The sequence below is a fragment of the Caenorhabditis remanei genome, chromosome IV, assembly GCF_010183535.1.
Source record: "Caenorhabditis remanei strain PX506 chromosome IV, whole genome shotgun sequence".
Taxonomy (NCBI): domain Eukaryota; kingdom Metazoa; phylum Nematoda; class Chromadorea; order Rhabditida; family Rhabditidae; genus Caenorhabditis; species Caenorhabditis remanei.
Genome location: NC_071331.1, coordinates 11,632,418 through 11,772,284, shown reverse-complemented (window position 1 = coordinate 11,772,284; position 139,867 = coordinate 11,632,418). Strand labels below are relative to the sequence as shown.

At 36.8% G+C, this 139,867-nt stretch overlaps 25 protein-coding genes across 25 annotated transcripts; 16 read left to right on the top strand and 9 right to left on the bottom strand.

The window, feature by feature from the left end:
* Nucleotides 1-21,398: 21,398 nt before the first annotated feature.
* GCK72_013377 (uncharacterized protein) lies at nucleotides 21,399-23,695 on the top strand (the record flags this gene model as incomplete). Its single annotated transcript, XM_003096207.2, has 6 exons — nucleotides 21,399-21,607; nucleotides 21,737-22,142; nucleotides 22,324-22,571; nucleotides 22,618-22,698; nucleotides 22,748-22,940; nucleotides 23,477-23,695. The coding sequence occupies 6 exons, from the start codon at nucleotides 21,399-21,401 to the stop codon at nucleotides 23,693-23,695; spliced, it is 1,356 nt and encodes a 451-aa protein (XP_003096255.2).
* Nucleotides 23,696-24,924: 1,229 nt separating this feature from the next.
* Nucleotides 24,925-26,335, top strand: GCK72_013376 (uncharacterized protein; the record flags this gene model as incomplete). The annotated part of the gene is made up of 7 exons (XM_053729818.1): nucleotides 24,925-24,941; nucleotides 24,986-25,169; nucleotides 25,216-25,346; nucleotides 25,393-25,852; nucleotides 25,902-26,021; nucleotides 26,068-26,142; nucleotides 26,192-26,335. 7 exons carry the CDS (start codon nucleotides 24,925-24,927, stop codon nucleotides 26,333-26,335), a joined length of 1,131 nt encoding a protein of 376 aa, XP_053584590.1.
* Nucleotides 26,336-28,181: 1,846 nt separating this feature from the next.
* Nucleotides 28,182-28,660, top strand: GCK72_013375 (uncharacterized protein; the record flags this gene model as incomplete). The annotated part of the gene is made up of 2 exons (XM_003096211.2): nucleotides 28,182-28,294; nucleotides 28,339-28,660. 2 exons carry the CDS (start codon nucleotides 28,182-28,184, stop codon nucleotides 28,658-28,660), a joined length of 435 nt encoding a protein of 144 aa, XP_003096259.2.
* Nucleotides 28,661-29,169: 509 nt separating this feature from the next.
* Nucleotides 29,170-32,629, top strand: GCK72_013374 (uncharacterized protein; the record flags this gene model as incomplete). The annotated part of the gene is made up of 9 exons (XM_003096212.2): nucleotides 29,170-29,260; nucleotides 29,306-29,397; nucleotides 29,444-29,538; nucleotides 29,993-30,275; nucleotides 30,559-30,869; nucleotides 30,915-31,029; nucleotides 31,095-31,388; nucleotides 31,438-31,530; nucleotides 32,024-32,629. The coding sequence occupies 9 exons, from the start codon at nucleotides 29,170-29,172 to the stop codon at nucleotides 32,627-32,629; spliced, it is 1,980 nt and encodes a 659-aa protein (XP_003096260.2).
* On the bottom strand, nucleotides 32,083-35,775 carry GCK72_013373 (uncharacterized protein; the record flags this gene model as incomplete). Its single annotated transcript, XM_003096230.2, has 8 exons — nucleotides 32,083-32,374; nucleotides 32,859-33,052; nucleotides 33,237-33,380; nucleotides 34,169-34,327; nucleotides 34,374-34,526; nucleotides 34,860-35,141; nucleotides 35,396-35,541; nucleotides 35,610-35,775. The coding sequence occupies 8 exons, from the start codon at nucleotides 35,773-35,775 to the stop codon at nucleotides 32,083-32,085; spliced, it is 1,536 nt and encodes a 511-aa protein (XP_003096278.2).
* Nucleotides 35,776-41,752: 5,977 nt separating this feature from the next.
* Nucleotides 41,753-44,483, top strand: GCK72_013372 (uncharacterized protein; the record flags this gene model as incomplete). The annotated part of the gene is made up of 7 exons (XM_053729817.1): nucleotides 41,753-41,797; nucleotides 41,850-42,254; nucleotides 42,304-42,501; nucleotides 42,612-42,771; nucleotides 42,862-43,326; nucleotides 43,487-43,654; nucleotides 44,371-44,483. The coding sequence occupies 7 exons, from the start codon at nucleotides 41,753-41,755 to the stop codon at nucleotides 44,481-44,483; spliced, it is 1,554 nt and encodes a 517-aa protein (XP_053584589.1).
* Nucleotides 44,484-44,708: 225 nt separating this feature from the next.
* Nucleotides 44,709-45,578, bottom strand: GCK72_013371 (uncharacterized protein; the record flags this gene model as incomplete). The annotated part of the gene is made up of 1 exon (XM_003096223.2): nucleotides 44,709-45,578. One exon carries the CDS (start codon nucleotides 45,576-45,578, stop codon nucleotides 44,709-44,711), a length of 870 nt encoding a protein of 289 aa, XP_003096271.1.
* GCK72_013370 (uncharacterized protein) lies at nucleotides 45,438-49,103 on the top strand (the record flags this gene model as incomplete). Its single annotated transcript, XM_053729816.1, has 10 exons — nucleotides 45,438-45,522; nucleotides 46,105-46,451; nucleotides 46,561-47,040; nucleotides 47,095-47,489; nucleotides 47,536-47,783; nucleotides 47,829-48,134; nucleotides 48,182-48,447; nucleotides 48,501-48,678; nucleotides 48,734-48,876; nucleotides 48,933-49,103. 10 exons carry the CDS (start codon nucleotides 45,438-45,440, stop codon nucleotides 49,101-49,103), a joined length of 2,619 nt encoding a protein of 872 aa, XP_053584588.1.
* Nucleotides 49,104-49,993: 890 nt separating this feature from the next.
* On the top strand, nucleotides 49,994-51,146 carry GCK72_013369 (uncharacterized protein; the record flags this gene model as incomplete). Its single annotated transcript, XM_003096257.2, has 5 exons — nucleotides 49,994-50,067; nucleotides 50,112-50,472; nucleotides 50,517-50,684; nucleotides 50,735-50,886; nucleotides 50,942-51,146. The coding sequence occupies 5 exons, from the start codon at nucleotides 49,994-49,996 to the stop codon at nucleotides 51,144-51,146; spliced, it is 960 nt and encodes a 319-aa protein (XP_003096305.1).
* A 2,198-nt stretch (nucleotides 51,147-53,344) lies between these two features.
* GCK72_013368 (uncharacterized protein) lies at nucleotides 53,345-56,084 on the top strand (the record flags this gene model as incomplete). The annotated part of the gene is made up of 6 exons (XM_003096213.2): nucleotides 53,345-53,425; nucleotides 54,475-54,585; nucleotides 54,679-54,891; nucleotides 55,134-55,464; nucleotides 55,555-55,964; nucleotides 56,022-56,084. The coding sequence occupies 6 exons, from the start codon at nucleotides 53,345-53,347 to the stop codon at nucleotides 56,082-56,084; spliced, it is 1,209 nt and encodes a 402-aa protein (XP_003096261.2).
* A 1,826-nt stretch (nucleotides 56,085-57,910) lies between these two features.
* On the top strand, nucleotides 57,911-60,498 carry GCK72_013367 (uncharacterized protein; the record flags this gene model as incomplete). Its single annotated transcript, XM_003089015.2, has 5 exons — nucleotides 57,911-58,047; nucleotides 58,098-58,709; nucleotides 58,765-59,879; nucleotides 59,926-60,128; nucleotides 60,175-60,498. The coding sequence occupies 5 exons, from the start codon at nucleotides 57,911-57,913 to the stop codon at nucleotides 60,496-60,498; spliced, it is 2,391 nt and encodes a 796-aa protein (XP_003089063.2).
* A 5,919-nt stretch (nucleotides 60,499-66,417) lies between these two features.
* On the top strand, nucleotides 66,418-77,069 carry GCK72_013366 (uncharacterized protein; the record flags this gene model as incomplete). Its single annotated transcript, XM_053729815.1, has 19 exons — nucleotides 66,418-66,424; nucleotides 66,506-66,591; nucleotides 67,168-67,256; nucleotides 68,992-69,286; nucleotides 69,426-69,620; nucleotides 69,939-70,198; nucleotides 70,313-70,556; nucleotides 70,684-71,049; nucleotides 71,165-71,260; nucleotides 71,526-71,794; nucleotides 74,041-74,419; nucleotides 74,529-75,008; nucleotides 75,063-75,513; nucleotides 75,588-75,749; nucleotides 75,795-76,100; nucleotides 76,148-76,413; nucleotides 76,467-76,644; nucleotides 76,700-76,842; nucleotides 76,899-77,069. The coding sequence occupies 19 exons, from the start codon at nucleotides 66,418-66,420 to the stop codon at nucleotides 77,067-77,069; spliced, it is 4,443 nt and encodes a 1,480-aa protein (XP_053584587.1).
* Nucleotides 77,070-77,756: 687 nt separating this feature from the next.
* GCK72_013365 (uncharacterized protein) lies at nucleotides 77,757-78,960 on the top strand (the record flags this gene model as incomplete). Its single annotated transcript, XM_053729814.1, has 4 exons — nucleotides 77,757-77,850; nucleotides 77,951-78,211; nucleotides 78,794-78,840; nucleotides 78,898-78,960. 4 exons carry the CDS (start codon nucleotides 77,757-77,759, stop codon nucleotides 78,958-78,960), a joined length of 465 nt encoding a protein of 154 aa, XP_053584586.1.
* A 1,811-nt stretch (nucleotides 78,961-80,771) lies between these two features.
* GCK72_013364 (uncharacterized protein) lies at nucleotides 80,772-83,359 on the top strand (the record flags this gene model as incomplete). The annotated part of the gene is made up of 5 exons (XM_053729813.1): nucleotides 80,772-80,908; nucleotides 80,959-81,570; nucleotides 81,626-82,740; nucleotides 82,787-82,989; nucleotides 83,036-83,359. The coding sequence occupies 5 exons, from the start codon at nucleotides 80,772-80,774 to the stop codon at nucleotides 83,357-83,359; spliced, it is 2,391 nt and encodes a 796-aa protein (XP_053584585.1).
* An 8,469-nt stretch (nucleotides 83,360-91,828) lies between these two features.
* GCK72_013363 (uncharacterized protein) lies at nucleotides 91,829-97,267 on the top strand (the record flags this gene model as incomplete). The annotated part of the gene is made up of 11 exons (XM_053729812.1): nucleotides 91,829-91,901; nucleotides 92,071-92,156; nucleotides 92,745-92,833; nucleotides 94,492-94,750; nucleotides 94,801-94,980; nucleotides 95,120-95,314; nucleotides 95,455-95,714; nucleotides 95,829-96,072; nucleotides 96,200-96,565; nucleotides 96,679-96,774; nucleotides 96,986-97,267. 11 exons carry the CDS (start codon nucleotides 91,829-91,831, stop codon nucleotides 97,265-97,267), a joined length of 2,130 nt encoding a protein of 709 aa, XP_053584584.1.
* An 851-nt stretch (nucleotides 97,268-98,118) lies between these two features.
* Nucleotides 98,119-98,917, bottom strand: GCK72_013362 (uncharacterized protein; the record flags this gene model as incomplete). Its single annotated transcript, XM_003092089.2, has 3 exons — nucleotides 98,119-98,225; nucleotides 98,318-98,516; nucleotides 98,771-98,917. 3 exons carry the CDS (start codon nucleotides 98,915-98,917, stop codon nucleotides 98,119-98,121), a joined length of 453 nt encoding a protein of 150 aa, XP_003092137.2.
* Nucleotides 98,918-100,048: 1,131 nt separating this feature from the next.
* GCK72_013361 (uncharacterized protein) lies at nucleotides 100,049-103,413 on the bottom strand (the record flags this gene model as incomplete). Its single annotated transcript, XM_003092093.2, has 5 exons — nucleotides 100,049-100,118; nucleotides 101,195-101,418; nucleotides 101,959-102,711; nucleotides 102,904-102,965; nucleotides 103,290-103,413. The coding sequence occupies 5 exons, from the start codon at nucleotides 103,411-103,413 to the stop codon at nucleotides 100,049-100,051; spliced, it is 1,233 nt and encodes a 410-aa protein (XP_003092141.2).
* Nucleotides 103,414-112,070: 8,657 nt separating this feature from the next.
* GCK72_013360 (uncharacterized protein) lies at nucleotides 112,071-114,214 on the top strand (the record flags this gene model as incomplete). Its single annotated transcript, XM_003092094.2, has 5 exons — nucleotides 112,071-112,191; nucleotides 112,698-112,822; nucleotides 112,991-113,141; nucleotides 113,533-113,765; nucleotides 114,059-114,214. 5 exons carry the CDS (start codon nucleotides 112,071-112,073, stop codon nucleotides 114,212-114,214), a joined length of 786 nt encoding a protein of 261 aa, XP_003092142.2.
* A 5,902-nt stretch (nucleotides 114,215-120,116) lies between these two features.
* Nucleotides 120,117-124,900, top strand: GCK72_013359 (uncharacterized protein; the record flags this gene model as incomplete). The annotated part of the gene is made up of 11 exons (XM_003090338.2): nucleotides 120,117-120,204; nucleotides 120,792-120,917; nucleotides 120,970-121,119; nucleotides 121,167-121,266; nucleotides 122,736-122,867; nucleotides 122,915-123,041; nucleotides 123,549-123,661; nucleotides 123,856-123,992; nucleotides 124,375-124,499; nucleotides 124,604-124,777; nucleotides 124,826-124,900. The coding sequence occupies 11 exons, from the start codon at nucleotides 120,117-120,119 to the stop codon at nucleotides 124,898-124,900; spliced, it is 1,347 nt and encodes a 448-aa protein (XP_003090386.2).
* A 184-nt stretch (nucleotides 124,901-125,084) lies between these two features.
* GCK72_013358 (uncharacterized protein) lies at nucleotides 125,085-126,601 on the bottom strand (the record flags this gene model as incomplete). Its single annotated transcript, XM_003092083.2, has 7 exons — nucleotides 125,085-125,341; nucleotides 125,541-125,618; nucleotides 125,714-125,934; nucleotides 125,982-126,098; nucleotides 126,144-126,237; nucleotides 126,287-126,387; nucleotides 126,441-126,601. The coding sequence occupies 7 exons, from the start codon at nucleotides 126,599-126,601 to the stop codon at nucleotides 125,085-125,087; spliced, it is 1,029 nt and encodes a 342-aa protein (XP_003092131.2).
* A 500-nt stretch (nucleotides 126,602-127,101) lies between these two features.
* Nucleotides 127,102-129,179, bottom strand: GCK72_013357 (uncharacterized protein; the record flags this gene model as incomplete). The annotated part of the gene is made up of 8 exons (XM_053729811.1): nucleotides 127,102-127,225; nucleotides 127,277-127,482; nucleotides 127,525-127,612; nucleotides 127,694-127,775; nucleotides 127,859-127,949; nucleotides 128,041-128,176; nucleotides 128,222-128,382; nucleotides 129,102-129,179. The coding sequence occupies 8 exons, from the start codon at nucleotides 129,177-129,179 to the stop codon at nucleotides 127,102-127,104; spliced, it is 966 nt and encodes a 321-aa protein (XP_053584583.1).
* Nucleotides 129,180-131,098: 1,919 nt separating this feature from the next.
* Nucleotides 131,099-131,734, bottom strand: GCK72_013356 (uncharacterized protein; the record flags this gene model as incomplete). Its single annotated transcript, XM_003090335.2, has 1 exon — nucleotides 131,099-131,734. One exon carries the CDS (start codon nucleotides 131,732-131,734, stop codon nucleotides 131,099-131,101), a length of 636 nt encoding a protein of 211 aa, XP_003090383.2.
* GCK72_013355 (uncharacterized protein) lies at nucleotides 131,117-131,753 on the top strand (the record flags this gene model as incomplete). The annotated part of the gene is made up of 2 exons (XM_053729810.1): nucleotides 131,117-131,163; nucleotides 131,438-131,753. 2 exons carry the CDS (start codon nucleotides 131,117-131,119, stop codon nucleotides 131,751-131,753), a joined length of 363 nt encoding a protein of 120 aa, XP_053584582.1.
* Nucleotides 131,754-133,529: 1,776 nt separating this feature from the next.
* Nucleotides 133,530-135,915, bottom strand: GCK72_013354 (uncharacterized protein; the record flags this gene model as incomplete). The annotated part of the gene is made up of 6 exons (XM_053729809.1): nucleotides 133,530-133,643; nucleotides 133,692-133,982; nucleotides 134,079-134,280; nucleotides 134,328-134,484; nucleotides 135,482-135,560; nucleotides 135,823-135,915. The coding sequence occupies 6 exons, from the start codon at nucleotides 135,913-135,915 to the stop codon at nucleotides 133,530-133,532; spliced, it is 936 nt and encodes a 311-aa protein (XP_053584581.1).
* A 2,883-nt stretch (nucleotides 135,916-138,798) lies between these two features.
* On the bottom strand, nucleotides 138,799-139,809 carry GCK72_013353 (uncharacterized protein; the record flags this gene model as incomplete). The annotated part of the gene is made up of 3 exons (XM_003092086.2): nucleotides 138,799-138,894; nucleotides 138,947-139,156; nucleotides 139,624-139,809. 3 exons carry the CDS (start codon nucleotides 139,807-139,809, stop codon nucleotides 138,799-138,801), a joined length of 492 nt encoding a protein of 163 aa, XP_003092134.2.
* Nucleotides 139,810-139,867: the final 58 nt, after the last annotated feature.

Sequence of the window (139,867 nt, the reverse complement as noted above, 5' to 3'; positions counted from 1 at the left end):
ATTGGTTCTTCTAGCAGATCCACTGAACTATTTCGATAGAAATTTGATCAGTAATTCGAGATTATTTTCAATTCAATTTACAGTTTCAGAGAGTTGATATTGCATAGATTTTTCTTTTATTTCCGTTTCTTTGGATTTGTGTCAGAGTAACTTAAAAAGCTGCATATAAATTATTTATGCTGTTATTTGAACCGTATAATTTTCAATTGTGATTTAAAGTTCTTATAATCCAGTTTAGATTCAAGTGCACGTGGCAGTCAGAAAGATAAGCTACGTTGTTCAGATTTAAATTATTCGGTTTCAATTAGAGTTTGTATATAATGGTTTTATTTTTTCACCAATCAATATATAGAGCTTTTTCGTAATTTAATTCAATCAATTCTATTTGTCATACCAATAGCTTGTTTCCATTTTGGACAATCTTAACAAATCAACTAATCTTCCGAGCTCGAGATTTATATTTAGAGATTCTAGAACAGTATTGTTATAGTTTTCCTCGGAACCGGCGCATCTTGTTATATTCTGAAATAAACGTTCTATTCTACAGAAATTATATTTTCTGAACTTCTCAGTAATTTCAACAAGGAACCATTTTCATCCAATCAACTAATTCACCACCCATCTCTTTTCTAATTTTCTGTTTTACAGAATACTTAAATGTTTCTTTGTTAAATATGAGTTAATTTATGTCTTTCATTTATTTTTCTGCCCTTCATATTCCCTTTCCTCGGGCCAAACCGACGGAAACTGCCCTTCATCGTTTTCTTTTTCCCTCCCTCTCTTCCAATTTCTTGTCATTTTCTTTGGTGTGAAGATGATGGATTACAGTACAAACCATCTCTCTTTTCATTATTCTCAACCATCACGAGGTTTCTTTTTGTTTTTATTATTTTTGTAGATTTGGAAAATTGTTTAAGAATTGTCCAAAACCCTCTTTTTGAATAGTTCACATAGATTTTTCAAAAATCATTTGCACCGTTTTATGATCTTTCAGACAGAAACAAATACCAGTAAACTCTCGAAGACTTCGTTCCGAAACGTTTTTTTCCAGTAGATCAGTTTTTGGATGAAACATAATTTGTCTCTATTTTTTGTTATATTCAAGTCACTGTTCCGGGAATATGAAATGGAATATCAACAGCTAAAATTCTGATAGATGAATATATATAGTATCATATGAATCAAAAATTTTCATTTCAAAATGAGGATTATTCCTTCTCTGAAACTGTAAATTTTCGTTAACATCTTCAACTGAATTTAAAAAAGATAAATTTAAAGTTTTAAACATTGACTTCCTGGTAAAATTAGCATTTAATCCAAGACGATCCTCATAAAGAAATGTTTGGAAACAGAACTTTGAAAAAAAAGAAATGTTCACTTTCATGAATAAACAGTCTATTCAAATTTACTCGTTCGGCAAGTGCTTCTTTAAATGAAGACCAATAGTCTTTCACTGGAAATATCACTATTCAAAAAATGTAAATCACCCTTTTGAAAAATGAGTTTTTGTATTGTATTTTCTCATATTCCTAGTTCCAAATGACTAAATTCTCCTCTTTTCCCCTTCTCATTCATATCCATTTTCTTTCCCAAAATGGCAATAAGTAACTCAATTTGGCTGACTCTCTTCCCTTCCTTACTCTCACATCGTTTTCCACTTTTCTTTCTCATTTCATAACTAATCAGTTTTATGTGAGTAGTTTCCGATATTTTATTGCATCTTTTATGAGGATAACAAGTGGATAAACAAACAAAACTTTCGGGTTCAAGGTTGAGACTTATGTATAATGAATAAGTTATCAAAATTGTTTGATTTCGAGATAGACATTTTTGAAACAGAAGTTGTTTCAGAGTAGACCTTGAATTCAGTTTGGAAGTAATTCGAATCAAGAAAATTTCAGCTACTTAGTGATTCTCAAAAAGACCAATTCCGGTAGATCAAAAGAACAACTGTCATTGTTTCATTGTTTTACAGTTTCACAATAATGAAATAGGTCGATCTGTCGGTACACAGTACTCTGTAGAGTCCTCTCGCAATTCCAGAATTGTATTCGAACGAGTTACGAATTCCCCGAATCAAGATAGTCATGAGCAGTTTAGATATTTCTGAGCGATTCTTTGTGAAATTTTCTAATCCTGAAAAAGTGTCTCCTCCCTCATTATTATTTTTCCCTCCCTGCCTACTGCACAAGTTTTCATTTGTTTCCTGTCAAAAATGTGTCATCTTTCTCTCCATTTCTCTCCCTTCAAATGGTCAGTTTTCCATGTATATACACACTCAAACATCCCGATGTACACTCACATAATTGGACCTACTAGCAGCATTTTCCGCCTTCTCATCTCCTTGACCTCGAAAAACTTCTAATTTTTTCTTTCGATTCAGAACAAAAATGTGAAGAATCTCCCCCCCCCCCCCGATTTGGAACATTTCTTTGCTCTCCTTGTTTACATTTCTCTTGCTTACAGTTCCCCGGTGTTCCTCCTTTTTCCCATCTGTTTTTTGCTCGTCTCGAGCATTTATCTTTCGGTCTTTCTTCCCTTTGCCGTCCCTTCCCGATTCATTTTTCCACTCATATCATGTTTCTTCTTTCCTTTTCTCTTTTCCGGTGTGCCGTCTGAATGTCAAATCATTTATTGGCATTATTTCAAAAAGAAAAGAGATGAAGATGATCAAGAATCATTTGGAGAGGAGTACTGTAGGAATGCACTTTTTTTTTAAATTCACTGTTTCATCAACGTCTTTTTTGCATTAACTCAGAATATGGGTAGTTTCATCGATGTAGAATCAGTTTTTTTTTTCCAAAAATATCGAAATAGAAAGATTCTAATCGATTTAAGATATTTGTGTTTCAGTTTTCAGACGGTTTTTTTCAGTTTCTCGATGTGTTGAAATGAATTCTGTTACTTTTAACGGCGCTATAATGAACACTTATGCAAATTGAATTTGAGTACTCCTTTTCTAGCGGTCTGCGCCGGGCTATTACGTTTCCATAAGTTTTAAGTCAAGCAAAAAAAATTTTGAAATAAAACTGTTACCCAGCAGTGTTAACATATTTTGAGGTTTACTTTCAAGTTATTCAATACGCAAAATGTTCTCTTATTTCTGATTAACCTATATTCAGTCGAGAAGAAATATTCGAAAACTTTGAAAAAATGAAAATATCCAAAACAGAGTTAAGCGGAATGCGGTTTTTGAAATGGCGGAAGGCGGAAGGAGGAAAGCGGAACGAACATTTTTTGGGCGGAAAGCGGAAGGCGGAAGGCGGAATTTTAAAAATATCGGCGGAAAGCGGAATACAATGTCGCTTTCAAAAACACGATTTTGGCCTTATTTTGTAGTAAAAAACACTAAAATGGTTAAATTTGTGTTAAATTTTGTTTTTTCGGTAAACACTGATAGCTTTGCTGACAAAAACCTCAAAAATATCAGTAAATTGGAATAAGTGATAAAAATTTTCAAGCTGAGGAAAAAATCTTTAAACAGCGGAAGGCGGAAGGCAGAAAGCGGAAATAGGAAAATTTTTGGCGGAAAGCGGAAGGCGGAAAGAGAAAAGTGGCGGAAAGCGGAAGGCGGAAGGCGAAAGGCGGAATTCCGCTCAACTCTGATCCAAAATTACTGTTTCATGTACAAAGGATCTATATGGAAGTAAAACCGTTTACTGTTACGGTTAACATACTTAACGCACCCATTCTTTCCAATATTTCTAATGGAACAAGTACAGAGATGAAAGCAAAAATTGTTCACAATGCTAAAATTCTTGTATTCATAACATTTCAGTTTCACAATAGCAAGAAGAACAGAAGAATTTTTCTGCTTGTGATTGCGATCTTGTTTTGAAGACTAATTCTAAACTTTTTAACTGATTTAATCAGTCTTCGAAATGTTTCCGTTTTTAGGATATACTAATGGAGTTCAATAGAGATGAAGGTTTCAAGAAAGCAAAATATGGACAACTCCTCTTTTCTCAAAAATAAGATTTCGCTGTTTCTTGTAAAAGACAACACAATGTGATCCTATTATACATGTTTCAACTAGTTTCGTTTCTTTCTAAAGATCATCAGTTTTGTATTCCGTCTTCTTAGATCAAGATATCTTGATAAACTTTTCAAAAAACCAGAACCTCCTCATTGTCCCTACCGACTCCCTCTCGTTTGGACTCAATTTCAATATCACTGTCCGATTTATGATTGTTTGTTTGTTGTCATCTCCTTCTCCCTTTCTCTCCCTTCTGTTTCCTCTTTTCTTCTCCATTTTCTTGCTCTCCAGTTGCTCTTTTCTCTTCCGATTTGTCCGTTTTTTGTGTTGCTTTTCTTCATTCTCCTTCTCCATTTTTTTGCCTTCTATTGACTCTTGATTCTCTTCGTCTCTTCAATATCTTTTATCTATCCCCTTCTAGTTATAATTGGTTTTTTTCAGAAGCTGTTGAAGCTCCACAATATGACTCTCCCTGCTTTGACATTCCCCAAAAAGTTTCATTTCACTTCGGAAAACGATATTGGTTTTTGGGCCAAAAAAGTTCTCCTATTTTTTGTGTGTCCATTTTCAATTCTATTTGCTCGACGATTTGCACACCGTTTTCTCTCACTTTCACTCTATTTCTGCTTATACCTCAAACAGAAAAAAGAGATCATCAGTTGGTTGACGCACCGAATTATATACACAACAAATTACTGTTCCATTAACTTGTTTTTTTGGGAAGTTAATGTTAAGGTAATCCACTTGATATTATCAATCCAACTTCTTCTCAAAAAAGCTTGTAACGCCCCTTTGCGGCGGCCAATCCTACTCCAGTTTCAGCGCTATTTTTAATTTTTAACACCCTCCAAAAAATAAGGAAATTATTCATTTTATTCAAATATAAATAAAGGGAATATTCAGAGATTATCTGGGTTAAAGTTCAAAAAGTTCACTGTTACGGTAACTTGTGATAATCAGCACCTAGAGAAACTTTTGCTTTCCCAAGGTCTCTATTTAGTTTGCGACACACTCATTTTTCACATTTTCGTGATTCTTTCTGCCCGAATAAGGAAGTCAGCACAGAAGTAAACTCATTCGTCCGTATTAATTTCAGAGTTCTTTTTGATTCCTTCTCCCGCATGATCCATGAGCACCGGAAGTTTTAGAGAAACTCCGAACAGTAATAGAGGCGTTTTTGGAAATGATCGAGATCCGTGAAGTATTAGATTTTTTTTTGAAGTTTGTCGGTTTCTCGAGATTTATTTTTGAGGTTAATTTTTACTAACCGTGGTCATGAGATGTACAAAAATACATTGACATGGATAAAGTTTCAGCAAATCCTAGAGTTCACAAAGTCAGTTGAATTATTTCCGGTAACAGTTAATACATTTTTGTTGTTTTCATTTTTTGTTGTCAGTAATTGTCTTGAATCACCAATTACATAGTGGTATAGATCCAAAAATATGACCACTGAGAAGCTAAGTTTGAAAAAAAGAACTCTTCCTAAAGTTTCGATACCTGTATGATATTTTCTCCATGCCCATAATCTAGTTGACCAGGTTTTTAATCTCTTCAGAAAAATATACAGTTTCACGAGCAACACTAAGTCCTATAACTCATCTTGATTCATTTTGATCACTGGTGATTCAATCAAAAATCTTCCATATTTCCCATTTCCCTTTCGGCCCATTTTATTCTCATTTTGCATCTGTACACTAAAAGTTTTCAACAATTTTTATGATCCCTCCCTCCCTATCTACCCCCATCTGTCCACATTCGATTCTTCTATTTTTTGTGTCCATCAGTCATGAAATGTCTTCTGGAACAGCTGTTTTTCTTTTTTTGATTTCTTGATGTGTTTCGGTTTCTGTTCTTTTCTCTTTCTATCATTTTTCATGGAACACATTTCGAAATTCTTTTTTTTGTGACGTGGCGAGATGGTAAGGGATTTCAAGTGTTTGTTCTGGTTTGTTCAAGTTCTCTCTTTCTATGAGTCACCTTTTCATCTTTTCATGTTTTGTGATGAGTGCTGGAGTGTCGGCAGCGCTTTTTAATTTTTTAATTTTCTGAAAGTCTTTTTTTGTCCAGAAGACACTAGCAAAGAACCAAGGAATATGATTTTAGCTTGACGATGAATCAGAATTTTTTTTATATACGAAAGAATAGCGAGCAAGATTTGGAGCACACAGAGACGAAGTAAAACTTCTCATGACTTCAAGTACTTGATTAGACTGAAGAAAAACGAAAGGTATTAAGATGTCGGAAGTGTTTCGGAATAAGAAACACGTTTGATTTATCATTCAGTGAGCACTTGTAGTTATATTCCGAGATAACTACAACACAGAATTCATCTGAGGTAGAAAATGGGTAGAACATTTTTGTGAAATAAAAAAGAAACTATCAGTTTTGGATGGTTTGCGAGACTGTTGACAGATTTTTGAAACTGAAAGTTATAATGAGGAACAGTTTTCTGAAAATTCACAGTCTTTTGGTTCTATTTATTTTCACCTTTTACAATAACTCTGTAAACTGATTGAGATTGGGGTGAGCTTCATTCTCGAATTCTGATTTTAATTTCGTGTAAATGTTGAGTTTCTAGCTTCCGTTTAGTAGAAATGCTGCTAATTTTAGTCTTTTCTGAGTTTCTCTTCCGATTTCTGGAAATCAAGATAACCGTCTACCGTTTGAGATGAAACCTCTTTTATTCGAAAATTGGTACGTAGCTTCGCACGAGAGTCGTTTACAATCAAGTTATTTAAATTCTTCCATGCCATTGAATTTCAAAGCAGTACAGTTTCGAAGCTTTTATATTTAGTGATAACTCTTATGATCTCATTATCCATTTCAATTTCTTTCTTGTTCCCAATCCGAAAATACTCTTGTCATCACCTCCCTCATCTTCTCACTTGTTTGAAAACTCCCTCATCTCATTCTTCTTTTTCATTTTCTTCTTCCTCTTTATCCCCCTCTCTCCGCATGTCACACAAATGAAAAATGACCGAAACACGTGCTCCTCCTACCCATTTTTTTCTCAAAGAGTCCCTCCTGTGGCCACCACGAAAGTGCACGGAAAAAGATAAAAGAAAAGAGAGAAGACGATAATTTATCGACTAGACAGAAGACACCAACATGCAAAAAAACGTCCGTTGAGTACACAATTTCAGAGAAAAAGATGTCGAGAGATAGGCGGAGAGAGTCACATGCATTTACGACTAATTGTCCCTTTTTTCCTTGGATTCAGATGGAATACCACGTGGTTGAATGGTCCAGAGAGTACATTGTTTTGTGGTCATCTGTTCCGTAACAAAGACTGTCCTCTCTCTTCGAATCCTTAGCTTAAAACTCCATTACTTTTAAATTAAGTCACATGATTCTTTTTGAGTCATTCTATGTTTTTTCTCGTGAATAGACGCCACGTGACTGGGGAAATGTTCCGATAGAATGGCGTGGTTGGATGCTGAAAGTGCATTCGTATGTTTCATTTCGTCATTGAGCTCATGCAGCACTTTCTGTTTCAAAGTCTTGATTTTCGCGTGTTGAGTCTTGTTCTGTAATGTTTCTAGGTTATAGAGAAGACCTATTCTCTGTTTTCGATCAAATCATTTCGATTCAAATGTTCATGAAAATATCAAGACAAAAAATATTTCTTTCATTCGTACTTTCCACATTTTGGAAGTTACTGTTTCAGTTTTTATCAAATTTCAACAACATTTTCTGAGAGCAGTGGGCGAGCGTGCCAATCTAGTTTTGTTTCTTTTCATTCAATTTTAAGTCTTTGTTCACGATATCCTTCACTCTGTCCCTCCCTAAGGTATACCCGAGTTCAAACGGAATCAACACTTTTCTCGAAGAAAACAAAAAATAGAGAAAAACAAAACAATTTTACTGGAAAATCGGAGGCACTTATGCCCTTTTCCCCGTTTCGATTCACAATTTCTTCGATTTTGATTTCTGATTTCCGTTTACGTCAGAAATGAGATTGAAAGTGCGAAAGAGTAAATGGGGGAGAATAGTGGGCGGGGCCTAGCAGTTGGCAGATTTGTTCGTTTTTTGAAAGTGGAAGAGTAGGTCCAGAATCATTTTCTCACGGTTTCACACAGTTTTCAAATCAGTTAGTCTTTGCAAAGTGAATTTCGAGATCACTTGAAATTGTTCAACTGAAGTTAGACTCACAGCATCGGTTCACTGAAACTGTAAACTACTAATTTTCATTACTTTTTCCAATTTTTAATTCTCGTTCACTTCATTCACCAGAGTAGCCAATATGTGATATGATGATACCTTGATACTGACTTCTGAAAGTATATTGCTTTTATTGTTTCAGAAACCCCTGAAATGTATATCAGTTCACCCGAAAATTCTTTACGAAAATTCACTAAGTTAATTTTGTTACCACGTTCCTCGTCATTAAATAGCTCTCTAGAACTGGGAATTTTCTTTTTGCTTATGGACCTGAAATGCTTGTTTCCCTGTTTGAAAAACAGAACCTACCGTTTCAAATTGTTGATGAACTCACATGTACCCAGGTGATTTCAGTGGGAAACATTCTCAGATTGAAACGGTTAACAGGCAAGAAAGTGCATTCTCTCTAGAAAAATCCGTTAGCTTCATATGTACTTCAGCGAATTCTATTGAATTCTACCTTCCATTATTACAGCTTCTCAAAACTGTAAATTCCTCTCATTCTTTTCCCCCACTTAACCCCAACCAGATATCCCCCATCATCTTCACATTTCCAGCCTCATAACCCTAATCACCTCTACTTTCATAACTGTTTCGTGTGTACACTCGTCACTTTTTCCCTCCTTGACTCATTCTTCTCTCCTTTTCTGATTTCTTTTTGATATGACCGCTTTTCCCTCACTTATTTCCAAAAAACCGGCTGTCCTCTTCACACTCTTCTCTCCACCCCTGATAACAGCTGTTCTTTTTCTCTCTTCCCGATTCCTTAAACGATTCTTTTTTGGAGAAACTGTCGGAGTCATATCAGTTTTTCGTTCCGCTTTTCCTTGATTTTTGATCGACAATTTGTTTCACACCTTTCTTTTTTAGTGTTTGTTAGTTTTTAAGAAGTTTTTACCTGAATAACTAGATAACAGATTCTGAAATCGTGAGTTATGTCGTTTTATACGACTCTCACAATTTTTGCAGTTTCATTAAAACGATAATCTGATTTCACATTTATAACATTGCTTTCAATAGATCAGATTCTATTTTGTTTACAGTAGGTCCCAGTAATCCTTGCTTTGAAAACAACCATAATTTCCATAAAGTAGTACTGTAGGTACGGTAACCCACAAACTCAAATCACTAGTTTTGTGAATTTTTATCAAAAAAAAATGTTCCCGTTTGTTCATGTTTCTTGGTATTTTGCAGTTTTGTATCACAGTTAAGCAATTCCCTTGGAAGTTATACTAACAATAAAATTTTAACGTCATGTTGGTGAAATCAGAAACAGTTCCGCACTTTCTACAGTTTCAACGAGCTGTAAAAATCTATTGGAAACTTGAAAAAATACTGTGTTCGAAATATACCTTAAATTTGCTTATAGTATCGTTTATCGTTTGAACGAGACTTGTCGCGGGCCGGGCCGGGCCGGGCCAAAATTAGGAAAAATCTCGGCCCGGCCCGCTCTTCCCGTTTCGAAACATTTTTTGAAAACATTTTGAGTTTTTGAATTTTTTTTTGGAAATTTTTTGAAAAAATTAAAGCTTCCGAATAAAAATTCAAAATTGAATAAAAATGTGAATGTGTACAGTAATTTAGGCATTTTTACTCTATTTTTTCGAAAAATTAAATAAAAAATTGGTAAAAAATGAGTACCCATTTTTGAATCCGGGCCGACCGGGCCGGCCCGATTTTTGACAAGTCAGGTTTGAACCATATTCTCATACATAGTTTTCACAAACTAATGAGATTACTGTAGATACAGTAACCCAAAAATTGACAGAATTTGACTCTGGATTCTTCGACTTCACTTTTTTGTCCGTTTCATCATATTTTTATATGTTTTACAGTTTTCCATCCGCAGTCCTTGCCATCCAAAACCTTCTAATCTTTTTCCTTCTGGTTCTTCATTTAGAGTTTAATTTTTTCAGAGTCAGTTTTTACTACAGTAATTGAATTCTTTATTGTTTGATTCAACAGAGAGCAATCTCCTTTTTTTGGTGACATTTGTATAACAAAAGAGAAAAAAAGAGTGATTTGTAAATAGCCGTGTCGATTCACTTGGGTACTTCTCTCTTCTCTCAACTAGTTTTTTCTGTTCGGTTACAAATGTCCTTTTTCCAACCACCTCACCTGATTAATCGCCTCAATCTACAGCCATTCGGAAGGAGAGACCGTTTTTCGAGAGTCACGTGGTCTGAAACTCACGTGTCTTGAACAGTCTGCGTCTCCTGATCTCTCATCTACACGTGAGATTATTTGAGAAAGAAAAGAAGGGAAATGTCCTTTCTTGGCATCATTCCAACTGGTTCCTAGAGGGGGGGGAGGAGACCGCAAAGTTTGTCTAAAATTGAAATGATGAGGTGATGATGGAGATGAAGGAGGAGGAAGAGGGGGGACAAGGTTGTTTGTATTTCGAACTTGAATAGTGTCATAACTTGGTGTACTAGAGAGGTTCAAGGACGTTTGACGACGGTGTCTAGCTGTTAGATTTTTTGAATTTGATAAGCTGCCAAGTGTTCTCTTTGATACTTCAATGTATTTTACTTTGCTAGACGAGATATTACTAATTCCAAATCTTGTCTTGATTGTATGCATTTCTGGAAACAGTAATGAATTTCTAATCAAGCTTACCATACTTCTCTCTAGAAACGCTCTCGTATACCCTTTTGGAAGTTTCGAGTTCCTCGTAAAAGTGAATTCCCTGAGCAACAACTGTCAATGATACGAAGCTGATTGAAAACGTGGCAATTTGAAAATTATGACCATTTCTCCGTATATCTTCGGTTCCAATGCATTTTTTGTTACGGTGGAGCGCAATTTCATCAACTCTGTAATCCCCTGCTTCACTTTTTCAACGTTTGACAGTGTCTAGCTGCTGGATTTGTTTAAATTTGATAAGCTACCAAGTGCTCTTCTTGATACTCCATCGTATTTAGACGTGCTATTACTACTTCCAAATCTTGTCTTGGTTTTATGCATTTCTGGAATCAGTAATGAATTTCGAACCAACTTACCATACTTCTCTCTAGAAATACTCTCGTATTCCTCATAATTTGAAGTTTCATGTTCCTTGTAAAAAAAATTCGCTGAGTATCAACTGTCATCGATACGGATCTTATTAAAAAGATGTCAATTTGAAAATTATGACCTTTTTCTTGCATCTCTTCATTTCTACATCATTTTTATTTTGGTGGAGCGAAATTTCATCAACTCTGTAATTCCCTGTTTCAGTTTCGTTATTTGTTTCTGAATCTTTCCTCAATTCTTATTCTCTTCCTTCTTTGACCTCCTCTTATTCCACTATCCCTAATAATTTCTTTCTAATTTTCAGACCTCCAGCAGACCACTCATCCAAATATGAATCATCCATCGTCACCATCTCCGTGACGCCGCTTCTCCTCTTTTTTGTCATTTTGCATGCAAAGAGAGCCCGTGTTTCTTCAATTCCGGCTCTGTCTCTGGAACAAAAGACAACAAGTCTGTGTCTGCGTCTCTTCCTCTCACACACTATTCCTCTCATTCTCTTTTCGCTTCAACTCATTTTTTTCCTTTCAGTGGGTCCTCATTTTGCGCGAGAAAAAAGGAGAAGAAGAGGCGCCGAGGCGCCATCCGGAAAAAAAACGATGAGTGACATTGACCAGTTTTTGGGGACGGACGGAGAGAAGTGGTTTTCAGACATGAGTCTGATGTCTTCTTTGTAGTTTCAGTTTTCTTTGGGAACCTTCGACTTTGGCGTAATTTCTTGTATCTGTTTCAATGAACTCATATTTATCGGTAAAACTTTTCTAAATAGTTCGTCTTTGGAACCAATTCAGAATTGATTTGAGAGAAGATTATTGATGAGTTCAATTTATTGGTTCTAAGTTTTTTGAAATGCTGAAACTGTATATTTGTGTCATTTTTTTTCGCTCAATTAATCTTCAGAAAAAAATTATCTGATTAATTTAACCGACTGTAACCAACGTAAACACAGATTACTGTAACAGAAAGTTTTCGGCAGGCTAGTTTTAACAAATTCGTTTTACTGAAATCTCTTGGAAGTATCATTTTTGCTCTCGGCCCTTTCCTTTTTGCTATTTTTTTGAAAATCCCGGTAGAACAAGGTTGTTTTAGCGTGCCAGTAGCAATAACTATTCCACTTACTTTTCTGAAAATTTACAATTCTTTTCTGGAATTTTCTGTTTCAATCATTATGTTTGAGTTTGATGAAATTCAAATCCCATTCTGGTAGCCAAACATCCATAATCTTAAACAAGACCTCAACTGACTACAGTAACCTATTTCTTTTTAATTCTCTGTTCCCGGAAGCTCCCAGGTGTATATTCAATTCCTTTGCCCAATCCATCATCCTCCCTTCTTCTTTTTCTCATTTTCCGATCTTCTGCTCATTTTTCGATTCGCTCCTTCACTCTCACACACAAAAAAGGAAGAAAAAAAAACGTGCCACGCATTTTTGAAAAGGTGCCCCTCAATGTGTGTGCTCTGTGCATGTCGAGTGAGTGGTAATAAGTGATGACGGGGAAAAAAAGTAGGGGGGAAGACTAGGAGAAAATGGATTTTTTATTGAGATGGGAGTAGTAGGAATTGAGGATTTTCGTAGGGGGTGGAGGAGTTTGTTCTTTGAAAATGCAGAGAAGATTATCATACTTTTTTGTGCACAATGTACATATTATTATAGAATTTCAGAAAATTAGTTAAGTAAAATACGAATCGATTACGCTCGAATGAACATCAAACTGTAATCTCGGTTTCCAAAAATCACATTTATGTAACAGAGAAGATTGATTAACATATATTTTCAATCCTTGTCAATCAGATCTTTACAGCAGAACGCGTTTCGTATTTTCGCTCTATCGAAATTCTTAAAAAATTCTCACGCTCTTCCTTAAAGTTCCAGTGGAGCATAGTTGCAACAGTTCCTTCTTTCTAACAGGAATTTCCTATTTTAACGGTTTCTTCTAGTTCCCAATGCTATAAACCCCTTCAACTCCATTCGATAAGTTTTAACTCCATCCAAAATTCCCCACTCTGTCCTCGTTTCCACGTCATCAAACTATTCTGGAACACTTGTGAAATTTGATTCCAACACACGGAAACATGATATTTTGGGAACCCCTTCTTGTTTTTTTGCTACTCTGAAAGAGAGACAGAGAGACGCAGACAGTCGAGAGCAAACTTTTCAAACATTTATTTCTGACAGACAAATCACAATTCGACCCCCCGTTGTTTCTCTAGTCGGAAGGCGAATGACGGAAAGAGGAAAACGAGAGAATAAGATTGAGTGGACAGGTGTCAAAAGGGGGGAGAGAAGGTAACCGAGTAGTCAGGGTTATGACCCTGATGATTGGTTTGATACTTTTCAAAAAATGAGAATGGATTTTGAGATTTTGGGAGTTTAGAAGAAGTCCCCGGCTTTATTATTTTTGAAACTTTTCCGTTTCATCAGAAGCATTATTGAATTCCGTTATTTAGGCTTTACTATAGAGTGTGCCCCTTCACATTTCATTATTTTATAAATTATGAATGTTCGATTCGTTCGATGTTCTGTATGCTCAATTCTTATTTAGTTCTTGAGAATTTAGTATCTTCTAATAACCAGATTTCTGAAAATCAAGAGATTGTTACAGTATGTTACCGCAGAGGTACGGCTTTCAGATTTGAGCTTTACCGTATTTTTTTTTGAAAAATTTTCCTCTTCTCCACAAGCACACCTGTAACATTCACACCAGTGTTGCGCGGAATTCCGACTTCCGACTTCCGGACTTTTTCACTTCCGGTTTCCGACTTACGTGTAAAATTTTCGGAAAATTTCGGCTGAATCTTTGAGGTTTTCGATGAAATTTTGTAAGAAAACGTCAATATTCGTTTTCAGTGATGACTAGAAAAAATTTTCCAACTTCCGCTTTCAGAACCCATATTGGAAATGGTTTTCGACTTCCACAACACTCTGATTCACACCTTTCAATATTTTCTCTCTAGCAGTACATTTGGTTATCAACTTGAAAATACGGTTTCAAAGTTATTGTTAGGCTACTTCTGTTCCTTTTCAATATTTTCTTCCATTTATTCAATTGAACTTACATAACTCCATAAATTATCTGTCCACCAGTTTCCGGTTTCTCCCACAGAACACACCAAATGTCCCTTCTCTTTTTCTATTCTTGTCACCTCCTCTGTGTTTCATGCTCACTTATTTCCACCTTATCAATCATCTTTTCTCCACAATGAGTTCTTTTTTTCTGTCTTCGTCTCTCTTCTTTTTGTTTTTTTGTTTTTATTTTATTTATTGTTTGAGACGAGACAGTTTTCAGTTGCATTCACAAATTATTTTCAACCTAGAAGACAATAGAAACTGACAGAAAAAGGCATCGGAAAAACAAAAAGAGCATGATGTGCCACGTCTTCCATCTTTAACTTTCTCTTATCAGTTTCAGTAGAAATTTGACAATTTTTGACGTTTTTCTGATTCATCGAATTAGGAATGGTGTTACGAACGGTCATGTGACTTGGTTGATTTCCTGGAAAATCATATGGAGGCACACCTTTTATTGAAATGTCCATTTTGAATAAGGAAACTCTTTTGTTTTTTTCGATTAGCGCTGTAACTGCGCTTCACAGAAACTTTTCTTGGACATGAACTAGAAATGAGATTTTCGGTGGAGCGTAGTAGTCAAACCAACGTCCAAAGATTTTTTATTTATTTTTCAGTTGTATTTACAATTATCATCTCTACTGTTTCTAATAGTTTTCCGAAAGAAACAGGGTTTTTCGCAAGTGATATGAAAAAGAAAGAAGTGGAAAATAATCCGTTAATATCATATGATATTTGTGTTGGTGGATATCATCTAATTGAAACAGAAAATTTAATTAGTTTTTTTTACTTCTTCTAAAATTTCACCATTCACAATTTCTGACATTCAAATTTTAAGCCCAATACGGTATGTTCCTCTCAATCTTATCTCTTCACACCCCTGCATTTTTCATTCAGTTTTATTCAATTCCAGTAGAGCGCGATTGCAAAATATGTGTGTTACAAGTGAATGAATGTTTCAAACTCTCCATATTACTATCCAAATTCACATTTCCATAATAAGACAAATGACGGGTTTTATTCTTATTCAAATAACTTTCCTCTTTCTCTCTCTTTCAACCCATCCGAAACCTCAGAAACAAACCAATAATTCCTCCATCCCCATCATTTCCCGATTCCCTTCTAAACCCTAAAAGTGCGATGAGCCAGCTGCAAGAGTTGCATCTGCCATTTGAACATTTCTCGGTTTCAATTTGACAAATAGTTTCTCTTTGTTCACCGACGGGCGGTCCCCAGGTGTCCTGAATGTGTTGCTATTCGAATCGAAGTACTTGACACCTGCCAATTATGGGCGGTCTATTCTCTGGAGCCCTCTGCATCTCTTCCCTCTTTCCGATTCACATTCCATTTCATTATTTGATTTGAATTCCCACCATTGAATGGTTTGAATTCTGCATTGATCAATTTGATCATTGAGCAGACATTTTGTGTGCGGAAGCGGGGGAAAACTATCACTGATAAAGACTGTTTTGTATCTAATTTTCCATGTTCCGCTGTCTTGCTTCATGAACTAATTGACCAGTTTGTCATCTCTAGGCTTGAGTTATAAATGAAACAGTTTCAGTCATTCTCTCGAGATTACAAAGTTTGAGTCATAGATCCAACGCAGACCTAACAAACACACAACTTTGAGCCTGATCTGAAACAGCAGATTTTTTTAAAAAACTTTCGAACGATCTTTTCTTTTGTAGTTTGTGAAGTGGGAGTCGAAGAATCTGTAGCCGCAGATATTCTCTGTTTCAACAAGTTTTTGAAACCGTATGCAACCTTGTGCCCCATTCAGTTGACCTTTTCAATAGCATTTTATCCCTTCGCTTCTTCACCTAAAGCCTGATGTTCTCTCGAGCTTTCTAGAATTACGGTAGGGCGAGTTTGCTAATCTGATATTACATTTTACAAAAATGTTTCCACTTTCTGAAAAACCTTAATTGTAAGTTAACCACGTTACTCCGATTCCTCTAGCTCTACTTGCTGAAAATTCCTAAAAAAATGAGTATAGTCACCGCATCTCTCCGTTTTCCATAAGCTTAACAGAGTTACAGTAGGCCCGTTTGCTCAAAATCTGCCGAGCTTATTAACAAGAAAGAAAAAAATCCTTGGCTTTATCTGATTCTCTGTTTCTCAATAATATCAATGTGGACATGTTATTTCGGTTGTTGATACATCTTTGACTTCGTCTGAATTTTCAGCTATTTCTGCTTCAGAAACATCTGAAATTCTGCCCGCTCGATCCTCCTCTCTTGACCATATCCACTTCTACTTCCCCCAGTTCCCACTTCAAAACATCAGACCCATTTCGTAAATTAGATTCTGTTCCTGTCCCTTCTTCCGCCCAGTTCCAACCCAATCCCCCTCTCTTTACTATTATATTGCTTACCATGTCTGTCTAGTAGTTTTTATTCTGTTTTCATGTTTTTCTCTCGTTTTTCTGTTTATTACTCATGCTAATATTCTGTCCATTTCCCCTCTCTCTCACTACAATTTCTCTCTCTTTACTTATCAACACAATCGTAATTTGCCACGTCATAAAAGAAACTTGTTGCAGGAAGCGACAATCGAAAGGAGGCAATTCGAACAAGACGATCACATTTCCTTCTTCTTTTTTTTACTTCATCGTCGGACACTAATCGAATTATGACCACCGTGACCACGACCATCATGTCGCCTTTTCATTCTCCAACTTTCTCATTTTATCGTATGATTTATATCGTGTTGGTTTTGAGAAGCTTCGATAACCACTTTTTTAGAGAAGTTGGTGTGAAACGAAGATCAAAAACACGGTGAAGTAACTATATGAATTTTACGAAAGTTCAAAAAACGGTTGTTTTTTTTCTGAATTTTTTTCTGAAAAGTGAAATTTGGTGAATTCAGTATTAGGAACTAAACCTCATTCGCATTTTCATGTAAGTTTTGAAACGGTATCGAACCGAGAAAAAGAAAAATAAGTTTTAAAACCTGTATCTCCCAACTTCCATTTTTCACCAAAATCTCCAAAATCTGGTAGTGAGTTTCCTTCTCTGAAACTTTCTAAAACTTTGAAATCTTTGAAATTATTTTCGGTTTCATTTAAATATTACTCATTCTGACTTCTAGATATCATCGATGAGAATTAAATCTTCCAAAATCACGAAACTGTTGTGTTCTGGAATTGTGAAAAATATAAAATTTGATTCAATTACAGTATCTCGTCTAGATTGTAAAAACTGAAGTCCATTTTATGTTACGACAAACTGTTTTCCGTTGGGAATTAGATTTTTTTTAAGTTTCATGAGGTGGATGAATACGTGTGATATTTCTAAATTCAGTTTTTCTACATTTTTTTTAAAAGTTCCATTTTTAATTACATATTAATGAGCTCTTCCTCATTAATGTTTTACTTGAAACATTCGATGTTTTTTTAATTTTCTGTTTTTTTTAAGTGACTGATCTTTTCATGTTAGCAAAACATGAGTTTTTTGAGTCTAACCCCCAGAGCTCAAGACCTTTGTTCACTAGGGTTCCAGGTCAGATGTGAAGCATTCAGCCACTTTTGAGAGCAGAAACAATGTCTGAATATTCGAAATAATCTTAAAACCAAATTATCACTCACTCAATGAATACAAATATCTGTCAAACATTTGAAATCTATCCGAATCGGTGATATTTTCGAATATTGCTCCCCTCATCTCATGAACTTATATCTAAAAATGCACCCTCTCAAAAATTAAATCTCGATGTTTGACCATATATCCTCTCTCTCACATCAAAAAACTACTGATTTCGCAATATCCATCTCTTTTCCTTTTCCTCTTGTCGCCCCCACCTTATCCCTCACTTTTCCATGTTTCCCAAATAACTACTCCCGTCTAAAACATTGGTCATCATCATCATCGTCGTAATTTGTAAAAAGGGAGAAACCTCGGTCAATTTTCAGTCAATTTGCTGCCTCTCTCTTCTTGTCTCTTTGACGTCAAAAACCAGTTTTTCTGTTTCTTTTCTCTCTGGTAAAAGTGTTCAAAGAGTGGTGCATGAACATGCAAATAAATGAAAAATGAGAGAGAGAGAGAGATGAAGAGGATTAGAGAAGATCTCTCACCATCACGCCTACATATTCTCAGGGACATATCACGAGAACGAATAATACATGATTCATTTTGATACAAAATTTCAGTTTCAGACTGACATCAATGAGTCCTGGACAGGTTTTTTCTCGCTCTTTATTGGGTCAGTTGATCTATTTTTAGTAACAAATATTTACTTAATCTACTGTTCTTTTCCCTGATCGTTGAGATGTTTTTCTCAGGTTTTCAGAGTTTTTAGTTGTGTATTCTCTGGAAAAGACAGAAAACAATTCATTCATGTAAGAGTTCTCTTACTCACTCTGCAATTGAAATTTCTAGAAATGTAGATTGCTCACAGACAGATTGTGGGATAGGGATTATAGTTTGAATTTGGTTTTCTGATAGGAATTTCAGAACTATGAGTCACTGCTTTCTCTCGATTAGTCGACACAAAATTTTCTGTTTCACATTTTCCTTATTTTCTGGATAACCTTTTATATTTAGTTTAAAGCAGATATCGATTGGTAAACATTTTTAATATTGCCTTTAGCTGTGTGATTTAGATGGTTATAATTAGAGGAAAAGCTTATTCAGCGGATTATTTTAAGTAGCAAGTTTTCTGAAAGAACCATTTCACAATTTGAGTAAAACAGGAAAGTTAGTGAATCGTATCGATACACCACTTGTACTTCCAGAAAAATCTTTTAAATATTTTTAACTATTTCATGTCGCTTTCCTGTTCTGAAAGCAAAACCTTTCCCGGCATTTTGGTATTCATGAATCACAGTTTCAGTGCACCTCAAATATCAGAATCTAGGTGACAGTTTGATCCCATAATACTATGAAGACTTACTTTTCTGGAATCTTTTCTGAAGAAACCAACTTTTCCTTTTATTTCTCCTATCATTTCAATTCCACACCAAGTAAATTGTTTCAGTTTCAGTACAGTAATAACCATTTTGAGCAAGCTATTTCCTATTGATACAGAGACATTTTAAAATACCGTAATCTCCAGATTTCCAACTCCTTTAATTATTCAGTGTCCATCAATATAATATATATCATCAAATTAAACCCATCCCCTTCCTCTTTCTTTCTCCTTTTTCATTCTTCCTGACATTTTCGAATATTTGCTTGCAGATGCTTATTTCCCACCATTCCTTTTCCTTTCCCTTCCTCTATATTCATCGTTCAGAAAAAGGGTAAACATCGTAAATTGTTGGGAAGACGAGCGAATTTTGAATCGTTCCTTCCTTCTTCTATTATATTTCTTTCCCAAAAATAATAATATATAGCTAGATGTTCCCCCAAAAGGATAATTTAAGAATTCGGAATTTATTTAAGATTTTTGATGTTTTCTTCTTCTTTTTCTGAAACGGAAACCGTCGAAATGGGGGATTGAGAAAGAAGAAAAAGAGGAAGGAAGAAGCAGTCAAACATCAAAAAGCCTCAGTTTTGTCTTTTTGGTTCGACTTGACTGAAAATAGACAATTTCAGATTTTCTTTTTAAATTTTTGTATTTACGAATCATAAGCCAACAGTCCTTTCCTGAATTATGGAATTTGAAAAGAATAAGAAACGGAAATTTTTTTTGAAAAAAACCCTTGTTTCTTGAGAGACAAAATCCACTGATAGTTTCTTTCGCTTTATTCCAAAAAAATTTTCGGTAGGGCGCAGTTACGAAAATCATGTAGCACAAGTATGAATCAGATCTGAGGTTCAAGAAAATATTGAAAAAAAATAACTGTTTCAATTCCACGTGATCAATAATCAGGAACCTAGTCTATCAGTAGGCGGCTTAACCCCGGTGCTTGAAAATTTCCGAAATTTCAAAAATATTGAGCTCTTTGGAACGTTCTTAAGAAAGATCAGTAAAAATCATGTTCTTGAAACAAATTCAGTATCCTAAATCTGCCTATCCTCCCCCAGTCAACTCCTTTTGCAATTTCTCCTTTTTCTCTCGAGTATTTTCTATTTTTAGCTCCATTCTATTCTTGTCATACATCCACTTTTCATCTCCTCCTCTTTCATCTAATCAGCTATTCCATTTTTCTTCGAGACAATTCATTTCTTCTTTTTCTTCTTCTTCTCACCTACTTTTTTCCCTCTCCACACCCTTTTCTGCTCCTTCCGCTCCACTGATTTTCACTTCTTTTTGTCCATCTCTTCTTGAAAGTCTTGACCTTGATTAAATGAATTAGATGGGTGGATTTAAAAGAGAAAAGAGTTTTCTTGTTTATATCGGATCAAAAGAGAGAAAAAAAGAGTGAGTGGGAGTCTGCTGCTGCTTCAGTTGCCTAGTGACCAATATCTCAAACATCTCTAATCTTCCAACACTATTTTCCCAATGACTCTACTTCTCTTTTTTGCAGCACATCACATATTTTTCTCCGGATGTAATCATCTGGTTTCCGTTCCAGAATGTTTCGTTTTTCAAAAGATTCTTTTCTGTTTCACTGAAACGGTTTTGTCTATTTGGGGATATCCAAAAACAATACTTTTGATTTGAAGAAATTCTCCGTTTTGCTTCACCCTAACTAGTAAGTTATCTAATCGAGCTTCATCTTTCACTTAATCTCTAAAAAAGGAGCATTGCAAAATTTTCATTTTCATTAATTTCCTGTTTCAATACGGTATTTTGGTAAAGCTCACAAGATTTTCAAATTGTTTTTTTCTTGAAATCTCATCATATTTCTCGGTTTCACAAGTGTTAGTTAAATACTTAACTCATCTGGAACTCTGATCGTCACCGTTTACTTCGTCTATGAATTCGCTCTCAAGGATTCCAGCCATTTTTTCTCAATTCCATCTATTTCTTATAATTTTTTTACAGTTTCATGTATCAATTATGATATAACAGATGTCTGACTTTTCTTGATTAGTTGTAGTTCAGCGAACCAGCGTTTCAGCTCATTTTAGCTCACAAGATCGTCAACGAACTTTGGGTTGTCTTATTTTTCTGTCGAACTTTAATTGCCACTCTCACATCATCATTGCGGTTTCATTTTTCCATTTCCAATCCAAACGAATCTCTGGACATTATGTTCATCGTACTTTTGGCTTCCAACTTCATTCTTCCAAGACCAAATTTCCAGTCGTACAACCTTATTCCAGATATTTCGTTGTTTCCCTCCCTCCCATGTCGGTAATATTCCACGAGAACCCGGGAACAAGTCTCGGGTCAGTGGTAACCGACACGAACACATCCCTGGATCGGTCGATTGAGACGAGTCCCGAATGGATTGACGATCTGTTTCCAAATGTTTCATTCATCGACTCTCCGACACATCAAGTAATTCGAGGATTCTGTAGAGATGTATTCGTGTATAGGTTACCCGGCGGATTTCGGTTAGTTTACTTATCTTTTTTAGAAGTTAGCCACGAACAACAATCACTTAACACAAATGATGAATGGTTTTCTGATTTTCATGAAGCAAAAACAAAATAAGAATCTACTAATTCCAAAACTTCTTTCAGAATTCGATACTGGGACGCTGCGATCTTCCTTCCCAACCTGTTATTCCTTCTATTTCTAATTGTAAAATGTGGCAGTGTCATCCGAAAACTTCGAACCGGAAACTCGCCAGTCCTACGTGCATTCACATTACTCGTCTACGTGTCGACTCTTGTTAACTTGATTCGATGTGCCTACAGTATGACATTGTCAATGACAGATGGACTCGAACAGACTGTAGATCAAACATTATGGACTGTCATCAAGTTTTTCTATTTGACTGCAGAGTTCTGTGCATTGACTTTTGGATTGTTGTTCGGGCATCTGGACAATGGAAAGTCGATTTTGGTGGCATTGTTGGGCACGTTGTTGGTGTCGATTCCTCATACAGCAGTGCAAGTTATTGTCGAGATGAAGATTATTGATAATGTAAGTTGGGGATAAACTGAAGTTTCAATGTTTGAGAATGTTTCTGTTTTTCTTTTTTGACACAAAATATCTTGATTAGAGTAATCTAGAAAAATCAACTTCAAACTGAATAAAATCTAAGTGCACTCATTTTAATGACACAACCGAAACCGTAACCCACTCCTCAACTCCCTTTTTTCAGTCCTGGCTCCCACTAACCTATTTCGACGTCCAATCCGACGGTGGTTTCATATTCTGGGTGTTATCATCTGCTATCCTCGCCCTCATCTACTTTTTCATAATGTGTCTTCCGTTGGTTTGCTGTCAAAAGTACACAAAACTGCCGAGCAAAGGATCATTCTTCATTTATTGCATGATGATGGTGACACTGAATGTTCTTCAATCGATGGGTGCTGCATTGATTCTTTTCAAGTCTTCGGATGGATTATGGTGAGTGAAAATGAGAAGAAGTGAATATAAGTTGGAAGGTTTTCAGTTTCGTTGGATTGTCCACCTACGTCTACTTTGTTCTCTACCCACCAATCATCTACTTTACATTCCTCAGGAAAAAGTTGAAGTGAGTCTAAACTCTGAACTTCTTCCAGAATTAGATTCATTTATTTCAGAACTCCTCCAAACAACACATCTGGACTGTTCATGTATCGGAAACACAAAGACGAGCAAGGATCCGGTGACCTTCCAGATTCTTATTACCCAAGATTCTCTGGATTGACGTCACCGAGTTATGATGACCTGTTTGATTACGATAGAGATGCCAGATTCACACATTATGACATTTCGACGAACGAATATGTACAGGTGAGGAGTTTTGAGAGATTTTTGTTTCAAAGAGGATGTGTAGGCAGACAAGTTGTGGTTGGAATTGCTCCCAATCTGTCTGAAAGTTTTAGTTTTTTTGAAATTTCTTTGGTTCTGTATTTATTAAATAAAAACACTATTTCAAGGTACTTCCCCTCACTGTAAACTCTCCAACGATGAATATTTTCTGTTCCATGCTATTCAATAGTACTCAGAATATTCTCTTTTTTCAATACACATACGGTTTCGCTAGGAAAAAATTATAAGAGTTTGAGAGGTCGATATTTCATAAAATTCCACTTCAAATTCAGGGATATTGTATTTTCGCGGCTTGGTTTTCACATCTACGCTCCACCAGAATACTTGAAAAGATTTCTCATATGTAGTTAAAAACAATCCAAATGTTCCCGTTTCATCACCCCAATTAAAATTTTGATACATGTTACAAAGGGCTACTAGTTTATCATAAACCAAATTTAGTTACTAAAAAATACTTTCAAACTTGATAATCTTTCAAATAGTTTTCTAATTTCCAGAACCCCCACTACAATACCTACTCCACTCCCCTCATCATGTCGACTGTTGAGACTGCTGAATCTACAGTAACCACTCGAACAGGATCAGATGATTATGCACATCATCGAGACTCAATGCTCTCTGAACCATCCACTGGAACTACAACTCGACATTTGAAAGGTCTCGGACCACAAGGATCTCTTATTTTCGAAGAAGATCCATCATGTCTTCGATTGTAGAATTCTTCTGCTTAATATATTCACATTCTATTATTTTATATGATTTGTCTTTTTCTCATGAAACTCATTTTCTACATTCAAATCTTCTCCCCCCAATTCTTCCCGTCTCCCGGTCATCTCCATCTCTCACTTTTGGGTCTCATTACGAATGTACAGTACCCTCTCTTCGCTTCGCTTCTAAGGTCGCTATCATTGTTTCTTTTTACTACCAAAAAGCTTATCACTCGGATCATATTGACTCCCGTTTCCCCCAATTCTGCCTGTTGTTTTTTGACCGGTTACCCACTTGTATTTGTACATAGAATAGACATTGAGTCCTCCCAACTCCCAAGATCATTTCGATTACTTGTATCACTTCCAGATCACAGCTTTTTTCTTGTTTTCATTCGAATCAGACGACTTTTCGAACTGATCGAAAAGTCTTGAATTCATGTTTTATTATGTACGGTTTCACGAATTTTTCGAATAAAATTTTGTTGCACAGATAACTAGTCCATCTGTTTTGAGATATAAACTTATAAATAACGAAAAGAAAAAGGAACAGGTGATAGATGTCATTGAATTGATACAGTTTACCAAAACTTTTATTATTTTTTCGGAAAATTCGAATTACGAAAGTTCAATCTTCGATGTCAAAAAGATTGCAGAACTTCGTTATCTACTCGTTTGTCCGAAAATCCATATCAAATGTGATTTCTCCGTTTGCATTGATCTAAAAAGAACTAGAATGTGAAGAAACAACTTAAGAACCCCGAAAAAATAATAAGTAAGGAAACACCTTAGCAATCTATCCAAAAATTTATCCCAAACTCTATGATTTTCTTGAAACGGTATTCTTGATCTCCTCTCCCTTTCATCACATACATTCACCGATATTGAGTGAAAAAGTATAAATTTATAAAACATTCCAATATCCGTTCCTCTTGAAAGAGAGAAAGTTTTAATTATAAAAAACGGTTTCAGATTATTTTTATGAGATAATTAAATCCATTCAGATGCTCATTGAAGCAACGTGACAAAACTCAAAAAATTCGAAAATCCTCAATAATTCACGTAACCCCATAACCTCCCAACCTTTTCACACCAAAACACTGATACGAATCAAGCAAAAATAAAAAAGAAAGCTTCATTTGAAGCGGCGGAAGATTAAACATTCTAGTATTCAATTCGTTGATCGATCTGGAGTTGACGCCTTTTGATATAAATACCAATTGCGGACTGCATTTAATATGTGTATAACAAAAAAGTGAGTGCTCCGAAATGGTAAGACTGAATAATTTAAAGATTCAGAGCGAAGAAAGAGCCAGTATCGGTTGCTGCGACTCCAACTGCAAGTCCAGGTGTTACTCCGACGGCTGATCCATCTGGAAAGAACAAGAAACCGGGGGATAAGTCTAAAGCTGCCAAAGCAGCCGCGTTCCCGGACACTCCGGCGGCTCCGGTCCCCAAACCACCGGCGAAAGCGATGATTGTGGTAAGAGGAATATTGGAATCTGGAAATTTCAGATGAGTTTTTCCAGGTCAAGCCATGGGTTCAACGTACTCTGGATACTGGTGTTGCGAATCTTGTCGAAGAATTCCGTGGGTTGGCGAAATGGACTCCGGAGGGAATGACGACGGAAGCATTCAATGCGAACAAGGATAAGAATAGGTTCGACATCCGGGCATCCGATATAGTGACCGACAGAAATTTTCAGATACCAAGACGTTCCGTGCCAAGACAAGGGAAGAATAGTCTTGAAGTTTCCCGGTCTCGCAAGTGACTACATTCATGCCAACTACCTTGAAACCGCCCATAATCCGAAGAAGTTCATTTGTGCCCAGGGACCATTGGAGGGTACTCAACACTCATTCTGGGCTATGGTCGTTCAGGAGAAAGTGGAGTGTATCATTATGCTGTGCAATTGTATTGAGATGGGAAAATTCAAATGTCATCAGTATTGGCCGTTGGAGAAAGATCAGAAGATCTCGTTCGGAGAGGCTCCCAATCAGATTTTCGTCACGAAACTCGACGAGAAGAAGATGTCAGCGGAAGAGCAATGCATCAATGTGACAACTCTGAAAATCGACACGAGTGATGGATCTAGAAAGATTCAGCACTTGCAATGGGAGAACTGGCCGGATCGTGGAGTTCCACAGACTAATCTCACTGCAATTGTAAGTTATTGTTGCTTGTTTGAATAATTTTTCATATAACTATTTTCAGAACCTTCTCTCCGCCACCCGTGGAAACCAGAATCCGATTCTTGTTCACTGCTCTGCTGGAATCGGTCGTACTGGTACTATTGTGGCCATTGCTTATGTTCAAGACAAGATGATGGCTGGGGTAATCATCTGAACATTCACTCTGGAATCATAATATACTATTTTAGGAAGATTGTATGGCGATGAACGAATTGCTCAAGGAGTTGAGATCTCAGCGTCCGTGGTCGATTCAGAATGAATTCGTCAGTCTTTATGTCACTTCATCACTATAAACAACTTGTTAATTTTCAGCAATACCTCTATCTCCATCGTGTTCTCCTATCCTATTTCCTCGAGCGCCACAAGAGTTCGTACGGTGAATTGTTGTCGGCTGAAAACGCGGCAAAATACAAGAAATGGATTGAGGATTACGCAAAGATCACATCTGGAAAGTAGTGGATGAATGGAACTATTAATGTCTCGGTTTGAATGAAAAACTGTGTTTGGAAAATGTTTTTTTTTGAAAGGGGTATCCTGACTAGGAATCTGGGATCTAAATCAAAGCAGACATATATATATATATATATATATATATCAGGCTGGTGCATAAGTTTCTTTCTTTTTTGGATCATTTTTGTCATGAAATTTCTAGAAGGCTAATAACTCACATAATGAGAAATATAGTTATTTAGTACCTATAACTTATTGTGATTATACCTGGGACATGACGTCTGCCATCTGCTTAATCTCAGCCGTAGACAAGTCAAAATACTCGAGGAACCCTTTTTTGGTACCATTCTTCGTCTCCATTTTTTTCTCAGAAAATGTTGACGAGAATGGGTGATCTATTCAAAATTAAAACAAGCCAGAAAAATTATGTTTAAAAAGTTAATAATAGCATTTGAACTAAGCAACTGTAGTTTAGTGCCGGTCGCTGAAGAACGGCGAGGATCAGCAATTCACGGATGTGTGAGTTTTTTCGATTTTTTTTAACGCTAGATAAGGAAATTGGTAGAAATGTTTATTATTGAGTAGAGTAGGCATTGACGTTTCTGAATTTATTTTGTTTCAGATGATTAAGCGATTTGCTTTTTTTCACAGGAAGCGCGAAGTCAACATCATCAAAATCACGTGATTTTTAAGTTTGATGAAGCCTGCTACTCGTGCTTCTGAATCAATCCACTAGATCTTTTGCACATTTTCAGAGCAATGCATCTACTGTTGATTACTTGTAAGGGGATAGTTCTGACTTGCTTGAAAGCGTTGAGAAGAGACCTAGACTTCACCCAGGTCCACTACACAAAATTTCTTAAAAGCACAAAAATCATGGCAAACACGCGACCCACGTTTTATCACTTAATTGAATGGTTTTCTCATCATTTTTTTCTGGAATCACTTACTCATGTTGCCTTCTAACTTTTACACACAGTTTGGCTTAAATGCTCTCTCAAATGTTTCTGTAATATGCTTGAACGTAGCTGAACAATGATTTCTAGTTGCTCTCAATCGTCTGATCATAATTTTTTTGCCTTTAACGTTCTGACCAAAAACTAAAATGTGACAACAAGATAAAGTATTTTTTCAAAACTTTCATTTAGTTTCCCATTAAGATCGTCAATATTTGATACCAATGTCAACTACAACCAAAAAACTTTCCAAATAGGCGTTTGGTTGACCACAGAAAAAACCATCGTTTTAACGAGCGGAATGTGTAGGCACCAACTTAAAACTGTATTTGTTAGCCAAGGTCATTAGAATGCAAAAAAGTTTGGGTCGATAAACAATCACAGTATCTAAAAACCGTGAGTCAAAGTTCAACCTCAAAAAAAGAAAGAAACTTATGCACCAGCCTAATATATATATATATATATATATATATATATATATATATTTCTGTTAAATGATCATGATGATCGTTGAATAGTGGATCATCAAAAGTTATGATTTTCGTGAAAAGGAAATATATGGAATCAGCGAGTTTTAAGTGTTCTAATAAAGTTTTTTTTGAAACACCAAGTCAGCTTGCGCGTAAGCTTCTCTAAAAACTCTTAAATTTCTGTTTTTTTTCTATTCTGCCCTCATCCTGACACCCCCAATCTAACCTTCGAAACATGTGCCATTTTTTCTGTTTCACTGATTTCAGATAAGATCGCTCTATCTGATAAAAACAATTATTTCGCCTGACTGTTCATTCTTTATTTCCAAACATTTTCCTCATTGATCGTTTCGTTGTCTTGCTGAAAAGTGAGGTTTCTTCCATAGAACAATTCCAAGAATTTTCAGTTTTTGCAGGGTCAAAAGAATGGACAAACAGAAGCCGTCAAAGAAAAGTGCAACGATGAGTTCGCGTAATAAGACTCAAAAGAAAACAAAGCAAAGACCGAGCTCCTCGAATTCTTCGAACAATAACCCAAGGTAGGCTTGCAGTCCAGTTTCCCCTGAAGTCTTAAAATTTTCAGCTCGAAGAAGAAGTCTTCCACCAACAATCGGAAGAATGCTCCGAAGAGTGCTCCACCGACCACGTGTCCGATGTCTTCTCCGAAAGATAATAATGAGAAGAAGGACCCTACTGATAGAGAGAAGAAAAAAGAAGAGAAGAAGGATAAGGTGACACCGGCGAAGAAGAAGCCAGAGCTCCCAGAGAAGAAGTTGGACAGAACACAAGAAGATGATAATAAAGAGACGGAAAGTGGATTGAGTTTGGTGGTTAAAGAGGGCAATGTTCCAGTGAAAATGGACGATGGATATGAAGATTTTGGGCCGGGTGCCAATACTCAGTGAACTATGTTTTGATTAGAAAATTAAATGAACTTTTTTGTTTGAATATTTTTTTTCAGTTTCAGGTATTTTATTGAATTTATACAGGTTTGGAAAACACATTAGACAAACAGTAGGGTAATGCATCAGATGAGTTATTTTGTTTTTCTGGGACTCAGATCTTCACTAGTTTTTCACGATTTTTCTGGAAAAGTCCATTATTTAAAACCGTCCTACATTTCTCAAAACAACAGAAAGTTTGTAAAGTAGAGCATAAATTATAGCATCAGCAGTGTGTACTGCCCGTGAAATGTCTCTCATTCTCCCCCGAAACCGGGTACTCCGGTTCCAGTGAACTGAACTCTGACTGTCCCTGTTTCTGAAATTTCCCTCCTCCACCGATTTTTTTTGTTTTTCATTCGATCATTTTAGCTACTCGGGACCCTTCGTAATGGCTGGTTAGTTTTAATATGATGCTTCTCACTATCAATTTTTCATTGATTTCAGGAGCATGGCGTCTGGATATCATAATAATGGTTCTATACCAAATCACTTTGGTTTTCTCAGCTCAATTACTTTTCGTCATTTTTCTTGACTACATGCCGCCAACCTACTGTACAGAAGGTATCATTACCGCCACAGTTATATACAACAGTTAACGATTTTCAGACAACTTTTGTTATAAAATGAAAAGTAAATGTTTGACGGATTATGATCACAACGCTCATAATTTGTGTCCAGTGAACATGACAGGGAACAGAGTACGTTCAAGTTTTACAATGGCATCTTTAACATGATATCTTTCAGAGAGATTGCATAATGGACCACAAGAAACTGTATTTTTATAGTGCACAATACCAATATCAGCAGGATTGTACAATGCCGTCAGGAATGCAAGTCGTGTAGGTTTTTGTAGATGTAAGGAAATTAACTCTGCCTGGATATTGCATAGCTGATATATGAATAAGCTGAAACTGAAAAAAAGTGCTGTTTCATATGTTCATTATTAATTGAAAGTTGATCAATTCTAGATTGGGAATCCCATAAAATTTCCAGATATACAGTTTTTGAGTGGCATAATATCACAACGAAGCTTCTAGCTTTTTGTGTCGATGTCAAAAAATTAAATTCTCAGAATCCGTAATGACTTTGACAAAAGCATAATCCTCGAATTCTGGAATTCTGGAACCGAAATGTGGAACTACTTTTTGTATGATTAGCCGACCCTTTTCTTCTGAAAACTGTGAAAACATGAGTTATAGTCAACATTCTTGAAAAGTAGATGTCTTCTAAACTCCCAAATTTTCCCGTTGCATTTTGCCCTTATATTTTTTATCTTAAATTGATCGTTTTCAGTTTCAACATATCCGCTGTCACTTTCATTGGAGTCCTTTTGGGAAACATCATTCTCGGTATTCTAGCTGATAAATACGGTCGACGAACCGTTTATTTCCTTTCTCTTCTCTTTGGAATCCCGTGTCTCGTCCTGTCTGCTCTTATCAAGAATGTCACTTCATTCTATATTTTCCGTCTTCTGACTGGAATCGCCATATCTGGAACATTGACAGTTGGGTATACGTATGCGATTGAGATGATTTCTGCGAATAGAAGATTGAGGATCTTTGCTTTTGCCAATTGGGTGAGTTTTTTGTTTTTGGGTTCTTTGGCTACATTGTCAATATTATTTCTTTTTTCGGAAGAAGAGGTTATGCACATTTTGAAACAGAGATTGATTGAATATCCGTTACGGAACCAAAACTTAAATTTTTCAGCTTCAATCGCACGGTTTTTCGAAAATTAAAGAGACATTATGTTCAATGTTTCCGTGTAACTTCCAAACTTTTTCTCTACCTATAGGTACCTACCTGAAACTAATCGAAATAAAAGTTGCAATTTTTCTATGAATACTCTCAAACTTTCAGCCAAATGCCCGAATGATCCAAGTCGGTCTCGCCTATTTCACTCAGGAATGGGCGAGAACCACCTATACAACTGCTTCAATTGCCTGTCTGGCCCTTCCCGTTCTCTGGTATCTTCCAGAAAGTCCAATTTGGTTGGAACAAAATCACAAATACGAAGAAGCGTCGAGAGCCAGAAAACGAATCGAAAAGATTAGTGGAGTGACAGAAGATCATCATAACTCGTATGAAGTTGTCGCTTTTGAGAAGGTCACTCCGAAGAGAGTTATCATGGATCCAAAGTTGAGAACTAGCTTTTTGATGATATTGTTTATGTGAGTTTAGCTTTTGAATACTCTTGGAAGTTAGTGGTGTTTCAGGTATTTTTATGTAGGATTGGCAGTTTACATCACAGATTTGAACGGAGCAGATATGACAAAGAACTTGTATTTGGGACAGTTTCTTGCTGGTTTGGTGCTTTCTATTGCACAATTTGTAAGATTTTCCAGCCATTGTAGAAATTGAACAGCGTCCAAAGTATTATTTCAAAACGTTTCCAGATAATCGGAATGACAGAACCGTACCTGACTGGTATGGGTCGACGTGTCCTCTTCCTCCTCTCTCAACTCATTGCTATCATCTGTTATATTCTCATTGTAATCTGTCTCTATCTTGACTGGAAAGGCTCATTCCTCTACCTCACCGCCTACACTCTAGCCTATGCATCTCAATCGATTTGTCTGGAAGCTGCCTACCTGTCATTAGTAGAGTTAATGCCAACAGATGTGAGAGCAACTGTTGGATCAATGGCTAACATTTGTATGAAGATTGCAACGATTCTGGCAACGCAGACGGTAGGTTTTAGAATCCTAAAATAAATATTAAACTAGGGAGTGGTTTCAGCAAAGCCTGAAATACAACTACGAGCCATTCTTGTTCTTCATCAATTTGGTGGTTTGTACAATTGGAATGATTCTGGTCTTCTTCTGTTTAGAGGTTTGTTTGAAAAATCTGCCTCGTTACCATTAGATCAAAAAATAATTTCCAAGTTTTATGAAACCAGTGAAACTGTAGTTTCTTTAAAATTCTCGACAAAATTTTTAATATTTTCTTAGACGTTTGACTTTAACTATGAAATGGTATTTGTGTGATTTACAATTCCTAGAACAAATCTAACATAAGTTTATAGAAAGCTGAATTCTTGTAGATTCTGAATATGTTTCCGAATTTAGTCAAAAATAATTCGAGATTAAAGGCTTCCTGTCTGCAAATCTTCAACCTCTTGAAATAATGCTTAGGGTCTTCAGATTCCGAATTGTGTAATAAGTAGGAGCCGTTCATGAAATTGTGGTGTTCAGAGAACCCATTACAAGCTAAAAAAAAATTCAAGATCAAATGTGATTTTTGAAACAGAAATTTTTCTGTTCCAACTGGATTCTACAAACTCTAATCCCTCTTTCTGACGATTTCAATTCATTATAATTTACAGGAATCCCGAGAAGCTGATATGAAAATGGTTGGTCAAACCGCAGTTGGAAAGATCTTTTGCTATGATGAAGAAGTGACTCCACCAGGAATCAATGCACATGATCCAAGTCCTCCGAGAGATGCGAACACTCCAGAAGATCCAAAGATGGACAAGCAACTTCCATTGGCTATTGCGGAGCCAGTGACTGCAAAACCACTTGTTTCAAAAGAGCAATTAAGGATTATTGAGAAAAATAATGAGAGGAATCGACCGATTGTTGAGAAACCGAAGAAAGTTCTGGAAGAACTTGCAAAGATTCCAGATCCGGTGAAGAAACAATTGGAGAATGAGAAGGCGTCGACTGATGAGAGTCTGAAGACAATTGAAATAACAAAGAAGTCAGAGGAGTCGAAAGAAAATACTCTTGAGACGAAAACAGGGGAAACTAAAATTGTTTTGCCGAAATCTGTGAAGAAACCAGTGGAAGAGCCGAAGGATCCAATGCCTGAATCTACGGATGACTGGCAACCAAATTCAAAAAACACAAAATCTGGTCAGAAGCCACTGGGCAAACGTCCATCGTTGAAAAATTTCAGTCGATATGATAACGAGTCAGAAGAGGAGTAGAGAGTGTTGAGAAATTACTTGAGTTTTAATTTTTTGTGTTTCATGAAGTTATAAAAAGTTTTGGTTAAACACGAATTCTTGTTACTCTTCTTTCATTGATAGCTGAGTAGTTGACACAGATTTATTGTTGATATCACAGTTCGAATCGATCACAGTTGAGGGGTTTTTTTGTTTTTAAAGTTCTATACATTGGTTTTCTAACAGTAAAACTATTCAATAATTCAATTACTCCGTTTTGTGTTTCTTAATGAGATTCTCGTCGACCGGCGACATAATCATAAGGCCGATTGCAAGAAGTGAACCGACAACTCCGAGTATCGTCAGCGATTGGAATCCGTAATTTTGAAGTAGAGAACCGGCGAAAAGGGGAGAAAATGTGCGGACGAGGGAGTTGAGAGATGTGGCAGTTCCGAGGACGATACCCTAAAAAAACATAGGCGGATAGTACTATGGGTCTCTTAGATGGAAGTTTAATGTCAGAACTGGAAAAGAAATGCAAGAAGTAATTGGTAGTTTCGGAATAGTTCTGTTATACCATACTCATATAACTAACACGTTTATGTTCCCACCGATTATCAGACGTTTATCTAAGCTCTCCTCCACTTACCTGCTCAGATTCGTCTACCAAAGCTGTCAATAAACTATCAGAACACGTTGCAACCACACTCATTCCGAGAGAAACGAATGGCATAATGACAAGAAGCATCCAGAAGTTGAAGAAGACAAATGTGAAGAGAGTGTATCCGACGACCTGGAAATGAAAGATCTCAATGAAATTCATTTCATTTTCGTTTGGTTGGATATCTGATTGAAAACGTAAATTCAAGAGAGAAACTCTGTTCTTAGATTTTCTTTTTCTTTTTTTTCTATTTTTTTTTGCACACTGAATGAAACAGAGAAAAATGAACCTTTGGAAGTAAGAAACATTTTTTCTCTGTTTCATTACTGTCAAATTATCCATCAACACAAGGATGGATGATGCGGTCTCAGAATGTTTCTGCATTTTTCTGATTTTATCAGGAACGAACCAATAATTATAACTCAATTTTTCTCAAACCAGAACTTTGTGAACACGTTTATTTCTATCGATTGAATAGAATGGATACAAAGCTTTGCATCATATTTCTTCGATCATATCAGAACTTTTTGTACAAAAGTACTAGAGGGAAAAAGGAGGGGTTGGATGTGTAATGATATTATGAAACTTAAAAATATATGTTTCGAGTATGTTATATTTTTCAGACAGTGGCACGAGGAACTGGTTTAGGAAATTTCAGAATAGGTTCAAACAGATCTCGTTTTTGCCGTACGCATTCTAGATAAAGCGTATCATAATTTGAGACGCGGCATGTGGAGATGTTTCAAACATTTTTTGGTTTTCTGTTGTAAAATGTTAAGAGTAAGCTTCTTACTAACACAAATATTTAACATACACTGTAGAAACAGTACTTTCACTGTTTCAACTTGGAAATATAGGATTTTTAAATACCAAAAATTTGCTTTTTTGTTTCCGTGTTATTTCACTAAAACCCAACTCACAAAACTCAGAGATCCAATGATGAGAAGTGTCTGCTCATCGAACTTTTTCCTCAACCAAATGACTCCAAATCCATTCGAAAACATGATAAACACACCCATCATCATTTGCATTATCTGATTTTCAGTGTTTGTTGCATTGAATTTCTCGATTATGTACAACTGAAATCAATCATTATTCAAGAATTCAAAAGAGGAAAAGACCTACATTAAGCACTGCAATAATCATCAAAAACGGCACAACTCCTCCATTTTTCTTGGCCATTACGTTGAGGACTCCTGGTTTCTGGAGTATTCTGACGACGTTGGTGATGTTGATTTGTGGAGGAGGACCATTTGAATCATCTTGAGAGATTTCGTGCTGGAATAAAAAGAAATGAGAATCCAGTAATAACAATTGGAAAAGAAAGTTATATTGGGGAACTGCGAAACCGAAATGTTTTCGTTAATTGAATTCTTTCTTCAGTTAGATGAGATCTCGAAAATAACTTTTAACGCCTTTTTTCATATTGAACAAAAATTTTTTGGCATTATTTCAAAAATATATGAAACGGAAAAATGGACATACTCAAAAATTATTTCTATTTTTATACTGTTTCTAGAAACAAATTACTTCAAATTTATTATTCCCGTTCGGTGATCTTCTTTTTTCCTTTTGAATCAGTTCTTAAAACCATAACTTCATTCCACTCACCTCATAAGACTTCCTTTCAATACATGTCTCCAATACAATTGAAGGAAGAGCACACAATGCAGCTGACACCAGAAGAGGTGCCAGATCTCCACCGATCTTTGTGGCAGCAATCGAAAAAATGGGTACAAAAATGAAACCAATTCCAAAAGTGAGACCCATTCGTCCGAATGCACTTGTTCTCTCTTTTCCAGGTGTTGTTAGAGCAGATAGAAGGGTCTGATGGGCTTGTTGGCCATGCATGAATACTACAGGAATACGGGATAGAAGGAGGGAATAGTAGTCCTGAAAGTTTAATAATTGCCAGAAATTTGAGATTGGAAACACTTTCATGGAGGAATTTAGATTTTTCTGATATTACTCTAACAGTAGCTTTAAATTTTATACCTTCAAATTCTAGCCGTATAATGGATTTTTACAGTTTCAACAAGACCATTTGGATTCAAACCATTTAAAAAAGTATTGCATTTACGGATTACGAATTATCCTCTATTGTCTTCTCTTTTTTTCCATTTTTTTAGTTCAGAAACTCCACTTACAAAAGAAAAATAAAGCGATAATCCTGAGAGAAGCGTTGAAAAATAGCATAAATGAAGTGCATATCTTATACCAAATTTCTGAATCACATATCCAAAAAGTGGTCCGCCAATCATTTGAAATACTCCGAATATTGTTTGAATGTAACCTGAAATTTCCCGATTTTTTTCCATCTTTTTTTTCTTTCTTTTTCCTTCCCCAGAACCAAAAACTAACCAAAGTCTGCATCAGAAAGTTGCAATTGTTTTACCAGATACGGTGTCGCAGAGAATTGAAGGAAAAATGTAATATTATAGAAAATAGTGAGTAAATAGGTAAATGCAATTGGACGGGACACCTCAAACGAGCCGATTTTGATCGTATTCGGGCTCGTTGCCGTCATTTTTCTGTGCTGAAAGTCTTTTCTTTTTTAATTTTTTAGTTTTCAAATACAAAAATTGAAACTTGTGCGGAGAACAACAACTGATTGATAAACGACGACAGTGCGGGGAGAGGAAATTGAAATGAACTGTGTCTTTAACTGATTATAAGCGTCGTTTTATGTTATTATAAATTCACGACACTGCGCCGCATGGCTTTTGGCGCCTCTAATTTGGTCAAAATGGTCTCGAAGCGAAAAACATTATTTGCATTTATTTTTAGACCTGCAAAGCTCGAAAATAGGGTATTTGATCTTTTTCAACTACGAGACCATTCCGCGAAATTTCTAATAAATGGGATGCGCCTTTAAAGCCATGCGGCGTAGTGTTGTGAATTTATAATACGAATGTGGTTTGTACCCTGTGTCGCTCAAACACAAAAGTGATCAGTTTCGGAAAAAGGGAATAAGTACCCCTTTTTCTAGAGGGTTTTGTGGAGTGTTATCGGAATGGGTAATTGTGAAATACTGAACAGAAAAAATTTATGATGTTGCCTCAATGAAATTTTATTGCGAAAATTTCATTTTTCAAATTGAATTCAGTTTTAATTGAGCTCAAAAGTCGTTAAAAATTTCCCACAGTCTCCCACACGCGAAATGCGCAAGCGGTTTCACGAGAAAAGCGACGATCTGCGTCCTCAAATCTCTAACGCATGCAGAGCGAGCGCGTTTGCACTAAAATTAATCTGAAATGAAACATTTTGGAAAAATGTCTCGTACAACGAGTAGACAACGAATTTCGAAACGGTAAAAAAATAATAAGATAGAAGATGATCTGAACTATAATTATTATAAAAATCTCAAACGAACAATATTCAGAACACGACTTATGGACAACTGAAAGAGGCGTTCAAAGAAAAGTGTGTTTGAAGGACATGTCTAATCTGGAATGAAAATTTTTTTCTTTAGATAGATTCTTTGATATCTGAAATACTTCAAAAAGTGAGAAATTTACTAGAAACAAAACAATTAGTTATCCATGTAATGGGTAATATCGGTATTTAGCACCTTTTGGACGGTTTTAGTCTGGAAACAAAAAAAATCGAAAAAATGAAACGGAGCGATTGTAGAGGGTCCCGAGAGAAATATTTACCATTTTAGTTTGATTTATTCTGTTCAGTCCTCAGTGATTCATGGTCATATCAAATTTCAGTTGAAAAAGTTGAAAAAACGTCATTTTTTCGGACTTTTTTCTATTTTTCAGCCGAATAAGAAAGTTTCTCAAAAAAATAAAACGGAGGAAAAGTTTGAAATTTCAATAGGAATCTATTACTTTTTACAGCTTGTGATTTTGTTCACTACAGATCGATTCAGGATGCTTTTAAGTGTCCCAACTTTTACCACTGATATTACTGTATTTGGAGAAAGTGATGCCAGAGAGCCAACTCTTTTTTGTTCTAAAACCCACAACTTTGACAAAAACGTAGATCAGGCATAAAACTTCACTTTTTTAGTTGACAACATTTTTGGACGAGACCTCCCTGAAAAGTTATACTCCTCCTCCTATTTCAGTGCAATGCTGTGAGCTTGTCTATTGTGATAGACTGTAACTCGCTAGTATGCGTTTGTACAAAAAAGTTGTCAACTGTGAAAATAAAGCCCTATACTTGATCTACGGCCCTAGTAAAAATTAACATCTAGCGACACGTATTTTATTCGTTATAGACTCCTAAAAACTTCCGAGTTTGACAGTGCATCACGGCTTCCCTGATTGTCAGAATGAGCCAATTTTTTAAGGGAATGTAGATTAGACGTAGTGCTTCACTTTTGCAGTTGACAACTTTCTTGTATTTCTCTTCTCTGAAAAGTTATACTCCTCCATCGAATCTACCTAACTCTCCACGAGATTGTGACTAAGTCGACTGTTTTAGATGGTAACTCGCTAGTAAGCGTCTGTAGATAAAAGTCACCAACTAAAAAAGTGAAGCTATACACCTGATCTACATATCCCTCAAAAAATGGCTCTTTCTGACAATTAGTGCCGTCGTGATGCTCTGTCAAACTTGGTAGTTTTTATGAGTTCATAACGAGTAAAATAATTGTCCCAAGATGTTAATTTTTACTAGGGCCGTAGATCAGACATAGGGCTTCATTTTCACAGTTGACAACTTTTTTGTACAAATGCTTGCTTGCGAGTTACAGTCTCTCAAAGATCTTCTACAGAACAGTTGAATTTGGCTTGTCGACGAGAGAGTGGAGAGTGCTAGAGAAAAACACAGTTTGCTTGCGCATTTCGCGTGTGGGAGACTGTGATTTCCCACAGTCTCCCACACGCGAAATGCGCAAGCGGTTTCACGAGAAAAGCGACGATCTGCGTCCTCAAATCTCTAACGCATGCAGAGCGAGCGCGTTTGCACTAAAATTAATCTGAAATGAAACATTTTGGAAAAATGTCTCGTACAACGAGTAGACAACGAATTTCGAAACGGTAAAAAAATAATAAGATAGAAGATGATCTGAACTATAATTATTATAAAAATCTCAAACGAACAATATTCAGAACACGACTTATGGACAACTGAAAGAGGCGTTCAAAGAAAAGTGTGTTTGAAGGACATGTCTAATCTGGAATGAAAATTTTTTTCTTTAGATAGATTCTTTGATATCTGAAATACTTCAAAAAGTGAGAAATTTACTAGAAACAAAACAATTAGTTATCCATGTAATGGGTAATATCGGTATTTAGCACCTTTTGGACGGTTTTAGTCTGGAAACAAAAAAAATCGAAAAAATGAAACGGAGCGATTGTAGAGGGTCCCGAGAGAAATATTTACCATTTTAGTTTGATTTATTCTGTTCAGTCCTCAGTGATTCATGGTCATATCAAATTTCAGTTGAAAAAGTTGAAAAAACGTCATTTTTTCGGACTTTTTTCTATTTTTCAGCCGAATAAGAAAGTTTCTCAAAAAAATAAAACGGAGGAAAAGTTTGAAATTTCAATAGGAATCTATTACTTTTTACAGCTTGTGATTTTGTTCACTACAGATCGATTCAGGATGCTTTTAAGTGTCCCAACTTTTACCACTGATATTACTGTATTTGGAGAAAGTGATGCCAGAGAGCCAACTCTTTTTTGTTCTAAAACCCACAACTTTGACAAAAACGTAGATCAGGCATAAAACTTCACTTTTTTAGTTGACAACATTTTTGGACGAGACCTCCCTGAAAAGTTATACTCCTCCTCCTATTTCAGTGCAATGCTGTGAGCTTGTCTATTGTGATAGACTGTAACTCGCTAGTATGCGTTTGTACAAAAAAGTTGTCAACTGTGAAAATAAAGCCCTATACTTGATCTACGGCCCTAGTAAAAATTAACATCTAGCGACACGTATTTTATTCGTTATAGACTCCTAAAAACTTCCGAGTTTGACAGTGCATCACGGCTTCCCTGATTGTCAGAATGAGCCAATTTTTTAAGGGAATGTAGATTAGACGTAGTGCTTCACTTTTGCAGTTGACAACTTTCTTGTATTTCTCTTCTCTGAAAAGTTATACTCCTCCATCGAATCTACCTAACTCTCCACGAGATTGTGACTAAGTCGACTGTTTTAGATGGTAACTCGCTAGTAAGCGTCTGTAGATAAAAGTCACCAACTAAAAAAGTGAAGCTATACACCTGATCTACATATCCCTCAAAAAATGGCTCTTTCTGACAATTAGTGCCGTCGTGATGCTCTGTCAAACTTGGTAGTTTTTATGAGTTCATAACGAGTAAAATAATTGTCCCAAGATGTTAATTTTTACTAGGGCCGTAGATCAGACATAGGGCTTCATTTTCACAGTTGACAACTTTTTTGTACAAATGCTTGCTTGCGAGTTACAGTCTCTCAAAGATCTTCTACAGAACAGTTGAATTTGGCTTGTCGACGAGAGAGTGGAGAGTGCTAGAGAAAAACACAGTTTGCTTGCGCATTTCGCGTGTGGGAGACTGTGATTTCCATTTATTCCAAATGGAAGAGGATTTGGATGAGTTAATTAGTCCGCGCCGGCCGTGTACTCCTCTCGGACGCTCATCCCTTCGATACATTTTTATTCTTTTTCTCTTTATTTTGCATGCACTCTCGGTGAAAAACGGCGTGACCTGCTTTGTTTACACAATTTTAGAATCGTTTTTTATTGGAATATCATAGATTTGTAACAAAATCTTAAATAAATACTCAAAAATTCACTCCAAACAAGGGAAACGCTTTTGGACTATTGGTTCTGGGTTTTTTGTGGTTTCTTCCATTTTCTTGATGCCAAAAATGTATAGAAGTGCATCATCATCATCAGAAGAAGGAAGAAAAGACGTCACTCTCACTCTTGTGGCAGGAAGCGAACAAGCTGCTCAATCACGCTGAAAAGCACTACGTCTACCCCCACCCAGTTCTTTTTTGTGCCCCAATTTTTCTCCTCCGTTTCGTCGTCCCATTTTCATCGCATCTTCTCCCGGAAAATGCTTCCAAAACATGTCACAAATTCCAATCTCAATTCATTTTGGCACCACCCCACGAAAACCCTTTTTCTTGCTTCCTTCTTTCTTTTTTTCGTCCCGGATAATCCCTTTTGTTGTGTTGGTTTCTCATTTCTTCGAGCACTTCGCGAAGAGGAAGAAACAAAAAAAGATTTGCATTTCTCCTGCTTTCATTCACACCAAAATAGCAGAGTTTAATGAAAAAGTATGAGAAAAATGTTACAAAGAGAAAAGAAATGAAGAAAGTGAGACTTCTTTATGAGAAGTACATCATTGACCGAATTCCCAATGAGGCGACGGCCCTCGTCATGTTTTCTTATTAATAAAACTTGTATTATTACTCACAAATCGATTTTTCTATAAAAGGAAGTGACTCAATTATTGTTTTACTTCTAACCAACAATTATTATGCTATTTATAAAGAGAGACATGCGTTTTTTCGGTTGCGGGCCTATAAAAATTTAGCCATTCAAAGTTTATGGCTCAACTCTTTTCGCGAAGAGCCGCCATTCAAATGCATATTTCTTGACAAAAACCAAAAACTCTAATGCATGATCTCGAAAAATCAATGTTTCCTGAACAATTTCAAAAGTTTTTATAAACGAAAACAGCGGTTGTTTTTTATGAGTTTTTTGCATACTTTCTCTATACGACCAATCATCATATGCTCTCTGTGTTCTCTTTCAAGGTTGTCCGATTGATAGATTGTCTATCACCAAATGACAAATCGACACAGAACGGAGTGGAAGCTGATGAAGCTTTTTTGCAGCTGCAGTTCACTCGTTTTGACTCAAAAATGCTCAGTTTTCTTTAGTAAAACCGAAATTTTAGTGCTTCTGACACCTCGAAAGCATTCCTTTTGTGTGAAACGTGGATTTATTAGTTTTGATTCGGGAACTAACCGAAAATTTGCAGAAAGACACGTAGACTTACCCGGATAAATCAGCTTCTTTACTCGAATGATGTCAATTCTAATCTTGTGACGCAGTTAACCTCTACGTTCTCTCGTAAAACCACGTGGTCACAATCTTTGAAAAGCATGAGAAACTTTGCTCCTGATGGGAGGTCAGGGTCACCTGAGATGATAGAAGTAACACGATTGTTTCTCTCTTTCGTTTCTCTAACACCTCTTTATCTTTTCCTCTCTCGCTCCTCGTCTCGTTTACTAGTGCAGATCACTCGTAGACATGTTGTTTCTCTTAATTTTCCATTCTCTCGTCTTAGAAACATGGCTCTCTTCCCGGTTGTCAAGTAGACGATGTCATAACTTTTTGTGTCTCGAAGAAACAATAAAACGGGCAGAAAATCGTATTTTGTTGTTTTTCCTTTTACGTTTTCCCGTGATCCCTTTGAGTGAATAAAAAATATCCAAACTACGAAAAACATACATTTCAGGGGCTCAACAAACTGCAAAAATATTCGGAAACACGTGGAGGACAGAGAGAGCTCACCGCGTCTCTTTTCTGAAGCGGTTCTCCGTTCCTCTCGATGTTGATAGCATTTCTAGTCGGGTTTCTATGCGGTTGCGCACTTGTAAGTCTTTCATTTTCAGCTGCTGTTGCTCTCCAACTATCCGATTTTTCAGCTTCTGGGAATTCTATACATCTTCATCGTTGATCCATGGGCACCTCCTACAAATCAACAGCAACCGCCCATCGAACAGTTCCGTCCTGTCCAGATCCCAGAAGAACTACGTGGATTTTTGAAGTCAGGAGAGGACGGACAAGGGATTTCCAGATGGGAATCATGTAATTCTATCAGTCTTCTCCTTCATATGCTATTCCAAGAACACAAAGATACGAGAGCGTTGAGAAGATGGGTGCACAAACGACTTCAAATGGAGTTGAATGACATCACAACTCGCTCGGCGGCTGGGCGACTAATTCAAGAAATTCGTATTCGAGAATTGTCACTTGGCACGAAATTCATGACTATCAATTCGATTCGAGTGGAGAATGTCGAGATGGCGGAGGACAAGAATACTTTTGAGGTGAGACTTAAACAGACACATTTACCGGAATTATCTTTTTTTATTCTAGAAAATCGTGTTCATTCTCGACATCGACTACTCGGGTGGCTTCGAAACCTCTATCGATGTGTCGACAATTATCACAAAGAAAGCGAGTTTATCGGTGAAAATCACGAAATTGACTGGAATGGTTCGAGTGATTCTTTCGAGACAGCCATATCATCACTGGACATTTTCATTCGTTACTCAGCCGGTTTTTGAGACTGATGTGAGTTTTTTTTTCAAAAAACGATAGTTTCAGGGTTACATTTATGAAAAACTCTATTACAAAAGTTTTTTTTCACAAAAGTTTACATTCATCATTTCATTTTTTTTCAGATCAACTCACAAATTCAAGGCCACCAACTGAAGCGACTCATCCCAATAATTAAAGAAGCGATTCGTCGATCATTGCAGAGGAAACATGTGTGGCCGAATTACAAGATCCGATACCGGCCGTTCTTCCCGAATCCAATATTCCAAGCGTCTCCACCAATAAGTTAGTTTTTTAACAGACATTTTTGCTCATTTCGAAAGTTTATTAACACTTTTTGTAACATTTTCCTTTAAAAATGTTTGCTTTTTCCAGACAGTTTCACTCATATCAAAATGGAAGGCGGCATGGAAGTGACGGTTCTTCAATGCTCTCGTCTCAAAAACGCACTTCTCGAAGACAAAACGAAGAACTATGAGATCTATTGCACAGTTTCCATCGAATCCCGCCCAATTGTCCAAAATGAAGAACAAGGACACGTCGTCAATGTACTCCTCACATTCTCTCGTTATGATGTCGCCAGTCCGATTGGGTTGGTTTTTGATAAAAGTGTGCAGACGACGGGAGTCAATGCAAATCGAGCTGTCAAAGTTTGTACTGTAGAGGATAACAGTTTGGCGGATAAAGCGGCATTTAAACCTGGAGATGTGCTAGTTGCTATCAATAATGTACCGATTCGATCCGAGAGGCAAGCGACGAGATTCTTGCAATCGACTACTGGAGATTTGACGGTTTTAGTGGAGAGAAGTCTTGACGATATTGATGATGAAGAATCGAAAGGTTAGAGTTATCGGATATCAGATTTCCAGCAGAAAACGAGTTGTTTGGTTTTGAAAACTAATTCCTAAAAAACATTTTTCTCTCTAACTTGGTTTGATTTTCATATTTTTTATTTCATTTTCTCTATTTCTCCTCTCACCTCACTCACATTCATATCCAGAAGCCGAAATCATTGTGAGCACTGTACGAGATCTCGATGGAGCAGTTCTCGGAGGAGATGCCGATACGACGAGTCTCATGAGTACAGCATCGGTGACGACGAGCGAGAATCAGAGGGATTCGATGAGTGAGAAGACAGAAGTAACGTTGAGAGCAACGAAGAGTGATGGTAGGTGATATTGAATTGTTTTTTTTTTACTCGAAGAAAGGGAATGCGAGTGTGTTCTGATTGTATATGCATGGTGGCAACACTTTACGATGCTTCGCTTTTTTGTATCGATAGATTTGGAGAACTTTTAGGTAGTAAAGTTTAAGTTTCAGACTAGAATAATCTAATTACCAGATCCCATATTTAGACTAACCACATAGTCATAGATAGCTTTCAAATTGAGTTACCGTAGTCCTTTGTGCTCCAGTAGTATTCGTAGTCAACTCTAGTGAAATCTTCTTCTCAATCTCTTCTTCAACTTTTCAAAAATATCCATTTTCTATTTATTGCCAAGACTCGTGAACTACGTGCCAACTGTTCTTTTCTCTCTCCTTTTCTCATCGTCATGAGAAAAATCCGAGTCAAATTGTGGAGTGATCTATTTTCTCCTCTTCATGTTTTCCATGAGATTCTCTCTTTTTCTTTTTCTCTTCACTGCACGAGATCACTATCATTTTGTGTTCTTCAGAATGAAAAAAGAAGAGCGAGAAAGAAGATGCAAGAAAAAAAGGGTGACTCGGGTGTGTTGTAATAATCCATTTGGTCTAACATTTTATGAGCATGAACTCTATTGTCACATCTGGAGAATACATGAAGAGAATAGGAGGGATTGAAGCTGAAAATAGCAACTGAAACTAGAGAAACTGCAATTTTAATTGTAAGACAAAAATTTTCAGCCAGCGCCCTTGCCGCCAGACGACGTCATAGTGTATCCAATTTCGAGTCATCTGTAGTGGATACCAACACCGAATCGGTGGCTTCATCGATTTTTGGATTAGGTATGTTTTAGACGCTGAAGGCGCGCCAGTCTAGAATCAGTGACCATTGATCACTGAAACTGCAAGAATCTTACTGTAACTTTGATATCGAACCGGTTTCTCCCCAGTAACAAGACAGAATGCATATTTTTTCGAACAAAAATCACTTTATTGGGATAAAGAAATTCTCAATTCGATTTTTATCATGACTAATAAAAATGAAAATGGCAAGAAGTTGGAAATGTAGGCAGTAGTGTTTAACGGCGGGATCCGTCCTCGAAGAAGACTCCTCCATCCAAAGCACAGTACTTTGGACACACTCCCTTCTCTCCTGGATGTCCGTCGCGTCCTGGTTGTCCTGGACGTCCTGGTTGACCGTCTCTTCCTGGTTGTCCTGGCTCTCCGTTGGCTCCCTTCTCTCCTGGTCCTCCTTGAGCTCCGTCCTTTCCTGGTTGTCCGGCGGCTCCACGTGGTCCTGGTTGTCCTGGACGTCCTGGCTCTCCTGGTGCACCTGGTTGTGGCTCTCCGTTGCGTCCGTTCTCTCCTGGTGGTCCAGCTGGTCCTGGCTTTCCTCCTGGTCCTGGTGGTCCGGCTGGTCCCTTGTTTCCTGGTTGTCCGTTTTCTCCTCCTGGTCCTGGTGGTCCTGGTGGTCCGAGTGGTCCCTTGTTTCCGGCTGGTCCTGGTGGTCCAGCTGGTCCAGGTGGTCCCTCTGGACATGGTTTGCATGGTGGTGGAGTGATTGGCTCACATGGCTCCTTTGGTGGACGTCCTGGGTTTCCGTTGAGTCCTGGTGCTCCTGGCTTTCCTGGGCGTCCGACGCGTCCTGGAGTTCCTGGTGGTCCTTGTGCTCCTGGAAGACAGCATCCCTCGCATTGTCCGTTTCCGGCTTGACGAGCGGTACGGTTGTGAGCCATCATGAGATCTGGGATTTGGTTAACATCTCCCCAAAGCTTCTTAGCCTCAGCACGGCACTCAACGATATCGTGATGCATGGTCTTACGAGCATGATGGATGTAGTTGTAGACCATTGGAAGAGTGATGCATACCGAAAGAACGGCAACAGTGGAGAAGGTGAGAGCGGCGTAACCGACGAATCGGTAGGCCTTGATCTTGGAATCGATCTCCATGGCGAAATGGAATGATTACTGGTTACCTGGCCATCCCTTTTATACGAATTCAGATAGAAATTGTGGAATTCCTCTCACTTTCTAACACCTCTCTGATACTCGTTCTATTTTACAACACACAAACCATTGAGGAAGTCGAGTAACCGTCCAGAAAAACGAAAGGGATAGGTATCTTCTCAACCAATTTTCTCTAGAATCTCTCGTGTTGCCATGCGCAATTCTCATATTATTACACTGCAACTAGGCAACGTCTTCGTCAAAAAAATAGGAGGGGTTATTGTGATTGGTTGGGTCAGAACAGAGAAAATGATGGAAAAGTTTGATAAGAAAAAGAAAAAAGCAATTTTTTTCGTTGACAGTAACAACCCGATATCGTTCGATGCGCGCATTTTGAACGATTTTTGAAAATTCTTTTGAGAAAAAAAGAAGATTGATGGGAAGCGGAAAGGTTCATACCGATCACAAAATCAAACTGAGATCTCGAAATATTATAGGAAAGAGATACATCTCATCCATCTAATTCCAGATGCCCACAAATTCGAACAACCACCAATTGTGTCTGTTCAACGTGCTGAAAGTGCTCGTGTCCCCCAACTTCTCATCAGTCAACCCAGCTTCGATCTACGACGAACCCAATCTGAAAGTCATCTCGATGCGAAAGTTATTGATGCAGTTCTCTCGAGTTCCGCTGATTTTGGAATGGAGAATTGTGTGGAGGACGAGATAAAGATGTTGCTAGTTGGAGACTTGAATAGAAGTGCATCAGCTGGACACAATTTGGATCCACAACTTCTTGGAGTCGTTCGAAAAGAAGACAAGGATAAGACGTTGACTCAAGCGGATGCAGCTAAGGGATTGGCTCTGATTGCAACGGTAAGTTCTGAAACATCGAATCAAAAATCACCTGACAGACAAAAACAAAAATAACCATTACTCTCCCTCCTAATTGGTTTAGCAGTTTTTCCCAATTAATGTATTTCAGCAAACCGGTTCTGTCGCCTCGTTAGCCTCAATGGTATCAAATCGAACGGACACGGGAACGGAAGATTGTGGAGACGACGAGGAAGCACATCTTGATAGAAAGAGGTCGGCGAGTACACGGAAAGCAAAGATCCAGGCGACTTTCGCTGCTGGAAAGAAGAAAGTTCTCGATTTGATGCCCCAGAAACGGAAACTAACTGACGCCTCTGCAGTGGATTTCAACGGGGAAAGTATTGAGATTGGTGCGGATGCTGGGTCACTTTATGATACGGATAGAGAGCATTCGATTGGAAGATCACCAATGGCAGCTGTAGGAAAGAGGAAAGAAAGTCCATCGGAGGATAAGAAAGAGAAGAAAAGACTGAAGAAGAAGTTGTCAGAGTCACCGAAAGGAAGAAGATCAAATGGATCCGGACAAAAAGATCAGTCGCCGATGACAACTATCAAAGCGAGAACAACGAAAAGTGTGCAGTTTCAGAAGGTAGGTCATCTAGGAATCTAGGTGAATCAGAATTTAATCCCTCACTAGTTTCAGGACGTAATGTGGGGACAATCACTTCACTTTGAACTCGACACACCTGCAGAGACAACAACTCGCAGTACGATTCGATATTTGAATGTGACTGTTCATGCGAGAGAAGTGAAAACTGCTGGAACACCGAACACTTCTGCGTCCATCCTTCCCAATGTGACACCTTCTACTCCTGATAGTGTTGCTTCTTCGTCAACGAATACTGAGAATTCCGCCCCGATGTCACCTATGAAATCACCTGAATCCAAACCGATTCTCCTTGGAAGTGTCTCTCTATTCGTGCCACAACTCATTGATGATTGTCGATTGACTCTTTCCAATTGTCATCGAGAAGTTTTTCAATTGAAACAACCGAATACCTCTGCAACGCCACCACCTCCAACTGCAACTGATGATCCGTATGTTTCTCGATTCAAATCAAGAAACATGTATTTCCATTTTCAGATTGATCAGTGAGTTCTCCCGTCACGCCGGGTTCGATCCACGTCTTTGTTTTGGTGACATTACACTCGGATTCAGATACTTTCCAGATGGGTTCCCATCTGATAAAGCTATCAATTCTGGAGATGACAGTGAAGACGAACTTCATCGAATTCAACATGCAAACGAGGCAGCATCACCAGCCAGACCGTTTTCTCCGCCAGCTCTGGCTCCTGCAAATCATGACTGGAAGCTATGGGTTGGACGGAATGGTGAGTGAATTTCTTGAATGAACAGCTCACATCCGTTCTTTTCAGCGACCACTTGCGCAATGTGCCGAGGAAAAATCTGGCTGCGAAACGCGTCGACATGCTCCCGATGTCTTGTCATTTGTCATAATAAGTGTGTCGTCAAGGCTAATAACGGCGGAATCGCTTGCTCTCCTCAACAACTTTCTCCTCCAACCAATCTTCCACTTCCTGATGATTCTCAATTCGAAGAGATTTCTGCTTCGGAATTAGACGGCGTTGTTACGGCATCTACTCCAGATCATCCACATGAAGAGAAACACGCATTGCTCGTGCAGTCACCATCAACATCTTCTTCCAATGTTACAGGACCTTGTAAGTGATCGATTTAGTTTTTCATTTCAATGCCGCCTCATCTTCAGTGGATACTCCCGAAACAACGAAACGAGCCAGATTCCGGAAAGTGACTGAAAAGTTCTCGAATTGGAGGAAAGGAGGGAAGAAAACAGAGGGAACACCAGGAAGAAGGGACACTGTGGACACTGAGTCATCATCTACTGACTGCAATTCAACGTTGAATCAAGACATTGTTGACAGAGATAGCCCGATGGCCAGTATCCAGAATGTTCTTGCTGATGTTCTCCCAGAATTGGATGGATCTCCATTTATAAGTGGTCTTTACTTCCAGGTAATGACTTCAAGATTAGAATATCTTTTCTAGCAAAAACTGGAAAGTTTCAGCCCGGAAACGCCTACAACGAGCAAACTATCCGAAATGCAAAACGTCTCGGACGAGAGATTTTTAGTGAACTTCCGTCAGAAGAACGAGTTGAAAAAATCAATGCGCAAATTGATAGAATTCAAACAGCGATACGAGAGACGAAAGACGATCGACTGAGTGTTATGCAGAATGGTGGAGGTTAGTGATCTGAATAGAATCATTCAGATGCTATCCAAATGTTGAGAAGTTTCAGAAGCATCTTCGAAATTCCAAGGGCTCGATGAACGTCTTCAGGCTCTTGCTGTCCTCATGCTCCATTATTGTTCAGCTCTCCAAGATTGTCAATCGGGAAGATCCACTCCAAATCCACCAACAGAAGAGGACGCTCAGAAAGAGGTAATTTCAGAAAATTCAGTCGAAAGGCAGTTCTAAACCCTTTCAAAAGTCTCCAGATGAACGAAGAAACACCATTCGTCACCGCAGACCATGAAGAAGACGAGGATAGTGTCATGGATGAGGATACTGTAGTCGGTGATGCTCCATTTCAATCTGAACCATCGTCTTCCACTCCACTTGAACGTCCAACTCAACTTGATCCGAATTCTGATGCCGTTTCCGTCTAAATGTTTATGTTTTAAAAAATTTTAAAATTTTTTTTCTTTGTGCCAATTATTCTTTCCACCATATCAATTTCCTTTCCCTTTTTTCCCTTCACTTTCTCTATTTCACTTTTCCATAATCATCCCACATTTCCTATCATTTTCTTTCCTTTTTTCCATTTTCCCTCTGTGATAAATTCAATCTCGATTTCAACCTCCCGTTTCCATCCCGAGCAAAAATGTACGAAACTGTTATAAGTATTCTCTCTCAATTTCTGTGATTCCAGATTATATTGTTTCCACGAAAAATGCATAATTCCTTATTTATTGAATCGCAAAATCTTTCTCTCATTTTATTTATTACTCTTTGTACTTGTATACCCCCCGAAAAATACACATTCTTAAGCACCTTCTCAACACTGTACGTTTCATAAATCCAATTTATTTCATTTGGTTTCGTTCTTGTTGTTATCTGAGTTACTAATCATAACGTATCATTCGTTTTGTCTTACTAAAAAATACTTGAAAAGGAGTGGAGGAAACTCAAATTGGTATCCAAAACATCTGCTCCATTTCCTCCGTTTCTTTGCGTCTCGGTGGGTCTAGTCTAGACGTTTTTCGTCTTCATTCATTGATTTTGCATAATTTCTTCAAGTGGGAGAGTTTCAATCTGTTTTTCAAATGTTTCGGATGATTAGTAATATTCAGAACAGTAAAATAATAGCGATTTTCGCTTAAAAAGATACAATTTTAAGAGAAAAATTTTAAATTCATTTTTATCAGTTGTCGTGAAATTTGTTGCAAAATACGCGAACACCGCTACGTCTAAATGCACACACTTGATCTTGCTAATTTCCTGAATTTTCATTCGGAATCAATTATATTTAAAAAAAATTAGTTTTCAGAGCCGAAAAATGGCTGCTGCTGTGATCTCAACGACGTTATTTGGTTGTGTTGGATGCCAAGCGGGAATCGAATATTTGCAAACGTTCGTTTTCCGAATTTTCCAAAAATTCAAGCAAAAACTTTCAGATATGTAAAAAACAGTCTAAACCTCATCACATTCTCTTCATTCATCTTCACAGCCACTTATGGATTAATATTTCACTCGAAATTCTTCACAGTGCCAAATCAAATTCCAATTCGATCGTATGCAAAAATAGTGGCGATATTCTTCACAGTCAACATGGCCAACAATTTAGCACTGAAATTTGCAATATATTTTCCACTTTTCATCATTTTCAAATCGGGTACACTGCTGACAAACATGACGATGGGATGGATTATACGAAGTTATCGATATAATTTGAAACAGATTATAGCAGTTGTCGTCGTCACTGCTGGAATTGTCATTTTCACTTTGGCTAGTTATGAACCGGGAGCTGATATTAATGTGAGCTTTATTTCTTTTGTAAGATTTCGAATTTCCAAGTTTAGATTCGTTCTGGAATCGACTCAAACTCATGGCTCATTCCCGTTCCTCCATTCGTCGTTGGAATAGCTCTTCTCTCATTTTCACTGATTCTCAGTGCATATTTGGGATTATATCAGGAGACATTCTATCAGAAACATGGAAAACATAATGAGGAGATGATGTTCTATGTGGTACGATGAGACGAAAATTCAGGAGAAAAATCTAAAATTTAAATTTTTAGCATTTTCTCTCAATCCCTGCCTTCGCTCTCGTCGGAGATGAGATGACACCAGCATTCCACGCCGCTAACGAGACTCCATCGTTCGTTTTGGCTGGAATCGATACGATAATTCCATCGGCATGGATTTATATTTTTGCGATTTGTCTCTTTCAGTGAGTACACACAGACAGACTTCCCCAACTTCCACTACAACTTCTCTTTTTTCAGATTCGGATGCACAAAGGGTGTCTACATGCTCTCCGCCGTGACGACATCTCTCAACGTGACGATGGTCCTGACTCTTCGCAAATTCTTCTCACTTCTAATCTCATTCTTCGTATTTGAAAACGCATTCAACATGTTTCATATCATCGGCGCCGCTTTTGTTTTCATCGGAACTTTTCTGTTTTCTGTGTCATTTTCTCGATTTTAAGGCTTTAAGACGTATCATTTTGCATATTGATTGTATAGAAAGTTGTGATAGTAGTGCTAGATTATAATGAACATATTTTTAAAATTAGACACCAGCTGGACAGCTGTGTCGACGGCGACCACTATTACTACAATATGCCCACACAAGGTGAAAGGGAGAGGAGGAAGAGGACACCACATACAAATACAAACCGATTGTTGATGTGGATCTTTTTCAATTCGAAATGTGAACCGAGAGAGAGAGTGTAGCAAGCGGATGAGACGCAGAGATGGAGAAACGCCAGTTGGCAGTGTGGAGAAAAGCAAGGGGCTTCAGGATGCAAATTTATTGATTTTTGGGGAAGGAGGGGGAGCTCCACGAGCTCCTCGGGAGTACTTCCTCTAGTAGGACGTGTTCTTCTTATCGATGACAATCTTATCAGTGCATTACCACACCCCTTTTTGAATCATTTCCACGTAACATATTGGGTGTCTCTCTTTCTCTAATTCTCTGATTCTCTTTGCTCTTTATAATTTGTTCGACTTCTCAAAATTAAAGAAACGTGGAGTTCCCCTTTTTGGAGTTTTGTGGTTGTAAAACGTGGGAATTTGGCTGCTTCTATTGAAAAATTGTCTCTATTTGTTTCACAAAAAGTGCCCTTATCCAGAACAATGGCCAACGAAAATGTGAAGAAGAATGGTGAGAAACTTGAGGTTAGTCTGGAAATTAGAAGAGGGAATGGTATAGTTTTGGAGAGTGTGTTCTGTTGCTTCGAGTTCGGTTTTTCTGTTTTAAGATTTTTTGTTTATTGGATTTAAAATTTTCAAATATGTAAATCTAGAGTAGAAATTCGGAGACTTTTTTTCAGACTATTAGGACTATTTTCAATTTTAAAATACTTCAGAAAAGGTAGATTATGAAACTTGAAAAAAGAGTTTCGGTTTCTTGGATGGTTTTTGCATACCGGCTGTTCTCATAGTTAATCAGAATTCCGGATTGTTTGAAATCTTCTTGCTTCCACTGTACCAAGAGCAGTACTATATTTTGCAGCATCATTATAATGATGTTTTGAAACAAGACAATTTTTCAGTTTCAGTGACATCATTAGATGAGTTTAAGAGATTAGAGAGTGTTTAGAGAGAGAGATTGGAAACAGAAAATAACAGTTTTGGTTTCATCTAAAAACGACTGTATATGGAATATTCCAGTAGTTCTAGGGACTCAGCAAATGAAAAGAAGTACGATCTAGGCAAAACAGAAGTGTTCAAATTTTCAAAACTTCGACAAATGCAAGTACGCTCCATTGAACATCTGCTTTTACTTAAAACAAAATATCTTGATGTTCGTGGTCTTTCTATTCTTCTGAGGATTGAGGATGGAAGTTGGATCTCTGTGATCCTGAGAACTTACATTTTTATGGTTTTAATTGGAATTTACGTAACAAATTCAAAAATAAAATCCTCACTAGAGCTCGCTTCCGTATGTTCCCAATTTGTCGGAGAAATCACTGATGTGAGAAAAACTGCTTGGAATTATTAGATATTTCAGAAACTGTAATATAATATTTCTTTTACATCGAAATTATAAAAACCAGTCTTCAAATTATGCTGTAAATCCCAAAAATATCTGTACTGTTTCATAAAATTCATAAATTAGTTGTGTTATCTGTGAACTTGATATTTCTTCATCTCATAAATTATCATCAATGAATCACACTTTCCAAAACTCTTCTCATTCGAACAAACTCCCCCTCATTCCTCCCGTTGCTTTCTGTTTCTATGGTAATACGTCCTTTCCCATATGTTTCCCTGGGATACCCAGACACGCTTCAAAGCGATTTCCCTATGTTTCCCATTTCAAACTACCAAATATTTTGAAAGAATTATGAACTCATCTGAAACTCAACAAACCAATTCGGAAACAAGAAATCAGAACATTGAGGTAATGGAATTTCCTTTCGTTTTTTGTTTCTCTTTCGTCTCATTTCATAAATTTCAAATCTCCGAAATGAATCTCTTTTCCAATCTACACACTCGATTCGAGAATATCTAGGTCCTCCCGACTATCGTTTTTCCACATCATCCATTCCGATTGCAATCCGTAAATCCCCCTTCTTTTTGGAGGAGAACTGAGAGAAGGACAGCCCAAACAACTTTCTCTTTTTATTTCAATTTGATATTTATCAATTAGTCTGGTGTGTGTGTTTTTATTCATTTATTATGCCAGTAATGCTTACTAAACACTCTCAATTCTCTGATATTTCCGAAATGATCGGAACAATGGGAACCTGTAAAGTTGAGGTATGTATCATGGGGTTTTTGATTAGGTGGCATATTTTTTAAAAAATTGAATATATCGGAAAACTACTGTGATTTATCTGACAATCATGATTAAAAATGTGAATTCTAAATTCCAGAATGCGATGCTTCATGTTTTAAGCAGATCCGATCGAGCATACTGTGAGAACCATTTAAATAATATCCTGCTGAAACATGAAATTTCAAAAAAAACTATTGTTCGAATGTTTCAAATATACAAAACCAACATTTTTGTCACACCCGGACTTTTTTCTCCTAACATTTATTCCATGAATTTTATTTAATAATCTTAGCAAATATTTTAATCAGAAACAGTATTTTTGAACATATTGAAACAGAAATCATCTCATTTTTTTCTGTTTCAAGAATTGATAAAACTTTGAAGATCTGAAAATTATTGTTAAGGGATGGAAAATATCCGCACTGATTTATAGATCATTCAATATCTTTTAACAAGCCAGAGAACCATTCCAATAGCACGAAACTAAAATTTCTGAAATGAGAAACCAATTTTTTTCTGTTTCACCACTTGGTTTCTTATGAGTTTTTCTTCATACTTGGATTATACTGCTCCAAAAGATAATTCATTCCATTTTCATTTTTCGCACCACCGAAATCATCGAAACTGTATCAAAACCTATCTTCCAACCCCATTTTGTACATATTTTTTGTTTATTCAGCAGATCGGAGAGTACATCAATACAAAATATACATCCACAAAGTGCCACGTCTCTCTGCTTTCTCTTCGCCCATTGTATCTCTTTTCTCTCTTTTTTCATATCATTTCCATACAACGTGTCGTTTTGTGTTCGTTGGTTGGATACTTCCCTTTTGTGCTTCCCAATTCATTCGAGATATCACCTACAGTGATAAGCCACCTCTCAATCTCTCATTTATTCGAGTCTTTTTGGATTAAAAGAAGCAAAAATGTCTGCTGGTGAAACGGTAAATACCTAGTGTTCCGAATTCATACCTCTGTGCTTTTGGGTCCGGGTTCCATTGACCTTTAATTCAATATCCTTCAATTGCAGGGTCTCGAAGCGTGTATCGGACAAAGTCACGAAGTGATGACGACTCCAGCAGCGGATTTAGCAGCTTTCAGAGCACGTAAAGTGGCTCTTATCACGGGAATTTCTGGGCAGGTTAGTACATGATGATCAGGCAAGAAGACTATTTTTTCCATTTAATTGAAGACTGGAAATTGATGTTTTGAAACCGAAAGTTTTGTATTCCAGGACGGCTCCTACCTTGCTGAGCTTCTCCTCTCGAAAGGATACAAAGTTCACGGAATCATCCGTCGTTCGTCGTCATTCAACACCGCCCGTATCGAGCATCTCTACAGTAATCCAATCACTCATCACGGGGATTCTTCATTCTCTCTTCATTATGGAGATATGACTGATTCGTCTTGTTTGATCAAGTTGATTTCGACGATTGAGCCCACTGAGGTTAGTTTCGAGTTTATTAAATTTCCTCTAAGACATTTCTAGCTACAATATAAATTTTGATCGACCCACGAATTCATGATGAGTCAGAAACAGGAAATTCATTTCTAAAAGTTTTGCTGAAATGAACAAGAATAGAGAGCATATTGAATCAAACAGTTTACTGCTTCTGTAAATTGTTAAAGATTTACAAATGAAACCGTTCCCTATTAGGATTGATTGAAAGGCCGGTTTTCATATTCCAGGTATACCACTTGGCTGCTCAATCCCATGTCAAAGTCTCGTTCGACCTGCCAGAATACACTGCTGAAGTTGACGCCGTCGGAACTCTCCGTCTTCTCGACGCTATCCACGCATGCCGTTTGACTGAAAAAGTCCGTTTCTATCAAGCGTCGACTTCTGAATTGTATGGAAAAGTACAAGAGATTCCACAAAGTGAGAAGACTCCATTCTATCCAAGATCTCCATACGCTGTTGCCAAGATGTATGGATATTGGATTGTGGTTAACTATCGTGAGGCGTACAACATGTTTGCATGTAATGGAATTCTCTTCAATCATGAGAGTCCACGTAGAGGTGAGCGAAAGGGTTTTAGCACAGCCAAACAATTTTTAAGTCCCACTTTTCTGATAATAAAATTATTTGAAACTGAAAATAATTTTCCAGGAGAGACCTTCGTAACCCGTAAGATTACTCGTTCCGTTGCCAAAATCAGCCTCGGACAACAGGAATCCATCGAACTTGGAAATCTGAGTGCTCTCCGTGATTGGGGACACGCCAGAGAGTACGTCGAAGCTATGTGGAGAATCCTCCAACATGATGCTCCAGATGACTTTGTGATTGCCACTGGAAAACAATTCAGTGTCAGAGAATTCTGTAATCTCGCTTTCGCTGAAATTGGAGAAGAACTTCAATGGGAAGGAGAAGGTGTGGAAGAAGTTGGAAAGAATAAAAATGGAGTGATTCGAGTGAAAGTGTCTCCAAAATACTACAGACCAACTGAGGTCGAGACCCTTTTGGGAAATCCAGAAAAGGCGAAGAAGACTCTCGGATGGGAAGCGAAGGTTACTGTTCCGGTAAGTTCATATATTTATGAATAGAAATGAAAATTTGAATTCGATCGATTTTTGCAGGAACTCGTCAAAGAGATGGTTGCCAGTGACATTCTCCTTATGAAGTCCAATCCAATGGCATAATTTCTGATTCCACTTATTCCTCTTGTCTTCGCTTTACTCTTCTCTTTAGTTTATTATTTTTTCTTTTTTTAAATTCTAATTTATTGATGATTGCTGTGATGTATTTTCTTGGGACCTCTGGGATTGTCTTGTGTCTTTTTCTTGTCTTAATTGTCATTAGTTATAAAATATTGAATATTGGGAAAAGAAGAAGTCCCTCTTGTTATTTCTTGAAAAGAATACGCCTTGTTCCGTTGAGAAGAATCCAGTTTTCGACAGCTTCTGTCAGATTGATAGGTTTTGATTAGAAGGTTCGGAAGATGGACGAAGATGAAGAGAAAAAGTGGAAAAGTTCACGCGGAGAGAGAATAAGAGATGGGTTACGGTAGATGGGAGAGAAAGGGGGAGGTAGATTTGAGTTGAGAGCAAAAACGATTATAGGAAGAGTTATGAGTTAGTAATGAAATTAGACGGAAACAGTGGAAAATAGAAAACAGGAATACGAGTAAGTTTGATTAATAGGAAAAGAGAAAGACTAGTTACTTCGAAATTTCAATCTGAAAACAAAACCACGATGAAACGGAACATTCTTCTTTTTGAACAGGAACCAAAATTATATTTTTATTTGAAATTAAAACCTTACAATGATTACTGTAACAGTTGAGTTTTTACTGAAAATTTGCAAAAGATAAAATACTATACGGTGTAGAGTGAAGTTAAGTGAGAGAATGATAAAGGGTGGGAGAAAATGAGAGAAAGAGAAGAATTTTTGCAGAAGTTTTAACTGGAAATTTATTATCTTTCAAGATGAATGCAGAGAGAAAAGAAAGTGTTCTAAATTTTTCTGAATCCAGAATTCCATGAGGCGATGTTGTCTTGAAATGGAAGAAATAGAGAAGATCATCGTCGGAAGATATAAGTATAACTGGAGAAATTAAAGCTGGAAAGCTGGAAAGCGGGAAAAGTCATCTAAAAATGGCATTATATGAAAAATCTGGAACATTCTGCTGTAGAATCTGTTTAAGTTGTTTTTGTGCTTTAGTTTTTATTTTAAAACTCTATGAAAACAAACCATATTTATGAAAAGAACCTGAGAAGCCGTTCAGATTCGCAAATTTTGCGTGTTTGCTGGGTTTCGGTTTTTTTTTCACCCTCGAAACTTCAATTTTAGATTAAACTATTTTTTGAATAATTATTTACGAGTTTTAGTTGAAATTTTGATGCAAAAACTCCTCTAAACTGGAAATTCGTTGATTTCAAGACAAAATTATTTGACAAAAATTTGCTCATAAATAGTTATCTTACAGTAATCTTTAAAGGCGCATGACTCTCTTTCAGAGTTGGTCTCACCACGATTTGAAACTTTGAGTCGCTTGTTTAAACGCGATTAAATTTCCGTTTGCAAACGGAACTTTTATCATTTTTGTGTCATTTTGGTTCCGTTGGTTTATGGTTTTACAGATTTTTTCCGAATAATAACTTAAAAATAGTTTTTTCCCACGTTTTTCTTTGAGTTTTTGCCGTTTTGTAGCCAAAATGTTTATATTTTTCTACATGCAAGTCCCATTTTCCTCGAATTCTGAAAATTTTGCCTCTCTTCTATTCCCTTTTGTTCAAACTCTCATCTTTCTGAACTACCAGTTGAATTTCCATATTTGCCGTTTCCCGCCGATTAAATAGAATAGTGAGAGAGTGTGCTAATCGAAGAGAGCGCCGACGTATGGGAGTGAAGAGACGCAGAAATTGTGCGCGCTTATTTTGAATTCACCTCCCTCTTTACTTGATTTTCGTTGTTTTTTGCGTGTGTTTTGATTTTTCCCGTTAATTTTCATAAATTTTCAGCAAAAATGAGTGTCGACTCGGTGCTCGTCGACTCATTTGTGCAGCTGACGAACCACTTCGCCACAGTTTTCAGTGACACAGAATCGATCAGTTCAATGACTGATCTCTGGGAAAAGCAAGGAGGATTCATCGCCAAAATTATGTAAGTAATTTTATTTGTATTACGTCATAACCTAAAATTTAACTTTTCAGGAAATGCGATACAAAAGAGTTCCGCAATTCAGATCTGTTCTACGAGGTCTTGCACAGAAAGATGAATATGGTCAATGGGTCTTTGGTGGAGGCGTTGGATCCCAAAGCGGCTGCGAAAGGAAATCTCCTCGAAATCTGCAAGTTCTACGCTTTGTTCCTCGAGTTTCTCCGCAAGGACCACTCGGAATTGCTGACAAACGTCCTCGAAAAACTTGCAACAGAGATAGGATTCAACAGCACCGTTCTTCTCGACATGTTCGCCTATTTCGACAAACTTTATTCACAAGACAGCGTTGATGACTGGTGGAGTTTTCTGATTCGTCCGGAGAATGTAGAAGTGTTGAGTGGAATGAGAACACCTCCACGGAACAATTTCATCAACAGCACTTTTGTGACACCCACAGCAACTGCTCGTCGTCTTCGAACAGCCTCATCGACCGCCAGAAGAAGTCCTATAGCGGATGCTGTTGATTCCCCAACAATGAAGTTCATGAGAATCGAGCAACAGCTCAAGCAAGCACAACGGCAGATGCTTGAGGCAGAGCAACGCGTGGAGGAGTTGGAAGAAGAGAATGGAAAGCTGAAGACGGAAAGTCGAGCGAATAAGATCGCGTGAGTAGCTAGAAACGAATTATATAAATAAAAAGTACTAAAATAACTTTTTCAGTATCGATTCTCTCAAACAAGAGGTTGCTGGGAAGCGAGATAACGCAGAACTCGCGGAAGAACGTGTTCAAAAGATGACAGCCGAAATGGAATCAAAGCAACTCGAAGTGGAAGCCGTCACTAAACAACTCGCCGAAAGCCGTACAACGCTCAGAAGTGAGCAACGGCATCTGGAGGAATTAGAGAAGGAGAAAGAAAAACTCGCTTCGAAACTTGCCACGACTACAGAATCTCTGGAAAAGTGCATGAAGGAGATGCGAAAACTCCGTGATACCAACGAAATGGAGTTCCAAGGGTATCAGAAGAAGGAAAGCGATCTCGAAGAGCAGCTCCGCTCTGTGCTTGAAGAGAATCGAAGTATGGCTGATCACCTGACCAGTTTGGAGGAGCTCAAGACGAATCTTCATGGGGAGAACAAGAGATTGACGAGTACAGTCGAGTCGTTGAGTCTGGAATCTGCACGAAACAGACAAGAAGCTGACAATGCAAAGACTGAAATGAGCGAACAGAGAGAACGATTCCAGGCGCAGCTGGAAAAATGTCAGCAAGATCATACGGAGCGAGCGAAGATGGCCCACTCTAAGGTTGAACGCCTCCGAAACGAGTTGAAAGCGGCGAAATCTGACAAGAATGGAATGGAGAAAGTTCTTGCCGAACTGAAAGAGCAGGTGTTGAACACGGACATGGCGAATCATCAGAATTCCGAAGGATTCTTATCGGCGAAGGCATGCCTCGAAGGTGCAAAGAAGAAAATAGAAGAACTTCAAGTTGATGTGAAGGGAAAAGAATCGATGAATCTGGTGCTATCTCAACAGTTAGAACGAACAAAAGATATTCTGAAGAATGAGCAATTGATCCGAGATGCATCAACTGCACAGTTTAACGATCGGTACTCCAAACTGCAGAATGCTTTGGAAGAAAAGAAGAAAGAAATCGAACTGTTGAGAGAGAATATGGAGAACATAGTTTTCAAAAACCAGAATGAGGTAGCCCAACACGAATCAGAGATGAAAGAGTGCCGAGAGCAGAACGAAAAGCTGATTGACCAACTTGAGTCGATGACCAAGATGAAATCGGAAGTTGAGCAGAAGAAATGCTACTTGGAGGAAAGAATTAGTGAGTGAAGATAGCAAGGGATTTCAAATCATAACATTTTTTACAGAACTTTTCCAAGAAGACCCTCCATCGCCTATCGAACGATGCGACACTCCAGACAGCCTCGTCGAATACCTCTCGAAAGAAGGTCCGCTCGAAACTGAGGAGGAGTTGAAGAGAAACGTCGAGCAGACGCCGCGGAAGTCGATCGCATTCAATTTCGACATGAATTCCATCGATTCGATCAGAGGAACACCGATTGGATTCAAGGTAAACAAATTTTTCAAAATTCCAAATAAAAACTTCTATTTTTCAGAGCAATCCACGTGAGTCAATCTGCTCCAACTACGACTTGTTCGAGCGATGCTCGACCGCCCGCTCTTCGATGCGATCTGATACAAATACACTTGCTTCCACTTCTGAATTCAAGCCACCATTCACTCCATCAGGCACCACGAAGGAAAGAATTGGGATCTTGACGTCTCGAAACGAGAAAGTGAAACCACACCTGCAAAGCTCGTATGTCGTCGAAATGGCCGACGTCAACTCGCCATCAGCCGACGAGGAGAATGTTCGAAAGGGAGGAGGAGTGGAGAAAAAGAAGAGACGTAACTCCATCTTCGCATTCAAGAAGCATTAAATTCTTCGGATAATTCGCTTTGTTTTTCGTCTGTAAATATTTATAATAGACAAGAATTCTGTTAATAGCTAAATTTTAAACATTTATGTCCCCTGTTACAGATATTTTCTCCACGTGTCGAATAGAAATATGAATTATTTGTCATTTCTTTATTCTCTTTTTCAGTTCATATTTTGAAGTTGTGAGAAGTTCCAATTCCTCTTTTCAATCATTACATCTTTGCAGGAAACCTGGGAGAGTAAACATGAACCGTTAGTTTCTTTGGTGTCACTCATTAACCTCTTTTTGCGAATTTGTTGTATTACGAGTGAGTGAGTGATCTTGATTTCCTCTCAATCGACAAGAAATCTCACACAAAAATAACAGAAGAATTTTATAAAGTAAGCGAAAAAATGGCGAATCGCCATCGTAGAGAACATAACTTTTAAAACTTGATTGTAAAATTTGTTTCGATTTCAGGAGAAATTCGCTTCTTTTTCAGTTAATTTTTTCCAAAAATCAATCTTTTCTGTGTTTCCCAGTGAATTCTTGTGAAAATGCTCGGAAAACTGTCTCAAAATCTTACAAAATATACCAAATCTTATTCACTACCAGCCGAAATTGAACCAGTGGTCATCCTCTCTGTATACGCATAAAGCGATCGAAACTGTTTACAGTACTTGATTTTGAAGTGGCATATCTCTAAAACTAGAAGGGCTATCAAGATGTTGTCCACTGAAGAAATGTAGCAAACTTTATTGTCTACATTTTTATAGTTAACAACTTTTTGATAGCATTTCAGTTTTTAAAGTTATCATTCTTCGAAAGAGAGCGGCTCAAGATGGAATAAAAGATAGTGCAGCTAACTTCAACTGTCATACCGCAAACCCTAAGAGAGATTTCAACTACAAAAATTTAGCAATTTTCATTTTCTGAATTTCTATAATTTAAGACTTTTTCTAGAATATTCAATTTGCATGTTCCGGTTTTTACTAGATTACGGTTTCAGAATTCCAATATTTCAACTTGTTGCAATCGACTGAGTTTAATAAATCTCATCTAAAATTTTAATTTTTAGTTGGATTTGAAACGTTAGAAATCTTTAGTGATTGGAATACTGCAAATCTTTGTTCAGACGGAAATTCCTAAGCAAACAGTTTCAAAAATTAGAGTTCAGAGTACTCAGAACAGAGTATATCATTAGTATCCAAAGTGGTCCACTAGAAGAATCGGGATATTTTCCAAAGAAAACGAATACACTTAAATTGGCTACAGTAATCACGAAGGGTATTCCAAGTCATCACTCATTCGTTGGGACGTACTATTTGAGAAACGAGAATTAATAAATAACAAATTTTGCTTACAAAACCAGATTTTTAAGGAAAAATTGAGGAGAGCTGTCGTCGAGTGAAGTTCTACTGAATTTAAAAAGATACTATTTGGAAACCGGAGATAAATAACACTATTTGAAAGAACACATCGCCAACAATAACAGTTTTGACTTCAAATAAATCTTATGAAGACATTGAAACAGAAACTTTCCAATAACATCTAATTTGGAGTGGAAAATTCCAGAAAATGTGCATCATTGAATTCTGAAACATCATGAAGACCTTTTTTAAAGAGAGTCCGAATTCATCTGGAACGAAATCCACTGTTCCAGTTATTTTGTTTATATCCAAGATATCGGTTTCTATCGTTCTCTTAACGTCTAGACTAATTAAAAAGCAACGAAGATTAAAAATTACAACTTTTTTTTCTTATTTAAGATATCTGCTATGCCGCTCAGATCATCAAACGGGAAATTTAGAAAAAAGTGGGAATTTCGACAGCGAAAAAATACGGTAGCAGGAATATACCAAGTAGCTGGAGAAATTTTTGACACGATTTCGATACACCTAGATCTGATTTTTCAAACTGTTCTGAAGCATAAGTTTCGTAAAACAACATGCTAGTTTGGTTCCAAACGTTTCTATCACTTCACTTGACATAGTTGATCTTCTCAGTTCACTAAAATTTCGTTCCAAAATGACATCATTCAATATGATATAACGTTTTCTTTTCTAATTGAGTTTTCACACTTTGATCTTTCAATCGTTTCGTCATGTTCCACTTACTAGTCCGATTCATTGCATTACTTTTTTTTCAAAAAAAAAATCATATTCAAAAAAAAGTGAAAGCAAATTCAAAAGTAATGTGAATAAGTTTCTGTACGTTGTGATTCGTCCCAAATAGTATTCATTTTGGTATTCCCGTTTTCTTGATAATTTTTGACCGATCAACTGATTGGTCATTCCGATTTTCGATTCGAAGCACCTTGAGATGAGAAGGATGTCTCACGCAGAGATGAGGAAATGGTGTGTGAGAAGAAGAGACGCAGACGTTACTTTTAGGTGTGAATGATGACTGCGAAGAGTACTGAGTTGGATCGGGACGACAAGGGGAGGGGAAAATATTGTTTCGATTTGTTATTTTTGTGGGCGTATTCAATTCTTGGAAGTTTGCTCAAAACAGCTTATAATTCGCACTTTTCTATAACATTTTTTATGTAGAGAGCCAAATTTATTTTTTTCATTACTTTCTATAAATTGTGTGTACGCTATATCTTGAGATTCAATAGTATTTTAGAACTTTCACTGCATCATCAAGTTTTATAATAAGAATTTATTAAATATTCTGATCCGCGAGTTTCCTGCTCTTTAAGTTAGAATAACAGATGGAATTGTTATCTTTGCTTTCAATTTCGCTTCTCATTTCCATCTCAATCTGAAATTCAAAAGATTGCAAGTTTTTCCTTATCTTCCTGTTTCAACATAATTATTTAGTAGATTTCATTAAAAACCTAATTCAGTTCATTCAACCTTCGAAGAATGAGAACGTTGAGCATTTAGTTGTTAGCCTGAAAAAGTGATATCAGGTCAGAAAAAGTTGTAGATGAATTCCGGAAAAGAGAATACCCAGATGTGAGTCAATAGTATACCGGTCCATTTGATAAAAAACTTTTAGAGAACCTTCAGAAATAGACAGGAATCAGAAAAAAAACTTATGTTTCAAAATAATGATCTGTTATGACGTATATATCAGATAGAAAATAACCGCCCAGGTTATATTTACATTTGGAAACTGTAATTTTCTGTTAAGGTAAATAGACTATGAGAATAGAAAATTTCCCCATCCCATTCGGACTAGTAGCAGGCTCAATTGGTATTGAAAACATTCATGATCCAAAGTCTCTATTTTCAGTTTACAGGTTGGAAATAAATCAATAAATCTTCACTCCTATTTGAAAAAATCTGGGATTGGGTATGTCATTACGACCAGATCCCAAATTGTATCGTTTCTGTTTTGATAGATCAACAAGTTCATTTGATCTCGCAATGGCACCCAAAATTAGAAAATACTTTGATAAATCGTGATAAGATCTTTTAAAGGAATGGATACGGTAGAAAATGAAGGAGGTGGGAGAAAGGGAAACCGAAAAGGAATAAGGCAGAGAGTGTAAAGTAAGCACTGGTTGATCAGAATTGAATTCTAGTAGGAAAGTGTCAATGAATGGTTGATGATTAATTTTTAATTGTTTTTTAATTCAAAAGACTAATATCTGTCACCGAAATGATTGAAGTTTGCAATAATTGTTAAGGGATACACTGAATTGAGATGATTCCAGGCTTAACTACATTTGAGTTGTCCTTCCCAAAACTGAAAAGATGACTGCTCACAAAATAAGATCGATGACCAATAAACAAGAATGTGATTGTAGAACTGAAGTGAATGAAACAAAAAACATTTACTTAAAAAATGAAGGTCTTTAGACATAGTTGATGTTTCCACTAGTTGCCTGAAAGGAGCAGATATTCTCTTTGAGAAATGAGTTGTGTTTCAAAAGTATGAGATCTTTTACTGAAATAAGAGTATGGAGTCGGCTACGACCTGAACAACATTAAAAATTTTCCAGATAGTCACAACAAATTGCAGAAACGGCAAAATTTGGTACTTATCTCTATCTTTCCTCTACACCTCGGTATCAACTACCGTAGACATTTCAAATCTTTTTTAATCAGAAAGGTCAAACCGAATCAATCTTCCTACACAAATCTAGACCGTTTCACAGAAGTTATTATAACTGATTTCGAAATTTTCAAAGTTCGTTCGTACGACTTTAATTTCAAAACAATTCAGTTTCAGCAATTTTGGAAAACATTTTCTCTCAAAGTTTATGCCAGAAACTGTAATTTTTAGTTGACAGTTTTTCTTAGCTCACGTTTATTTTTTTATTGTTTAGCTAATTTGTATCAGAACTGTCTTCATTCTGCTACACTTTTTGCAAAATCTCTACTAAGTATACTGTAGAATGACCTCAACCTTTCCGACGTTTCCCTATTTCTTGTTTCAATTTCTTCAGTCCTTCAGTCAAATGATATTTCACAAACGGTCACATAGTTTCCACCTGTCCTAATCTTCTTCCTCTCTTTCCGCAAATCGAAAACTTCCAGAAGAAAATCGGCGAGAAATAGATACTGTATCTGAAAAAAAGTGGATCCGAGAGAGGCGGAAAGTAGTGGGCGGAGTTGATCCATGAATGGCGGCTTCAGTAGAAAAGAAACAAAAAGATAAGGAAACAAGAGGGAGAGGAGGGGGATGAGAATCAAAACATAAGGGCAATAAAATTAGAAACAATCACTTCAAAACCCTTTCGGTCCAATGCCTAGCTTCTTATTATTCGAAATGAAACGGTCTCGGCCGTGGTGGACGACGTGCATTTTTGTGCTATTTTGTTATGGTGAGTTGGTTTGGTTTAGGGGTGAGGGATATGGTGGAGGTCTACAGTTGCCGAGCGCATCTGTAGCCAGGCACGAATAATTTCTCAAAGAACTTCGGATAAATTACTGTTTCAAAATTTTTTTTTAATTTGTTGATTAATGTTGGAGCTCTTCAGTTGCTACCATGTTCTTTAATCGAGCTCTCGGATAATTCTTCCTTTCTGTTATTCAGATTTATTCTTGTATAGGAAAATTAGTTTGGTCGAATTTCAGCTAACACTCTCTAACAAAAAAAAACTACCTACACGGATAATAGTCTGAACGACCCATTAGTTTTCGGAAGTTGTATCTAAGATACAAAATCGTTGAAACATTGTTTCACTTTTTTTTCATAATACGAGTTGGACTGTTATGAACTTTTAATCCAAAATTTACTGTTTCCCAAACTATATTTGTTGCTAACATGACGCCCTGGTCTCCACTTGATACCACATACGGCAATCACGCACTTTCAATTAAAAGCTATCAAATTAGAAAAGCTACTGCGTCGCATCATTGCCCGCGCTTTGTTTCCAACTCACTATATCTAATTATGAGTTTTCTGAATTATCTTTTCAGTACCAAGCGAACTGTTTTGAAGCATTCGTTTTGGAATTTCGTTTCAGGGTAGTGAAATCTGTGCTCGAAATAAGTTATATCAAAATCGAGAAAAATTATATCAATGCACTTATATCCAGGTTTTGAAACATCCAGATCTTCAAGTTATTTTGAGAATATTCCTAGACGATTCCCACAATTCCTAGACGATTCCCACAAAATTCCTTTCCTCCACCTCGTCAAAGTGCAATTCATCTTCCATTTTCCCTTTCATTTTTCACTTCCTCTCCGTTTTTTTCGGCGCCAAAAATACCGCCTCAAGTGACAAGATAAATGATAGATTAGTCTGAATACGTTCCACTCGTTCCTCGGAAGTTTCGAAGAAATGAAAACTTGATAAGTAGGAAATAAGAGAACAAAATGATAACGACTTTTGATGAAAAAAGTGCAGTATTCTTTTTTGTATTTTTAGGTGATGTCATTGGGGAACGAAGTGAGATGGATTTAGAGAAAATTTTCAGTTTTAAAATGGGTAAAATTTTAGTGGGGGATGACACAGACAATAAGGCCCCGCATCTCCTATATGCTTCGTATGTATTTTATATAGGTGGAAGTTTACAATTCCCAGAAAACAACCGAATTGTTAAATTTTGAAAAAAATTAATTTCCAGCATTCGATAATGTGAATTGTGTTCAAAGTGCTTCAAAATTGGCAGCGATGGATAAGATGAAAATGGAAGCGAAGGAGGTTGATAAGGTATGAAATGAATCTGAATAGATAAGTCTGGAGAATCGAAAAAACGATTGAATGATTAATCGGTTAGGTGAGAATTAGGGGGAAGGGGAGATTATGAAAAATCTGAACTTTTGAACGTTTTGAATAGAATCTGAGTATCCGAAGCTCGCATTACTTTTATTGGAAACTGGCACCGTTATTTGCTACTCATCTCCATTAGAACCAAAGACGAAATTTCTGGGAACACTGAAATTGTAATTATTTTTACAGAAAGGCTAGCTCAACTGTTTACTAGATCAGCGCTATTTTCAAAACTGCGCTGTCCTGAGACTTTGAAAAACTAGTGTTAAAGGAAAAAGCAAAAAATATAGTCATCAAAAGTTTCAATGGATCGAAATAATCTTGAGAATATTTCTTGTTTAGAGAGCAATTGTAATGGTCCTACATAATCCATATTATTTTTCAAAAGCTTTACCGTTTTCGCGCCACTGCACTACATGAAATTCCCGTTTTGAAGTTTTGATATCAAATCTCAAAATTTCACGAAGATGATTAATAACTTTCCTAAAAATTAACTTTTTAATCTTCAATTTACAGCTTCAACAACTCCACTACGGATGGTACATTCAAGCGGTCAGCTCACTTCTTGGTTCCGTTGGCAAACAAATGTATATGCAAATGAAGAAGTGAGTCATCTAAAACATATTCTGGAGATAAGCAGCCATCACCATCTCAATTCTCTCGACGTCTCTTAAAAATAGTTGTAAATCAAAAAGGGAAATCGTGTGAAAGAAACAGGGAGACCAGTTCGTTTTGGCACTTTTATTGCCGTTTTTATCGTTGTTGCTTCTGACTTGACGCCGCCATAGAAAACGAAGAACCGTCGAGAATTCGTCAGTTTTGATAACGAGATGAGTGGGGAAGAGGGGAGATCAGACAAGGAGGAGAACGAGAGGCAAAAGAACAATGCGTCGTTAATACGCAAGGATTTTAATGAGGAAAACGGATAGTTAACAGTGGAAGACGATACCTGTGAATGAGATATATTTATGATGTATCTTTGGACTTGTGATTTTTTGAGATGGTATTGGGAACAGAGAGCAAATGTACGGTAGTTTTATATACCTCACATATTGGAAACCTTTGGGTAACTCATGTCTAGGGTTTTCAAACGTGATTCAGAAGCACGTTGTACAGAAGCTTCAAGCGTGAACACTCCAAGATACCATCCCAGACTTTCAGACAAGAAGTTTTATTACTCGGGCCATATATGAGCTACTTTAAATCTGACAGTAGAGTCCGCATCTCTGTGACGTCAGATTTCTATCCATTTCCTCTGAAAACTCGATTAGAAAATCACTGTTTGACCACTCGGGAAAATCGCATTCCTGACCCAAATTTTTGAAAACAGAATTTTGATAAGTAGCCAGTTTCAAGTGAGTATTATTTATTGAGATAGTTTCTGCAGAATACTGAGCCATTTATTACTGAGGCATTATAAAGAAATAGATTCTCATTGAGACCCTCATAATGGATTCTATCTGTTTCAGAAACATCAAAAAAATCTAGTTGAAAGCAAAAAATTAATACCTCCATCTCTATCAACTCTAACACTTGTCTAACACTATCACTTATAAGGTGGCATTACCAGCTATCTCTATTTTTGAGAGCTTCTGTCCGGGACGTGGTTGTAACTAATTCACTATCAACAAATTTTACCCAATTTCACAGAATAGATTACGATCGCAAAAATTTGGAAGTTTATGAAATTACAAGACAACGCCTTTCTACACCTGCGATGGATTTAGAAGTATATACTTTGATTCTTCCAGTTTCAAAGATTCATGAAAGTTCAACGTTGTAACAATCACCTGGTCTTGTTCCGGTGATTGCTACAACGCATACTCTATTTACACCATTCTCTCTATCTATGGTTCTTGAGGTATCCAACAAGTCCCGCCCCTTTTCCCACGTGTAACATAGCAACGCGCGGAACCCGGGAGATGTCCGTACACACTGTCATTCAAATACCCTCCTCTCGTTGTGCTCACTAACTCTGGTTCCTCTGCATTTGACCGTGAAAATCTTTCGCCTTTTACTAAAGATTTCCGTGCAAAGGAGCAAACTCTGAGTATTATAAACAATTTTTTGAGTCCCCTCGAAAGAGCGGGACAAAAATGAAGTAGAATGTCCTCTGAAAATAATTAGGAGATGGGATTCGGGAGCCTGATGGTGATGCAACATATGAGAGATTAAGAAATTTCAGACTCCAAATTATTAGATTAGAAAGAACTAAATTCTGTTTCTCAAAGATTACTAACACCGAAACTAGATAACACTTCTAATCTCTTAGTTACATATTCTCCGAAACTAAAAAGACTTCTAATTCCTGAGATACACGTTCTCTAAATAAATTTCTAGACCGCAACGTCGTGCATTTGTTGCTTGTCTTGATTCAATTCCTAAGGAATATGACGTGAAAGCTGGAGCTAAATGTCTCGTAAACGCTTTCGACGGAAAGTTGGAAGACATTTATGGGAAGGCAGCATTGGATAAGAAATTAGATTTTATCGACAAACAAGCTACAGTACCAATGGGGAAACTAGATATAAAGAAACTGAAAAGAAGGAAAATTCAGAAGAGAATAGTCCAGAAGCAGTTGAAAAAGAGAGTACGAACGGTAATACTGAATAATATTCTATCGCTTTATCGTAATGTGAGTTTTCTTTTATATACTGTGAAGGATTCTGGTAATCATGAAGAGATATTTTATTTTATTAGTAAACATTCAGAAACATTAAAAAATCAATTGTAGTTTGTATGAGCTTTAGTGTTTCAAAACTCTCATTTTTCAGAAAGAAGCAGCCGACGAAGCGAAACGAGTTGACAGTTTGGATGGAGTATTCTATAAACCAAAGAATTATGCGAAGATGCCAGATTTGCATGAAAATAACAAGAGTCCAATACAAGAATTCACCAAAATGATCAGAGAGTTTGCACATGTGAAACCGACGAGAAATATGACTTCAAGCTATACGAATCTGAAAAAGGTAAGAATACATTAATCATTATTTGATTAGTTGTCGAAAAAATGTTACTGTTTTGAAATAGTTTTGAAATAGAGAAAGTTATCGGCAAATTACTGCGCACTGTAGACGCAAACACGCTCTAAAACTTTAACTAAAAACACGTAGTCCCTATTACGTGGCGGGGAGCATTTGAAACTATTTTCCTACAGGAATTTTTAGGATGCGTGAAAATATTACATTTCCACGTATTTTCCTCATTAGAGCGTGTTCGCATTGGTAGCGATTACCATATCCTCGGCAAATAAGCAGATAAACCCTGAAAAAAACCCAAATTTTCAGCTCCAAGACGCTGTATTTGGAGCCCGGGAGAAGAATCGATTCAAGAATAGAATGTTGGATATGGTAATTGGAAAGAATCATCCATTGAGACAAACGAAATCATTTTCTGATCGAGTTCGAGATATTACACCGGATGGAATGATCGATGAAACTGTTTTCGGATTGGTGGATGCAGTTCACAAACATACGAAAGATTCGAATGCGAACTTTTTGTCGCCAAGGTTTATGCCGATTATGCCAGAGAAGTTAAACACAAAGAGGTAGGAAGACGCTAACTTCACTAAATAAATTTCTGTTTTATTGAATTCAGGAATGAGAATCTATATTTAACTCCCACTTCTTCATTCATCCATAAATACAAATTTTGATTCCAGACGCCTCCTCTCTCCCGACATGTTCCCATTGTATCGTGACGAGAGTGACAATAGTATCCTCCCAATTCCAAATGTTCTGGAAAAGGCTGGATTGAAAGACAAGGATAGAGAAAATGTGTTGGAATTGGTGATGGATATCACAGGAGTGAATAATGTTGTGGATGACGCATTGAATCTGGTGAAAGGACTGAGAAAGAGTGGATTGGATAAGGATTTAGTGGATATGACTTCGATTATTGATCAGGTGAGATTAAGGGGATCCGTTACTCAATGTTCATGTATTCCTTCCAGCAAAGATTATGACCGGTTGGAACAGTAGTTTTCAAAGAAAATACTGGACCCAATTCTGACCAATCGGAGTCCCATTTCAGGCGTACACATCTCTTTCCAGCTCTCTGACTCGTCCTCAAAATTTGGATTTCGTCAACAAGAAGTTCTCATTCATGAACAAGGAGCAAATGCAATCTCTTTATGGAGAGACTGGAATATACAATACTTCGGTTTCTGATCTACCATTCGATATTCATGAAGTTGACTCTCTGACAACTGAACAGAAGGAAGAGTCCATTCGAATGACAATCAGAGAACTTGCGAAAGGAAATGGAGCTCAAGGATTTGGAAAAAGTGGAAGAAGAGTGAAGAGACAGACGATTTCTCTGTTGAATGGATTGTATCAAATCGTGTTTTTGAATCCGACAGTGTTCTCACCACAAGCATTTGCACCCACTATTAATAAGGTTCGTATGGAAAGGATTTGTAAAAATGACTTTCGATTCTTTACTGCGAAAGCTGAAGTTGTGTTTCTGAAACGTGATTTTTTTTTTCGAAAAATTGAAGATAATTCATTTCCAGCTATCCGTTCTCGGACCACTCGTCCTATCTCCTCAACTGTTTTGCCCGAGTGTTCTCTCTCCACTTCTCATGTCTCTTCCGGTTATTTCACCTCAAGTAAGTTCGATTTTTCTATAACGGTTTTTGGTTGGAAAATGAATTGCGTCGAATCGGATCTGACTCGAGAACCGGCTAAACACGAAACACTTTTTGAAAACTGAAAAATACAAGTAAATAATCTTGAGTGACTAAGACTAAATCAAAAGTTTGAAACAAGAAAAAAACAGCCGGTCCCATCTGAAAACTTTGGTCCTAAATTAACTTCGAAACCTGAAATGCCAGATATGTTTCATCCCCCCATCCATTAATTTCTTCTTCACAGGTTGGAAATCCACTCATCTTCTCTCCATACGTCCTTGGTCCAAATGTATTATCAGCTGCCGTATTCAATGCATACGTCTTCTCTCCCTACGTCTTATCCCCTAATGTAGTAAATCCATACGTAATGTCTCCTTTAGTTTTATCTCCATTTGTTCTCTGTCCTGACGTCGTTTCTCCTACCGTACTCTCAGGAGTTGTACTGTCTCCGTCTGTTCTTTCTCCTTCTATTTTCACAGATTCTGCGTTGGCTGCTAACGTATTGTCACCCACGTTTTTGTCTTAAAACATGTTCTCTGTTACTCTCAACCATCCCACTGTTGACGACTGCACAGAAAAAACTCAAATGAGTCTGAATGAGTTGGTATTAGGCATAGTGAGTACCCAACCTTTTCTAAGAATAATCGTACACATTCTGTTAGGCTCCGCCCCCTTCCGTCTGAAACCCAGATACCACACTGAAAAATTTTAAAAAATTTCAGATGATGAGATTTTTTAAAAATCTTTGCAGAAATGAATTATTTGGAGTATTTTAAGACTTTTTTGTGTTGGCACCAAAAATGTGACACGTCATCTTCTGGTAGAAAAATATCATAAAAACTACACTTTTGATAATCGAGCTCAACTTTGACAAATATCTTTTCATGGAAATGCTCTTGCAACGAGATCTTTTCAAATTCAGAATCTGCGTAAAATTCTGGTCTAGATGAATAATGTCCAGTTAAAAAGTAGTGAGCACCTATTTTTGCTATGAGCGAAAGTATGCGTTTTTAATCAATTTTTTCATGAACCTCTACTCATGGATGAAAATGTCAATGTCCCAGATTTCAATTTCTATTTGCCAGAAAACGTCTTTTCGGAAGACTAATTCATTCCAAAAATTTCAGTGCTCTGAGTTCGATACCCATCATTTTCAGAATTTACTGTTTCAGTTTTTACTGTTTCAGCCGTGAATATTCGATCAGCTGCCTGCAGCGAGAGTACATATTAGGTTGGTAAATAATTTTCTGCAATTTTTCGATAAAACTTTGATTTTATTTTTTCAAATCCAGAAAGATTTCTAAAATTCAAAATACTGTTTATCAGCATTGGTAGTCTTTTGACAAGATTTTGGTAGCTTACTGATTCTCTCTGCGTAGACCATCTATTCGAGATCACTGGAAAAGGAAACTTGCTTATTTTTGATATCCCCTTTTTATTTGGATTCTTCCCCATTAAAATGTCGTTGAAGTCAGGCAAAATGTTTGTAATTAAAGAGAAGAAGGTTGGATTAATACAATGAATAAAAAATAATTGTCCAGGCAGATAACAACAGTTTGTTGTGAGCTACTTTCGCAACACATGAACAATCGTTGTCATACTGAAAACTTCGTTTTGTTATATCTCCCCGTCTTGGAGTTACAAGATTTTAAGTTTATTGAAATAAGAAACTTGAACATCTGATGTTACTTCCCTGTCCTTGCTCAGGAGTTCCCTCCACTCCACCCAGAGTACTGAGTCCCAGATTCAAAAAACCACTTTTTCAGGTTTGAGAACATCCAGAGCGCCCAAATCTTGGTCCACACATTCTACTTTCCTCACATCGTTAGATTAACAACTCGACTACTTATTTCTAAGAAATAAATAGCTCGACCATACGTGTGTTGGGTGTAAAAGTACTAAGAACCAACTTAGGACCATGTGATGTATCATCTCATGTTGTTTCAAAACGTGTGGTATGTAACGACTAATTTTCTCATTCCGATAAATGGTTTCCATCTATGAACTACAGTTACATAAGTCACCCTTAAAGAAGTTGACAACCTACGTGTGGTTTGATACAGATCCGCTTCTACGATTCCCTGCTATAACTCCAAATCTGGCTCTGACTGCTGATAGAGAAGAAATTTTTCAGTCAGATCCAAGTTTCTTGTTTCGAATCTTGTGAATCAAAATGTACTTGCGTTTGAACACAGAGACCTTGTTTAACATACATCAGCAAGTTCTTTTTGAATGACATAATTTTTAGATCAGAAACGAATGAAAACAAAATACGGTTCCAAAAACGCAAAAAGTTGCATGTAAATCAAAGCTCCGTTCTCGGCGGAAAAAAAAACGAGAAGTAAAACTTTGAAACTGTAACAAGTACTTGAGTAGGCCTACCAAACACAAAAACAATCACATCACAAAACAACTCCTATGTCGAGAAATGAAAACGACAACCGGCAAGCTCGAAAATTGCAGAAAATTATGAACCAACCTAATAGTACACACTTACACTGCAACTAGGCAACGTCTTCGTCAAAAAAATAGGAGGGGTTATTGTGATTGGTTGGGTCAGAACAGAGAAAATGATGGAAAAGTTTGATAAGAAAAATAAAAAAGTTATTTTTTTCGTTGACAGTAACAACCCGATATCGTTCGATGCGCGCATTTTGAACGATTTTTGAAAATTCTTTCGAGAAAAAGAAGAAGATTGATGGGAAACGGAAAGGTTCATACCGATCAGAAGATCAAACTGAGATCTCGAAATATTATAGAAAAGAGATACATCTCATCCATCTAATTCCAGATGCCCACAAATTCGAAAAATCACCAATTGTGTCTGTTCAACGTGCTGAAAGTGCTCGTGTCCCCCAACTTCTTATCAGTCAACCCAGCTTCGATCTACGAAGAACCCAATCTGAAAGTCATCTCGATGCAAAAGTTATTGATGCAGTTCTCTCGAGTTCCGCTGATTTTGGAATGGAGAATTGTGTGGAGGACGAGATAAAGATGTTGCTAGTTGGAGACTTGAATAGAAGTGCATCAGCTGGACACAATTTGGATCCACAACTTCTTGGAGTCGTTCGAAAAGAAGACAAGGATAAGACGTTGACTCAAGCGGATGCAGCTAAGGGATTGGCTCTGATTGCAACTGTAAGTGCTGAAATATCGAATCAAAAATCACCTGACAGACAAAAACAAAAATAACCATTACTCTCCCTCCTAATTGGTTTAGCAGTTTTTCCCAATTAATGTATTTCAGCAAACCGGTTCTGTCGCCTCGTTAGCCTCAATGGTATCAAATCGAACGGACACGGGAACGGAAGATTGTGGAGACGACGAGGAAACACATCTTGATAGAAAGAGGTCGGCGAGTACACGAAAAGCTAAAATCCAGGCGACGTTCGCTGCTGGAAAGAAGAAAGTTCTCGATTTGATGCCTCAGAACCGGAAATTGACTGACGCCTCTGCAGTGGATTTCAACGGGGAAAGTATTGAGATTGGTGCGGATGCTGGGTCACTTTATGATACGGATAGAGAGCATTCGATTGGAAGATCACCAATGGCAGTTGTAGGAAAGAGGAAAGAAAGTCCATCGGAGGATAAGAAAGAGAAGAAAAGACTGAAGAAGAAGTTGTCAGAGTCTCCGAAAGGTAGAAGATCAAACGGATCCGGACAGAAAGATCAGTCGCCGATGACAACTATCAAAGCGAGAACAACGAAAAGTGTGCAGTTTCAGAAGGTAGGTCATCTAGGCTACTAGGTGAATCAGAATCTAATTCCTCACTAGTTTCAGGACGTAATGTGGGGACAATCACTTCACTTTGAACTCGACACTCCTGCAGAGACAACAACTCGCAGTACGATTCGATATTTAAATGTGACTGTTCATGCGAGAGAAGTGAAAACTGCTGGAACACCGAACACTTCTGCATCCATCCTTCCCAATGTGACACCTTCTACTCCTGATAGTGTTGCTTCTTCGTCAACAAATACTGAGAATTCCGCCCCGATGTCGCCTATGAAATCACCCGAATCCAAACCGATTCTCCTTGGAAGTGTCTCTCTATTCGTGCCACAACTCATTGATGATTGTCGATTGACTCTTTCGAATTGTCATCGAGAAGTTTTCCAGTTGAAGCAACCGAATACCTCGGCAACGCCACCACCTCCAACTGCAACTGATGATCCGTATGTTTCACTGCTTCCAATCAAGAAGCATGTATTTATTCTTTTCAGACTGATCAGTGAGTTCTCCCGTCCGGATTCGATCCACGTCTTTGTTTCGGTGACATTACACTCGGATTCAGATACTTTCCAGATGGGTTTCCATCTGATAAAGCTATAAATTCTGGAGATGACAGTGAAGACGAACTTCATCGAATTCAACATGCAAACGAGGCAGCATCACCAGCCAGACCGTTTTCTCCGCCAGCTCTGGCTCCTGCAAATCATGACTGGAAGCTATGGGTTGGACGGAATGGTGAGTGAATTTCTTGAAGGAACAGCTCACATCCGTTCTTTTCAGCGACCACTTGCGCAATGTGCCGAGGAAAAATCTGGCTCCGAAACGCGTCGACTTGCTCCAGATGTCTTGTCATTTGCCATAATAAGTGTGTCGTCAAGGCTAATAACGGTGGAATCGCTTGCTCTCCTCAACAACTTTCTCCTCCAACCCATCTTCCACTTCCTGATGATTCCCAGTTTGAAGAGATTTCTGCTTCGGAGTTAGATGGCGTCGTTACGGCATCTACTCCAGATCATCCACATGAAGAGAAACACGCATTGCTCGTGCAGTCACCATCAACATCTTCTTCCAATGTTACAGGACCTTGTAAGTGATCGATTTAGTTTTTCATTTCAATGCCGCCTCATCTTCAGTGGATACTCCCGAAACAACGAAACGAGCCAGATTCCGGAAAGTGACTGAAAAGTTTTCTAATTGGAGGAAAGGAGGGAAGAAAACAGAGGGAACACCAGGAAGAAGGGACACTGTGGACACTGAGTCATCATCCACTGACTGCAATTCAATGTTGAATCAAGACATTGTTGACAGAGATAGCCCGATGGCCAGTATCCAGAATGTTCTTGCTGATGTTCTCCTTGAATTGGATGGATCCCCATTTATAAGTGGTCTTTACTTCCAGGTAATGACTTCAATATTAGAATATCTTTTCTAGCAAAAACTGGAAAGTTTCAGCCCGGAAACGCCTACAACGAGCAGACGATTCGGAATGCGAAACGTCTCGGACGTGAGATATTCAGTGAACTTCCGTCAGAAGAACGAGTTGAAAAAATCAATGCGCAAATTGATAGAATTCAAACAGCGATACGAGAGACGAAAGATGACCGACTGAGTGTTATGCAGAGTGGTGGAGGTTAGTGATCTGAATAGAATCATTCAGATGCTATCCAAATGTTGAGAAGTTTCAGAATCATCTTCGAAATTTCAAGGACTCGATGAACGGCTTCAGGCTCTTGCTGTCCTCATGCTCCATTATTGTTCAGCTCTCCAAGATTGTCAATCAGGAAGATCTACTCCAAATCCACCAACAGAAGAGGACGCTCAGAAAGAGGTAATTTCAGAAAATTCAGGCGAAAAGCAGATCTAAACCCTTTCAAAAGTCTCCAGATGAACGAAGAAACACAATTCGTCACCGCCGACCATGAAGAAGACGAAGAAAGTGTGATGGATGAGGATACTGTAGTCGGTGATGCTCCATTTCAATCTGAACCATCGTCTTCTACTCCACTTGAACGTCCAACTCAACTTGATCCGAATTCTGATGCCGTTTCCGTCTAAATGTTTATGTTTTTAAAAATTTTATAATTTTTTTCTTTGTGCCAATTATTCTCTCCATCATATCAATTTCCTTTCCTTTTTCCCTTCACTTTCTCTATTTCACTTTTCCATAATCATCCCACATTTCCTATCATTTTCTTTCCTTTTTTTCCATTTTCCCTCTGTGATAAATTCAATCTCGATTTCAACCTCCCGTTTCCATCCCGAGCAAAAATGTACGAAACTGTTATAAGTATTCTCTCTCAATTTCTGTGATTCCAGATTATATTGTTTCCACGAAAAATGCATAATTCCTTATTTATTGAATCGCAAAATCTTTCTCTCATTTTATTTATTACTCTTTGTACTTGTATCCCTCCGAAAAATACACATTCTTAAGCACCTTCTCAACACTGTACGTTTCATAAATCCAATTTATTTCATTTGGTTTCGTTCTTGTTGTTATCTGAGTTACTAATCATAACGTATCATTCGTTTTGTCTTACTAAAAAATACTTGAAAAGGAGTGGAGGAAACTCAAATTGGTATCCAAAACATCTGCTCCATTTCCTCCGTTTCTTTGCGTCTCGGTGGGTCTAGTCTAGACGTTTTTCGTCTTCATTCATTGATTTTGCATAATTAGTGCAAGAGATTCCACAAAGTGAGAAGGCTCCATTCTATCCAAGATCTCCATACGCCGTTGCAAAGATGTACGGATATTGGATTGTGGTTAATTATCGTGAGGCCTACAACATGTTTGCATGCAATGGAATTCTCTTCAATCATGAGAGTCCACGTAGAGGTGAGCGAAGGAGTTTTAGGCTCAAATGATACGCAGTCAAACTATTTTAAATTTACTCTTTTGTGATGTTATGTGTTTGAAACTGAAAATAATTTTCCAGGAGAGACCTTCGTAACCCGTAAGATCACTCGTTCCGTTGCCAAAATCAGCCTTGGACAACAGGAATCCATCGAACTTGGAAACCTGAGTGCTCTCCGTGATTGGGGACACGCCAGAGAGTACGTCGAAGCCATGTGGAGAATCCTCCAACATGATGCTCCAGATGACTTTGTGATTGCAACTGGAAAACAATTCAGTGTCAGAGAATTCTGTAATCTCGCTTTCGCTGAAATTGGAGAAGAACTTCAATGGGAAGGAGAAGGTGTTGAGCATACTTGTCAAATCACGGGCCGGCCCGCAGGGCCCGCAGCAAAAAATTATTTTTGAAAAATAGAATCGAAAGTGTTGGAAATTAAATTTTTTCTTCGGTTTATACTAAATCGAGGTCGGGGGATTCGATAAGACTACTTTCAGAAGCCTCCAGCAAGTTCTTGATCCTGATTCTGATCATCGGCTGATTATCACAGAGACTTTGAGAGGCTCAAAGTTTATAGTGACAAAATAACTTATTCTGACAATTTCCGTTTTCACTTGTTGTCTTTTTATAATTTCTAATCAATAATATGTTTGCCATGAAGTAGTAAACGAAAAAACAATGGGAAAACGACGAAAATTTTTTTTTCAATATTTTGACGGGCCGAACGGGCCGCGCCGGGCCAGCCCGGGCCGGGCCGGGCCGGGCCGGAAGATATTTTTAGCGGGCCCGGCCCGGCCCGGCCCGGCCCGGCCCGTGACAAGTATGGTGTTGAGGAAGTTGGAAAGAATAAAAATGGAGTGATTCGAGTGAAAGTGTCTCCAAAATACTACAGACCAACTGAGGTGGAGACCCTTTTGGGAAATCCAGAAAAGGCGAAGAAGACTCTCGGATGGGAAGCGAAGGTTACTGTTCCGGTAAGTTCATATATTTATGAATAGAAATGAAAATTTGAATTCAATCGTTTTTTGCAGGAACTCGTCAAAGAGATGGTTGCCAGTGACATTCTCCTAATGAAGTCCAATCCAATGGCATAATTTCTGACCCCACTTATTCCTCTTGTCTTCGCTTTACTCTTCACTTTAGTCTTTTTTTCTTTTTTAATTATAATTTATTGATGATTGCTGTGATGTATTTTCTTGGGACCTCTGGGATTGTCTTGTGTCTTTTTCTTGTCTTAATTGTCATTAGTTATAAAATATTGAATATTGGGAAAAAGAAGAAGTCCCTTCTTGTTATTTCTGGGAAGGAAAGCGGCTTGATCCGGTGAAAAGAATCCAGTTTTCGACAGCTTCTGTCAGATTGATAGGTTTTGATTAGAGGTACGGAAGATGGACGAAAATGAAGAGGAAAAGTGGAAAAGTTCACGCGAAGAGAGAAGAAAAGATGGGTTACAGTAGACGGGAGAGAACGGGGGAGGTAGATTTGAGTTGAGTGTAAAAACGATTATAGGAAGAGTTATGAGTTAGTAATGAAATGAGACGGAAACAGTGGAAAATGGAAAACAAGGAATACGAGTAAGATTGATTAATAGAAATAGAGAAAGACTAGTTACTTCAAAATTTCAATCTAAAAACAAAACCACAATGAAACTGAAAACTTTTTTTGAACAGGAACCAAAATTATCTTTTTATTTGAAATTAAAACCTTACAATGATTACTGTAACAGTTGAGTTTTTACTGAAAATTTGCAAAAGATAAAATACTATACGGTGTAGAATGAAGTTAAGTGAGAAAATGAAGGAGGAGGGGAGAAAATGAGAGTAAGAGAAGAATTTTTCCAGAAGTTTTAACTGGAAATTTATTATCTTTCAAGATGAATGCAGAGAAAAGAAGAAATGTTCTAATTTTTTTCAGAATCCAGAATTCCATGAGGCGATGTTGTCTTGAAAGGGAAGAAATAGAGAAGATCATCGGCGGAAGATATAAGTATAACCGGAGAAAATGAAGCTGGAAAGCGGGAAAAGTCATCTAAAAATGGCATTATATGAAAAATCTGGAACATTCTGCTGTAGAATCTGTTAAAGTTTTTTTGTGCTTTAGTTTCTATTTTAAAACTCTATTAAAACAAACCATTTTTATGAAAAGAACCTGAAAAGCCGTTCAGATTGGCAAATTTTCCTTGTTTGCTGGGTTTCGGTTTTTTTTTCACCCCCGAAACTTCAATTTTAGATTAAATTATTTTTCGAATAATTATTTACGAGTTTTAGTTGAAATTTTGATGCAAAAACTCATCTAAACTGGAAATTCGTCGATTTCAAGACAAAATTATTTGACAAAAATTTGCTCATAGATAGTTATCTTACAGTAATCTTTAAAGGCGCATGACTCTCTTTCAGAGTTGGTCTCACCACGATTTGAAACTTTGAGTTGCTTGTTTAAACGCGGTTAAATTTCCGTTTACAAACGGAACTTTTATCATTTCTGTGTCATTTCGGTTCCGTTGGTTTATGGTTTTACAGATTTTTTCCGAATAATAACTTAAAAATAGTTTTTTCCCACGTTTTTCTTTGAGTTTTTGCCGTTTTGTAGCCAAAATGTTTATATTTTTCTACATGCAAGTCCCATTTTCCTCGAATTCTGAAAATTTTGCCTCTCTTCTATTCCCTTTTGTTCAAACTCTCATCTTTCTGAACTACCAGTTGAATTTCCATATTTGCCGTTTCCCGCCGATTAAATAGAATAGTGAGAGAGTGTGCTAATCGAAGAGAGCGCCGACGTATGGGAGTGAAGAGACGCAGAAATTGTGCGCGCTTATTTTGAATTCACCTCCCTCTTTACTTGATTTTCGTTGTTTTTTGCGTGTGTTTTGATTTTTCCCGTTAATTTTCATAAATTTTCAGCAAAAATGAGTGTCGACTCGGTGCTCGTCGACTCATTTGTGCAGCTGACGAACCACTTCGCCACAGTTTTCAGTGACACAGAATCGATCAGTTCAATGACTGATCTCTGGGAAAAGCAAGGAGGATTCATCGCCAAAATTATGTAAGTAATTTTATTTGTATTACGTCATAACCTAAAATTTAACTTTTCAGGAAATGCGATACAAAAGAGTTCCGCAATTCAGATCTGTTCTACGAGGTCTTGCACAGAAAGATGAATATGGTCAATGGGTCTTTGGTGGAGGCGTTGGATCCCAAAGCGGCTGCGAAAGGAAATCTCCTCGAAATCTGCAAGTTCTACGCTTTGTTCCTCGAGTTTCTCCGCAAGGACCACTCGGAATTGCTGACAAACGTCCTCGAAAAACTTGCAACAGAGATAGGATTCAACAGCACCGTTCTTCTCGATATGTTCGTCTATTTCGACAAACTTTATTCACAAGACAGCGTCGATGACTGGTGGAGTTTTCTGATTCGTCCGGAGAATGTAGAAGTGTTGAGTGGAATGAGAACACCTCCACGAAACAATTTCATCAACAGCACGTTTGTGACACCCACAGCAACTGCTCGTCGTCTTCGAACAGCCTCATCGACCGCCAGAAGAAGTCCTATAGCGGATGCTGTTGATTCCCCAACAATGAAGTTCATGAGAATCGAGCTACAGCTCAAGCAAGCACAACGGCAGATGCTTGAGGCAGAACAACACGTGGAGGAGTTGGAACAAGAGAATGGAAAGCTGAAGACGGAAAGTCGAGCGAATAAGATCGCGTGAGTAGCTAGAAACGAATTATATAAATAAAAAGTACAAAAATGACTTTTTCAGTATCGATTCTCTCAAACAAGAGGTTGCTGGGAAGCGAGATAACGCAGAACTCGCGGAAGAACGTGTTCAAAAGATGACAGCCGAAATGGAATCAAAGCAACTCGAAGTGGAAGCCGTCACTAAACAACTCGCCGAAAGCCGTACAACGCTCAGAAGTGAGCAACGGCATCTGGAGGAATTAGAGAAGGAGAAAGAAAAACTCGCTTCGAAACTTGCCACAACTACAGAATCTCTGGAAAAGTGCATGAAGGAGATGCGCAAACTCCGTGATACCAACGAAATGGAGTTCCAAGGGTATCAGAAGAAGGAAAGCGATCTCGAAGAGCAGCTCCGCTCTGTGCTCGAAGAGAATCGAAGTATGGCTGATCACCTGACCAGTTTGGAGGAGCTCAAGGCCAATCTTCATGGCGAGAACAAAAGATTGACGAGTACAGTCGAGTCGTTGAGTCTGGAATCTGCACGAAACAGACAAGAAGCTGACAATGCAAAGACTGAAATGGGCGAACAGAGAGAACGATTCCAGGCGCAGCTGGAAAAATGTCAGCAAGATCATACGGAGCGAGCGAAGATGGCCGACTCCAAGATTGAACGCCTCCAAAACGAGTTGGACGCGGCGAAATCTGATAAGAATGGAATGGAGAAAGTTCTTGGTGAACTGAAGGAGCAGGTGTTGAACACGGACATGGCGAATCATCAGAATTCCGAAGGATTCTTATCGGCGAAGGCATGCCTCGAAGGTGCAAAGAAGAAAATAGAAGAACTTCAAGTTGATGTGAAGGGAAAAGAATCGATGAATCTGGTGCTATCTCAACAGTTAGAACGAACAAAAGATATTCTGAGGAATGAGCAATTGATCCGAGATGCATCAACTGCACAGTTTAACGATCGGTATTCCAAGCTGCAGAATGTTTTGGAAGAAAAGAAGAAAGAAATCGAACTGTTGAGAGAGAATATGGAGAACATAGTTCTCAAACACCAGAATGAGGCAGCCCAACACGAATCAGAGATGAAAGAGTGCCGAGAGCAGAACGAAAAGCTGATTGACCAACTTGAGTCGATGACCACGATTAAATCGGAAGTTGAGCAGAAGAAATGCTACTTGGAGGAAAGAATTAGTGAGTGAAGATAGCAAGGGATTTCAAATCATAACATTTTTTACAGAACTTTTCCAAGAAGACCCTCCATCGCCTATCGAACGATGCGACACTCCAGACAGCCTCGTCGAATACCTCTCGAAAGAAGGTCCGCTCGAAACTGAGGAGGAGTTGAGGAGAAACGTCGAGCAGACGCCGCGGAAGTCGATCGCATTCAATTTCGACATGAATTCCATCGATTCGATCAGAGGAACACCGATTGGATTCAAGGTAAACGAATTTCCCAAAATTCCAAATAAAAACTTTTATTTTTCAGAGCAATCCACGTGAGTCAATCTGCTCCAACTACGACTTGTTCGAGCGATGCTCGACCGCCCGCTCTTCGATGCGATCTGATACAAATACACTTGCTTCCACTTCTGAATTCAAGCCACCATTCACTCCATCAGGCACCACGAAGGAAAGAATCGGAATCTTGACGTCGCGAAACGAGAAAGTGAAGCCACACCTGCAAAGCTCGTATGTCGTCGAAATGGCCGACGTCAACTCGCCATCAGCCGACGAGGAGAATGTTCGAAAGGGAGGAGGAGTGGAGAAAAAGAAGAGACGTAACTCCATCTTCGCATTCAAGAAGAATTAAAACCCTCGCATAATTCGCTTTGTTTTTCGTCTGTAAATATTTATAATAGACAAGAATTCTGTTAATAGCTAAATTTTAAACAATAACTGTTCTACAGATATTTTCTCCACGTGTCGAATAGAATTATGAATTATTTGACATTTCTTTATTCTCTTTTCTCATAGTCAGTTCATATTTTGAAGTTGTGAGAAGCTTCAATTCCTCTTTTCAATCATTATTAGCACGGCACGTTTCTTACAACCGCACTCTACCGAAACCAAGGAAAATTGCCTGCGAAATTGAGAGACTCAGAGAAAAAGAGACATTTTTCAAGACCATTTCGGTGGAGCGCAGTTGTAAGAACTGTGCCGAGCTAATACATCTTTGCAGGAAACCTGGGAGAGCAAACATGAGCCGTTGGTTTTTATTGTGTCACTCATCAATCTCTTTTTGCGAATTTGTAGAAATACGAGTGAGTGAGTCGAGTGAAAAATAACTGAAGAGCTTCATAAATGTAGCGAAAAAATGGCGATCGTGGAGAACATAACTTTTAAAACTTGATTGTAAAATTTTTTCGGTTTCAGGAGGAATTCACTTATTTTTCAGTTAATTTTTTACAAAAATCAACCTTTTCTGTGTTTCCCAGTGAATTCTTCTGAAAATGCTCGGAAAACTGTCTCAAAATCTTACAAAATAAACCAAATCGTATTCACTACCAGCCGAAATTGAACCAGTGGTCATCCTCTCTGTATACGCATAAAGCGATTGAAACTGATTACAGTACTTGATTTTGAAGTGGCATATCTCTAAAACTAGAAGGGCTATCAAGATGTTGTCCACTGAAGAAATTTAGCAAACTTTATTGTCTATATTTTTGCAGTTAACAACTTTTTGATAGCGTTTCAGCTTTTAACGTTATCATTCTTCGAAAGAAAGTGGCTCAAGATGGAATAAAAGATAGCTAACTTCAACTGTCATACCGGAAAATCTAAGAGAGAGAGAGAGAGATTTCAACTACAAAAATGTAGCAACTTTAATTTTCTGAATTTCTATAATTTAAGACTTTTTCTAGAATATTCAATTTGCATATTCCGGTTTTTACTAGATTACGGTTTCAGAATTACAATATTTCAACTGGTTGCAATTCCTATTTTGATCGACTGAATTTAATAAATCAGATCTGAAATTTTAATTTTAATTTGGATTTGAAACGTTAGAAATCTTTAGTGATTGGAATACTGCAAATCTTTGTTCAAACGGAAATTCCTAAGCAAACAATTTCGAAAATTAAAGTTCAGAGTACTCAGAATCATATCTCTAGTTTCCAAAGTGGTCCACTAGAAGGATCGAAATATTTTTCAAAGAAAACGAATACGCTTAAATTGGCTACAGTAATCACGAAGGGTATTCCAAGTCATCACTCATTCGTTGGCACGTACTATTTGAGAAACGAGAATTAATAAATAACAAATTTTGCTTACAAAATCAGATTTTTAACGAAACATTGAGGAGAGCTGTCATCGAGTGAAGCACTAATGAAATTAAAAAATTACTATTTGGAAACCGGAGTTAAATAAAACTATTTGAAAGAAACAACAATAACAGTTTTGACTTCAAATAAATCTTATGAAGACATTGAAACAGAAACTTTCCAATAACATCTAATTTGGAGTGGAAAATTCCAGAAAATGTGCATCATTGAATTCTGCAACATCATGAAGACCTTTTTTTAAAGAGAGTCCGAATTCATCTGGAACAAAATCCACTGTTCCAGTTATTTTGTTTATATCCAAGATATCGGTTTCTATCGTTCTCTTAACGTCTAGCATAATTAAAAAGCAACGAAGATTAAAAATTACAACTTTTTTTGCTTATTTCAGATATCTGCTTTGCTTTGCCGCTCAGATAATCAAGCAGGAAATTTAGAAAAAAGTGGGAATTTCGACAGCGAAAAAATACGGTAGCAGGAATATACCAAGTAGCTGGAGAAATTTTTGACACGATTTTGATACACCTAAATCTGATTATTCAATTTGTTCTAAAAACATAAGTTTCGTAAAACAACATGCTAGTTTGGTTCCAAACGTTTCTATCACTTCACTTGACATAGTTGATCTTCTCAGTTCACTAAAATTTCGTTCCAAAATGACATCATTCGAATTCAAAATGATATAACGTTTTCTTTTCTAATTGGGTTTTCACACTTTGATCTTTCAATCGTTTCGTCATGTTCCACTTATTAGTCCGATTCATTGCATTACTTTTTTTCCAAAGAAAAATTATCAAAATAGGAATGAAATCAAATTCAAAAGTATTGTGAATAAGTTTCTGATCGTTGTGATTCGTCCCAAATAGTATTCATTTTGGTATTCCTCTCCCTTCGTTTTCTCGATAATTTTTGACCGATCAACTGATTGGTCATTCCGATTTTCGATTCGAAGCACCTTGAGATGAGAACAATGTCTCACGCAGAGATGAGGAAATAGTGTGTGAGGAGAAGAGACGCAGACGTTACTTTTAGGTGTGAATGATGACTGCGAAGAGTACCGAATTGAGTTGGATCAGGACGACAAGGGGAGGAGGAAGGAAGAAATCGAAAATATTATTTTCATTTGTACTGTTTGTGGGCATTTTAAGTTCTTGATGATGTAGAGACTTTCTTTGCTCAAAACAGTTTATAATTCACACTTTTCTATAACATCGTTTTATCTGGAGAACTAAACTTCTATTTTTCATTACTCTCTATAAATTGTGTGTACGCTATATCTTGAGATTCAATAGTATTTTAGAACTTTCACTTTATATCAAGAATTTATGAAATCTTCTGATCCGCGAGTTTCCTGCTCTTTAAGTTAGAATAACAGATAGAATTGTTATCTTTGCTTTCAATTCTCATTCCCATCTCAATCTGAAATTCAAAAGATTGCAAGTTTTTTTTTTCCTTATCTTCCTGTTTCAACATAATTATTGAGTAGATTTCATTAAAAATCTAATTCAGTTCATTTAACCTTTGTAGAATGAGAACGTTGAGCATTTGTTTGTTATTTCTATTAGTTGCCTGAAAAAGTGATTTTAGGTCAGAAAAAGTTGTAGATGAATTCCGGAAAAGAGAATACCCAGATGTGAGTCAATAGTATACCAGTCCATTTGATACAAAACTTTTAGAGAACCTTCAGAAATAGACAGAAATCAGAAAAAAAACTTATGTTTCAAAATAATGATCTGTTATGACGTATATATCAGATAGAAAATAACCGCCCAGGTTATATTAGGGTGTTTCATAAGTCTTTGCACTTTTTTTCAATGTACCGCCCTCTGACCCCATGGCATTTTTGGTCCTTTTTTTATTATTAACTACCAGCCTGGCTGCCGCGCCTTCGGCGCTTCATCCGGCTGGCCTCTCCTTATTCACGTGTTCACCTTCACAGAAATGTGTCCGCGTGGCCGAGTGGTCCAAGGCGGCGGTCTCTGCGCGAAGAGCGCAAGTTCGATTTTGGGCCCGGCCGTCTTTCTTTCTCATTTCTCAAAATTTGCGGACATTGGGACAGATGGACAAACCCCACATGCGTTTTATATATAAGAATGATTTAGTACTCACAGGTGAACCGCTGGGGAACACATATGGAACCGCGCGGTGGCGAATATGTGGCTAAAAAGAATGAGGGTTGGGCCTTATATGTGTCCATATGGATCCCCGCGCGGTCGGCCGAAAACGTGGGGCGCATATGGAACGTATATGGATAGCATATCAGCATTAATTATACCAACCGTATTTGGTTGATTATTGTGTATGAAACACTAGAAATGCCTAATTCATTGTTGTGATTGGTATGTAATGCTATTATGTTGTTTCACTTTTCCTTTTTCCAACTTGTTCACTTCCCATTTCTCGGACTTGTATATTTTCTCCCTTTTTCTCGAAGTTCTTTCCTTTTTTAAACAGATAATGGCAATACTTTAAAAAAATTGAAAATCACACACGATTTCCTATAAAAATCTTATGTTAGCTTGGTGGTTATAACACAATAATTGATTATCAAGCTTTTCTTTGAACTCTGAAATAAAATGATACCCGTCGAAGAAATTCGAAATCCGGTATTTTGACTTTACTTCGGTATGACAAATACTTACCGTCTTACCTTTAAATCCACCTGAAACATATGATTTCTTATCATACCGAAGTGAAGAAGAATATCAGACCCGAACTTCTCAACAACAGCTTATAATTCAAGTTTCTTGAGAAAATCACAATTTTTGTTTTGAAAAATAAATTTCCACAAGTTTAAATAGATTTATTTTTATTTTTAAAGTTTGCCATTATCTGTTTTCTGCAAAAAGAATGAAGAAAATCGGCGAAGAACTTCGATAAACGGAGAAAATGGGCCCGGACTTATAGAAAAAAATGTCGCGTCGATTTACGGTAAACAACACGCCCACGTGTAATTCCGGAGTGTCGTTGCGGCGGCCGGCCGCCACCCTCAAATATGGACCATACATGGAACGTATATGGGAGCCAAATGGGTGCACGCGCGGACAGTACACAGAAAAGACGACCACACATATACGCCACACGCGCGGTCCACTTTTCATTTAGGGACTCACATAGGACGCTATTCTGGCACTTTCACATATAGGATTCCCAGCGGTTCACCTGTGCTGTTACCCTCAAGAAACATTTCTGTTTTGCAAGTCCCCAGAATAGCGTACCATGGCAGAAGTACTCGCCAAAGATCGCCATGCTCTAAAAGGGTGTTTTCTACTAAGATGTCTCCCAGGATTGAGTGCAATGGAAACTTATCGAAATATACGCGAAACCGTAGGTGAGGACATCATAAGTTATAAAACAGCAATCACTTTGTTCAATAACTTCAAAGAAGAGGACTACAATCTTGATGATAAGTCTCATTCTGGTCGGCCTCGTTTAGATATCGACGATGATATCTCAGATGTCTTGGAGGAAGAGCCAAGATCAAGTGTACGTGAAGTATCTTCACATACTGGACCTTCGTTCGCAACAATATTCAGACATCTGAAAGATTCTGGAAGAACAGCAGAATACGGACAAGTTATTTCTCATGAACTGACAAATTCTCAGTTGAAGCTCAGTTGTGACCTGTCGCAGTCTTTGCTCAGTCGGAAGCGTAGTTTCGATTGGATTCTTGATATTGTTACGGGAAATGAGAAATGGGGTGTCTATGTATTCCATACAGTAAAAAGCAGGGGGTTTTGTATATTGACGACCCGTTGACGGACCAGAAAAGAGTGTTGCACGAGAAAAAAGTGATGCTATCAGTTTGGTGGGACAGAAACGGGGTCATTTGTTACGAACTTCTTCCGGATCGTGCTACAATAACAGTCAACTTATACTGTCAACAACTCCATAAAATGATCCAATTCCATCGCTCCTCTCGCCCGGAAATCGATCATTCAGTTTTGTTGCATGACAGTGCTCGTCCACACACTGCTACCAAAACTAGCGCCGTCTTACAGGCTCAGGGAGTTTAAGTTCGAACCCACTCGCCGTATTCTTCAGACCTTCCTCTAGCTGATTATCATCTTTTTAGATCATTGCGAAACTCGTTTGCTGGTCAAAAATTTGATGATCGAATGCAAGTGAAATCATACCTTGATGTCTTCTTCAGCCTATAGCCGGCAGAGTTCTACGCGGCCGGAATTGCCAAACTACCACAATGTTGGCAAGATGTAACCAGTACTCATGAACAATATATAACTTATTAGAACTCCTTTCTCATTAAGAAAAATTCGATCAAAAACTGATAGAAAAAGTGCAAAGACTTATGAAACACCCTAATATTTACATTTGGAAACTGTAATTTTCTGTTAAGGTAAACTAAGAGAATAGAAAATCTCCCCATCCCATTCGGACTAGTAGCAGGCTCAATTGGTACTGAAAACATTCATGATCCAAAGTCTCTATTTTCAGTTTATAGGTTGGAAATAAATCAATAAATCTTCACTCCTATTTGAAAAAATCTGGGATTGAGTATATCATTTCGACCAGATCACAAATTGTATCGTTTCTGTTTTGATAGATCAACAAATATATTCGATCTCGCAATGGCACCCAAAATTAGAAAATACTTTGATAAATCGTGATAAGATCTTTTAAAGGAATGGATACGGTAGAAAATGAAGGAGGTGGGAGAAAGGGAAACCGAAAATGAATAAGACAGAGTGTAAAGTAAGTACTGGTTGATCAGAATTGAATTCTAGTAGTAAAGTGTCAATGAATGGTTGATGATTAATTTTTTAATTGTTTTTTTAATTCAAAAGACTAGTATCTGTTACCGAAATGATTGAAGTTTGCAATAATTGTTAACGGATACACTGAATTGAGATGGTTGTGATTGCAGAACTGAAGTGAATGAAACAGAAAACATTTACTTAGAGAATGAAAGTCTCAAATTAAATATAGTTGATGTTTCCACTAGTTGCCTGAAAGGAGCAGATATTCTCTTTGAGAAATGAGTTGTGTTTCATAAGTATGAGATCTTTTACTGAAATAAGAGTATGGAGTCGGTTACGATCGGAACAACATTAAAAATTTTCCAGCTAGTCACAACAAATTGCAGAAACGTCAAAATTTGGTACTTTCCTCTACATCTCGGTATCAACTACCGTAGACATTTCAAATCTTTTTTAATCAGAAAGTACAAATCGATTTAGTCTTTCTACACAAATCTAGACCGTTTCACAGAAGTTATTATAACTGATTTCGAAAATTTCAAATTTTGTTCGTACGACTATAATTTCAAAACAATTCAGTTAATACAAGTCATGGTTTCAGCAATTTTGGAAAACATTTTCTCTCAAACTTTATGTCAGAAACTGTAATTTTTAGTTACTACATATGACAGTTTTTCTCAGCTCACGTTTTTTTATTGTTTAGCTAATTTCTACCAGAATAATTTTCATTCTGCTACACTTTTTGCAATATCTCTACCAGGTATACTGTAGAATGACCTCAACCGAACCTATCCCTCTTTCCGACTTTTCCCTATTTCTTGTTTCAATTTCTTCATTCATTTAGTCAAATGATATTTCACAAACGGTCACATAGTTTCCACCTGTTTCTCTTTCCGCAAATCGAAAACTTCCAGACGAAAATCGGCGAGAAATAGATACTGTATCTGAAAAAAGTGGATCCGAGAGAGGCGAAAAGTAGTGGGCGGAGTTGATCCATGAATGGCGGCTTCAGTGGAAAAGAAACAAAAAGATAAGGAAACAAGAGGGTGAAAGAAGGGAGGGGGATGAGAATCAAAACATAAGGGCAATAAAATTAGAAACAATCACTTTCAACACCCTTTCGGTCCAATGTCTAGCTTTTTATTCGAAATGAAACGGTCTCGGTCGTGGTGGACGACGTGCATTTTTGTGCTATTTTGTTATGGTGAGTTGGTTTGGTTTAGGGGTGAGGGATATGGTGGAGGTCTAGAGTTGCCGAGCGCATCTATAGCCAGGCACGTTTCTCAGAACTTCGCGAAATTACTGTTTCAAATTCTTTAAAAACTTGTTCATAAATGTTGGAGCTCTTCAGTTGATACTCTTTTGTAGGTAAATTAGCTTGGTCGAATTTCAGCAAACACTCTCTAACAAAAAACTACCTACACCGAAAATAGTCTGAATGGCCCATCAGAAGTTGTATCTAACATATAAAATCGTTGAAACATTTTTCACATATTTTCATAACACAAGGTTAATTATGAACTTTTTGATTCAAAAGTTACTGTTTCGCAAAAAATGTATATTGCTAACACGTCACAACAGTCTTCAATTGATACCAGGTTCGGTTTTCACACACTTTAAGCCTTCGAGTAAGCTATCACTTCTGTAAAAGTTATTAGTTTGAAGAAGCTACTACGAACGCGCTTTTCTGAGACATACACCGACATTTCGAAAGGGTCCATTTGTATATGTCGAGAATCTAACTTGTCTGGAATTCGTTTCATTTTATTGGTACTAATGCAATGTGCTAGGAGCAAAGTATTGTCCAGTATAAGGAATCCCTGAAACATCTTATTGTTTCCAACTCACTTTATCTCATTTTGAGTTTTCTGAATTATCTTTTCAGTACCAAGAAATCAGTTTTAAAGCATTAATTTTGAATTTTTGATTCGGCACCTTACATATCGAGATAAGTTATATCAATGAGCTTATATCCAGTATTTGAAACAGCCAGATCTGATGCTATTTCAACTTTTAAAGGCTCACAAAACAGTTAGGTTTCAAGTTGTTTCGAGAAAAATTCCGAATTCCTAGGTCACTCCAAAACATTCTTCTCCTCCTCGCTAAAGTGCAATTCATCTTCCATTTTCCCTTTCATTTTTCACTTCCTCTCCGTTTTTTTCGGCGCCAAAAATATCGCCTCAAGTGAAAAGAGAAATGATAGATTAGTCTGAATACGTTCCACTCGTTCCTCGGAAGTTTCGAAGAAATGAAAACTTGATAAGTAGGAAATAAGAGAACAAAATGATAACGACTTTTGATGAAAAAAGTGCAGTATTCTTTTTTGTATTTTTGGGTGATGTCATTGGGGAACGAAGTGAGATGGATTTAGAGAAAGTTTTCATTTTCAAAATGTGTTTAATTTTAGTGGGGACAGACACAGACAATAGGTCCCCGCATCTGCTTCGTGTGTATTTTATTTAGGTGGGAGTTTACAATTCACAGAAAATTACCGAATTGTTAAATTTTGAAAAAAAAAATTCCAGCATTCGATAATGTGAATTGTGTGCAAAGTGCAACGAAATTGGCAGCTATGGATAAGATGAAAATGGAAGCGAAGGAGGTTGATAAGGTATGAAATGAATCTGAATTGACAAGTCTGGGAGATTGAAAAAACGATTGAATGATTGATCGGTTAGGTAAGAATTAGGGGGAAAGGAGAGGTGATGGATGGAATATTTTGTAGAAAATGGAGAGAAGGAAAAATCTGATCTTTTGGAAGTTTCATAGAATTTCGGAAGCTTCCATTAATTTTATTAGAAAGGCATTGTGTGGCTCATATCACCATCAGAACCAACGATGGAATTTCTGGAATTAGCGTAACTGTAATTACTTTTTGCAAGAATACTTGCTCACCTGTCTAATAGATTTTCAAAACTGCGCTCTCCTGAAAATTTGAAAAGCTAGTGCTAAATGAAAAAGCGAAAAATATAGTCATCAAAAGTTTCAATGGATCGAATTAATCTTGCGAATATTTCTTGTTTAGAGCGCAATTGTAATGGTCCTACATAATCCATATTATTTTTCAAAAGCTTTACCGTTTTTTCACCACTGCACAAAATGAAATTCCCGTTTTGAAGTTTTGATATCAAATCTCAAAATTTCACGAAGATGATTGATAACTTTCCTGAAAATTAACTTTTTAATATTCAATTTTCAGCTTCAACAGCTCCATTACGGATGGTACATTCAAGCGGTCAGCTCACTTCTTGGTTCCGTTGGCAAACAAATGTATATGCAAATGAAGAAGTGAGTCATCTAAAACATATTCTGAAGATAAGCAGCCATCACCATCTCAATTCTCTCGACGTCTCTTAAAAAAGTTGTAAATCAAAAAGGGAAATCGTGTGAAAGAAACAGGGAGACCAGTTCGTTTTGGCACTTTTATTGCCGTTTTTATCGTTGTTGCTTCTGACTTGACGCCGCCATAGAAAACGAAGAACCGTCGAGAATTCGTCAGTTTTGATAACGAGATGGAAGAGGGGAGATCAGACAAGGAGGAGAACGAGAGGCAAAAGAACAATGCGTCGTTAATACGCAAGGATTTTAATGAGGAAAACGGATAGTTAGCAATGGAAGACGATACCTGTGAATTAGATATATTTATGATGTATCTTTGAACTTGTGATTTGTTGAGATGGTATTGAGAACAGAGAGCAAAGGTACGGTAGCTTAAGATACTTTATTTCTTGGAAACCTTTGGGTAACTCATCTCTAGGGGTTTCAAACGTGATTCAGGAACAATTTCAGAAGCATCAAACGTGAACACTCCAAGATACCATCCCAGACTTTCAGACAAGAAGTCTGATTACTCGGTCCATATTGGAGCTACTATAAATCTGGAAGAAGAGTACGAAGCTCCATGTCGTCAAGTTTTCATCCATTTCCTCTGAAAACTCGATCAAAAAATCGCTAGTAGACCACTCGGGAAATTCGCATTCCAGACCCAAATTTTTGAAAACAGAATTTTATAAGTAGTCAGTTTCAAGTGAGTATTATCTGTTGTGATAGTTTCTGCAGAACATTTATCCAATTTTTGATTGGGGAACTCTAAAGAAACAGATTCTCATTGAGACCCTCATAATGGATTCTATCTGTTTCAGAAACCTCAAAAAAATCTAGTTGGAAACAAAAAATTAATACCTCCATCAAACTCTATCCACTTGTCTAACACTATCCCTTATGAGGCGACATTTCCAGCGATCTCTATTTTTGTCCAGAATGTTGTTGTAACTAACATAGCAAGTTTTAGCCAATTTTACAGAATAGATTACGATCGCAAAAATTTGGAAATTTGTGAAGTTACAGAACAACGATTCCAGCATTTTTTGACTTTCTATACCTCCGATGCCTCTGGATTTCATTTAGAAACTTATATTTAGATTCTACTAGACTCGATGGCCACAAAAGTTAAACGTGGTCTTGTTCCGTTGATCGTTACAACTTCATATTCTCTCTATCTAAGGTCCCTCAAGGTATCCGACAAGCCCCGCCCCTTTTCCCACGTGTAACATAGCAACCGGCGGAACCCGGGAGATGTCCGTACACACAGTCATTCAAATACCCTCCCTTCGTTGTTTTCACTAACTCTGGTTCCTCTGCATTTGACCGTGAAAATCTTTCGCCTTTTACTAAAGATTTCCGTGCAAAGGAGCAAACTCTGAGTATTATAAACAATTTTTGGAGTTCCCTCGAAAGAGCGGGACAAAAATGAAATTGAATGTTCTTTGAAAAGGTTTAGATGATATGATTCGGGAGTCTGATGTGATGCAACAGATGCGAGATTAAGAAATTCCAGGTTCCAAATTATTAGAAAGAATTAAATTATGTTTCTAAAATGTTACTTACACCGAAACGAAATAACACTTCTAATCTCTCACATTGAGTTTTTCTATATAAATTTCCAGACCGCAACGCCGTGCATTTGTTGCTTGTCTTGATTCAATTCCCAAAGAATATGACGTGAAAGCTGGAGCTAAATGTCTCGTGAACGCCTTCGACGGAAAGTTGGAAGACATTTATGGGAAGGCAGCATTGGATAAGAAATTAGATTTTATCGATAAACAAGATACAGTACCAATGGGCAAACTAGATATAAAGAAACTGAAAAGAAGGAAATTTCAGAAGAAAGTAGTGCAGAAGCAGTTGAAAAAGAGAGTACGAACGGTAATACTAAATAATCGCTGAAATAAAAAAAACAGAATGAGAACATTCAGAAAATAAACGAGATCCAAGCAGAGAAACTGAAACTTGCAAGATTTCGAAAAATGAAGAGAAGAAACTTCGCTGGTCAATACAAAATGTCACCGAAGATGTTGGAGAAAATGGAGAAAATCAATTCGATGAAATATAGAAAGAGAAGAGTGAAGAGAAATATTCTCTCGCTTTATAGTAATGTGAGTTTTCTTTTATAAACTGTGACGGATTCTGGTAATCATGAAGATATATTTTATTTCATTGGTAAACATTCAGAAACATTAAAAAATCAATTTTAGTTTGTATGAGTTTTAGTGTTTCAAAACTCTCATTTTTCAGAAAGAAGCAGTCGACGAAGCGAAACGAGTTGACAGTTTGGATGGAGTATTCTATAAACCAAAGAATTTTGCAAAGATGCCAGATTTGCATGAAAATAACAAGAGTCCAATACAAGAATTCACCAAAATGATCAGAGAGTTTGCACATGTGAAACCGACGAGAAATATGACTTCAAGCTATACAAATCTGAAAAAGGTAAGGATAAAAAAAGACTCTTCGATTAGTTGTCGGAAAAATGTTATTGTTTTGCAATAGTTTTGAAGCAGAGAAAGTTATCGGCAAATTACTTTATGAGTCTCTTCGTTCAAATAAAACCCTGAAAACCAACATTTCAGCTGCAAGACGCTGTATTCGGAGCCCGGGAGAAGAATCGATTCAAGAATAGAATGTTGGATATGGTAATTGGAAAGAATCATCCATTGAGACAAAAGAAATCATTCTCTGATCGAGTTCGAGATATTACACCGGATGGAATGATTGATGAAACTGTTTTCGGATTGGTGGATGCAGTTCACAAACATACGAAAGATTCGAATGCGAACTTTTTGTCGCCAAGGTTTATGCCGATTATGCCAGAGAAGTTAAACACAAAGAGGTAGGAAGACGCTAACTTCACTAAACAAATTTCTGTTTCATTGAATTCTGATATGAGAAATTATATTTAACTCCAACTAATCAATCAATTCATCAACACAACTTTTGATTCCAGACGGCTCCTCTCTCCCGACATGTTCCCATTGTATCGTGACGAGAGTGACAATAGTATCCTCCCAATTCCGAATGTTCTGGAAAAAGCTGGATTGAAAGACAAGGATAGAGAAAATGTGTTGGAATTGGTGATGGATATCACAGGAGTGAATAATGTTGTGGATGACGCATTGAATCTGGTGAAAGGACTGAGAAAGAGTGGATTGGATAAGGATTTAGTGGATATGACTTCGATTATTGATCAGGTGAGATTAAGGGGATCCGTCACTCAATGTTCATGTATTCCTTCCAGCAAAGATTATGACCGGTTGGAACAGTAGTTTTCAAAGAAAATACTGGACCCAATTCTGACCAATCGAAGTCCCATTTCAGGCGTACACATCTCTTTCCAGCTCTCTGACTCGTGCTCAAAATTTGGATTTCGTCAATAAAAAATTCTCATTCATGAACAAAGAACAAATGCAATCTCTTTATGGAGAGACTGGAATATACAACACTTCGGTTTCTGATCTACCATTCGATATTCATGAAGTTGACTCTCTGACAACTGAACAGAAGGAAGAGTCCATTCGAATGACAATCAGAGAACTTGCGAAAGGAAATGGAGCTCAAGGATTTGGAAAAAGTGGAAGAAGAGTGAAGAGACAGACGATTTCTCTGTTGAATGGATTGTATCAAATCGTGTTTTTGAATCCGACAGTGTTCTCACCACAAGCATTTGCACCCACTATTAATAAGGTTCGTATGGAAAGGATTTGTAAAAATGACTTTCGATTCTTTGCTGCGAAATCTAAAGTTGCATTCCTGAAACGTGGTTTTTTTTCGAAAAGTTGAATATTATTCATTTCCAGCTATCCGTTCTCGGACCACTCGTCCTATCTCCTCAACTGTTCTGTCCGAGTGTTCTCTCTCCACTTCTCATGTCTCTTCCGGTTATTTCACCTCAAGTAAGTTCGATTTTCTCTTTAACGTTTTTTTCGGATCAGACAATACAGTATTGAACAAACTTGATGGAGGAAGACTAAATCAAAAGTTTGAAACAAGAAAAAAACAGCCGGTCCCATCTGAAAACTTTGGTCCTAAATTAACTTCGAAACCTGAAATGCCAAATAAGTTCCATCCCCCCCCCCCCCCCATCCATAAATGTCTTCTTCACAGGTCGGAAATCCACTCATCTTCTCTCCATACGTCCTTGGTCCAAATGTATTATCAGCTGCCGTATTCAATGCATACGTCTTCTCTCCCTACGTCTTATCCCCTAATGTAGTAAATCCATACGTAATGTCTCCTCTAGTTTTATCTCCATTTGTTCTCTGTCCTGATGTCGTTTCTCCAACCGTACTCTCTGGAGTCGTACTGTCTCCATCTGTTCTTTCTCCTTCTATTTTCACAGATTCTGCGTTGGCTGCTAACGTATTGTCACCCACGTTTTTGTCTTAAATTCATTTTTCTTCTATAGCATTGAAACATTGATGCGAGTATAATATTATGAATGTGCCTTTTGATAGATTATTAGGTTGCTAGGCATGTTATAATTAATAAAAGAATTCTACGCTGTTTCAGATTTACAGTTAATTTAGTAAGAGTTGACGACGAAGATAAAATTGCTTGTGCGTTTCAGTTAGATATTCTGTTCACGTTGGAAAAATGTGTACATGGATTCTTGTTTCATCATCCTTTATGGAAGTTAACATAGTGAATTTGTATTGCAAAGATTGAAAGTGTAGTTCGCCGTTAATAATATTTGAGAAACCGAATCTAAATTTTTCTAATAATTTGGAACCTGAAGGTTCTCATTCTCACCTCTGTTCCATCACCATCAGGCTCCCGAATCATATCATCTCAACCTTTTCAGAGGACATTCTACTTCATTTTTGTCCCGCTCGTTCGAGGGGACTCCAAAAATTGTTTATAATACTCAGAGTTTGCTCCTTTGCACGGAAATCTTTAGTAAAAGGCGAAAGATTTTCACGGTCAAATGCAGAGGAACCAGAGTTAGTGAACACAACGAGAGGAGGGTATTTGAGTAACAGTGTGTACGGACATCTCCCGGGTTCCGCCGGTTGCTATGTTACACGTGGGAAAAGGGGCGGGGCTTGTTGAATACCTCGGGGGACCTTAGATAGAGAGAAGAAATTCTAGAATCTTCGTTTTGTAGCCTTACAAATTCCCGATTTTTTCTGCTTCAAATTGAAATCTATTCTGTGAGATTGGGTAAAACTTATTGGGAGAGTCATAATAATTTTGGGAAATTCAGAAAATTTTATCGAAGAAAGTTGAAATCAATAAAACTAATCATGTGCGACTTGAATATTGATAAATGTTTTCGATTTGAGAAGTTCAATGAGATCTCCATCACAAATACATTCGAAACGGTCGAGAATTGTCCATTCGCCGCCTGGAAACGTTTGTATGGTCAAGGAAAAATCAAGGAATTAAGATAATCACAACAATTTTTCGGTTCTCAGAAACCGTAAAATTCAAACTCACGGAATTTCTTGAAATACTTAGCCATCATCTTGTAGGCCAACTTCAGGAAAACATTATTTCCAACAGCTGCTTCGTCGAATGGCAAAGCGACTGGATCTTCTGTAGTTTGAGGTCTCGAAGTGGTAGTTGTAGTGGTTGTTGGGGGTACTGTAGGAGTGTCAAGAGTCAGTGTTGCAAGCCATTCCTTGAGGTATTGGATCTGAAAAGGTGGGAGATTTGTAAGTAGATTATATGGGTGGGAGTAGGAACGAGCTGAATTTGTTTTTTGATAACTTTCTGATGTTTCATGTTACAATTAACACATTTTTATTTTCCAACTGCGATTGGGACCAGGAAACCTATGAAATTGAAATAAACTATCCAAGAAACGTTATAAAAAGGATTTAATTCTTTATGTGCACTACCTGAATCAGTAAGCGTTCCAAAAACTACAGATGTGTAAATTAAATATACCTTGCTCTGTAAATTGTTCGATAATGTTGGTTGTTCCCTAACAAAAGATTTCCATATCGGTCGATTTGCATTGACTGGAATTCCATTTGTAAGCGAGGTGAGCAGTTGTTTGGTTTGATCTTTTTGGAGACATCGACAGCCGTACATTTTCACGTCTTCTGAACTCATTATTTTCAAATTAAGAAGTTTTTTGGATAATCGGATTATTCGTATAGTCGTTTTGAAACCAAGATACAACTGGGAAAATTTGTTTGTGGTAGAAAACTGCATTTGAAACAAAAATATTTACTGTTTCTACAATTTCTTAAAATTTTTGAAGCGTTAAGTGGGGTATTATGCCCATTATAATATGAAGCGGATTTGTATTGTCTCAGATTTTCCAAAAATTCAGGAGCGTACAGTTGAGAAAAAGGTATTTAATAGCTCCAGTCATATTTGTGATTCTTGGCGGTTCCAGCCAACTTATCAAAATGTATGTAGTTCTGGGGAAGTTTTTTGTAGTGATTAAAAATGATTAAAGAATCTTGGGCCAGTCTAGAGGGTCACTTCTGAGAATTTTCCCATTTTCTCAGATTTTCCAGACCTGAATTTCACTAAAGTATCTACATCTGGCTGATATTGTCAAAATCATAGAATTTACATTATTCTATGTTGTCCAGGTCAATACTTAGATCACGGATGGGCTATGAAAAAAAATTAGATAGAAAAATTTCGCTCAACAAATGTTAACTACTAAAAACAGTAAGAAAATTCCCAACTCACCATAGAAGAACCGCCCATCGACTGCATGGAAACACCTGTAGAATAGAATCAGAAGAAACAGAAGACAGCTGATTGAGTTCATGTTAAACTGACAGACTGTTCTATTTACTTATTTCAATCGAGGACTCGTGGTCCCTCCTCCCACAGTTTTATGCAGATTCTGAGTAAATAAAGATGATCTCGGAACGTGATGAACACTTTGGTGTTTAACTTTATTCAGATGGTTCATTCTGTTTTGAATTTTAATTTGAACGTTGTTCAGGTTAAACAAATTCAGAAAGGGAAGGGGGAACTCATAAAAGTCTAATCAGGAAATTCCGACTAGGTTTATGATATTCAAAAGTTAGGAAGTAGCAGTTAAATAAGAGAAGATTAGAGGGAGAGAAATGAGATTCATTGGATTCACTTATTATGAAAGAAATAAAATGGTTTGTGTTAGTGGAGGTAGAGAAGGATGTACAGACAATAAGAGAAGGCAAGATTATTTGAGAATTACAGGAACATTAATGAATTAATTTAAAGGCAAGAGCAAGATCCAATGAGCATCTTCGAGTAGTTACGGATTACTGTACGTCCTTTTTCGTCTCTGAAATGAAGAAAATATTACATGTTTCAAAGAGTTCAGATTATCATTGGGATGGAGAAGGCTTTAGTACCCACATACACATTCATGCTACTTGTCATAACTTTTTGTTTCAACCAATTGCAGTTTTGAATCTATTTGAAATTTCAAGAGCTACGTTTTTGGTGTGAGAAGGTATTGATATTCTGGTCAGCCGTTTATAACTTTCAGGTCAAAATGGCTCTGAAGAGGCAGTCATGAGATTAACTATAAGAGTGAATAACTTGTGTCACAATGTTGTATACTGTTACGAAGGTTCGATATAGACCTTGAATTCTATAGAAATGTCAATTAAGTCTACATTGTCTTCTTATCTTTACGAAAAGTGGTTCGTGGTTTGACAAACTGATATTTGCCAGACTTGTAACGAACCGGGCCGGGTCGATATTTTGCAAGTCTGATATTAGCTTAGTAGTTGAGAAGGCTTCTGTCCAGAGCAAAAAAAAGAAAGAATCCGAAAAAAGTTTCTATACGATCTATCGTTAGAGTGCCTTTCTCTTCAGAATCTCTCTATTTCTTGAAATTAAGAAACAATAGCAGCTGAGTTTTCTTGGTCATGTTCAGATTAAAACATACTGTTTCAAGATCATAATTAGAAACATTAATTTTGATATTCACCAATCCTCCTCAAAATCGCATGAATTTTCTAACGTTTTCGTTTACTTGGTTGGAATTAACCGACCGTCTATCTCATTGCACTCTTTACCTAATTGACCACACTACGATATCTCTTTCTTGTATTATGTTAGACATTTAACATCCCGATTAACCCTCACTAATGCTTATACTCTTGATATTTTTGTTTTCTTTTCTTTCTTGCACGATACTTGCGATCGTATTCAATAAATAAAATAAATAAATAAATTAGTTTACTGCTAAAGCAGGTTTCAGAATGAATGTTTCTTTAAGAGATTTCTCTAACCGGATCGTAGTCCAGCATAGCTTCCTGTCACCTGATCGTTGCAACATATACTGCTACAATCTTCCATTATAATCTCTTCCTTTTCAAAAATCTCAATTCGACTATCAGACTTTCTCACCTATACAAAAAGTTGAGTGACTTCAAATTAGTCGGTGCACAACAGACGGGTTCTGCAGCGAACAGAGACTGCAGCATTGCATGATTCGACGCTTTTCCACTTGTCAACATCGGCTTCGCACACTTTCCTTTACAGAACGACGTCTCGATTGTCTTCGGTTCCATCACGAATCGATCCCATCCGAAGTGTTTTAGACTGACCAAAGTTCCCTCTTTGTGACAACGCTGCAAACAGAGAAAAATGTGTTTTTGAGGAGTGATTTATTGGTTTACGGATGTGGGATTTGGGAGAGATGAAAGAGGGAATTGGTGTGATTTTCATGAGGTGTTGTTGATTGGAAAATAAGAGAGTTGGAGAGAGAGAGGTAATGAAAAGGATTACGGTAGGAGAGTGGTCGAGAGTGATATTATCTAGAAGTAGAGCGATGAGCTTAAGAAGTTATCATCTTGAGTTTGAAAGGAACCCAATTGAGACTGAGATTCATAAAAGGAAAGAAGATCACTCAAATTTTAAAAATATTTCCAAAATTTTACACTTTTAAGGGATTGATTTTGATTTCAAACTCGGAAAATGAGCCGTTTTTGATGCATTTACATTTGAAATACATCTCCAATTCAGAATACTCATGACTATGTGTTTAATTTAACAATTCTATGTTCCAAAACAGTTGTTTCGCAGTATCCGTTAGAAAAAATTACAACTGTTTCATTCAGACTAAACTTATTCAATATCTCCAGTTGGCTCGATTGTCGGATGTAACTCACATTCTTATTCTGCAGAAGCACGACTCTCACATCATTTGCCATTTCCTCATTCTCCTTTCTCTCCCTATCTTCTCTTGAAGTCTCTTCTCCGAATCCTTGCCAAACGTCTTCAGATGACATCTCCTCTGACAAACTGTTCTTTTTTCCAGCCTTCCTTTTCACTGGTTCCCGTTCATCATTATCCAATGGAATGGAGTTGTAAGTGTAGTATTCTCTCAACTCCTCATTTCCCAAGTCTCTTCTCTTTCTCTTCGTTTGTTCGGCTTGTTGGATGACTGATTTTGTATCCAGAGTATGGTTGACTTTCGAGTAGATCACAAGGAATGGGGTGCTCTTTCTGATCATCTCAGCATAAGGTCTCATCTTTGAATGTTCTCTTGTAATACGGAAAACTGCTTGCTTTCCATCCAAATGATACGAATCGAAAACTGATTTTGTTGCATCCCAAACCACTTTGAAATCCTCCAACATCTCATCTCCACTTGTCGAACTTCCACGGATCTTCTTCAGGGTCTGTGGTCTACAGTACTCATTCACACAAACCGATTTGGCACGAATCTGACGAGAACGTCTTCTGGAGAAGGCGTCACGTCGTCTGAGGAAGAAATGAAGTTCGGCTCTCATGATGGATTCATCGGAATCGAATCCTTCAACATCGAAAACGAGAACTTCTTGACCATCAAGTTTTCCAACAGCTGGTTCGATGGCACGCACCAAATTTCCGTCTTCATTGGAGTCTTCATCGATGAAGATCTGGAAAAAGTGTTATAACGTTTTTAAACACTGCGATACCAAAATTACAACTCTTGGACAAGTTTTTGAAAATAATCAGAAACAGAAAAAAAATTATTTGAATATGGAGAGAGTGTGCAGATCAGTTGAAACTGACCGAAACATTGATGAGTTATATACATATTCTTGAATAAAATAGTTAGATATACTCACCTGATACAAATCCTTCATATGTTCCGTCAGAGTGTGGGATTGACGATGGAATGAGGTGATGTCTGGAAAGGGTGATTAATTAATTAATGGCTATGAGTAGAAATTTCTAGCTAGTGAAACAGTGACGAACACTAATGCTAAACGTACGGTTAGGTAAAATTTGAAATATGTATTAACCTAAAAAATGTATTAGTCTAGCGTACTGAAACTAAAACAAACTGTATTTTTAACTTTCTATTCTGAATCAGTAAAAAAAACTAAGCACACTAGAAAATATCGTCTCATCGATATTTCTGTTTCCCGCAGTTTTCAAATTTTGAAAATTCTTTAGATTTTTGTTATACATTAAACACTGAGAAGAAGAAGCTCCACACCAGGTGACTCACTTGGATCAGAATTTTTGAAATGAAGAAGATCTCGAATCGTCTCATTGATCAAATCGATATCAACTTTTGCACTATTTACTATTGAAAAAAGTAGACAAAACGAGACGATTAGTAGTCGTCTCATTTTGAAGGAGTCGTTCTGAAAAATCAAGAGTTCGAGGAATATACTTGTTAGCCTCAGAAAAAGAGAAAAGATAAGATGAGCAAAAAACAGAAAAAAAGCAGAAAAAATGGGAAAAGTTCACATTCCCATATCGGTGACAAAAAAGGGAGAAGAGTTTGACATTCGGATTGCTCTCTGGAGAGCTAATAGAGGAGGGCAAAGGTGACATGTCAGATGAAGAAGGGGGGACACTTTTTGAGATATTCGACACTTGGGAATTTATGAATTTTCGGGGAAGATTTGGAACTGACGAATATGGGATCCGGAAATGAAGAGAGAGGGAAAGCAAAGGGGGTTAGTATAGAGGAGATGGTATTCAGTGAACCGAGTTGAAATTGATGGTTATCGGAAGACAAAGAGAGAGAGTGAATATAGATATGGATATTATACCGTATCTAGAGACTCTAATCGTCGACCAACTAGATTTCAAGTACTTCCAAGAACTATAATGAGACAATGAAACATTAACTGAAGGTCTGATTTAAGATGTTTAAAACTGTCTAGATTCGAGCATTACTTAAAAAAACTTCTCAGCCTATTATTACAATTCAAGTCTATCTCTATATATCCGAAGAAACTACTAGATGTGAACGTTCCTATCTGTTAATGAAAAGAACCTGAAACCGAAGATTTATCTGAATTCAATGGAGTGTCATGAGTGTACTTCCAACGGAATGGTGTTCGAAGTTCGGTCACGGATTTCCAGAAAGAGAAAGGTGATAAGCAGTCGGAGACAAAAAATTGACCATGTATTATTTAAACATATCAACCTATGCATCATTCACAGTGAATTCATCAAGAACTTGAAACAGCACAAGAATGAATTTATACTTCTTAAAAATTTACTGTTGTGAATTTTCTATTTTTCCTCTCATTGATACAGAAACTCACTACCAGTTATTGCTTTAAAAAATATTATAATTCAACATTTGAATAAAACCAAAAAGGAAGTATGCTTGCATTGAAGAATATCCATATTGGTTTCCACGGCAATAAGAGAAGAAAAAGAACTCGGAACGGCAGAAACTAAAGAGAGAAAGAGAATGATGGGAACAACTTTGAAAGCGCATTCGGAATCCGCAAAAAAGGAACGAAAAGAGAGAAAAAAGGGTCATAAAAATGAATAACGAGAAAATTATTGGCTTCTCATCTCATACCAAAAGTTTCCACATTTGGAAGTAGTGGACGGAGGGACGGTTTGATTGGACAGTGACATGGGGGAGAAGAAGAACTAATTGGTGGAGAGGGAGGGAAGGACAACGTGCCAATAGAATATAGTGACATGATAATGAGATGGATATATTCGCTTCTATTTTTTCGTGGTTTCGATGAAGCGGTTTTATAGCTTCAACAACTTTTTTTGAAGTGATTTTACTGTTTTATAACAATTTTATAAGCTCTACTGAAACGATTGGAGCAGTCGACTGAGCTTAGAATTCGTGCTAATTTTGAATACAGGTGTTCGATAGAGATAGAAATTCTGAATCCAGAAATCGACTGTCACATTTGAAATTTTAACTCTATAAATGTGTGTAGCCTAAGTTCTTTGATAAAAATGTTAGTTTTGAACGATGAAATGATTTCGAATACCTTTTTACAATTTCAGGAGTATTTGAAATGGTGAAAATTTTTCAAACAATCGTTATTGCGAATATCCAGCTATTGAAAAATTGAGTTTGAAACAAAATGAAAAAAAATCTCGAATAAGTCGAATTATTATGAAAACTACATGACTTCGACAGTAATCAGTCTTTAAAATTTTCCATGATTATGTCGATGGAATCGTTTTCAAAAACTTATTACTTGCTCAAGCTCCTCAAAAAAGCATCGATAATATTATCTCCATCTGATTTATTATTCCTAAAAGCTATGGAGAAAACTGTTCAAAAATAATGTTTCTAATGGGGTTATTCACCTCCGGAAAAAACGTTTGTTCCGTCGATTAATTTGCCGGAAAAAACGGGAAAAACAGTTTTTTCCGGTAAATGAATCGAGGGAAAAAAACACGTTTTTTCCAGAGGTGAATAACCCCATAATAATTAAGAAAGCAATTTTGAGTCTTCATTTTTAATGATCGAAATGACGCTAAAAATTGTTGGAGGTATGTAGTAAACATTTAAAAGCAAAAATGAAACCCTGAGCCGATTCCGATATTAAAAAGAATATTCCGAAAAACACAACTGGTGTAGATTCAAGTTAACGAGTACCATCACAAAAGTAATGAAACCGTAACAGTAATATTTATGAAATCTAAAATCTAAACAAATCTCAAAACCATGTCTCGTCAACAGGTGGCACACATGTTTTGGTCTGAAGGACACCATGGATTAAGAAAAGAAAAAAACAATAGAATGAACGAATTAACCTTGTAACCGAAAGCATCCACCCGCGTAGGATTGCCTCCTGTCAATATGTTTCAAATTACCTCATTACGGTAATTATCGAAGAAAAAGAAAGAGAGTACCGTCCCGACGGATGCATCTTCCGCAATAAGAATCTCTTTCTTTTTCTCCAAAAGAGATGGCATCATAAAAATAGAGAGAGACGAAAAGAGGAGCCGAAAGGGTTGGTATGCCAAAAAGAGGTAAAAAGACATGCATGTTTATGATGGAGAAGGATGGAAGGAAGATGATGATGATGATACAATTATTATGTACACAGACATACAAAAAGGCAAGATGCAAAGGTCAGATAAGAGAAGCCGAGAAGGGCAAATAGGTGGGGAAGAGAGGGCATGAGGTATAGTGATTAGCACCTGGCTCATTTTGGGAGGGGGGACAAAAGGAGCAAGAATGAAGAGGTCAGTGTGATAATTAGGGTATTAGAAGTTGATGGGAAACAAGTGATAAGGAAAGGCAAAAAGAAACAGGCACGGTGGATCGCTAGCTATTTAAAACAATAAACTTCACAGATGATTGAAACATAGACCGTATTATAATAATCCACATTGGGAAACACAAACTATGTGAATAGCAATACCATCTTCCAGCAAAACTGTTTCCAAAACTATCTAATGGATGAAACTGAAATATTTTAAATTCTATTAAATTTCATAATCAGAAAAACTCAATATGGGCTTAATATTTTTGAGTTTTTAACTCGGCAAATTACGGCAACTTTCTTCAGCATCTCTGCAGCATCTCTGCCGACAGTATGCAAAGCATCCACAGAAATTTTTTAAAACTTCCGCAGAAAGTTGAGGGTACATGAGAAAGTGCTGCAGAAAGTTGAGGGTACATGACAAAGTACTGCAGAAATGGGAGGGTCGCAAGAATTTGTTCTCGTTTTACTCTAATAGGGAACTTCTCCAACTCTCTACAAACAGTTCTCAGTGTTATCGACTTTCAGAAGCAACTATGGAGGTTTAGAGAACATTTCATCAAATTCTTGCGACCCTCAACTCTCTGCAGACAGTTTTGTCATGAACCCTTAGCTGTCTGAAGAGCTTTCGCCGACTTTTTATAGAAGTTTTAGAAACTTTCTGAAGATGCTTTGCATACTGTCAACAGAGATGCTGCAGAAAGTTGCCCCATTTGCCAAGAAAATCGAAGTTGCTTTCTATGCCTACTGTTTCTAACTTTTTTTTTCTTGATATGCCTCGCCTGAGAATTTTAGTTTATTGCTATAATTCCATTAACTGAAGTTTTTCAATAAAAACGAAGATTCTAATAATTTGTTCACAATTCGTTCGCAAGAGAACGTTTATGAAGAAAGTTATTGACAGATTGGTGCTTGTTAGTATGATTCAGGGGAATAAACTTCCGAGAACGTACAAGTGTTTTCAGAAACACAACTATGCATTGAAGTCCGCTTTAAAACTACAAAACTAAATCGAAAATCTGAATCAGTGATTAAAACAAAGGAAAACTAATTAAAAATTAAAATTAAAATGTTGAAAATTATGTAAATCAGATTTATTCTCAACAGATGTTGCAGAATAGTAGGTTGACTTTTCTGCAGCATAGTTCGTTATACAGGCCTCAGAAAAATGGTAGTCATTGTTTCGAAACTTTGACAGCACATAGAACACTGGGAGAATATCTGACTTGTGATTACTCAACGTTGAAACAGAAGGTTTCCATTTTTGAAGTCAGATCGGCTGCAACAAATTGAAAAAACTCTAGAAATTCAAAATTACAAAAAGAAATACTGTTGCAATACATCGTTTTGACACTGTTGAATAATCTAGTTGATTACATTCTTAACAGTTCTATCTAACACTCAGAAAATGCTCAATGGAACAGCTTTTCAAAAAAATTGGATTTCACGGTTTTTCTGGGGAAGATTGTACTGTTCCGAGGCGTGCATAAATTTCACCTCTAGCTCAGTCTTACTAATACGCAAATTTCTCACACGAATTTCTATAATAAGAAGAGCGAATCATGGATGAGTAAACGAAAAGTTTACAGTTTCCATTCTTGTGCAACCTTCCTTCTCATTTCTTAAAATGATAAAAATTTTATAAACTAAAATTTCAAAAGAATCAAGATTTTGAAAAAACATGAAACATACACCGACCACAAAATTCCCACGAAAATTATGATAATCAATCAAAAAGTCTCGACTCTCTCCGAAATCATGTATCTCTTCGATAATCAACTTGTGCCAAGAATCGGCTCAAATTTCGACAGAAAAGAAAACAATGGGAATGAGTATGAAGATGAAGAAGAGGGAGAGAGTGCAACAACAGAGCGGGTGTCATCTCAGTCGGCCTTCTTCAATCAAGAGGAGAAAAAGGTGTAATGTGTGTTGAAATGAGAGCAAATTATGTTAAGCTTAAGATAACATTGTGGAAGAATGACAGACTTCTCTCGTGACAACTGCTGGGGCGAGGATTCGTTTAGTGTAGAGGGAAGTGTAGTTTCTCATCTGGTCGTTTAACATCATCCCTGTGATAGATGTGGACACACGAACGGAACTCATTTGTTATTCCCCACCAGAGTGAATGACAGAACTTAATATGTATACGGAAGAAGGAAACAATCCATAAGTTTTTTGTGAGCATACGATAAAAACGGAATGAAACTGAATTTCTTTGTTTCTGGTAACAAATTCTTCTGGTTCACAAACTGTGTTTTTTCAGTGTTCTGACTGTAGTTATCGAGATTTAGAGACATTTCTCAATTTTTAAATGGATTTCATATTAGCACGGCACGCTTCTTACAACCGCGCTCTACCAAAACCGAAGAAAATTGTGTGCAAAATTGAGAGAATCAAAGAAAAAGAGACATTTTTCAAAGGGATTTCGGTGGAGCGCAGTTGGAAGAACTGTGCCGAGATAATAGAAAGGTGACTAGGTATCGGATACCTAAAGCGTGAATGGGATTTATGACAAACATAGAATTTTAGGAGTCCAAATAGTGCCTACCAAACAGAATGATGTAGTCACCAAATCAGTTATTGATTCGATGAAACAGTGGCGAAAAATAGCAGGAGCTTATGCATCAACCTTATAAATGTGTTTAAAAAACTCAAAACTTCACAATAACGATAGTACAACTGAAGAACAGATTGGGAATTATAAGGTTTTTGAATCTTGAAAATTTGAAGATATTTCACTTTGGGATTTGATATTCAGATTCTAATGTACACAGATACCTACCCAAACCAACAGGACGTCAAACAACTCCATCCATCTAAAACTAATAAAAACAACTTTTGGAAACTGTAATAATTTTCGGAATTCAGAAAAATCGAAATTAATGGGAAACAAGCCGAAAATTTGAATGTATTTATCACAAAGCTCATTGAAATATTAGAAAATCTGTAGTGATAAGCCGTACAATCCACGCTACAATCCACGCTTGCAAGACTACCACAGCTTGAGGAACTGACAAGGTGAGGGAAAAAATATTCCATTAAAAAATCATCGCAGAAAGGATACGGTTTGTCTTTCAGCATTCATTTGATATTTCCAGAAATAAGTAAAAACTATTTATGAATATGTTGCCACACTTGGTTCTCTAACAACTAACTGTTTCGTCACAATCATATTGACGAATCGGATCTCAAAATACAATAACGAAGACGAATTGGTGACGAAAACAACATCAACTACTAGACACCTGTTGTTTCCTTTTTGCTGCTCTCCAACTACTACTACGGTATCTCCCTCTTCTCTATTTGATTGCAGCCAATTTGAGTCGTCTCTCGGCTCTTTCGGTCGGCGCCTTTTCCTCTCGAATTATTAGAGCCCGATGGAGCAAATGTAGTGGAAAATTCGAATGATTTATTCATAAGGCAATTCAGAAGAGAAGGAGGAAACAGTAGCGTTTGGAAAAGGTATGAAAGAGGGAACCCCCTTGGAAATGAAAAATCGTACAGATGAAGTTCAAAACTCTCAAAATAAGGAGATTCCCAGTATAAAGTGCCAAAGAAGTTTCTCTCTCAAAACAAAAAGAGAGGTCGGAGTGAGTGACCGATAGGGAAGAAAGAGAGCAAATATAAAGGGATGATTCAGGTGTGTGAATAAGATGAAACAGGTAAACGATAGAAATGGAGGGAATGAGAAGAGACAAAGATAGGGAGAAGATGTTCTTGGAACGCTCTGAAAGTTGATCTTACTGAAAAACGTACACTGCCCAACATAAATATAGAGCCAGTTGTGATTATTGCCTAAATCACGAAAATGATGATGCTTCAATAAACCGAAGTGGCTCTATATTTATGTCGAGCAGGGTATAGATGCACTAATATTTCTAACAGAAGCCACGCTGATAACATGGCTCAGAAACAGTCAAATAATAGATATTGGTCCTATGTGTACCGTCTGTTTCAAATTTCAGATAAAATTCTCCTCAGCAAGATTTTTTTGATATCAGATGTATCTAGTCTCCCCCTTTTTTAATGTATTCTTTTCGTTATTCTACTGCTGTCTATATATATATATATATATATATATAGAGCTCAAATGTTCGAAATAATGTCCGAAAATAGTGGTATAAAATATAATATCGTTTAATTGGAATGTGTTATTTTTTAGAATAGCTGTTTCTACCCAGTCCTGAAAAAACAACTACTCACTCCTCTCAATCGACGTTTAGTCTTATCTCAATTAAATAAAAACTCTTCGGAACTACATGTTCACCGAGCTTAGTTACACCAAGTCTAAACAGGTACATCACAATTGATATTTCACACTTTTTTTGTCAATGTGGAATCTATTTACAGTCATGTATCAGTAAGCAGTAATAAGAGCAATAATGGAGACATCTACAGGTGCAGCATTTCCATTCAGTTGCTATAAATTTTAAACCATCCTGAAACCGAAGATAATTATTTCATTGAACGTAAAGAAGTTATTTGACTTCTGAGTTTTATCCCAATCAATGAATCTTCTGATATAGTGATCAATCTTTGTTCTTTCAACCTTCTGTTTCATCAGGAAACTAAGTTGACTTCTATGTATAATCCATATTTTATACAGATAGATCAGATCAAAATAATGAGTAGTTTAGCCTAATCATGCTATCATGATTTCACATGGTTTAGTACAAATCGGGATATAAAAAAAAACCATGAAAAATGTTTTCTCCTCTAGTAATGAACATCTTGAAACCGGAAAGATCCTTTGACCTGCTCTCAAAACCAAATTCTAATTCTCTCTATTTTCCTTGTGACCACTGGAAATCGAAGTCTCCTTCCTTCACTGACGGATTTTTTTGTCCATATTTTTCTGTGAAACTTCCTGGACTGTTTGGTTCTTTATTACAGTCATATTTAGAGAGTCAAGGTAGATATATGCCTGGAAGGGGTCGATCATGGTTACAAAATATGCCGACTTTCATGAAACGTTGGACATCATGTCACTACTCGGAGACTGAACGTTTGATTGAATGACTACAATCACCGTTCTTTGAAACTGTTTCAATTTTAATAGAACATTCAGAAACCGAAATATTTTCTTCATACATGACGAAAAGATACCTATGAATAACAGTTACGTTTTTGTTCGTTTCGGGGGTTGTACTACGTTACCTCACTTGTCAGATATTTCAATTACTGTGAACTTTTAAAACCAGAACAGAATTTCATTGATTTTCAAAAGTTCCTTTTCTTCCTAATCTCTTAGACCACTTCCAAAAAATCACAGTAATTGTAATCCTCTTTTCTTCCCTCCATGTGAACTTTTAATTGCAACCTCATCCTCTCCCTCTCAAACTGGTTCCCATCACAGTTCGAATGTTTTTCCATCTGAATCTCTTTCCAACACAAAACATACATTTCTCTCTTCTTTCGATTTATTCAATTCCTCTTTCACACCAAAATGCAAATATCATCACCACCATACCAAAATGTGTTTTCTTATCATTTTTCCTCTTCTTTTTTCCTTTTTCAATTCTCAAAATACCATCATAATCCTATTCCGTTCCAAATGAATTGGATTCTATTACTTCTAGTTGAGACATGACCGTTTAGGAGGTACACTGTCCAAACTTTCTTATCATCACCATTTTGAAATCAGTGATAATACTCTGACGTTTTTATTTGTATGCTTCTCTGGGTCTCTCCAATTTCCATACTCTCTATTTCTGTCATTTTAATTTGCATTAGTCGCATGGTTAACTCCCGGATTCCCTGTTTTTTCTGAAGGTTTTTTCTTGTTTTAGCTGTTACAAATGGCTCCAGAATTCTTTATTTATCTATTTCTCGGACTCATCGAGCTCACTGTATCCACTTTTTTGTTAGCAACAGTTGTGAACAATACGAGATTGCGGGACAAGTATTCCATATTTTTAGGTGAGTTTTTTGAAATTTTGCTCAAATTACCGAGGAAAATAAATATGGGTCGCTGAAATCGTGACATTTCAGACGTTATGGAGCTTAAGTGACTCATTTCTACTGAGATTTAAAAATAAATATTTTTATCCTCGTCTCCTCTAATTTCAGAATCAAGAAAAAATAGTAAAAATTATTCAGAATCAGATAAAATACAAATTGATTAATTAGTTTGGATTACTTATCTCCGGTGAATCAAACCTGAAATTCTGAGAAAATTGTCAACAGTTTCTACCACACTATAAACCACTATCCGATTTTATTACATGATCCTGAGATGATTTGAAATATTTAAAGAAAGATAGCTTTTACAACCTACAAAACATTATTCAGACAATTATTCTGGAAACAGTGGAAAAAAGTGAACTGATAGAAAATAATGTTTCAATATTCTGTCATTGATACAGAAAAAATGACTATATTGATAATGGTAATTTGCACGTAATAAAAAAACCATCAATTTCCAGTGAAATTCATAGTAGACATAGTGGTTGCTTGTCTTCTTCTTCTCCTCGCTTATCTCGATCGACGTTCCGATGAAAGGATATGTGGTGCCACTTTGGTTATTTCTACTTCTATTCCATTGTTACAGGTGAGACTATTGAGTTTTCTGTTTCAAAAAGCTGTCATAGCGACTGACAGAAGAATAAATATTACTGACAACTCTGGAGTAACTGTTTCATAGCCACTCAAAAGCTCACTCTACTGTTGTACCGTAGTCTCTCTCTCGTTTAAACTTTAATTCTGATTCGATTTCCAGGTTCTCCTACTACTCTGTGAAGTGATCGACTGGTCGTTAGCTGCCTACTCACCTGTATATTTCCATCATTCAAGTCTATTCTCTAGGATATTACCATTCATCGCCGGTGCCATTTGTTATCTGATTATTCTGACGGCTCTGCTGGTTATTGGTGAGTTTTCCAGACGGTATCAGAGCATCTCATTGTTGCGATCTGAAAGTAGAAATCCTGTTTCATAAGGCCAAAAAATTGAAACCTACATCACATAACTAGTTCTCCCGTTCTCGTGTTGCTGTTTCTTAACTGGAAATTAATTTTCCGTCAACCGCAAGGATGCAAATGGAGATTTTTAAATTGAAAATCTTGTTGATAAAAAAGATTAAAAACACTAACAGGGCTATACAAATCTTCGGTTTTTAAATAGTTTTCCGTTTCAGTTGAGTTAAATGTGAAGGAGTAATTAGAAGGTCCTAATGAGTTGCATAGATGACAATATCCTCTAAAGACTTCTTTGGTCTCAAAAAGAATGTCGTGAGCCAATAATAACTATTCAACATTCCAGACGCCACGAGCATGACAGTATCCTGCATAACATCTCCAGAAGCATCTGCCGTCACGTCTGCATACGATTTCTCTCTTGCCATCACAACTGTTTGTGTCGTTGGACTGGCTCTTCTACTCCGTCGGAACTTGAATAGTGCATACTTTCGACCAGTCATGCTTCATTTCATTGCAACACTTTTTCTGGAAGAGATTCCATTGTTGACGTGTATTCTACTGAAGTATGCAAATAGTGTAAGTTTTCATTAAAATCTTGGTAATAGCCAATCAAAAAGAGAGTATTTTTCTCGTGTGAAGTTCAATTTAATACGAAAATAAGTCTATTTTTTAGTAAAAAAAAACTATGCAAAATAATACAATTAATAACCGCTTGAAATCATTTGGAGTCGAAAAAGTTTACCGTTTCAATCAGTTTAGAACTATTTGATACTCTAGTTTTTTATTCAATTCCGCGCAGAATGGGCATGTCAACTCTTATTTCCTCTCATCTCCAAGTCTTCAAGAATCAACTTTTGTTTACATTTCAGAAATCTGCAATTCTTGCTGCAGATATGACCAACTGGCTTGTTTGCATTCATTCACTCCTTCACTCTTCATACTTTGTCTATAATCATCAGGACTACAGAGAAGTCGTCAAGACAATGTTCAAGAAGTGGAACGTTGTGAGGAGTGGCTCTGGATGAATTAAAGGTGGACTAAACTCAACTCTGATTTTTTCACAGAATAATGTATGTGTACCGGTGAGTTCATTTTCATATCGAAAGAATTTTTATTCGGTCTGAGAGCGATCGAAGGTGAGTTTGGGCATATCGGTGGCCTAGAAATTCGACTTCGACCATGTTGATTTTTTTTCAAATTTTGGCGACGAAAACCTGAAGAAAACAATGTTTTCGAAGTTCCACGGCCACTGAAATGTCCAAACTATTTCGCCGCTCGTTCTCAGCGGGGTTTTTACGGAATCAAAAAATTCTTTCGGTATGAGAATGAACTCAAGGAAATGAAGAAATTAACATACGACCGAAGTCAAATTTCTGGGTCATAACGCCGATTTTCACCGGCCAGAGAAATGCCCAAACTGACCGGCGATCGTTTTCAGCGGGTTTCAGAACGATTTTTAAAATTTTTTCGATATGAAAATGAACTCACAGGTACTCATACATTATTCTACATATGAAAAAATCAGAGTTGAGTTTAGTCCACCTTTAACTCATTTGAAATGAATGTATTCTTCCGGTGATATTGATCTCCATAAACTGTAAATAATTTTTTTGTTTTTTGTTTTTAATGTTTTTTTTAAAGAATTTTTTCTGGTTTTCTATGAAAATGTTCTAATTGCCCAAGTGAGAATATGGAAATGTTCGGTTCAATTTACAACCCCTACATTGCGAATAATTTTTGAAAATCACCAAACAAAGGAACATTAAGAAATAGTTGTAAATGCTGACTGAACAACTTGGGTTCCTGGATATTTATTTATTTATTAAAAAAAAGAGGACAAATAAGGTGCAAAGTCATAAAAACAATAACGGGGGATATTTTTTATGGGGAAACTTGAATACGAAGTCAGTTCTTTTATTTCAAAAGAATTACAGACAGGTCACACAGTGCTTGGAGAGTCTTTCAGGAATCGAGGAGCAATTTGTTCTTTCTACAATACCATTAAATGGATTTAAACTTTAAAGTAGCTTCATGCATCATGATAAACAAAAAAGTGCATTTGAAACTACTAATCCAGTAATCAAGAGTTCTGGTACTTCTTTTCTGAAACACTTTTTTTTCAAAAATGATGATCACCGTTTAGTATAACTGGAAACTCGATTCACAGTTCATTGTCCAATATTCCATTGCGCCTTCCCGAACGTCTTCATTTCTGATCTCCTCCCCCATTAGCTCCGCCCACTCTCACATCATCATCAACTCACCTGAAAAAGAAGAAGAAGTTCAACACAATATTCTCCATCATCTCCTCCCATTCCTACATCTTCTCCCTCTCAATACCCGAAATTTCCCTTTTCCTCTTTCGCTTCCGTTAGTAGAGGAATGTCCAAATCGACGTAATTGTAAGTGACATGCTCTCAACCCAACTTTTCCCCCCTGCTCTATTTTTTTCACCTTCTTCTTCTGAAGGTCCGGAAACTCATGGGGTAAACGGGAAAAAGAGCAACATTCTCACTTCAGGTTCACAACTTTTTCGTGGATAGGAGGCGTCAAAGTTCGGTTGTTTTTGGTTGCTTTTTTGAAAAATTTTTGTGTCTCGAAATGACGATGAATTTGAAATCATACAGAAGTTTGATAATTTGCTGTGTGTGTACTGTAAAGCATTGTATGAGAAAGAAAGAGACATTTTTGAGAAATTTTTTGAACAAAAACTTTGACTGTTTCAACAAGTTTTCAAACCAAACTCTGTAGTTCAGAAGGTAGTTTGATTACGACAAGAGAAGATTGTCATCTGCTGACTTGAATACGTTTCGAACAAATCTGAAGATCTTACTAGTTAATGAGTTATTCAGATTATTTGCCATTAGAACAGTGGTAGTTAAAATGAGAATAATAATTTTGATTTATTCTTATGAGTTTTCTAATTAGAAGATGAGATGAAACGCAGCTGTTTATTTTTATCTCACTTTGAAATTTCTGGAGATGAGAAACGTCAGAATATAATGTTTGCACTTCAAAGTACAGACTCTTCGAAATAATGATGAAAACCGGATGTTCTTCTATAAATAAATATACTGTAACAGAATATTTTGAAATTAATATCTTTCACAAACCTACCGATTGAATCTTTTTAGATACTTCTTTTTTCTGGGAACTTTGATCATCTCTCTCAGCTAGACTCGCGAAAAGTCCAACTAGATCTAAATATATTATAAAACTCCCACCAACAATGATGATATAGTACGTACCTTCATCTGAAACCAGTTTGTCCTTATTCTACTCGAAATTCTAAAAGAAAACTCAAGACAGCAATGAATAAACCGCTAATGGGTCGAATCGGATTAAAGTTGGGATCGAGAGAGAATATTTTTATTTTCCTTTTTTGGTTTTCAGAATATTTCGAAAAAAGTACCGCTTGCAAGTCAGTTGCGAGCAATTATACAATTCTTCTACTTCAGCTTTTGGGATATATGTTCTTAAAATTTTGGAATATATGTTCTAAGAGATATGTCTAAAAACTGGAAGCCAGTTTCAAAATGTGGGTTTCACACGATTCTCTTTATGGAAGCAATTTCATTTGGCCAGATTTCCATCATTTTGTGATTTAAATTTTGTGATTTAAGTTAGTTAGAATTCTGTATTGTGTGAGTAAAATTCCACGTTTACCTTATTCAATTTCTCCTGCTTCGTCGATTTATTAATTTCGGACAACATCTTTTAGAAAGACTGCTATTTTTCTGACTGTACTAAACTTTCTCGGAAAAGTTATTTCCATGAAAAATTAGATGTGATGTTCACATAACAAAAACTGAAACCATCTCGATGACTTCAAATTATTTTGAAACTGGAAAAAAATTAGCAAAAAAAAACTCCCTGTCATAAGATTATTGTTAAACGGCTTTAGTTGAGTTGCTGATGAACACCCACCCAGATTAAGACGTTCATGAATTATCTTGATTACACTTACACTACATATTTCAAGAAGTATAGGTTTCATTCTAGTTGCAGCGAGACAGTTTTTTAAAAGTTCTGGAACATTTTCGAAGTTATTCTGGGAGTAATTACAATTCGTACAGTTTCATCAGTATCATAAATTTATGGGTGGATTATTTAGCTTTATGGTTTTTTTATGAAGAATCTGTGAAGACTTCAAAATTGTTGTTGGATGTTTTCATAATGGGCACCCTATCTCACCATTGTCATAAATTTGTTGGTGGAATGAATCTCACAATTGTCAGATTTCGAAGCTTTCTTCACTTTCATGTCTTAAAAATTTCGGTTTCGATAGTTCCATGATAATGGCTCTCATTTCAAAAGTACCGTTTCTTTTTGATTCACTTCATTACCAAAATAAATAACATATTCACCCAAAAAACAACATTTCGATCTTGATCTATCTTCCTCTCTCCCCTCTTCTTAATAATAAAAATTCAAAAGTTTAACGAATACAAACATTCCATGCCAACAAATTCCAAAGTTTACGTTTCTTGCTCCAGAGAAAAACGTCATTCTCTCATGTTCCTTGTCTATATTCTTGTTCTTTCCCTTCCCATTCTCCTCCTACTCAAAAGTGAATATCATTTTTCTATCCGTTCCTTTTTCCTTGCCCTCTTCCCAAAAAGAAGTCCCTGGAGCTCATAAAAAAGTGCTCATGTCCCATATGTTATATCTTTTCTCTCTTCAACCCCATTGCCACGTCATGGACACCTTCCGACTCTGAATATTCTCATCTTCTTTCCTCCCCATTTTCACATAACAATACACCTTCCCTCTCTATAAACTTTATCCTTTTCGACGACACATAATTGCCCTATGTGTAATTGTGCCGTAGAATAGGAAAAGGAAGACGTCGGCTCTTCTTCACTGAAGAGAATGAGAGTCTCTCTGAAAATGTGAGTGACTCCTTTTTCCGTCTCTCATTATTTGGATAGATGAGGACGGCGGAGGGGGGGGATGAAAAAAACGGATGAGGTTGGACGGTGACTTCGTCTTTTTCTTCAAGAAAAAGACGACGAAGATATACTCATCAATTAATCATTCACTCGCAAAAAGGAATCCCGTATGTTTTTCATTCCGCCTTACTTTTATATTCTCTTTGCTCTGATTTTTGTTTGATCTACTAGGTTCCTTTGCTCTGGTAATTATTTACTTATTTGTTTCTTATTACATTGAAATGAACGAACTGTAAAGAATTCAGAGGAAACTATTTTCGTACTGAAACTGAAAAAAACAAAATAGCAATTTCTTCGATGGGTCTTTTAATTCAGTGAAAGCTATACTGTTTCACCGAAGTTATTTAGAAACATTTGATTATATTGTTTTAGTCCGTGCTCTAATCTTAAACTAAGTTTTCCTTCCGAAATTTTACTATATTTTTCGTGCTAACAATTTGTTTTGAGTGTTCATATTGCTCTGGTTTTTTGCTTCTTTTTCGAAACATAGACTCTGATTTATCTTTTTTTTAATGGGGTTATTCAGGTCATGTAAAAGTGTATTTTAATACATTTTTTCCTTATTCACGAGTGTCGAGAAACTATTTTTTACAAATCTCAGTTTACCGTTGCTCGAACAACGTTTTTCCCCCTTTTTGCATTTTTCGACATGCGAATGTAGAAAAACTATCAAAAAATTGGGGAGAAAATTAGAAAAAAACATGTGAAAAATACATTTTTTACCGTTCGTGAATAAGTTAAAACATGTATTAAAATACATTTTTACATTACCTGAATAACCCCATAAAACTAATTGTAACAAAACAAACTTTAACACGGTTCAATTCTGACGTAGAATTGACCTACTGTTTGAAACTGATAATTTTTAAAAGAATGTACAAAGAATTTTTTCCTGTTTCGGTAAATTTTAATATCATAGCCACGTTAGTGTAATGTCGTTATCATACTTCTGGCTTCTTTTTCAATTATAAAGGAAGATCGGTTTCAAATTATTCGTTTTTCTTGTTTTTTTTTAACCATGCTTCGTTCAGCCACCGTTCCGTCTCACCTCTATCACCAGTTTGTCTGAAAAAAATATTTTTGGAAAACAGGAAATGCGGATTAAGTTTTTTCGAGTGTTCCTGTATCTTCTCGAAAATGCAGTTTTCGGTGTTCTACTTGAAAAGTGAAAATATCTCAATGAGAACATTGATTTTCGGTTTAATAATCATGATTTTTTAAATACTTATTCATTATGTATGTTAAGAACAGGATGATTAACCATGAAATTGGATGATTGAGATTTACTTTGATAATGAAAAAAGTATTATTAGTTTGAATCGTAAACATCTGGAAAGAGGAACAGACTTCATGAAATACGTTTTCACCGCCTTCATCATTGACAAAAGATACAATTTCCCATGTTTTATTTAGTATGATAATTGTGATAACTAACGAAATTAAGAAACCAGAAAAAAGATAAAAAGCTCCTGAAACTTAGAAAAAGTTGGAAAATAACTCCTCGAATGATGTCCGAGTCCTTTGATCTATCCAGAATTCCTTGTCCTCTTCCTTTTCAAATCATGACCTCATTCATCCACTTCCGATGACCTATACTATGATGTGAAATGCTTTTTTTTTGGAGAGAGAGAGGTGTTCTTGGAAATAAGTTTTTATTTTCAAAGTCTTCACCGTCATAATTTTGTGTCTCTATCACTGTTTCAGTAACGTTGTAAATCCAAAATGAACCCATTGAAACCGATAGAATACTTCTATTTTCAGTATTGAACTTGCTGTTCCAATAAAGTTAAAAGTTTTCTTCATCAGATTATTCGTATTCTGATATTTCAACAACTACCTCTCTCTATCTCTCTATCTTTTTTTCATTAGTTTCGTACTGAATTGACAGTTTGACATTTTGTCTTTTTTCAGTTAAAGAACACTTCTTGCTCTCACTCTCCAGTCTTATTCGAAGCCATTCCACATCTCTTTTCAGATGATATTCACCCTATTATCCACATTACCCGTCCTCATCATCACATCAGAACTTGATTACTCCGAGTTGGTTCATTCGGCTGAGTTGGGTGAGTACGGATCGAAATATCGGGGAAAGAATCTAGAGTTCTGGGTCAACCGGAAGTTGAGATATTTCCACTGTTTCTGACTCATTACATTACCAGGTAGTGTTCGTACGACGCTGATTTATCTTGTTGAAAAACATGTGGAATGATTTTTTACAAAGACGCTCAACAGCAACTGAAAATGTAGTTTCTCAAATATTTCACTGTGGTTTTCAAAAATTCCTAATATTTTCCTTGTTAATCAACTGTTTCAATCAACAAAAAGAAAAAATGTTTCAGACAAATGTCATATTTTATCCGAGCCCAACTCCTTACTTCTTCTTCCTTTCATTTTCACACACCTTGAAAAATATTCATTACGATTCAACGAACTTGATTATATAGATGAATTAACAGAATTTCTGTCGGGTCTGTATTATTGCTGCAGACAAAACGCTCTCCTATATTATAGTGTTGATCCTACAATAACGTACTCCACAAAATGTCAAATAAAAAATATAAATTCTCTGTGGCAGATAGTTTTGAAATTGAAATATTTGTTTCGATAACTCATTCAAATTCGAGAATGATTATAAAAAGAACTTTTTCAGTATCCTCATCATCCTCCCATCTCCATCAAAAATCTTTCAATTCTCGAAAAAGAAATTGCACTCGAGACACCGATATCATAGACCGATTGCTCAATGGAACAGGATACAACAAGTTTCGGATACCACGTAAGTTCAACAGGATCAGAAGAATATTGACTCGAGTTAAAAGAATTTTCAGAAGAAGAAGGAATGACTGTAGTGGTGGAGATTTGGATTCAAGCTATCACATCGATTGACGAGTTAACTAATGATTTTGATATGGATATTTATATAACTGAAACTTGGCTGGATCCGGCACTCAATTTTCAGCATATGAGTCCGTGTAAAGGTAAGAAAAGGATTGTGAACAAGTTTCAAAGCCCTACTTGATTTCAGGAAACCTTTCATTGAATCATCAAGTTCTAGACCGACTCTGGACACCAAACAGTTGTTTTATCAACAGTAAAGTGGCACAGATTCATAATTCGCCGTTTAGGTATGGTTTTTTTACCACTTGCGCGAGCAGTATCAATTTCGAAGTGATTCAAACTCGATAAGCGGGAACTGAAACAGAAAAGAGTATTGTTAATAATTTAACACCTACAGTAGCGAGCATGGGTGAGGGCAGATTCATACTTTCATGTGTAACTCAGCTGAATCGTGTCCGTTTTGAATAAACTTTTTTTTGTAAGATTGCTGAAATATTCAGTAACAAGAAAATAAGTTTTTTGTAAAAGTTTCAGTTCTGATTTTTTTCAATAATTGATTTTTCCTGATCGTGATTTGAAAATTCGAAAAAAAACTTTTTATTTTTCTCTTAGTGTTATTTAGTTTTTGATGTCAAAATGATGGAAAATGCTCAGATAAACAAAAAATAATGTTGAACTGATTTCTGAAACCTTGAGCATCGTGCCAGAGCTCCAGAAGTCAAAAGTGGCGTCCTCGGAAAAATCATCATAACTCATCAAAAAATGCTCCAAATCAACCAAAACATGTACCAAAAGATGTGTTTTGAGTTTTTCTACAGACCAACATCAAAAAATTTTAATTTTAGAAAAAATAATTTTTCAAATTTTTTTCACTCAAGAATTCCTTTATTCCAATTTTTTCCTGGATTTCCGATATTTTTTGGCAATAAAACGAACATACGTTTCAAATACTGCATGCAAAGTGCTTTATCACAAATATTAAAACACATGTTTGTGTTTTTTGTTCGTTTTATAGCCAGAAAATATCGGAAATCCAGGAAAAAATTGGAATGAAAAATTTTTGGGTGAAAAAAATTTGAAAAATTATTTTTTCTAAAATCTTGATTTTTTGATGTTGGTCTGTAGAAGAACTCAAAACACGTCTTTTGGTACATGTTTTGGCTAATTTGGAACATTTTTTGATGAGTTATGATGATTTTCCCGAGTACACTACATTTGACTTCTAGAGCTCTGGCACGATGCTCAAGGTTTCAGAAATCAGTTCCACATTATTTTTTGTTTATCTGAGCATTTTCCATCATTTTGACATTAAAAACTAAATAACTCCAAGAGAAAAATAAAAAGTTTTTTTTCGAATTTTCAAATCACGATCAGGAAAAATCAATTATTGAAAAAAATCAGAACTGAAACTTTTACAAAAAACTTATTTTCTTGTTACTGGATATTTCAGCAATCTTTCAAAAAAAAGTTTATTCAAAACGGACACGATTCAGCTGAGTTACACATGAAAGTATGAATCTGCCCTCACCTATGCTCGCTACTGTACATGGTTCTTTCCATCTGCAGTAAAAAAGTTGTGATTCAATGAATCTGGAATTACAATTCTTGGAAAATGACAAGTGTCCTCTGTAAATTTCCTCTTTTCTAAAATTGTATTCTAAAAATGTTCCATGTTTCGCTGGTTCCTCATTGATGACCTAGATTTGATCTAATCGTTGTGTTTTCATCTTCATTTATCAAAATTTACCTATTCCAGAAGTGTCTTTTTGATGTTGTTTCCCAATGGAACCGTCATGGTCAACTATCGTGTCCGAGTGAAAGGACCATGCAGCCTAGACCTCTCTAACTTCCCATTGGATCTTCAGAAGTGTAGTTTGATCTATGAAAGGTTTGATTTGGTTTCGATCTTCTCATCTTTAATTCGAATGGTTTCAGTTTTAATTACAACAGACAAGAAGTTGAGATGAAGTGGTCAGATGCAGAGTTTCCAGTGTTTAATTTGTCGAAGATTGTGCTTCCCGATTTCGACTTGTTCGCGATTCAGACGGCGAGGAAACAAGAAGTGAGTGGAATACTTTGGAATAAATAAACTTTGAGCTATCTGCTTGTAGTTTTGAACACTGTTGTGTCGATAGAAATAACGGAATAACGGCACAACTATTGTGAATTCTTCATGGCTCTTTGAAACATGTTTGTCATTGAATTCATGACACAAGTTGGGTTGTAAATTAGATAATTTCGTTATAATGTCATTTTTCATTCACAAATTAGGAAAATGGTGGAAAACTCTTAATCGTGTCGAGCCAAGTCTTCGGAAAGCCGATTTTGGATGGTTTAGTTTTGAACATTGTATTCTAGTTACTAGCAAATATGAGAATATGAAACACCATAGTTCCAAAAAAACCTATTTCTATCGGTTATTTTAAGTTAATCTTTCTAGAAAAATTTGTTAAAGTTTGCTCTGCAGTTTCGACGGAATAATTTTACTAACTAAGCCAGAAAGCTTCACAAAACCCCATTCATCCACAATCAATAACAGACACTTTTAGCTAATCCAAGCGATTTCCAGCCCTATCCAGCAGGAATGTGGGATGAACTTCACGTGACAATCATATTCGAGAGACGATTCATTTGGTATTTCATGCAAGCATATCTACCGACTTATTTGACTATTTTTATAAGGTAAACTAACTTTGAGAGCTGGCTGGGACATTCTTATTTTGATAAAAATAAAATGATGAGGCTGGAACGGAACATTTTATTTACAATTAGTCTGACATAGTAGCTAGATATGAAAATTTAGAACTGACTGATCTCTAAATAACTTCCTAATCTTGAAAATTTATTGAAACAGTAAAGAAAAAGTTGTCTTCCAGTTGGGTATCATTCGCTCTCGGTTCCCGTGCAATCCCCGCTCGAACAATGCTCGGTGTCAACAGTCTTTTGGCAATCGTCTTCCAATTCGGAAATATTATGAGGAATCTGCCAAGAGTTTCTTATATCAAAGGGATTGGTGAGTAATGGATAGAGTTGCTCCCGAATATCACAACAGAATTGAAAACAAATGAAAATCGCAAGACCGTATCAGAACAGAATGGAAACTGAACTTCAAGCCATGACAACTTTCAGAAACAGAAAAAAATTGCCTCAGACACAACTAGAAATAGAAACATTGGTTAGTAGCTGTTTGATACAAAAAAGAATAGCAAAACCAGTAACGCCGTAATTACACGCAACGCTCATCTCAAGAATCGCCCAATCTCATAGCAAACCTGAAACAGAAAAAAATCTAGAACCGAGGTACCAATTCTGTTAATGCGCTGTACCGAAACATGCAATCACTTTTTATCAATAGAGCGCATTTCCCTCTCAACCTCATATCATTTTGCTTTCAGACGTCTGGATGTTGGTATCGATGACATTTATCTTCTGTTCCCTTCTTGAATTGGCCATTGTCGGATTCATGGTTCGAGATGAGACGGTGGCAAAGAAGAAGCAGCAGAAGAAAATTTCGGGAAATGTAAGTAAGAATTGAACAAAATCGTAACCGACTGAGCTACTCAGCCGCACCTTTATCAGCCAGCCAAAGTAGTTGAAGATGCGCTCAAATCATTTCATTTCCAGCCATCCCGCGAAGAATCCCCACATGGAATCATATCGGAACGTCGTTTCATGTTTCCTCCCGGGTGCTCTGACTCCACGAAATCTCTCAATTCGTGTGGAACTGGCTGTTGGACACCGGAACGTATCGATTCGATATCCAGTGTCATGTTTCCATTGACTTTCTTTGTTTTTAATGTGAGTTCAGTATTCAGTTTCGGAAAATCTAACAGTTTTGAGTTTCAGATCATCTACTGGTTCTATTACATTCACCGGAAGGAGATCATTCGGGAGAATATGATTAATCGAGTCGACGGATAGTTTCAATTTTTAAATTTGAATTTGTACACTTTTCTTTGGACTCAAAAAAAAACTATGGCGTTTTATCAAGTAACACAATTAGACCCGTTTTACAAGAAGCAAGACGTTTTGACTACAATATAATTGGTGGAAAAGATATGAAAGAATGACAAGAGATCTGGGGGGAAAACTCGGGGAAATTAAACTAATCTTCAATGACGAGAGGTGCCAACTCATCGTCATTTTGAGCAACTTCTGGAGCAGCTTCTGGAACTTCTTCTGGAGCCGCAGGAGCTGCTGCTGCTGGAGCTGTAGTTGCTGGACGAGGAGCACGATTACGGGGAGCCACTACATAGAAGAGAAAGTAGATATCCTCACAGAGTGGACCACCGCATCTCGATTGAAACCATTGGAGAACTGGGGCACTGAGGAGAATTCGTTCGCGGACGTGGTAGATGAAGGCTGGAAATAGAGCGGTTTGAAAAAAAAAGAACATTTGATTTGAAAACTGTAATTTTCGATATAGGATTTTTCCCATTTGATGTTGAAATTTTTCGAAAAAGAAACCGGAACAACGATTTTCTGAATCAAATACTGGTTGACAAGCATCGAATATTGCATAAATCAATTGTTTCCAGATATACTTTGAAAGAAAACTCACTGGTAGCACAGACGAAAACAGAAAACAAGAAGGTCAATATATTTGACAATTGATTTTCGATCATTTCACCTGACAGATCTGAAAACAGCAGAACATTTATAGTATTTATATAAATACATATCAGAAAACTCTTCTAAAGCAGCTGAATATTAATTAAATTATTTGCAACTCACCCTTTAACTCTGCACCAAACTCTATGAATTTCTCCGGAATAATGTTTTCCTTCTCAACTTTTTCCTTTACTTCAATCAGATCAGTGTGAGTTGTGATCAATTTCTTAATGTTCTCCAAATCCAAATCTTTATTTCCCATTCTGCCGACACCTTGACCATTAACCCACAACAGAACTGTTGGAGTTCCGGATACTCCGTAACGGAAATTGAGCCGATGCGATCTGGAAAATTATCATTTGAATAAAAAATTTGGGATGTTGAATCATACTTTGAGAAATCAGAAGCATCGACAGCAACCGGCAGAATATTCTCGAATTTGCCGGGAATCTGGTTGAAATGTGGCGCTAAACGAGCGGAAAATGGGCAGCTGGGCGAGTGGAATAGCCTGAAAAACAAAAATTCGTTGAAATTTCGTTTTTTCAGTACTTACACAATCATACACCAATCTCTTGCGTACGGATCTCTCATTTTCATTAAATCGAGAAAACTCGTTGAGTTCATTGATAACACTCTGTTCGTTCTCACTGAAAATTGGGAAAAATATTAATTTGTCATTTTGGAGCCAAATCTCACTCGGAAAACGACATCGAAATTCGAATTCGTGATTTTTATTAAATATTGGATCGTTGCATACTGGATCGTACGTTGTCGGACACGTTTCGAGGAAGTAATGTCTGGAAATCAAATGAAAATTTTATTTCAATATTTCGCTGGCTTAAAAACTCACTCTGCTCTCCTCAATGAATCTTGAATTGTACAATGATCCGACGTTAAATCATCTGGATTCACATAAAATTTATTCACATCGAAAAGCGCTTTTTCCCGTTCCATCACTGTTTGTATTGTGTTCAACGTTATTGTTAACGTCAGAAGCACTTGGGCGAGCATTTTGTCTGAAAATAATGGAAAATTGAAACGTTTTGAGGTTGGAATGAGTAAACAAGAGTAAATTGAAAAGTGTGAGTATCAATGGAAGAGAGAAAACAGAGAAGGGAAAATAGTGAGGTGAGAAGAAAAAGAGTGAAAGCGCGAGCATGATGGCGTGAAATTATAATGAAAGGGTTGTCATGAGACATCAGAATGTTTCTGAGAAGAATAGATGAATTTATGTGTTTTGTTAGCCGGGAATTTATTATAGAAACATTTTCCCATATCAAAAACTTATGTTGTTATTGTAAACCGCTTTTTAAACTTTTCTACAGCAGAAAACCCTTTAATGTACATTCAGAAGCTGTGTTTTTATGTATTTTTGCAACTTTATCAATTTAAAAGTGCATTTTAAGACGTTTTATTGCTGAAAAACAGAAGAAAAATGCATAAAATTTGTCAAGTCCGCAAACACCGGGACGACGATTCGCCACACTTTACGACACTTCGCACACAATTGATCAGAATTTAGCCGGTGCATGCGTGGTTTCCACTCGGTTTGTTGACGAATTTAGCATCATTGTAGACGTCAGACGTTTATTTTTGCATAGAGAGAAACGGAAATGGAAGAGGACAACGATTAGGCTAAAAATTAAATCAAAAATATATTTATTTTCTGAGAAAACGAAAGCTTACCCGTCTGATGAATGAGCGAGGATCCAAATCATTGTGACCATAGCGAATTGCCACCAAATGCTGTCAGATAAAAGAGTGAAAATATGAAAAGAGAGAAGACAAATGCAGAAAACAATGCATTGAGTGAAGGCTTGAGTGAAGAAACGGATTTCAGTTTTCCTTCGTTTCGCAGCTTCCACAGCAGTTTGAGTACTCAATCCCATCATCTGAGATTGAGTTATGTTTGGAGAAATCGATTGAATTATTACATTATTTGCTTCTCGAAGACGGAATAGAGTAAGCATGTCGATAGTGAAAGCGAACGAGCAGAGAATCACACCACCGATGAAATCGAATCTGAAAAAACCAAAACCTTGATATCAAAAAAGAATAGAATTCTTATCCTGAACCCATTCATCTGAAACAGTAATAACTCACAAAGATAGAAACTGTCCACATGGATTTTCAGCGTAAGTCCATTGAAAAGTATGCGCGTTGAATGCCACGTAGCATGTTTCGTCTGGAAATTATAATTTGGTTTCTTACGAATACACAGACACAAATCACAGGAATAACCACTACAAACTACAACTGATGACGTACGCCAAAAATAAGGAATAGTGACCAAGAAGCCGACGAGCCAGATACAAAAGATGGCATATTTTGTGTTGGGAACGGTGAACCAGATGTAAGACTGAAAAAATGTGAATTAATGAGTTGGAAATATACTGTAAGTAATATTAGGAAGTTTCGAAACTGCGAAATAGATTATTCTCTATGCCTACCTTGATCGGAAACACAATCGAAACATATCTATTGATCGAAATAGCAAGATGAGCTATTATACAACTCCACCAGAAGATTATAGTGAATTGACCGAACCGTTTTCCAGCCAAACTGTGTGCCAAGTCGTTATCTTGACTGAAATTTAATTGCTTCCTATATATGGATATATAGTAAACCCACTTCAATATCATTGCAACTGGCCATGTTGTGAAACAGAATAACATTCCAACGTTTGAAACCAAGTGAGAGAAACATAAAAGACCGAATGTGTTATGGAGGAGAGGGTTACGGTAGATAACGAACATTGCAATGAAGTTGGAGATCAGGCCGATGGATCCAACCTGGAAGAGGTGTTGGGTTGTTTCATGTTTCATGATTTTTATAAGTTTTTTTTAGCTGGGGAAGATTTTTAATAATCCGACCTCTAATTGCTGTCATTTTAATATCGATAGGTCTGATCTGATCACGAATCAAAGTTTTTCAATAGGATAGGATGAAGTACTGAAAGAATAAAGCCTTTCGGTAGTTGCGTGACCAAACTTTTCCAAACACGCACGAAATGGTTGCAGAACTCTGCCAGAATTAGAACATGTAGGCAGTGAGAAACCTTTCATACCCGTCGTTCGAACATTCTGAATAATCCATTTTTCAAAAAATGCATTCATGAAACAGACGAAAATATGGGAAGGAAAATTTGTTGAGATTATATATAATTTAACTGACAATGAAGTTAATCTTACAACTTCATTTATACAAAAAATCATTGTCTCTCAATCAACAGAACACACCAACCATGATGTTACATACACTTTTGAACTAGATTATTCCGAAACTCATCAACAATTCAACGTTTGGTTGGTTTCAGATGTCCTAATTGAGAGCAATATAATTTTTCCAAAGTTACTACCGGTCGTATCATTTTCACTCTACCATACGACTTTTGGTCGCACTTATGTAACAGTAAAGTACTGTATCAAACGCACGATAAGTATTCCCTTTTACTCGAAACGCCAATTTGATACTTTCTGGAATCTTTTCGAAAAGAATTCATTCAACTCACCGAAACCATCAAAGTAGTCGCCGTCATGAGAGTAGTTGTGTCGTAAACGAATGGAGTACTTACATGGAATAGAGTCATCTGAAACTGAGTACAATTCTTATTTTTAAAGAGAATCCACGAGCAAATTTATATCCTCAGACACGCACACACTCCGCCCTCTTTTCTATTGTTTTCTGGGGATTCAAATCAAAGTCCATTACTTTTCTAACGTGACTAATCGGAAGAGTTCTGAGTAAGATCTTTGGGTTCAGAGAATGTTCAAGATGAGCACTTTTTGTACTTGAAGAGAAAACAAAACTTAGTTATTAATCTTATCATGAGTTAAACCTTAATGGAAAAAAACGAGGAAAAAAGGGAAATGGCACAAAACCCTATGACTCTTATTTGCTTATAAGGAAATCCAGAATAATAGAAGAGTTCATTGGGATAAGAGTTCCGTTACGAACGGAGAATAAAAGAATTAGGGATTTAAGGTTGAATCATCCGATAAGAATAAAGGAAAGAATAAGAAGGGCGGTCTGAACACGTGTAGATCATAAATTTTCATGCTTCAGATGATATGGAATGAAGAAGGAGATTTGGAAGGAAAAGTGATGTTTTGTTTGTTGAAATTTTAAAGATTCAGATGAATGAGTTAGAGTGTAGTTAGTGTTTTGAGGTTTGTTATTCTGAGAATAAAGAGCCTCTAAAAACATGCCTATAAACAAAATAAGTTTCCGAAAATTCAATTCTCAATACAGTTAAACAGTAAAAAAGAAAATGGCAAAAATTCTAGTATAGCTCATTACGGTTCTGAAATTTTGTTAAAAAACGGGTCGGTTAACATCTTTTTCTATTTAAATGTTTTCAAATATGTTAGGTCCTTTGGTACGCTCAACATTTTCAACTGACCCAAATATGCAAATGCGATGTGGTTGCGAAACGTCACAGTTGCAAAACGTCGTAGTTCCGAAATGTCGTGGAACTCTTTTTGCAATACATCATAATAATACAACTTGCAAAACTTCGGGCCAGCGGGCCGGATTTGAATTTTTAAAATTTTTTAACAAGAATTTTTTTTGCAATAATATTTTTCTGAAAACTTTGCTCTTTTTCTCAAGTATCTTCCTCAAAAATTGAAACCTGCACAAAGCAGTCTTGTGATAATAATCTGTTTCACGTTGCTCACAAAAAACTAAAATTTCGAGTTATCTTGATTGACAACCGATCTCGACAAGATACCATGAATATTTTCATTCACTGCTCGTATTTTTTGTATCGTGGTTTTTCTATTACTGCATGCAAATTGGAATTGTATTCAGTGTTTTTGATACCTCAAGGACATTACGTAATTGAAATATTACAGAAAAAATCTGAAAATGAAACCTAAAATTTGAAGAAAAAACCTGTATCGAGATTACAGCAATTTCAGAAAGTTCAACAGAACTGGAAAATGTAATCATTAGAACTGGAGATAAAAAGCAGCTGAAAAAATACGCCTGTTTCCGGAAAGCGTTGTTATTGTTCTGTTTGGTTACATATCTAGTCGACAACAGTAGATATCATTTTTCTTTTATTTCTTTCATTCTGTTCATTGGTAACCATCAGTTGTCTATGTTTCTCCTAAAAACTTAGAAATTCGAAGATATTCAAATTTAAAAAATTTACTGTTTTAGAAAGCGCACTTTTGGTTATTCCCAAAATAAGATGGCTAGAGTCGCTGAAAATTATTTCCAGCATCAGAAGTTATAATTTGTATCTTTCAATATCTCGACCAAAATAAATCGACACTTGTCAAATAAAAGATAAGTTCAAGTACATCGGGACCTGATATTTTCCGGAATTTTCATTGAATCTGATAAATTTCTTATTTCCTGATGTATAATTCCAAAACGTTCACAGTTTCACTTGAGGTTAAAAATGTGTTCTTCGTCATAAACTGTATTATTAGTTTTAAACGAAACAAAACTATATTGAGACAAGCTGAAACAGACAGAAAACCATTTATTCAAAGTCAATCACATTCCGTATTTCAAATGTTCCATAATCAAATCCACGTGCCAAACTCCAGAAGCCGCCAAAAGTACGGGAATAGAAACAGAGAGAATAAAGATCAGAAAGAAAACGAGAAGAACAAAATTGATGACGTCGTAATCGTTGGGGTCTTCATCGTCCGCATATGGTTTAAGCATCTTTTCTTTCTTCTCCTTTTCATCGTCCACATCTGGTGTAAGCTTCTTTTCTTTCTCCTCATCATCATCATCATCGTCACTTTCAAACCATCCATCAACCATGTCATATAACGGTTTCCTCGGTTTTTTTTCCTCCGAGTCTGAATAAGTAAGTGCATCATATAGAGATTCGGTCGATGCCTCGTCAGAGTCCACCGCAGAAGAAGTGAGAACAGTTGATGGAAATTGTGGAATAGAAGAGGCAGTTGAAGCAACAGAAGCTGAAGCTGTTGCCGTAGAAACAAAAGAAGCTGATGAGGCAGAAGCAGTGGCAGATGGCTTATCAGGCCCACTAGCAGAAACTGGAAATTCTGGAATTGCTGCTGCTGTTGCTTTGGCAGGTGCTGCAGGAGGAGGTGGAGGAGCTTCTGGTTTGGCTTCGACTCCTGGTGGCCCCATCATTTCGTATCCATCATCAGCCATTATTATTGACACTTTTTAATTGTCTGAAATTGAAGTGAAGGTTTTGAAGGGGAGAGGGAGAGGTTACCTTTAACTATTGTAATTGAGAAGAAAATTGAGAACTGATTTTGAGTTGATAAATTTTAGAAAGTGCAGAGTTTTTTAGAGCAAAAAAGAAAAGGGAGGTTAGCACGTCAATTTTTATCGTTTTCATTTTTATCGTGTCAGGAAATCAAGTTATGAAGAAAAAAACTAGATTTTATTATTGATGTACGTATACGTATATGTGTGAGATTGAATAAGCAGAAAAGTCTGGAATCAATATGAACTCATCGGAACAGAAATTTTTTGTAAAAGAATCTCAAAATTGGTTAGTCTGTTAGTTGTGATAAGAGGACTGCTTCTTCATCACGATATTTCAAGGTGAACCTATGCGAACACGCTCTAATGAAAAAAAACGTGGAAAAATTTATATTGTCACGTCTCCTAAAAATTGCTGCATGAAAATGTTTCTAATGTTCACCGCCATGTAATGCGGACCAGCGTGTTTGCATAGGTTATCGTTGCAGTATCGTGTCTTCATGGGCTCCCGTATTCTTGGACACCCGCAATTTTAAGATTCGTTTACAAAATTTTTTCTGTTCCTACGAGTTCATTTCAACTACTGACTTTTCTGCTCATTCAATCTCACACACATACGTGCATCAATAATGAAATAGAGATTTATAAGTGTCCTGCAATATAGAGTCACGAATTGTCCGACAATAGTGAACTGTTTAGCAAATTCAATGGATAAACAAAATTTCTATGATAATGGAACATATAGTTTATTCAAGAGAGTCAAGAGAGCTAATGATATCCGAAAATCTACATTTTCTATAAAATCGTAGAAACAGAAAAGAAAAGAGTTTTTGAATGAGTATAAAAATAATTTTTCTGTTTCGATAAGTTCTCTTTAACTCCTGAACTTTCTGTTCATTCAATCTCACACACACATATGTTCTTATTTGCATCAGAGTTGTGCGGAATTTCTCCATTAACAATTCTTACGTGTCACTTTTAAAATTTTCAACCCAAAGAACAATTCTCAGCATTATCAAGAATCCATTGACATGCTCTTGAAACCAAAAAATATCCCGGAGTCTACTCACTCAAATGTCACATTTTTGAAATGGACCAACCGTGTTTTCAAATTTTTTTCCTTTCCCAAAATGTAGATTCCAACTATTTCGTAAAGTCTCTCTCCATTTTTCAATTATTTTCAGTTTGAAAGTTAAGAATCCAAAAAGATCCCTATCACATCACTCTCTCACAATTCTCCAATTTCCCTCTTAACCCCCAAAAAACCAGCAGATCACAAACCCTCCTTCCATTTCTGAACATAAGTTTCCCTCTGTTCGTTTTCCCGATTCCTCTAACCAACACTCCCGCTTCTCTGCGTCTCCACGCTTCTCGTTCTCTCTACTTCTCCGAATAACGCTAAACGCTGATTCTCCACGATAAACCGTACGCGGTCAGAATCTTATGATTCTTGTGGGGGTATAGCTCAGTGGCAGAGCATTCGACTGCAGATCGAGAGGTCCCTGGTTCAACTCCGGGTGCCCCCTAAATACTTTTTTATTATTTGAATGATTGTTTGAGAGATATCAGTTTCAAGATCTTGTTATCAGGATTTTTGGCTGAATGTCTGATGTTAGGTAGATTCTTTTGATACGATCCCAGTGATACAATGTTTTTATTAAATGAATTCAAAATGAAAATTGTTGGAATAATGGAAAAGGAATTCAATATCAAATGAAAACTATTGTACGTGAATCTACTTTATATGAACTCCGATGAGCTGGATGTCTCCATTGATTTGTAGACGTTCGATTTTAGCAGCAGGCATACGGTGATCGAATGTGCAATAGAGAACGTCGTTGATGAAAACCTGGAATAATAATTCCAGTTTTGCTCTCAAGAATGAAAGATGGCTCACCAAAAACTTATCATCAGAAGCGTAGATCAAAATATCGAAGGATCGTTTCGCTTTCAACGGAAACTTATTCTTCCCCTCGAACGTGGTTTCTGGAGTCGATTTGGTGCCAGAAATCTCGCTGCTTCTTTGAATTTTCTTTTGAATAAACGAGGCATTCAATCGGAATGGAACATCTTCTCCAGCGAAGAAATCAATCGATAAATCTTTTGGTTTCTTGTCAGCAATTGCAGAGACGAACAGTTTTCTACCGACATAGAAATTCCCTGGGATGTCAGCAGTGTACGGCATGTTCTGGAAGTTTGGATTTTTTGAGCATTATGGAATGGTTTGTGAAAACTAATTTTAATATTTCACAAACAGCTGAAACATTAAAAAATTTAAACTTACATAAAGTTTTCCTTCCCACGAAACCGCGTAGAGTCGAACATCTCCAGTGACATAGATATGAGAGATATTGCTCATTGGAACATAATGTTTGAAGTTGGCAATCAATTTATGCTCTACGTAAATCTCGAAATGCTGTTCGAAGCATCGAATTCGGATGTCAAACTCGTCTCCCTCCTTGTAGGATTGCTTTACGAATGCTTCTCTGAAAATTATCAATCATTTTGTCGATAAAGCGTAATGACCACATACTTTCCCCACTGTCCATTGATGCATGCATTGAGAAACACTTTTCCTTTTGAAAGATCGACTCGGAGAGCTAGGAGTCGATCATCGAGTTGTCCGGTTCCATTGTCATCTAGTTCAACGCTTGGACCAGATGTCAGATTGACAATGAATCCTTCGCTTCCTGAAAAAAGAAGTCTTTCAATCATTGAATGACTAAAGAAATATCGAGTTATGGTGAAGTTGTTCGGAGAATGAAATGAATTTGAAACAGCAAAAATGGAATCGTCTGCCTATGGAGGTTCTCAATGTAAGCTGACATGAACTCCAACATTTTACATGTGAAAAATCAAAAGTAGGCAAAATGTACATATTTCAGCTCCCAATAGTGATAACAGGTTTAAGAAAACCCCTTTTTGGATAACGTGTTTTTGAGCGAAATAGATTTTTGAATAGTTCAGCACGTAACTACCAATAGGGTTGTGTTATAGAGGGGACTGAATGTCTTATTGGAACAGAGTTTTTGTGAAGAATTAATGTAATTGAAGATCTAAAAATGCATTTGTTTCTAATTGTTGCATTTTATAACGTTATAAATATATCAGCAGACCATCTCTTACAAGTATATCGAATCGAAAGTTTTAATACGAATCGTTGGAGAAATATTAATTACAGTTTCTAATAATTAGCAACATTTGTACTCTTAGAAAACGAGGTTGCAAGATTTTTAAATTCTGACTACCGACCAAAATATGCTGAAAGTCCTTGTGACATCGGATTTAGTCATTTTCCAGTAGCTATTGTAACTCCATTTCATATTTTCAGACAGAAACTGAGTTGCTAGATTTATTTTGAGACTCGAACCGTTTCGAAACGAGTTCAGAATCCCTGTGATCCTTTTAGCTAAACAAATTCCCCGCGGAAATTTCAATAAAATTGTGGATTTTTCCTCAATAAAGTTATTCCTCAGCTAATTGTAATCAACATTTACATCATTCATCAACATTTACATCATTCACTGTTTCTCAAAACAGTGTTTTATTATTCAAGATCTTCTGTGATAGTATGGGATTCCCTTTCATTCAACTTCTCAACCATCATCTTTCTCTCTCCTCTATTTTCAACATTCCAATTTTCAAATTCTTCTTCATTTTCATTCTTGTTTCCTCTTATCAAATTACCTGTAATGTATCCTCTGGCAATCAACGATTGTCCCGTTTGTAATTGGTTTCCGTCGAGTCGAGACAAGTACGGCACTTCCTACAAAACATTTGTTACATTTTTATAATTTGTACTGTTTCAAATCAGTTTCAACAAAACGAACTATTTTTGATGTTCGATATCACTCTCATAAGATATACTTTTTAACAAAGAAATTGTGATGTTTACACTTGATTGGTCTTGTTTTGTTCCCCTCTTCACTAATAGTAAGGCATGCAAAAAATGAAATCGGAAATTATTTTCCGTTTCTTTTATCAAATTAGGAATGATTGGCAACTGAGCGAGAAAAGAGAAAACTGACGAATGTGTGATTACGACCAGTGATGGAATCCTTTCGAGTCAACACTTTCTTCGGTTTTCGGATACTTAGAAGACGACGGAAAATTGACGCCATTCTGAAATATAGGGTGACCTTTTCTTGGATCCAACTGATGGTTTTGAATAAGCGGAAAGATATACGGAAAACATGAAACAGAGAAAAGTGGAAGATTAGATTGAACATGAAAATAAGAGACAAGGTAATAATGATTGCGGCCACTGACAGTTATGCCATGATTAAACGTATTAGAGATTATGGGAACCAATAAGGTATTGGTCAATTCATCATCCTACTGCTGAAGAAAACAAAAAAACTATTTCTACAATTGAAAAAATATTTCGGTTTATTGAAACTCTTTTCTCCAATAATTGTATGGAATTTTCAGTTTTTAACATGAATCAAATCCTGAATATGAATCTATAACTCATGAGTTTATAATAAACAACCTCACAATCAGCAATCCAAGATAGAAGGTCTCTATAGAATGAAATGGACTTGTCATTTCTTGTCACGATGTCGCGTGACACTGTAACTAGCAATTAACTTGGAAAAACAAGAATTTAATGGTTCATAAATCTTCTATTTTTAAGGTTCTAAAACGGAAAGGAAACAAACGTTTTTAGGTTTCGGATTTGATGTGAAACAGATTTGATTCAAATAAGTTTGGTAACGACATCTGAAAAACCCAGAGATTCAAGTTGATTCTCAAAAGTTCCCGTTTCAAAAATGCGACATAGTTTGAGCAAGATTAGCTGTGAAGTTCGAGGGTCCACAGCCAACTGATCCAAATCTAAAATGTTTGGGTGTTACGATAGCAAGGCAATTTATTAACAAGACTGAAGTCTTGGTTTGTCAAATGAAGAAAAAGAAACGGAAAACATTTTTAGAGACTCAAAATTAAGTCTGAAATTTGAGTGAGCCAACTCAATGCTCACTCGAGAAACCAAAAGTTCCGTGAGGATGTTTATGACAATTTCATCTTTTCTTTTATGATTCATTTCTCAATTATTTCTTCTCAACTTGAGTCTCAACGGAAATCTATGTACAAGCAAATAACACACAAGATTTTCTGAAATTTGAAATGTCTCGGATGAAAAATAGAGAAAGAAGAACTAAAATGAAATGAGACAAGAAGGCGTGACTGAAGAATCGTGGGAACACTTTTTAGTCGAGAAAAAGGAAACTTCGATTAGAAAAAAAGAAGTGAGATATCAGTAGTTCGTTGAAAGAATGGTGGGAGAAGAAATCAAAAATCAGTGAAAAACAAGACAATAAAGGAAGAAGAAAAATGGAGAAGAAAATGGAGAAGAGAGAAGGCAAATTGATAGAAAAGGAATTGTTTGTTAGTGATGAAAAAGGGTGAAAGAATGAACTGATTCTGAATAAAGAAGACGACAAGAAGATAGGTTAAAGAAGAAAAATGACATACCAGTCAATTGAAGAGAGAAGAAGAAGAAGTGATCATCATTTTTTGGGGTTCTTCAAATAAAGAGAAGACGTTACAGAGAGAATAACATTCCAAACGGACACAAGTTCTTCTTTGTTTTCTACTGGTCAGTTGACCGTTTCCCTTTTTTTGATCGAAGACACTGTTTCAAGTTATCATTAACATTTTGAAAAATGGAAATTGAGTAATCATAGGCTAACATTTAATGCGAAAATGTTTTGTAAGAGTATTTGATTTATTAGAAATTACATCATTTTGTGTTGATGATTCGTTGGTTTTAATACCGCGATGATTTTATCCGAAAATGGAAGGCGAGCCTTGAACGATTCCTGCTCGATTATCTATCTGGTACTTTGAAAAATATGGGATACAATATTTTAATCAAAAAATGATTACAATACTTTCTTATGAACAAAGTTGAGAAAGCTAACCTGTGTTAATGTGAGGTGCGGAGAGGAATCAGCTATAACTTTCATATAAAAAAATTAACTTGGGCAAGCATAACAGGAAATATTTGCTTACTAATAACAGAAAGATAATACTCCCACAGATTATAAAACGATGAAACTGTGAATAATTGTGGTCTTCAAAAAAATTTAAGCACGCATTATTTCGTAACGGGTAATTTGTGACGGTGCAGATTCTGGTTCATTTCGGATATTCGAACAGCTACTTCTTATGCGAAAATAGTTTTACTGATTGTCCACTGATCAATAATTTCGAAGATTATAATATCAGAATCTTCAAAACTCTGTATTAGCACGGTTACTTTATAGGGAAAATGAAAAGGAAAACCTCAACTCGAATGTTCCGTTTTTTTGAGAATCTAGAACAACGAAGCATTTCACAATTCGGGAAATAATTTCTGATGAACTTCATTGTTGATGAACAGAATCTGAATAATTGGGGAGGCTTGTTTTTTTCTGAGGAAATGAACTTTTAACTTTGCTATAATTCATAAGACAGCTTCAGCTTTAAAAAAGTGATAGCAATGTTTTTAGGCTTGGAATCAGTTCTCAAGAGGCAAATTCCTTGAAATAGATCCAATGAAACTGAGAAAAATATTTGCAAGCAAGAACCTTTTCTTGTGTGTTTTCTTATGAATACTCATGTCGCCGTAGGAAAAATAAAACGAGGGTAATTAGATGGTATATTGACGATAATCCACAGAGAAGCAGATAATTAGCATGATTTGGGTTTTTGAAGGGTGTGACGGAATGGGGAACATTCAAATAAACACTGATTTTCAGAAAAAAACTGATTTACTTAGTCTGTAAAAGGTGAGTCCTGAAAGTTTTCCATTGACATTGTCCGTATCGAGTTTTATGAAACAGAGTTCAGAGCCCAAAACATGAAACGAGCACGACCAAGTTGAGTCAGCGATATTATGAATTATGAAGCTTCGAAAACCATTAACACAGTTTTTCGAAAAACTTTTATTGTTTCAATTCGGTTATATACATGGGATGAATAGCATTTACTTTAGTACTTCCAAATCGGTATCATCGGAATTATCTGCACTGTGAAGCACAAACATTATTGACTTGATCTGGTCTCGAAGTATGAACTCCCATTTGTCCATTGTTGATTGGTCCGCTTTGGACAAACTGAAAGATTTCAATTAAATTCTGAGTTTTCCCTAGTCAAATCCAAACTTACATTCCAAGTCTGACAATTCTGAACATTCATTCCGTTGAAATTCAATGGGACAGAGACGAGAGCATTGAGTGTTGATCCAGAGTGATTCGCCATTTGAACATTCACATTATTCTGGTTATCGAAAGTTGGTGGACCGTATCCAGTTGCTCTACCGGTGCGAGTGGTGACTTGTCCATTTTGAACCATGAAGACGATCACGTTTAGGTTGGACTGGAAATAATGGAATAAGTATAATGAGCCCCTAGCGAAAAATCTGTCTTGAACTGACTTAAAAATGCGCCATCTGTATTTTTTAATGTTTTTCAACCGTAAATAAGATTGTGTTTCATAAAGTTATCAAGTTAAGTATTGATTTTGCTCCATAATTTTGTATGATTTCAACGCAGTTTGAATATTAGCTTTTCCTCACTATATCTCATTCACAGTTTTTTCGGGTTCATTAGAGCGAAGTTGTAAGAACGGTGTCGCTCAAGTACATATAAACATGATGAGGCTTTTCTCAATTACTGCAGTTTCAAAACTTTCAACTTTAAATTAGTGTTTCACCAAAAATCTCTTTACTGAGATCGCAAATGTTTCAATCTTATCAAACGTTTAATGGAAACCAAACAAAAAACAACCAAGTCGTCTCTCTCTGTCACTTATCTGAAACAGTACTTTTCGGTTTTCTCACTCACCATTCCAGGTCCGAATCCGATGGCTGTCCATTGATTATTAGTGATTCGATTATTCTGATATTGGATTTGCAGTGCACCATTCTGAATCTTCCAGTTCGCCTTCACAGCATTCTTTGAGAATTTGCATGTCTGGGAACTGACGACTCCAATTGTAGCCAATAGAAGAATTGAAATTTGAACGATCATTTCTATTTTTTCACTCTCAAATTTTGAATTTCTACTCGTCGAAAACCCGCATTTAAAC